This window comes from Podarcis filfolensis (genome assembly GCF_964270895.1).
Source record: "Podarcis filfolensis genome assembly, chromosome: 5".
NCBI classification, from domain to species: domain Eukaryota; kingdom Metazoa; phylum Chordata; class Lepidosauria; order Squamata; family Lacertidae; genus Podarcis; species Podarcis filfolensis.
In genome coordinates, this window is record NC_139608.1 from 76540908 (window position 1) to 76652816 (window position 111909).

The 111909-nt window shown below is 40.8% G+C and overlaps 3 protein-coding genes across 10 annotated transcripts; 2 read left to right on the top strand and 1 right to left on the bottom strand.

The window, feature by feature from the left end:
- The first annotated feature begins 206 nt into the window (after positions 1–206).
- Positions 207–16806, top strand: NCOA4 (nuclear receptor coactivator 4). Of its 8 annotated transcripts, none has more exons than XM_083614744.1 (10): positions 207–458; positions 10633–10784; positions 11187–11327; positions 11505–11593; positions 12022–12130; positions 12356–12433; positions 13283–13429; positions 13595–14581; positions 14789–14878; positions 15642–16806. In XM_083614744.1, the coding sequence occupies exons 2-10, from the start codon at positions 10635–10637 to the stop codon at positions 15645–15647; spliced, it is 1797 nt and encodes a 598-aa protein (XP_083470870.1). In that variant the 5' UTR covers positions 207–458; positions 10633–10634; the 3' UTR covers positions 15648–16806. The 8 variants fall into 8 exon arrangements, with proteins under 8 accessions (XP_083470870.1, XP_083470873.1, XP_083470871.1 ...); XM_083614747.1 differs by having other exon boundaries at positions 308–458; positions 13286–13429; XM_083614745.1 differs by having other exon boundaries at positions 367–470.
- Positions 16807–17527: 721 nt separating this feature from the next.
- On the bottom strand, positions 17528–34974 carry LOC310762969 (mitochondrial import inner membrane translocase subunit Tim23). The gene is made up of 7 exons (XM_083614880.1): positions 34636–34974; positions 33046–33104; positions 31139–31232; positions 29784–29868; positions 24878–24936; positions 23164–23274; positions 17528–17981 (listed from the first exon to the last, which is right to left on the bottom strand). The coding sequence occupies exons 1-7, from the start codon at positions 34742–34744 to the stop codon at positions 17866–17868; spliced, it is 633 nt and encodes a 210-aa protein (XP_083471006.1). The 5' UTR covers positions 34745–34974; the 3' UTR covers positions 17528–17865.
- A 3-nt stretch (positions 34975–34977) lies between these two features.
- PARG (poly(ADP-ribose) glycohydrolase) lies at positions 34978–104168 on the top strand. Its single transcript, XM_083614643.1, has 18 exons — positions 34978–35629; positions 37695–37761; positions 38583–39584; positions 41418–41601; positions 42461–42583; positions 45221–45304; positions 51094–51168; positions 68664–68756; positions 71533–71690; positions 80324–80403; positions 82734–82794; positions 85007–85082; positions 91055–91202; positions 93733–93811; positions 95272–95380; positions 98479–98584; positions 101772–101900; positions 102100–104168. The coding sequence occupies exons 1-18, from the start codon at positions 35407–35409 to the stop codon at positions 102255–102257; spliced, it is 2955 nt and encodes a 984-aa protein (XP_083470769.1). The 5' UTR covers positions 34978–35406; the 3' UTR covers positions 102258–104168.
- Positions 104169–111909: the final 7741 nt, after the last annotated feature.

Consider the following 111909-nt stretch of genomic DNA (forward strand, 5'->3'; position numbering starts at 1 on the left):
AAACACATCATATAATAACAAATAATAATGACCCCTACACGACACATTTAAAAAAAATTTTTTTGTAAGCCCGAGGCCAAAGCCAAGGGGAAAGTCTTGAACCAAACAACCTCCCCGGCTATTTCTTTGAGCTACGAGCTATTTCCCTCCTCCCAGCCTGCTTTACGTAAAGAGGAGGTGGAAGTGACGTCGCCCACAATTGAGTCCGGTCAGCGGCTTCTGGAGGCGCGAGTGCGCATGCCTCTCTTCTCCTGGGCGCCTCCGTTGGTGCCGCTAACCAACGGGAGGGGGCGGCCGAATACCGTCACCCGAAGGCGCCGGGCCTCCGCGGAAATCTCGCGATATCTTGCCCCCGCTCCACCCCGCGAACTCTCTTTTCCGGCCTGAGCTCCTTGAGGGGAAAGTCGCCTCGTCGGGGATTTTCGCCTTTGCGCCGGCCGCTGCCTGCAGGTTGCCCGGTGAGTCAGAAGGTGGGAGCCGCGGGTTGGGAGGAAGGGCCTCGGCCGCTGTCCGGCATGAGGGTGTTGAGGGAGGTGAGGCGGAGAGGCTCGCCTTGACCTATATTGCCCTCCGCTTTCCGTCCCAGGAGCCGGTTACGTAACTGCACGTGGGAAGAGTCCAACGCGTGTCAGTCTTTCCTGGCGTTCACCGTGAAATGTAACGCTTAGGCCCTGCGTTGCTTCCTTATGCTGAAAGTGTCTGGTATTTCTGCAGTTGGGGATTGAACGTAAGCCCCTCCCCCTGCCAAATTAAAAAAAAAATGTTTTGGGTGTCGTTGGGGGCCTAAGAAAACCCGTGGCGCGGGTGGCTCACATTCTCACCTGTTTATTAATGCCATTGATCGATCGCATTCATAGCCGAAGCAGCTCAAAATGCATGGAGCTGTTCCAGCAACTGGAACATTGTGTGGGACAGGATGGGAAATTATATATTTAGAATTAAGGAATGACAAGCCTGTTGCTTTTCAGTAGCAGAACTGTGTTCATGGCAATCTCCACCTGGTTTTCTTCATTTTAGCCATCTAATTGAGGATGAGGTGGGAGCTTTGCTGCCGCTGTTGTTAAATAATCTGAGAGTCAAACTCTTGCAAGTCTACCATAAATTGCCCAGATCTCAATCTACCTTCAACCCACCTCGGTACATGATTTTGAATATACAGCTATCCTTATCCCTCAGTCTAGCCTCATTACATCAGCAAAATTGGAATTATGATGCCCTGTACCACATAGGAAGGGTGGAATCATGATCTCTGCCTTTTATATATAAATCCAAACATTGGACATGATCAAGCCAGAGTTAAGTGTTTCTCTGGTTGGTTATTTATATTAGGAATTAAGAGGTAGTGGTGGCAAGCTGTAGCTGATGTGGATAGGGGAAAGTTGCTACACAGTGCCATCGTTGTCTAGTACGGTTATTACGGAGTGGGTGGGGTTGCCTCTCATAAAGGCCAGAACTTTCCTGGCAGGTGCAGCCACACCTTGCAATTCCTTGCGTGGTATGATTGCAGCACCAGTCTCTCTGGTGCATTACTGAAAGCTTTGAGGTTACACTGGCTGGTGCAAGTCTTGTCTTCTGGTATTCTCAAAATAATTTGGTTGGAGATGTGAGTGCCATGGTAGATACAGCAGGGCTGTATACCCCGCCAGATGGGTGGAGTATAAATAATAACAATAATACAATATGCTTATCACTACAGTTGGAGTTGTGGGGCACAGGGAGAACTTTCAGCCCCTGCTAAGAAGCAAGAATGTAGAACTGCATGACAGCAAGAGCTATTTAAATGTTTGAGATTAAGTGTCTGCATGCTGAAAGTTAGAGGGAAATGGAGTTGTGGGATGTAAGATTATCGTGGGCTTTGAAAAGGGAGAGAAATGTTCTTTAAGTGAAACGACATTTACCGTATTTTTCGCCCTATAGGACGCACCGTCCCATAAGCCGCACCTAGTTTTTTGGGGGGGAAATAAAGGAAAAAAAATTTATTTCCCCCCCAGGCGCGGGGCTGGGGCGGGGGAAGCCCGAGCTTCCCCTGACCCCAGCCCCCAGAACAGGCAACTCTCCGCAAGCCGTGGGAGCCCAGCGCAGGGCTCCCACGCCTTGCGCTCTGCCTTAGTGATGACATAGTGTCCTGTGTGCATCTCAGAAAGCTTCACTTGCACAGCAGTTAGGAGTAATTATTTTCAGCAGTAGCCTTCCCTATTGCCTACTATTCTCCTAAAAGCTAGAATTGGGACTAGTCTTTGTCATAATGTTGGAAGTGATGTGTGTAGAAAATTGGGAAGTGCATGCATTTAAGAGTCTCTGAATCTTGGTCTTGGTATAAAAGCCACTTACCACACCTTCCGGAGTTTGCATCTTAAAAATATATGCTCCAGCAGTTTTAGTTTCTTGTGAAACAACAACAAACCCATACATCTGTAATTCAAGAACCAATTAATCTTCAACGTGTCTTGTTTCCCCCCACCAATATTTCTGTGTTGGGGATAAAGGAAGTATACTTGGTTTCAGAGATATATGTTTATTAAAAGTTGAGTCCTGTTGTTGAGACGTGGGCAAGTGGCTTTTTGTTGAAGCCTCTGGGTTTTTAGGGGAAATTCCTGAGGCTTTACGCTGCAGCTTTTATTTGCATGTGTTTTATGTTTTTCTCTCTTGTATTGGATTAAGAGGAAAGGTAGACAAAATAGAACAAAGTTGTTTTTTTCCTTTGGTCTCTTTTTAATAGAAACACATAATGGAAAACTGGCAAGTCATAAAGTAGGTGACTTGATGATTCTGTAAGAATATAATCTTGTGTTTATGAGCATGCAAAGAATGTGACCACAAAACCTTTCAGGCACCACATGTTTTGAAGGTGGGATTGGATTTGCAGTCCCTTCAAAATGATTTGTTGGAAAACCACACAGAGGATTATGCTTCTATTAAAATAATCCTAGAGGAGCACCAGGTAACATGAAGTGGTTGTGTTTATTTTACTTCACATTGTATCTCAAATGTGCCCCCACTCAGTGCTGCACACACAGTAAGGATATAACCCCATGCATGTACTGGCTGTGATGGGGACACTCCAGTTCCTAGTTACAACCATAGAAAATACTATCAGTGTTAGGACAGACGGTTGTCAAGAATGTCAGTGTTAACTTCCTTTTGCTTTGATAGCCTTTGTCTGGCGTGTGCAAGTTGTATGGAGCAGGGAATGTCTTTAGCATGTAAACAGCCTCTTGACTATAAGGTTCACTGGGCAGTTCCCCCCTTTCCTTGTAGGTCCCAAGTGACTGACATACCGTATTTTTCGCTCGATAACACGCACCTGACCATAACACGCACATCGTTTTTAGAGGAGGAAAACAAGGGAAAAAACATTCTGAATGAAACAGTGGATGTATCATTTTTGTGCTTCATGCTGTGGCCACAGACATGTGATCTGATGGTGAATTTGGGGTGACCCAATGCAAAAATCCTGAGAATCCCTGTGGATCCATGCTTTGTAACCACGTTTTTGCACCATTGCAGCCCCAGGCAACAGTGGGTGTGTGATTTGGGGGGGGGCAGGCTGTAGCCATGGACATGCTATGTGCTCTGATGGTGAATTTGGGGTGACCCAATGCAAAGATCCTGAGGATCCATGTGGATCCATGCTTTTTAACCACATTTTAAGTGGGGAAGGAAGGAAAAATACAGAATGGACAAGGAGCACGAGAGGGGTGTGCAGAGAAGCAGCTGGCTAAGAATGCAGGAGAGGGGTATAACGGGAGGGAGGAAAGGAAGGCAAAAGTTTTCCCTCACCTACCCACCCAAGCCAGCCAGCTCTCTCTCTCTCTCTCTCTCTCCCTCCTGCATGTTTTCAGCAGCACCGGAGCCCCTCTGCTTGCCTGGAGGGGAGGGGCTTTCCCTGCTCTTTGTTCCGTTTGAGCAAACACAGCAAGGAAACAGAGGAGGGTGGGCAGTAAGACCCTGAGGCAGAATGCAGGAAAGCAGCCACTTCCTCTTTTCAGGTTTCCCTTCTCCGAGACGCGCGATTTGATTTTTGCCTGATTTTTTTTGCCATTTGGCTCCAGGGACCACACATTCGCTCAATAACACGCACAGACATTTCCCCTTCCTTTTTAGGAGAAAAAATCTGCGTGTTATAGAGGGAAAAATACGGTAAATATTGTATGTGTGGGTTGGCTTGGTCTTTCCTTTCCCCTCCTTCCTCCAACCCCTCATGAACACCACGAGTCTTTGCATGAGGATCCTCCAGACTGCGTGAGGGGCAGTCCAAGCTCACAAAGTTGGATTCCACCCATAGTTTTTATTTGTCTTGTGCTCTTTGTTTTTAAGAAACTGGGCAGGAAAACGTTATATGGGAAAAAGTGTTTGGTTTTAGTTTCAAGCGATCAGAGAATCAATTAGGTTTAGTAAAATGATGTTGCTACTGGAATATCTGCCACAGAGATACTTAATGGTGCATGTAAAGCAGTTGTATCCATACGGTATTCCTTGTGGTTGCATGCAGCTACTTGGTTAACTATTAGGGCTCATGTAGATGGGAAGGGGAGGACTTAGCTATGCTGGGAATTTAGGTTCTCTAACATAACACAGTGACAGAATATAGGAGGGGGGAGGCCTATGGTATTGTTAATAAGTGCTTCTTTCCACAACCTACTTTAGAAATGATATATTCTATGAAACAGGAACACAATGTTGCAAGAGTTGCAGTTCCTCTTGTAATGAACCTAAAATATCTTCTAGTTCCGTTTTAGAGGGTTGTTTGAACTAACTTGTACCTATACGTCTGCTTTCAGTCTTTGGCACAGTGAGTTGTGTGTTTCAAGGAAAAGCCATGTTGCTTTTCGGAACATCCTGACCTATTTTGTCTGCATATGTAACACAGCTTCTTCTTCTTGTGTTTTGGTCCTACAATCATTAATAATCCTTGAGCTTTTGTGGAAGTCTCGTGACTTATAGGATCTATAGTTTGTTGACTATAGTTGACTATGGAGTTAAGATACATTTCAGAAGGCAAGGTAGCTTAGAGCTCATATGTGGGAGGTGTTTTGGAATAAAAAGGGTTGCCATATTTCAAAGGGTGAAAATTTGGACACAAAAGTTGAGCTATTTTTAAGGAGACTTCTGGCAGATATGACACTCAAGCTATTTCCACCCAGACACCATTTCCAACTGCCGTATTCTGGCTATGTCTGGGAATTCCAGACGAATGGCAACCCTAGAATAGGAGAAACTTGGGAGAGGTGGCTGGGGTAGGATATCTGCTTCCTTGTCCTGATGAGTGGGTAATCTGGAACATTCCTATTATTAAAGTCTGCATGCTGCTTGTGATATGTGTGAACATGCTGCCATTATTATTATTATTATTATTATTATTATTATTATTATTATTATTATTATTATTATTATTATTATTATTATTATTATACCACCCTATACCCACAGGTCTCAGGGCGGTTCACAGGATGAAATCAGAATATAAAACCACAAAATACAGAATCAAAATAAAAACAACTGAAGTCAACCTTAACCCTATCTGAAGTCAAATATCACAAGAACTCTGATATCTCCTCACATACCAGTGAGATCATAGCATGGTAGAGTTGGGACCTTGAGGGTAATCCAACCCCTTGCAGCACACATTTTGTTTTCCAAGTAGTACCAAACAAGCAATAATTCCATTATACACATGTCTGTGCTTGAATTATGTAAGCTTTGTCAGGTAGGGCACAACAGTGGGATATATTGCAACATTTTGTGGTTTAAGCTGGCAGATGGATATTAGTATGATTCTTCAGGCAAAACAAACTAAACCTAGAATGATCTAACTGAACACCTGCATTAAGCAGGCAAGAAGGACTGTCATCTTGTAAGCAATTAAAAAAAACATTCTTGAGTAATGCAGGTTTATTTAAATGCTGATTATGAGTAATAAGGACTACATTTGACAAAACTGCTCGTAGTTTGTCCCACAAATGCTTAGCAGACAAACTTACAAAAGAATTATGTACTATATTATGTACTGCAGCCTTAATTGGCTTAACATTTTATTTTGTTTCGTTTGATCATTCAAGCATCGCTGCAGTAAAATAAAGAAAGAAATAGGAAGGGGTATAAACCACTTATATGCCCAGGGTTGGCTGCAAAAGTACAAATGGTGAAAGTTGAGCTAATAGTTTATATTTGATTTTTGGGTGTATGCTACACTTGTTGATTTGAGAGAAGGCTGGTGTGTTGTGTCTGGAGTGCTCAGCAATAACGTTCACCTGATGGCCTCAGAAAATTTGTGCCCTCACAGCCTAACTTTGTAGGCTGGTTGACATGATAGAATTGGGTGGCTGGGGTAGAACTACGTATATTGCCTTCAGCTCTTGGAGGAAAAGAGGTGTGAATAAGTGTAAAAAGAATTTATTATATACTAAAAATGTGCTAGAGACGCAGGTGGCACTGTGGGTTAAACCACAGAGTCTAGGGCTTGCCGATTAGAAGGTCAGTGGTTCAAATCTGCGACAGGGTGAGCTTCCGTTGCTTGGTCCCACCTCCTGCCCACCTAGCAGTTCGAAAGCACATCAAAGTGCAAGTAGATAAATAGGTACCACTCCGGTGGGAAGGTAAATGGCGTTTCCGTGCGCTGCTCTGGTTTGCCAGAAGCGGCTTAGTCATGCTGGCCACATGACCTGGAAGCTGTACGCCGGCTCCCTCGGCCAATAAAGCGAGATGAGCGCCGCAACCCCAGAGTCAGCCACGACTGGACCTAATGGTCAGCGGTCCCCTTTACCCCTTACTAAAAATGAACTTCTTCCAAACACGGAGTCTTCCATAGTCAAAACAGTACTGCTTACACAGGGAGCAAGTTTTGGGGGGAGCGCCATGCTTTGCAGAAGTAACAGAGAATCTTTTGAGAGTGTGCTTCCTTAGGGTTGACTCTTAATAGCTACGTGAGGGCAATGTATGCTCTGCGCACATGGATTGCTGGCTGGCTGTTGGTGGGGGATGGAGTGCCCTGGAAAATGGTCTGGCAAGCTGGCTGGAAGGCTGAACAGGAGCACGCCACCATGTGCGATTTTGAACAACTGGTCCTTGGATGGTAATTCTAATAGCCACACTTATTAGGCTGGTTTGGACACCTAATCCTATGCATGTTCTCTTGCAACATTTAAAGATGCCTCATACCGAGCTGGACCATAGATCCATCTAGCTCAGTAGAAGGAAACCTGTGCTTGGAAACCTAGACACTTGGACTTCAGCTTCCATCAGCCCCTGCCAAGCTGGCTAATGGTTGGGGGGGGGTGCAAGTTACAGTCCCAACAGCAACTGATGCAGCTCAACACCCCACCTCCACCCCCTTAGCCAATACTGGCTCTTCTGAAAGTGGATCCCTGCAGAAATATTTCTCAATCCTGCTTCCTGAAATCCTTTCAATCAGGGCTTGAACGTGGCACTTTCTACATGCGTGCAAAGCATGTGTTTTGCCCTTGAGGAAGGAAGGAAGCTCTGCATGCCTTTCAAATATGCATATAGGATCAGGCCAATGGTTGCATTTTGGAGGGGCCGTAGTGGAAGCACTTGGCATAGCAATGGCTTGAAGAAACAGGCCTCTTTTAATGCACACCTTTTGGTAGTCTCAAGATTGAAACCTAATTAAGAATGCCACCTTTCTGTGTCTCTCTCTTTAGTGGATAACTTTCCAGTATGTTGAAGGCATGTGTGTGCAGTAAGTAGTCTTTAGCTATTGTTGTAAAAAAAAAAAAAATTCTCTTTTTCCCTTATGGGGTATCCAAGAACCGGTATAATTCTTGTAACACTATGTTAAGACTTTTCTTTCCTGATATGCCGTTTCTAAAGTTCTAACACTGAAACCAGTATCCTTCTAAGCTTCCAAAAGATGGCTTCTGCTATCTTTGAATTTTTTTACCTTTGCATTAAACACCATCATAGATAATCCTGTTTATAGCACATATATGCAAGCACTACTTCACATTTCGGACATTCATAGATGTAAGGCCATATCTTCCTTTGGCCAGCAATATAGTTTGAAGACACACTTTTGTGCATGAATGTTTAATAATTTTAAAAGGGACACTTGAACAAATCTGTGACTCTTTACTGGAGAAACAATGGGGCTATATTTGACACGCTTGTGGGAAATGCTTTTTGCATCATTTTCAAAGAGTGGCCATTGTGGCCCGACTTTCGTGCCAGATCTCCTCCGGCTCAGGAGAGCTGGCCGTCTCTGCACACTTTACTGGATGCCGTATTTCAAACACTGTGCAGAAGCAATGTACAGTACAGTGGTACCTGAGCTTAAGTACTTAATTCGTTCCGGAGGTCTATTCTTAACCTGAAACTGTTCTTAACCTGAAGCACCACTTTAGCCAATGGGGCAACCTGCTGCCGCCGCCGCGCCGCCACTGCACGATTTCTGTTCTCATCCTGAAGCAAAGTTCATACCCCGAGGTATTATTTCTGGGTTAGCGGAGTCTGTAACCTGAAGCCGAGGTACCACTGTATAAATAAAAGGAAACATGCATAATAACCCCTAAACCAATCCTTAGGTTCCACATGGAGCGTTGGAATATGGCAATAGCTCTGGCTGCACCCAAACCATCTTAGAGATGGTCCTGTGAACCACCCTGAGACCTGCGGGTATAGGGCGCTATATAGATTTTATTATTAATAATAATAGGCGTAAATCTATAAAGGCAGGCGTGCGCCTAGTGGCAGATCCTCTTTTAGGAAGCGGATTTCCCCCTCGTTGGAACAAGCCTAGGTGCCTCTCGGTTGCATTTGCATTTGGCCTTTCGCCCCCGATCTGCAGGACGGATCGGGCTCCCTCCTCGCGAGAGTTGCTGGGCAGTTTTCAAGCCTCCCTCCCTCCCTCCGGGAAGACGTGCAAGGCTCCGTCCCAGCTGTGGCGGCTCTGGCCACGTGGGCGAGGAGGGCGGGAGCGGGGGAGGAGCCGGGGGGCGGGCCCGGAATGTGCTCTGGGAAGCAGGCGCCTTTAAAGCAGCCTTGCGCTGGGCGGATAGAGTTATCTCGTGCTGCAGGCGCCGGCCCCTGGCTCGGGAGGAAGCGGCCCTCGTCCTCCCTAGAAACGTGAGAGACCGGTGCATAAGGTATGCAGGATTGCAGGGCGGGAGGGAAGCGAAGGGGCAGCCCAAGGCAGCCAAAATGGTCCCAAGGATGCACAATTGGGATCAAGCCCCCTTCCGGGAGAAATGTGTACAGGGCCGGCCGCCTCCGATGCCAGGAAACAGAGAAGCCTCTGAAAACTGCACACGCGAGCAAGCCTCCTGGATCTTAGCGGGGAAATAAGCGTAACACCGGGCTGCCGAGGTTGCCTGGTTTCATTTCGCGTGCTGGTTAATATTAACAGAAGCTGCTGCTCGTTTCCACATTCCTCAGGCGTGCAGGGGCCAGAAGTCTTGATTTCTTTAGAGGCTACGTCTGCTTCGCTGATCTGCTACTTGGAGCAAGGTTCATGCTCGTTAAGCTCTGAGTCTACTCACTGAGTAAAACTTGGCCGAGTGGCACCTATTATTCTTAAAGCTGGTGTCTGAATTCTTTGCTGGATTTACATTCGAAAGAATGCCAGTAGCATAGACTGGCTGTGAGCATGCCTAGGATTTTTGTTGGGGAGGGGGAGTTGTTGAGCTTTTAAGGGGAGATCGCGGGTAAAAATTCCTCCAAAAAGAAGATATCAGGGGGCAGGCCCCTGCCTCTCCTTGGCTATGCCCATGTCTTTGAGGCATCTTAAACTGAACTAAATTTTAGTTCTGTGTGCTGGGAACCACATCTGTGTCATCTTGGGTTCAATGATGGAAGAAAAGAGGGGTGAAAATGTAATAAAATAAAAAGTAATGGGGCTGAAAACTAAAACAAAAAAGAGTGCAATATACATCTTCCCTCAAAAGCATGGCCTATTGCAGACAATAGAATTTCTGCTAAGTAAGTGTAGGACTGCTGCTTTAATCACCCAAATGGAACAAAAACAACAACAAAAAATTGCTTCAAGGGGCATGGAATATGGCCTTATGGAATTGAACTGGGGGCTAGTATTGAAAAACTGGTCCCTGCTGGGTTCTGGAAAGTGCAGATGATTTGCTTTAATAGGGGAAAACATTTATTGAAACATTCTGTCCAATTACAATCTGAAGTCCTGTAAAACATATTTGAGTTTGTTGGTTGTGTAACTTGACTCTAGGAATGTGCTAGTATCGTGGGTGTCTGAAAGAATATTTTAAGAGTTTTTGGGAAGCCTGTGTACAACTTGAATTTATAATCTGTGGTCATGAGCATTAGTTAAACTTCTTGTGAGCAGGGCAGGAGTGTGCAAAGATGATAGAAGCCATCTCTGAAGCCAGCTGGATATTGCAGCTGCTGCTTCCACCTAACAAATACTGGAAGTGTTGATCTGCTGAAAATGCAGAGGTAGGACCATAGTCAGGGACTGGGAAAGAAAAGACTAACAGCACAATTAAGACAGACTTGGGTTGCAAGAATCCTTGGGCACAAATATGCTGGCTGGGTGGCAAAATTATCTAGAATAGTGAAAACAATATTGTGTAGTCTGTTACCCATTGCATCCTCCTTTGCTTGTTTGAGTGGGGCATATTGGCACATTATTTTTTGTGTTTCTCTTTTTAGAAATGTCAAGGATGAGTCTACCCCAAGAGACAAGTGCAAGCTCCAGCAGCAAGGAACCCCTTGTCAAGTGTCTCCAGGCTAAGAAGGACTTGGAGACGGCAATTGCTGGAGTAGTCAAGGCTGAACAGCAAGTTAAAGACAACTGGAGAGAGGTATTTGCGGGACAGGAAGGGGAAGAAATAAATGAAAAATCCCATAGCTGATTCTGGAGGTTATCATCTTGATGCTACTCCATGTATACTAAAGCATCGCATATGTAGCAGCACTTCCTGCTTTACTATACCTGAATACTTCATCATTCCTCATTGATGCCAGGGAGGAATACTATAAATGCATCTTGTGGCAGTGCTGGGAGCCTTGGAGGAGGGTCAGTTGGGTGCTAGCTATCTCTTGAAACTTTCCACGTTTAATTGGGGGCCCACCACTGCATGAAGTACAAACAACTTGGCATAACAATGATATTAAATGGGCTTTGGTTGATTCTACTTCAGACACTTGTGGCTTAGAACTAGTCTTAAGAACAGTGACTGAATCCAGCATTTTTTATCTTGCAGGTGAAAGCTCAAATTCACAGCTGCATCAGCCGCCACCTGGAATGCTTGCGCAGCCGTGAAGTTTGGTTGCTTGAGCAGGTGGATCTCATTCAGCAGCTGAAAGAGGAAGCCTTGCAACAGCAGGCCCAGCAACTCTGTTGGGTAAGGTCTAACCGTACACTTAGTTCAATTTATGCTTGAAACTCTTGGTTCAGAACTACAGTAATTTAGCCTTAAGTATGTGCTAATTGTGATTGGCATAAGAACACATTGAGCCTTTCTGAAGTTGGCTCTTGATGTTCATAGTGAAGTCATGTATAGTCCTTTTGTCTCTTACAGTTGTTAGGACAATTCAATTGCCTCATCCATCAGCTGGAGCAGCCTCACAGTAACGACCTTGCCAATCAAATTTCGGCGTGTTTGGAGAGGTAAGCAAATCTATTGAATTCATCTTACTGCCAGGCTTCGAATTACTAAAATTACAAGGTGTGTTTCACACCATTATCAGTGGTATGAGATTGCATACAATTTATCTTCCTGCACAATAGAATCTCCAATTTCCTAATGTGTCTTGAAAATATTGAACTACAAATTTATAAATTGTGACCTTGGAAAGTGACTGATTGGTTTTGATTTGTTGATCAAATTGGTAAGAACCTGAGAGGCCTAATATCCTTGGAACAGTTCAAAATAGGTCACGAAGGCCTCATTTTCAGCAGGATCTGCTCAACTTTTTTATCTAATGAACAGTGGCTTCATTTTGGGGCTATGGAAAATAATGTTCATGATCATTTGCTTTTTCAGTTTGAGTGTTTGATGCATATTTTCTCTTCCCCCCACCCCACCCCTTTGACAGACTGGGCAATTTAACTCTCCAACCAGAAGAAAATTCCATTCTGAGCTTTGAGGCGAATATGCCATTCCTTCGTGAGGCCATCACATCTTTTGGCTCAATCACAACAATGGTGAGTAGAGGATTTCCTCAAGGGTGTGGGATCTGTTCTATGTATCTACTACTTGGAAGCCTATAATCAGTAGCTAGAATCCTGAAGGGCTGCATAAGTTCATGGTTTTCAACATGTTATTGGCTTGAAAAATTGCAGAGTTTTAAAATGACAAGCTCAGTAAGAAGTAAGTTACAACCAGCAAGTTTATCATAATTCTGACTTGCTCTGTGTATTTAAAAATAGCAAACCTCTGATGATGAAGAAGACTACACCCCATGGATTTCTGGGAAGAACTGCCCTGTGCCAGCCAAACTTGAGCAGGTAGAGTTAAACGTTGTTTCCTGCATGATAGCAGCAGAACAGAAGTATCTACCAGCATTTCATTGTGGGTTCTGTGACTTGAGAGACTTAGCAGAAGGCTTGATTAGAGGTATAGGACCAAGTGTGCTTGCTGTGACCTTACAATCCAGGAACAGGGAACGTCTTCCAGCACATGCCCAACTGCTCCACATCTGACATCAGATGTGGAGCAGGTAAAGGAAGTGGCTGCAAAGAAAGAGTTCAAATTGCCATTTAGCAAGTGGGACTTGCATTCAGTGCCTTTCCAACTTTGTGCCAAATGGAAGCCTTGCTGGGAATGGCTACAACTCCAGAGTTCCTGATTTCTGCCAAAAACAGGGCTTGTGCAGGCACTGTTTGAATCCAAACTACCTGAAAAGTAGTTCGAACTCATGGTGATAGTGGGTAGCTGTGCCCACGTCAAAATTGCTAGCAGGAGGTGGGGAAGTTCAGGATCTGGACAGCAGGCCCACCCCTATTCTGACTTCTCAGGGCGATTACCTTTTGCATGCACCATAAGCGAGCATGCCTTTCATCTGTAGGGAGTTGCTACAATATTTAGAACACTCTATGTATTTCCTGTGAATAGCTATCATGCCATGACCCACCAATTAGGGCACTTGATAATAGGTCTAAACTGAGCATGCTGTGTAGATTCACAACAAATCTGATTCCAAAAGTGTTTCCTGCTCAAATGTTAAAAGAATCCCTTCATAAATCTGTCAGGCTCCAATGATGGTTTGGTTGTTCCTTGGGGTGGTGGTAGTTTTTTCCTGGTGATCTCTAACCAGAACTGAATGTGTAACAATAAGTTTGCTGTTGTGATGTTAGCAGAAGCCTTCTTCTGGAACTGTGGGGTGCCCACTCTCTGACTGGCTATTTGGAAGTAAACCTGACAGTGCCTGCTGTGGTCCACATGTTCCTAGCAAGAACTACGAAGACTGGCTCTTGAAAACACATTCACCAGTGACCAACCAGGTAACGTATTTTAATTGATTGCAGTACTTGGGAAAAAGTAAGTTTTAGAACTGGTGGGATTTCTCATTTTACATTTTCTGCATTACACCAAGGTGCAAATGGTATCTTGTTAACTGAACTTTTTCCTGGAAGTTTTTAACGTTTGGTATCAATTTTGTTTGTCAGGATTTAAAGTCTCCCAAAATGTGTTACTTGGAGCAAGCCTGGGGAAATCTGAGAAACTTGGAGAATTGGCTCCTGCAGAACCAACAAGAAGGATCTCCTGAGAAAATGGATTCACGCCGGCGCAAAAGTTCCACCTCCACAGTTAGTTCCTCTTTTTCCATTGAAAAGATAGATGAGTTGGAGCTCCTGGAGCAAGAAGAGATGGATCTTTCCGACTGGCTGCTTACGCCTTCTGAATCGGAAAACATGAATGCCTTGGAGAAGTGGGAATGTGTGTTTAAGCCCTTTAGGGAGGAATACAATATCAGCGATTGGCTCCCCAAAGCCGATTCCTGCAACAATTGTTGTGGCATCCAGGCCAAGGGTATAGAAATAGAAAACCTTGGCAATCTCAGGTGCCTCGGTGAGCACCTGGAAGGGAAGAAATTGTCCACCAATGATGCCTGGCTTCTGCAGCCCTCTTTCAAAGTCGAAGAAGTATGCAGAGCCAATGAGCCATGTTCTAGCTTTTCAGAGTGTGTGTGCGATGGAAACTGTGAGAAGGAAGCTCTGTGCAAGTGGCTTCTTCGGAAAGAAGGCAAGGATAAAAATGGGGTGCCAGTAGGACAGACACCTAGCTCCATCACTGAGCCTGGTGAAGCTAAGTCTCCCCTGAACATCTGGCTCTATCCTTCTCAACAGCTGGGGGAGGAACCGGTCCCTTCTGCAACCGAACAGGACAGTCCCGATATTCTAAAACCACTGAAAGAATTGCTTGAAACCCCATTATCAGCCTGGCTAGCCAAGCCAGAGGCCATAGCATTGGGTGCAGAGGAGAAAGCAAGCAGGGAGAAAGCAGAAGTGAGTTGCAAGAGTTCTCTTCTGGAGCTTCTAGAACCATTCCACCTCCCTCTTAATGTAAACAGCTGGGTGTTGTCTTCAGCGAACACAGACTCTTCCAGTCAGCCTCCTGCAGAAGACAAATGGCTGCAACGCAAGAAGGCACACGTATGTATTAACACTCAACTGTCTCTGGCTCCTTTAGCATTACATTTTTTAAATAGCTCCTACAGGTTCCTTGAAAGTCTGTGGTGAGCAGTCTTAAGCTTCTTAAGATTACTTTTTAGCACCACTTGTTGCTTGTTCAAAAATACAGGATTAGCATGGTGATCCACACTAGGCGCAGCTTAATGAGAAATCTGCCTTTTATTCCAGGACTACGGCCTTCCTACAGTGTGTGACCTCTTTGCATGTATGAAGCTGAATGTGGAGAGAGAGAAATGGCTATATCAGAATCCTCTACAGGTAACCATTCAGCTGCCATTTCTCATTTTAGCAAGAGTCTTTAACACCTTTCCTTTGATAAGCTTGTTTATTCACCTCCAAGGTTTCAAGCAGCCCATGTTCCTAAAAACTTGAGGGATCAAACATTACCATCCCTGGTTCCTTGAACTATGAATCATTATTGTAACCCAGTCATTTTGCCCTGTGTTCCTTGGATCTTTAAGCAAGACTTGGACTAGTTTTTAAAGTTCTATATTTGGCCAACCTACAGTTTAGATTTTTGTGATGAAATCTGAGGTGGTCGTATTCTCGAAACCGAATACTCGTGATGGAATGGGTAGTGATGACAGTGCTGGGTGTCACTACTCAGTTGCTCTGTAACAGTTCGCCCACATTGACCTTCAGACGAGGGAATTTCCTTGCTCTGGAGTTTCTGTAGGTTTATCTTCTGTTAGCTACATGGCATGTTTGAAGGGAGAGGGGAAAGTTTAATGTGCATATGATGGCATTGTGTAGGCATAGACTAACTGTTGCACTGGTCTATGAACCCTTATCCAGGTCAATTGCTTCAGGAATGTACACTGCAAAGTACGTAGCCTACAACCAGGATCTGCTGATACAGAGTGCGTTTAACCTTCCAAGGATATCATGGGTGTAGTTGCACAATTCCAGCAATATTACTGTTTCCAGTAATTGAATCTAATAAGACAGGTGCATTTGAAAAAAAGATTTGTTTTTTGTGTAGCTTCTGTTCTAATGTAACAATTCTGGATTGCATTTCTAGATGTGAAAAACCTGGACTGTTTGAAGAGTTACCTTTTTGCTGATCATCGCACATTTGTACTGACTGCAATCTACTGCATTTATGTGGCTGATTCATCTGCCTCTTCCAAACTTCACTTTAAAGCTGTATGTAGCTGAGTTATGGTTGTCAACTTTGGGCTGTGGATTTGACTCACGCCGCAAAGAAGCAACTGTATGCATCCTAGGGGCCTATGAAATGAAGATCTTTCCCTGGGTGGTCACATGGAAGTCAGTGCTTTGAAATATCTTCCTGATTATATTTGGAGTACACATGGCACAAAAGACTCTTGCTTCCTGTTCCATGACTGCTTAGTAGAGGATTTAGAAGTAAACTCTAACTTAGACCCCAGGGAGGGAAAACTCCTTTTATTTAGCAAACCTATCCTTTATTTTAAACAACTCCTGGTTGTAAATATATTAGACATTTTAGATCAATATATTTAAAGTGATCCTGCTCTTATGCAACAATGATTGTTTTAGAGCTTCATACCAAGTGGTTAAAATGTTTTATTTTCTTGGAATGGATCCTATGCCAAACAAGATCAGAAGCTTCCCAGTAACTTGGTGCCAACCTTAAGTTGTGGAAACTGACCAGGATTCAAGTGGTGTCTAGGTATTCTAAAGCACATTGCTATTTAATGCAAATTTAACTTCCATGTTTCTTAACTTTATACTATTATTGATACATTTAGATTAAGTAGATTTAGGTGTTTGGGGTAAAGAAAATGTTGCTTAAGTACAACCTTAATACCACTTGCCTTGTATCACAGGATATTGAGGCATTTCTGAGAAGCTCTGATCCTTGTCAAAAAATCATCTTAAAGTGCTCTTTGACTGGTGTTGAGTAGATTGATCTAAACTACTGAAAACTATATAAACTTAGGCCTTCAGTAGCAAAAGGGTTATTGTCACCTGTCTTTAACCAGTGCACTCCTTTAATTGCAGTAGTAGTTTGAGCCATTTAATGGAAATGTGTGGCTTTTGAATGTTTAACAAACCTCAGATAGTTGACCTGAAATGAATGATGAAAATGGAGGCCAAGCCTACTGTCTTTATCAAGTCCTAAAAATTGCTCTCTCTTCATCAGTTCAATATTTCCTGATGCTGATTAAGTCTTTCCATTAAACCATTGCTGTGAACAAAAACCAAGTTTCGTCTTTGCATACTTCTGTTTCTTCATGGGAGATTTTGTGAAAATGTTATAAACAGGCTACATACACAGAAACAGTGGCAACTTCTTAGTTTGACATGTGCAGACTTTGTATAATTATATGGTTTGCATGTGTATACTAGAAAATACTGACAACTCAATCCGAGTTAAGTTTCTTAGAAAGCTGAATCATTTGGAATTGCAGACCACACCCAACTCTGCTAGTAAGGCAAGGTTGGGCCTGCTGTCTGCTCAGCAGCAGGGTTATGCATTATGTGGCAGCATAGAGCTCATGCGCCAGCACCATAATTGCCATGGGTTAAGGGGTTGGTTCAGTTAGCTGACAATACCTTAAAATATAAACATGAATTTGTTAGTTCGGTTAAACCTGAAATAGAACAAGAACAACACAGACTCAACATGATTTATGTTTTTTCATTCCTTCTTATATTTTTACATGTACATGTTTCTATAGAAGAAAACTAGATTATGGTAGCATCGTCAAATGAACCTCACTCAGCAGATTAATTTAGGTAGAGGCCAGAAGGTGGAATCTTGTTTCCCAATACTGGACACGACACAATTCAGAAGAGAAGTTATAAAGCAAATGAATTGAATTGTGCAAGTTGTAAAATCACTCTAATGTACTGAGGCACAGTTACCTGCTACAAGGAACAAGTTGCCTATTACCAACAGAGGATTAAAGTGGCAAAAGCTGTAGGGGCAAAAACTTTTTATTAGAACCAAATCAAGCAACAGTATAGGTACATAAACCTCATCACGGGACAGACAATTAACTTGGGTTATGTAAAGTAAAATAACTAGCCCAGGCAAAAGTGAACATGCTGCCAAAACAAGATCTTCAGCTGACAACTTCATCACACCCTCACAGATACTAGCACGTAACCATCTGGCAGCTGGAAGGATAGACCGGTTCTGATAACCATGTCACAGTGAGGTTTTCTAGTCTTTGTTTCCATTCTGCTCCATGCTGTACTGAAAGGTTTCAAGTCTGATTGCACTACATGTGTAGATTCTCAGTTCTCAATGCTGCTCAGAGTGATTGCCTCAGCACTGAGCCCTTCATGTGCTCCCAGTTGTTGTAGAGAGCATAGAGACTAGTGAGCATGAGTCCTGCAACGCCACCTCTCGCTATCCCTCGTAGTCCGCCTGTGGAAAACAGTAGCAGTAAAGAGAGATCAGCCAATAAATGTCAGGGGCTTAGTCGCATGGGCTGTGCCTACTAGAACATTTGTACAAGTAAAAACACAGTACCCGAGATCACAAAAACTGCCATTGCTTTGAAAAATATTGACACACCTCAATGGGAACAACATCTTAAAACAGTGGTTCACAAGCTCAGCCACTTATTAGTAGGAAGAAATTTTAAGTGTCCTAACTCACAGACCCAATGACTGCTACATTTAGGTCCATGACATAAGGTGTGAAGAAGAAAAAACAATTCCACTTACATACAGAAAAGGGTCAAATATATTAAATTTCAGCCCAAGCTGGAATATGAATATATGAAAACATAAACAAGAGTTCTGCGGCATTTCAAAGACTTTTTTAATGGACGGTGTAGTCCATGAAAGCTTATGCTGTGATATGTTTGTTAAGCTTTGAGGTGCCACAAGAACCTTGGTTGTTTTTGGTAAAATAAACTACCAACATTACCACTATGGAAATTATACTTAACTAGTGGCTAGTGTAAAGCTAGTTTTATGGTACCAGAATCCCCTTTCTATAGGTTTAGATTTGTTTTACCGAGGAGTGTCATTTCCAGTGCCTTAGGAAAAAAACAGTTTGCAGCAAAGCCATTACGTTTTGCACTGATAGATAAAAAATAGTATGTTGAGCAGGGAGAAAATCCCACCTATATATACAGCCTACAACGGGCTATGTGACAGGATTTTTGTGTCGTTACTTTATATGTGATATAGCTAAAAGCAGTTCATGAAATAACAGGAACTACAACAGAACACTTAATGCAGTCTTGACTCTTTTAAGAGTTGTATTTTCTAGCAGGACAGAGGGGAAAAAGCTAGTCTAGTTTGGGCTTAATTCCGGTGTAACACACCAGAAGAACTTGCTCATGGAGATGAAAACCAATTCTCACTTTTTCTGATAATGTGCAAAGCCCTGCAATGAAACCCTTTGCACTGCAATGTAGTTGTCCAATACCCAGCTATGGAACACCCCAAAGGAGAACAGCAGAACTAAGCACCAACGTACAACCAAGTCACTTGTGTGAAATTCAGTTTGCATTTGCACAGCTGGCAGTGTTTGCCTTTCCTGCCTGAAAATATTCACATCAAGGTGAATATGTTAAAAAAAAAAAAACAAGTTTGACAAAAAGAAGAAAGAGTGCCTTTTGAATAACAGGGCTTGGAACTCTCCTGACCCTTTTCAGTTCTGCTTGCTAAGCGATAGGCGAATGTACTCCTGTCCCTCCTCTGAAGTCAATTCTGCTAGCCTTGGATAGCAAGTCACTTTACTGAATCCCCCAAAACAAGCAGCTGTCATTATCTTTCTTTTACATACACATGTTGAGATAGGAGAATGTCAAAACATGACTTAAAAGAGTTGCAGGCTGCAATATTTGAAAGCAGACACTTACAGAGCCTGCCAATTGGGAAGGCCTATCCAGTACCAACTTCTGCCATAATAGGGGACCTCCACAGAGACAGCTTCCTGATTGCCATTGGAAATCCCCCCCCCTCCAAATCATGGGATTGCTAAAAATAAAATAAATGCAAAGTCACACACCTCTGCATTTCATACCAGGTGTGGGTGGCATGCCATCTGCTCTTATTTCATGGTAGTTTTTGTTACATAAATCAGGCTTCTAATGTAAAATGTTTTGTGTAAAAATGTAAAAAGTGCTGTGTTTTCTGATGGTTCTAGTAAACAGGTCATTCTAGCCTACAGGTGTAGCATGTTTTAAATTTATAATCTATTGGGACAATTGACAATGGTGGGACCCACTCTATGTGAATAGAACCAAATGGTTTTCAATACAAATCATGCCATTTCCACTGATGAAGAAGTGAGAAAGCTAAAAACACCCAGTTTCAAGCCCGATGAAAGCTCCAAGCATGTCAGACACTTTCTAAAATAAAAGAGCAATTGCTGTGCAGGGCTATCAAACTCCAAAAACCTAGAAGTTTCCATATACCGTATTTTTCGCTCGATAACACGCACCTGACCATAACACGCACATAGTTTTTAGAGGAGGAAAACAAGAAAAAAAAAATCTGAATGAAACAGTGGATGTATCATTTTTGTGCTTCATGCTGCGGCCACAGACATGTGATTTGATGGTGAGTTTGGGGTAGCCCAATGCAAAGATCCTGAGGATCCATGTGGATCCATGCTTTGTAACCACGTTTTTGCACCATTGCAGCCCCACGCAACAGTGGGTGCGTGATTTTTTTGGTGCAGGCTGTAGCCATGGACATGCTATGTGATCTGTTGGTGAATTTGGGGTGACCCAATGCAAAGATCCTGAGGATCCATGTGGATCCATGCTTTGTAACCACGTTTTTGTACCATTGCAGCCCCAGGCAACAGTGGGTGCGTGATTTTTTTGGTGCAGGCTGTAGCCATGGACATGCTATGTGATCTGATGGTGGATTTGGGGTGACCCAATGCAAAGATCCTGAGGATCCATGTGGATCCATGCTTTGTAACCACGTTTTTGTACCATTGCAGCCCCAGGCAACAGTGGGTGCGTGATTTTTTTGGTGCAGGCTGTAGCCATGGACATGCTATGTGATCTGATGGTGAATTTGGGGTGACTCAATGCAAAGATCCTGAGGATCCATGTGGATCCGTGATTGGAACCACGTTTTAAGTAGGGAGGGAAGGAAAAACATAGAAGCGACAAGGAGAGGGGTGTGCAGAGAAGCAGCTGGCTAAGAATGCAGGAGAGGGGTTTTACCGGAGGGAGGAAAGGAAGGCAAAAGTCCCCCCCCACAAGCCAACCAGCTCTCTCTCTCCCCCCCCCCCAACCTGCATGTTGCCTTCGAGTCCCAGATGCTTAGAAGGAAGGACGCTCTGCTTGCCTGGAGGGGAGGGGTTTTCTCTGCTCTTTGTTCCGTTTGAGCAAACACAGTAAGGAAACAGAAACGGGTGGGCAGTAAGACCCTGAGGCAGAATGCAGGAAAGCAGCAGCTTCCTCCTTTCCTCCCTTCTCCCGACGATTTGATATTTGCCTGATTTTTGCCTTCACTCGCGCTTGTCAGCTCCAGGGACCACACATTCGCTCAATAACACGCACAGACATTTCCCCTTACTTTTTAGGAGAAAAAATCTGCGTGTAATAGAGGGAAAAATACGGTACCTCCGTTAAATCCAACCTAGCTGGTTCCTGTGCCATTGCTTGTTTCTATTTAGCTTGCATATATCCAGAATAATGCCACCAATACAAACTATTTCATTAGATCTTCAATTATACAGGCATGGTTATAAAGCACCACACATTCTGGTTCCACAAATACATTTTCCAAGTAGTGATGATTTAATTTCCGTTGGGTTTCCCTCATAATTAACTTTCCTTCTCCAAGTTCTCATTCAGAATTCTCAGAAAGAGCTTTGAGGTATACTAAGAAAGCTCAGATACACCAACTGTCCCTGCTGGTGTAGGCTTCTGCAAACCGCCTCAGGTTTAAATCTTGATGCTCCTGAACCTTTCTAAGCATGCTTGAAAGAAGCTATTGCTGCATGGGAAGTAGCTTCCAAGGTTTCCCAGTTCAATCTTTTGGGGGAGAATGGAGACAAAGAGGGCTGCTCAGCTTTAATGCCTCATTTTCCAAACCAGGGGAGTTAGTTTCTGAAATACACCCACACACCCTTCCAAATCCTGCTGCCACTCTAACTTCAAGTTTAATTTATATGGCAGACAGAAGGCAACAGGCAGCAACTATTAACTGGAAAAAGCAAAGACTGTTCATAGAAATACAACCAAAGTGGCCAACTTTTTAATAAGCACAAACCAAGATTTGAATCCATTTTTTCCTTTCTATAGATCCATGTACTTTTGGCACTCAAAAATGATGACAGATCTTTTTCATGGTTTTCGCTAATGTACCACTAATTTCAATTGGTTTTCTGATACTAGTCATATTTAATCTAATGGCACTTTGCTAAGATAAGACTTGCAGTAGCCTGTGTCAATAGCATAAATCTGCCATTTAAAATTGGGAGGAGCCCTGAAAGTTAACTAATGTTGAAACAAATAGAACAAATAGCTTTATTGCTTATGATAATGTTGGACAAGGCTGGACCTGGAGAGTGATCTATTACAGCTGTAGTAGGTAGAAGTTCAGGTAAATATTTCTAGCTAGAAAAGATGGACAGACTTTTTAAAGAGGAGCCTGCTCTACAATTGATAAACTGGTTTCCTATTTACTGCTTCCAGTGTGTTAAAATCTGTGTAAAAAACCATGGCCTAGTTTCTTCAGCTCTTCTGTTGTCTGTAGCTGTTGCACACAGAGCAGATCTATTATGCCAGCACAAATGTCTCTTAACATATTTGTTTCCACTTGAGAATTTGGAATAAATTTTTGCATTTGCATTGGAATTTGGAATAAATCTTTGCATTGCTAAGGATGCACAACCCTTCCTTTGTTCCTAGGGGAAGCATAGAGTTTTTTTGTGTTTCAAATATCATTTATCAGCGATATTTTCCAGCTACAGTCTGAATCATCTTACATATAGTGCTATCCTGTCGGGCTAAAATTGTAGGATGTCTTTTTTTACACTAATCCTTACTGTTTCTGGATGAACTATAGCTAACTGCCAGAGAACTGTTACGGAGTTTCACGACCAAATTCTGGTGTCATTTTCATTGTCAATGCATTTCTCAGGCTATATGCACTGTGCAGCTCAATTACTTGGGTAATCTGCTGTTACCACAACACCGAAAAGTTAAAGTCTATATTTAGAACATTTCTCACATTTAAATTTATTCTGTCTTATCACAGTAAGACAAATTTTAAAGCCCTCAATATTACCACACAAAACAAAGCATTCTCTCAAATATTTACCCCCAATTTCTATTTTACGAACTGTTTGTTTATTTTAGCTCTGGATTAACAGTTTCTATCACCATTAATCAGAATGCAGAACTCATTAAAGGCAGAGCCCTTGTATTAGGATTTCAGACAAAGGTTTAATGCATATGGAAAAGGGAAACTGAGTTTTCACATGGCTCATGCCTTGTTCTTAAGAATATATAATCACAAGTCAGTAAACATGACATTAAGCACACACAGAACAGATAAGCTTACTTTTGACCCAACTCCTGTACGCAGAACCAAAATGAATAAAGGTAATTTTGCCAGCGTACCTGTGCTTTTATACAGCATGCCTGTCATGGTCCCAGCAGCAACTGTGTTCAGATCATCTTCTGCACCTCGAGTTTTTTCAATTATGACTCCAAATGCGCTATACAGCAGTGCTGGAATTGAATTAAAGTCGACAGTGAGAACACGAACACAGAACAACAACAGCACATGTCCAACACAGAACAACCCAGTAAGATTCTGGTCTCAGTATCATTCTCTCTTGGGGAAAGTGCCCAAAACTGAGTTTGCATTTTAAGGAAGTTGACTTAAGATCAATGAAGGAAAGTTTCCCATTACCCTCTCACCCCCAGTAGCGCCATTCCATGTTGTTCAGCAGTGCCCATTGGCCATCCAGAGAGGCTTTTCAGGGTATGGACATGTGCAGAGTGATATCAATGGTGAGAAGAGGGCATGAAACCTTTCTGTAAACTTAGTTAACTTTGGATGATGAAATGAGGAGGTAAGTTAATCAGAGAGGCAAAATGCAGCCCTGTAACGTAAGGAAATGGCAGAATGTGTAGATCCAGGGGACATGAAAGCACTGAAGCTTCTGAAGGGAAAGGTAACTTGCTACTAAAGTGTTTCAACTGGATCAGCTGAATGGTTCTACACAAGTGCCAAATGCAAATATCAATCAATTGGGGCCAAAAGCTTTGAAAAGCACCACCAACATTATTCAGTTGTATTATACAAGTATGGTCAGCAGCAAACCCAAATGAGCAGACCTGCAATGTTTTACAAATACTGAACATAAAAGAGCAACACACTTGAAACAGGGTCCACTATAACTTCTGAAAAACTTATTTCACACTATTTCAAAAGGGTGACATTTAAACATCCTATAAAACCATTCCTAATCTCATACTGGAAACTAAGAATGGCAGTTGAATTTGTCTTTTGGTTAGGAAGTAGAGCCACACTCATCCACCCATCCTAAAGCCCACAACTGAAGATTCTCTTCCCAGAAAGGAACTGAATTCTAAAATATTTGCAGACTTGTCACTAGACAGGTCAGGGTAAAGGACTATGACAAACAAGGAAATGTTACTCAAGAAAACAAACACAGCTGCGAAGTGTCTGTTAATGTATCACTTGCAAGGGTGGAATCTTGAACTTTGGGACCTTTGAGCTCAAATGGCAATTTTCCATGACCTATGATTTCTCTGCTGATGGGGGCGGGCAGAAAGCGGGGAGGGAATCCTTGAAGATGTCAGAGTCTTCTGTGACAAAGGGAGATTTTTCAGGCCTCTAAATCTCATTTAAGGGAAGGCAAGCACCCCTAGTCAGAAGGCTCTAGATTCATTTTATGCTTTGCAATGCAGTGCAATGACTTTCCAAACCCGAAGAAGCCAGGATCCTTTACAAAACTTCCATCCTAATTCTAGTAGACTTCCAGGTTTACTGAAAAATTAAACTGAGTTACTAAGAATGGTATTGACATTCAGACCCAGACAGGGGGGGGGGCATATGGGCCACTTGGCCCAGGCTTCTGATTCCAAAGGGGGCCTCGGTCAGCATATTCAATCGCAGGGGATGCACTGGGGCGAACGCGGAGGCGCAAAGGCAGCGGATTCCCTGGGGCCATGGCTGGCAGCACGAGAGAAAAGCTTCTCCGGCGTCCAGGGCGGGGGGCACATTATCTATCTGGCCCGGGCCTCTGCAAGGCCCTGTTGACATTTCCCACGTAGATTTGGTTTACACAACAAACTTACTTACCTAGAGATCCAAGAGTGTTGGCCCATAATGCCCCTTGCCTTGTCACCATATTTAAAATCCTACAAGGAAGTAATGAGAGAAAGAGATTGATCTGCACTGCTTTATCATAGGCTATATTGTTTTCAAGGCCTAAACAGAACCAAAGACAACTTAAGTTTCTTCTGCTCACGCCTTCTGTCCTAAAATCTGTTCCATGCATTTCATAAGGCAAGAGTGAAAAAGGGAAAGCTTAAAGGAAACTTGTTCTACCTGGAGAAATCAAATGCTGTAAAAAAGTTTGATCTCTAGCACACCAGCAATACAGGTTTTACTACAGGAACCTAACTTGAAAGGACAAGTTAAATTCATTTGCATTTTTGAACAAATCTGCCATGCTTTAAGGCAGGTGGAACTACGTGCCAAGGTTAATTAAAACGTTTATGTAACTCAAATGCAATATTTTTTCCAGGTTTTCTTTTCCCAGAAGCATCCTAGCTAAAAGATTTATTGTTCACTTCTTTTTTAAAGAAGTAGATCCATAGATTTTTCTGTAGGCCAACATACTTAGCATGTTTCAGGTTCTGGAGAAAGCAAGTGCACAAAACATGGACTGTGATCCAAATAATTAGTTAAGGTGTGCATAATGGCTTGATCATATCCACAGTGAATTTTCTTTTTATCTCCCCACCCCTTTAAATACCAGAGCCTTGTACCTAATTCAAAAACAGCCTCTGGAAGTCCCTCAGTTTCAGAAGCGCTTTGCCTTGTGGCATGAAGAGCACTGTATTGGGGCTATGAAGCATAATATAATCATTTCTGCCCCATTAATTAGTCTGAATAACTGAAGCTTCTGAACAGATTCCATGGGACACAAACTAAATGAACTACCCAAAGCACATGTTTATATAGACATTTCTCTTAGTTCTACTATATCAATTAAATGGTCATTAGAACACGATTCCAGAAGCAACCATATTTGCGTGAATCTGAAATCAGGACTGAAAATTCTGAATGGGGTGACTGCTGCCTAGGAATGAAGAAGTATTTCTATGCATAGGTAGCTACTAAAGATGCAGTACAGCGCCTTAATAATCCAATTCCTCCCCCCTCCTTCAGCTATGGCTTGAATTTAGAAAACAGCTTTGGGAGCCTGTTGAAGCTAGATAATTTCCCCCTCCAAGACAGACAACTGATTTGAATATATTCATCAAGCAATTCTTTATATCGAAATGCAAGGCTGATTTTTTTACATTCTAAAGAAAAGTGCTTTCATCAAAGGCAACCATGTTAACTGAGCCAATTCTAGATTAACAATTTTTACCAGTACACTGCTCTACATATTTTAAGAATTAGATCACAGTGCAGTGTGGAGTGCTCTTGTTCATTTTTCCTACCTCTGCAAGCCTTGGGAGTTCCCCTGAATATGCTGATGCTCTTACATTAGCCTGGATTTGGCTACAGTTCTGTCAGCACTCAACAAGGGAGTTTGCTATTAGAAGACATTATACCAAGACTGCCCAAATAGTTTAGATTGCATTAAGGAGCTTGTCCTTTGGAAGACTGTTAAGCATGCAAAAATCCAAGTGCTAAATTATACACATTTTAATTTGGACATCCTTAAATATCACTTCTTATAAACTTTATAAAAACAAAGGGGGAGAAAGGTCAAACATCCTCTACCATAGAAATTAAAATCACATGCTGAACAAGTGTGTATGCTCCCAGACTAGTGCTGAGTAGAATGTTAACTGCTCAGCACACTCTCAGAGAAGCACAGTATTGCCCCACACTGGTGTCAGCTGCCTCCAGAACAGAGACAGTGACAGACAGATAAAACAGGCAGTACTTTTATCTCCCAGCAGTGTAACACCGTCACAGGCATGATACTGACCCAGACAGCTGACTACCGCTGGAACCTAGGGACAAATGATGAACGGGAGACAAAGGTACCTTTCAGAACGTGCAAGGTGTTATCTGCTCACAGCATGCTGTGCAGCTTACAGAGAGCAAGAAAAGTGAAACTAAACCGAAAGATGTTCTTCCCACTGTGCAAGCTCCTGCCCAAGCAGAACTGCCATATAATTTGCTTTTTACAATCCTGCCTAGCTGCTAGTACTTGCATACACATGTGTTGAACGAACACTCATGCCAATTTCCCTTCTGTTTCTTTTTTATGGTTCTACAAACCCAGGAGATTCAGGACTACTTGCTATAAAATTGATGATTCATTGTTAACTCATAGTAGCAAATGCTGTACAGGTGACTTACGTCTTACATATATTTTACTTATGCAATTGCAGCTTTGAGTGGAAGGGGAGGGGGAATAATAAATGAAGCACAGAGGAAACACGCTATTTATTCTCTCCACATTCTTGAGCAAAGCTTCAATTGTGGGCTTACTGGGCTTTGGGAAGGTGGAGCAGTCCTCCGCCTCCTTCCCAAAGTCAGGTAAGCAAGGCGTCAGGCTTTGGGAAGGAGGTGCTATGGCTCTGGAAGGGTCCTAGAGCTCTCCCTCCTCCTTCCCAAAGCTGGGCAAGCGCTTACTGGGCCCTGGGACCTTGTCAGAGCCCTCGTGCCTCTTCCCCATAGCCAGGCAAGCAGATCTCCACCTTGCAGAGGCCCTGGTTCCAGGGGATCCTGGATTTATGCGGTTTTGCTTATACACACAATGGCAAGGAACGTAACCCCCACGTAATATGTGAGCTACATACCTGTATAGTCATTGTAGCTTGAATACTCGCACAGAGCCTTAATTTTTGGACTAGTGAGATCCTATGGGAGAATATGCTTCAACTAATCATTCAGGTAATGTGGGCTGCCAATTGCGTTAATGCAGGCCAATGTGTCCTTTTTTAATCCACTGTACTTTAACAGAATCTGGAGTTAACATGTCTGAGCAATGAATATTGATAGAACTGAGGTAAATGGAAGAAAGATGGGAGGCAACTTTTGTGTCCAATCTCAGTGTCTAATATGGATGCTACAGGAGGCAGACCAATAGTAGCAGCAGTTCCACAGAGCTGAGAATAATGAAGAATCAGAAGGGAATTGCTGATGATTCGAGGGAAAGGGTACGTCATGGATTCTGAGAGGCAGTTGGGTTATTCCAGTTTAGAGAACATATAACTTCCCTATTATGTAGGATACACTTGCCATTTTTCCGAAACCTATCTTCACTAGTTCTGTGACAATGTTGCAGTATATAAATAATAATAATAATTTCTGAAGGTATGTGTTTCATCTGGGATCACGCACCAAAATGTTAACAGTTTCTGTACCCCCATTGTTCTAGAAAATGTTAATAAGAAGTACTAACAGATGGATAATTAAAGGATTGTACATAAATCTTATAGATATTGATATAGTTTTCCTTTAAAACAGTTTTACAAATGAGGGCCACATATGAGCCACATTTTGTGGAGAATATTTATCCTTGCAACTGCTAAGAATGGAGTGACTGGGATAACTGACCTTCAGCATATCTTCCTGAAGGTCCAGTAGAGCATTAATATTAGTTTGCTGCCACCTGCTGGTCTAAAGGATTTAATGATTGCTATCTTTCTACATAACAATCTGTTCAATATACATTTTTTTAAAATGCCATAGGATCATGAATTTGAATCTTCTATGCCCAGCATAATTTGTTTTTGGCCAAGATTTCTCTGAAAGAACAAGAAATCTCATTTGAAAGTAAAGCTTATAGAAACCAAGCGAATATGTGCATGTATTGACATCCTATGCCCTTTTAAACTGTGGCTCTTTTTTTGGTGGGTGTGTGTATGTTATTGGGTTGTTTTTATTTTGATTACAGTATATATATACCGTATTTTTCGCCCTATAGGACGCACTTTTTCCCCTCCAAAAATGAAGGGGAAATGTGTGCGCGTCCTATGGGGCGAATGCAGGCTTTTGCAGAAGCCTGGAGAGCGAGAGGGGTCGGTGCGCACCGACCCCTTTCGCTCTCCAGGCTTCAGGAAGCTCTGCGCAACCCTCAGGAGACCGGCTCCGAGGGTTGCGCAGAGCTGCCTGCGGTCCCGGGCTCAGCGCAGCTCTGCGCGGCCATCGGGAGCCGGTCGCGAAGTCCTGCCCGGCTCCCGATGGCCGCGCAGAGCTGCCTCCAGTCCCGGGCTCAGCGCAGCTCTGCGCGGCCATCGGGAGTGGGGCGCGAAGTCCCGCCCGGCTCCCGATGGCTGCGCAGAGCTGCCTGCAGTCCCGGGCTCAGCGCACTTCTCCCCATCGCCAGCCCCACAAGCTCGGGGGACAGCGGGGAGGCGGAGCGCGCCTTCCCGCTGTTCCCCGATCTGGTTCTTCCAGCCCCGCACCTGGGGAAATAATTTTTTTTCCTTTATTTCCCCCCCCAAAAAACTAGGTGCGTCCTATGGGACGCAAAATACGGTATATTGTGTTCTTTACGTTGATCTTTTCTGTGAACCACCTTGAGACCTCCGGGTATAGGGCGGTATATAAATTAATTAATTAATAAATAATGTAAGCATGCACAAATTGATAGGAGGGGATAGAAAGAGAACAAAAAGGTGTTTCCTCAGAAATAACTCAATTACCTTCTTTTTAAGATTAATGAAGTGATCACCACCACACATTGAGCTCATCCTAATTCAAGACTTCTCACACAACTCAGGGCAGTGACAATCCGCTGTCAGGAATACTAAAACACCCCAGATTTGGTATTTAGTCCTTTAGCTTTATAAGTTAAGACTTACACAGAAGTGTAATTTTATCCTGATTGCACTAAAGGCCAATTTAATGATATCTCACTTACACTTAGAGGAAGTCAAAATTCAAGGCAAGCAAGCAAATAAGTATCTGGAAGGCTGTAAGACCATGAATACTTATGAATTCTTCTGAAAACAAAATGAAAAATGAGCAACCCTTGAAAGCTGAAAAGTATCTGGAATTATGTACTTACTGTACATTTCTAGGTTTAGACCAAGCCATGCTCTGTGTCTCCTTCAAGCCCAGTCGCAGGCCATTTAGTGCACCAAATGCAGCTCCTAAAAGGCAGGACATCAGGATTAACCACAGGAAACGAAAACTGAACACACATTCCAGTAAGGATTAAAACAGCTCACCAATTAAACATGCAGTCTACGGAAAAATAAACTACAATAATGATACCCTTCTATTGAAGCAGATATACAGGCATATGTTGTCTTATTGAAGGCAATTTACATTTTACAGGCAAAATAGTGAATGTGGCCTGGGTGAGTCACTTGCCCAATCCTTTTTTGCTCTTTATTTTTTGTTCTTATGTTCTCTCTTCCTGTAACCATCACACCCCATTAGCAATTACCTACTGTATTCTCTACCTTGGGGTGGGGGAGAATAAACAGCCCCTAGAAGATGTAGGAAAGTGAGATGGAAAAATACCAAATCATGCCACACCAGCAAAAAAATCTATTAGTCTATGCATAGAATCTTCGATAACCTGTTATAAAACTGCAAAGTTTGTATGTTCAGAAAAACCACAAATGTCATTTTTAACCAGCATATGCTATGCTGCAGACATAAATGCCATTATAGACAGCTGATGTGTATGCTCCCATTCTAGTGCTGAGCAGGATATTAACTGCTTAGCACACTCTCAGAGAAGCACAGCACTGCCCCACCCTGCTGCCAAAATGCCTCCAGAACGGTGACAATGACAGACAGACTGGACAATATTTTCATCTCCCAGCAGTGTAACACTGTCAGGCATGGTAATGACACAGACAGCTGACTACTGCTGAAATTTAGGGAATCAACAACAGTCTCAGACACCCCAAACCTTCACTCAAATGTTCCATCGTTCATTTTTGGCAATGAAGGCCTTGCAACTGTTGTTACAATTTGATGATTATGTCCAGAAAAGCCTTCAAAGGGAATGGCATTTAAAAAATAAATTGCCCTGAGCTTACAGAAAAAGTATCAACAGTGTAAATGGGGGAAAGATACAACCTAGATCACAAGGCCTGGAAATTAATGCACCGTGAAAACAGTGTAAATCATTGACACTCTCAATGGTGCTAGAAGACTCTGTTCTGTTGTGCCGCAGGACTATTACTTTTGCTACAAAAGAGTAACACACTACCCCTCTAGAATTTGCTACTATAATGCACTCAAGTTTGTGTTGCTTGTTTTAGACAAGCCACTGGAGACTTGGCTAAATTTGATACATCACAAATATATTTTTATACACTACACTCACCCACCCACCCACACATACAAATTCTATCCATTTTAAAACAGAACAACATCACAATATAAATTAAATGTTACCCATACCTGTCATGCAGCATCCTCCAATTGTAAAGAATGCCAGCTCAAACCTGCCCCTAGTTTTGCTAGCTCCAGTGGGTAAAATGAATTCATCTGTGTCCTGAAACGGAAATATCCTTTTAAATTACATTTGCGGCTAAAAACTCGTTCGCTTTATAAAAACAGGTGCAATACATTCATTCGACTGTGTTGACACTTATGTCGAAGTGTTACTTAAGAGAAAAATAAGGAGCCTTGCTATCTCTGAGCTAATCAGGTGCTCAAATGAAAGGTTAGATAAAAAGGTCCATAAGAGAATAATACATGGTAAATAAATCTACCACAGAAATTCAAGCCATTGCATGTTGCATGCATTGCATGTTGACCATGAGTGTAAGCTTCTAGTCTAGCACTGAGCAGGATATTGACTGCTTAGCACACTCTCAAAGAAGCACAATACTGTCCCCCACTGGTATCAGCTGCCTCCAGAACAGAGGAGCTGACAGACAGCTAACATGGACAGTACTTTTATCTTCCAGCAGTGTAACACTGTCACAGACATGGAGATGACAAAGACAGCTGACCACCACTGGAGTTTAGAAACAAAATCCTCTGTATCACTGGTTCCCAGATTAGAGAGAATTCACACTTAGTTTCTACCCATACTAGCCTACAGACCTAGAAGCTGCAAGAAGCTGGGACTGTGTGGCTGTAGATGGTTAAGAGGCAATTGAACACTAAGTGGACACTGCGTGCTTGAACCCTGTGAAAGGGAGCTCCCAACTTATCTTCTAGCTTATAAGAGTGGGTGGTGCATGCTTAAGAAGGGCTAAACATCTAGATATATTTATCTTTCTGAACTGTTTGGTGCTGTTTGAAAATGGGCCACTTCACACTGCCCACTGACTTGATCTTTTATGAATAGAATTAACAGAGAACCTCAACTCTTCTGTTAAGGTTTATCCATTTATCCTTATTCATTTACTGAAATATGAGAGGACCCGTCCTCAATTAGGAGCGCTTGATGAGGAAACTGGTCAAAATCTTTTTGGAACTATACAATGACCTCATCTGCGCATGGGTTGATTCCAGAGTGACAAGTGTCTCATTTGCTCCTGTGCAAAGTTGAGGTTTGGCTTAGCACATTAGTAGAATCTGTGCTTGTGGTTTAACCTTCCAGGGCTAACCATGGCTAACTGGGCCAACATCTACTTACACACGTACAGTGGTACCTCCGGTTGTGGATGGGATCCATTCCAGAGCTCTGGTTGGATTCCGAGGTCTTCACTACCGGAGGTGACTGTTCTGCGCATGTGTGCGGTGCAATAGAGCACTTCTGTGCATGCGGTGAAACCCGGACAAATACTTCCGGGTTTGCTGCATTCGCATCCTGAAGTTTACGTAACCAGAGGGTTACGCAACGCAAGGTACTACTGTATAGATAAAAAGGTAAAGACCCCTAGATGGTTAAATCCAGTCAAAGGCAACTATGGGGTTGCGGCGATCATCTAGCTTTCAGGCCGAGGGAGCTGGTGTTTTTCTGCAGCTCTCCGGGTCATGTGGCCAGCATGACTAAGCCACTACTGGCACACAGAGGACTGTGACAAGTGCCAGAGCGCACAGAAATGCCATTTACATTCCCGCTGCAGCAGTACCTATTTATCTACTTGCACTGGTGTGCTTTTGAACTGCTAAGTTGGCAGAAGCTGGGACACAGCAACAGGATCTCACCCCGTTGAGCAGATTTGAACTGCCAGCCTTCTGATTGGCAAGCCCAAGAGGCTCAGTGGTTTAGACCACAGCACCACTCGCATCCCTTTACCTTTACCTTACATGCATATACTCATAACCTTTATATAAATTTCTTAAATGAACATTTAGCAATCAATTGTAACTATATAGTAATATAATTTGAACAAGCATTTACATCTCACCTGTATAAGGTATCTGGGATCTACATTTAAATATGGAGACAAAGGATTCATTCCAGTCACTGCAAAAAATAAAATATAAAACAAAAGATAAATTTCAGTATAACTAGATGTAAAAGTTCATATGACAGTAAAGGGCTAAGACAGAAAAAGATGAAAAATTAAAGCAGCGTTAACTTTCAAATGTACATTGTGGCCTGGGTTGCACAAAATGCTAAGCCAAACTGGCTTAGAACTATCATATGAGCTCTTCCAGAAAAAACATGAGCTGATTCAGACAACACACCAAATCCTTGGCAATGCAGCAGCAAATAAAGGACCAGAGAGAAGCAAAGCAGCTGCATTCTGGCTAAGTCAAGGTGAGCCATGCTTAGCTTATGTCTACCAAGCAATCCCTACTCAATGAAATAATATTCATAGTGTGAGCCATGGCTGTCCTATGAAGCTGGTTAGTACAGAAGAGAGCAGTGTGGAGAATGAAAGGAGAGAAAAGCCAGTACTGTACATGAGTTTCAGGCTAAGTAGCCATATTTAAGAAATCTCTGTGTTAATGTAGAACTATCACCTTGAAACTCTACTTACAACAGAGTAGAAAAGCCACATGCAGGAATACATCAGGAAAATCAGGAATACATACTTTTTCTGAAATGCTCAAAAGTTATTCAGACCACTTACTGTGTCAAGGCCTTAAAACTGGTATCCCTCATGTTAAGAAAGGAGGCATTTGATCATGCTGGCAAACCCAAGTTAAAACAGGGACCACTTTCAGCCTCATGCCTGGTGGAAGCACCACAGATGCATATAGGACAGGGATAGCTCAGTCAGTAGAGCATGAGACTCAATCTCAGGGCCGTGGGTTTAAGCTTCACATTGTGCATAAGATCACTGCATTGCAGTGGGTTGGACTAGATGACTCTTGTGGCCCCTTCCAACTCTACCATTCCATGACCTTGAAAATACACCTGGAAGAGTTAAGCTGCTTTCCCTCCTTCACAACTTTTATGAGCTGCAGCCCCACAAACCTGCCTGCCAGCACCTTCATCCCTCCCACACCGACTTCCTTTTGCTTTAAAATGTACAAAACTGCACAGTAGGGAAAATAAAAGAGAGGATCAAATACAAGCTCCAATAAAGAGCACCAGCCTTCTGTTCAGTCCTATGTGATATTCCTCCCACGCTTTCAAGGTAGAATTCTACGCTGCCACATCAGCTGGTTTAAGCCTTTTATTTGATTGTATTCTATGGTCAAAGCTGGTTATTTTCATTTCTACTTTTCAGGTTTATACATTTCACTAACTTTAACATTTCAAAGCCTGACTTCCTTCCCCTTCTTTCTGCGGTTCCTGAAATTTATTTTTATTATCTTCTGCATATCCCAAATTAACTTAATTTGCTTATTTACTCATCTAATTTAAATATATACTATTATAAAGCTGCAGGTTATTACAATAATCCTGCCAATGTATCGTCATCATCATCATCATTTTATTCCCCCCCCCGCATCACTTGTTATAAAAGAGGGATGAATAAAATAGGGCACCCCCAACCCGACGCCCGAAACAAATGAAGAAGCTCCCCTCGCCAGATACTCACGAGGGACTCCGGCCAGGTCCGCGTGGGAATAGCCGGGCCCACCCATCGCCGCGCCGCCGAAGAGGCCGCCGAGCCCGGAGCCCTTCGAGTTCCCGGCTCCCCCTTCCATGGAGGACGAACTTTTGCCGGGGGGGCTTCAGCAGCCCTCTCCCCTCCCCCTCCTCGTGCTCAGCAGCGGCGGTTAATGGACGTTCTTCCCTCGGCGCCCGCTCGCTCGCTCTTTCCTTCCTCCCTCAAGGCCGGCGCGGGAAAGGAGAGCGCGACGACCTCCTCAGCGCCAAGGCCGCGGTTGACGTAAAGCGACTCCGCGACGCCGGCGCGCGAGGCGGCTTCGCGTGCGTCTCTAGTTCCGCTTTACGACGGCGGCGCTCTCTTGCTTTCCGGCTCGGCCGGGAAACGGGAAGCGGCGGGCGGAGAGGGAGGCCGCCGCCGAAGGCTGGTTCCCTCAGCTTGGGGAGCGTGTCCGAGAGAGGCGGGGGGTCGTTGGGGGTTGACGGAGAGAAGCGGTGCGGAGCCTCGAGCGGCATAAGAAGCTCTCACAACGGCTGGGAGGGCCGGCGTGCGTGCGTGTGCCCGCCTCGCTCCCCTCAGCCGGGAGAATGTGGAAGGGAACTTTCCCCGTCGCCTTTCCCCCTCACGGAGCCCCTTCGCCGCCCCCGGGCCCGCTTTCCCCCCGGTGGTGACCCTGCCGTCGTCGTCGTCCCCCACTTCCACCGGGGCGTGTGAGGCGAGCGGAGGAGGGTCGGAGGGCGGGTGCTGCTCCCCCCAAGCATGAGTGCGGGGTCTGACGCCCCCAGGAAAAGGATCAGGTCGGACCCCCCGCTCGCCCCCTCTGTCGTCGGCGTCAGCAGCAGCAGCAGCGGCTCGGAAGAAGAAGCGCAGCCCCCTTCCTGGAAGAGGAAAGTGACCCAGTGGCAGCCGCCTCTTCCCTTCAGCAGGGAGCAAAGGTCCAGCAGCAGCAAAGCCAGCCCCGCAGTCACAGTGGGGAACAAAGGTTTGCATCGCCGTGGGGATCCTTTCTCTACAAAAAGAAGGGGGGAAAGGCCATTCTTACTCACTTGCTTTTCTCATCTGGTTTGCTGGGGGTGGGGTGGGGAAGGGGGTGTGTGCATTTCCATTTCCCGCACATCAGTTGCATGGGGTTCCAATGCCACAGCTGCCCTCATGCTCTCCACCCAAAAGCCAAGAGCTTTTGGGTTTATGGTGCCAGCCTTGATCCCTGTGCTCTGCTTGAGAGAAAGGTTGCGGCCCTTCCAAGCTGTTTATGTCAGGATCACGCTTGGGTTTAAGGCTGTGGTCCACGAGACGCGCTGCAACTTGGAAGAGAACCCAAGGGTCATCTAGCCCACCCCCTGCAATGCCGGAATCTTTTACCTGGCATGGGACTTGAACCCACAGGCCTGGGATTTAAGAGTCTTGTGCTCTACCAATTGATGGAAATGGGCCCACTGAATAAAGTGATACTCGTTTCTTACTCAACGTGCATAGGATTGGGCTGTAAAGTAGACAGATTCGGCATAGTCGCTTGCAGTAATTTAAAACAAGTTCTGATGCTTTTGTCACATTACCTTTAAAAACTGAAAATCATTGTCCTGCTTTTATAATGTCATAGTTTGACAAGACAGTGGCTCCATCTAAGAAGAGTGGTCACTTCCGCTTTACAGAATATGCTGCAATTAAAAGGGAAGCCATATAAGGGCATTCTTGGCTTTGGTGTTCATTTGACAAGAATTAACTGACAACAGTATTTGACTAGTCAATTTATTGGCATCACAGTTCTGTATAATGTTGTTCTGCAACTCTTATGAGTACTTGGAACAAAGGGTATGCTTCTGAATTTGATTGTTTTAGCATCTTAGATTAGTTGTTGAGGCCCTGGTAATGTGTATTTAGAAAGGCCAGAATGTATTAAGATAATTATTATTTGATCAATCAAGATTGATGAAAGATAGGAACTATCTAGTACAGTGGTACCTTGGGTTACATACGCTTCAGGTTACAGACTTTACTAACCCAGAAATAGTACCTTGGGTTAAGAACTTTGCTTCAGGATGAGAACAGAAATCGTGCTCCGGCGGCACAGCAGCAGCGTGAGGCCCCATTAGCTAAAGTGGTGCTTCAGGTTAAGAACAGTTTCAGGTTAAGAACAGACCTCCGGAACGAATTAAGTACTTAACTCGAGGTACCACTGTACAAAGAAAGTTGCTTGGTAAAACTCAAAGTTGTGAATAAAAATTCTCAGCCTGAGAAGGGATACATTGTTGGTATACAGTGGCATAAGTGTCTTGTGGCACTTGAAAAACTGACCCAGTTATAATGGCATGAGCTTTCATAGACAAGAGCATACATATTTCATGGAATCCATACAGTGTAGTGAAGGTGTCAGAATTGGGTGTGTAAGGCGTGAGTCCGAGAGAATTGGAGTGGAGCTTCCTTTTGAAGCAGAAGTGGAGCTTCTGTTACTGAAGAAATCTCTTGGTTTGCAGTGCTCTTTTTAGCTTTTCTTAGCACAACAGTTTCTCAAGGCATTGTTTCAAATGCACTAGTCTTCTCTCTTTCATTGTATCAATTCTGGACAGTTTTATTTTTGAATAATTCAAATAGTACAAACTATTTGATTGTACATATAAATTCATCCAACTTTCTGTTTAGTAATAACCTGAAAATAGCATCTGATTTAATAGTTCTGAATTTGTTTTACCTTCATGGAGTAAAGCATGAACAGAATTGGAGAAGAGATGACCCAAGAAATGCCATTTCTAGTACACATTTTAATTAAATAACTGGTGGTATTAGTAATTTGATTACTCGGATTTGATATTGTTATCATATCATACAGATATGCTTGTCAGGAAGCTATGATTGGCTGCAGCTGCCTTTTGAGCATGCCTCGCTGTCTTACCAGAGTTAGCTAAAGCACCATGAAACAAGTTTGGAGTTTGCAGAAAATTCAGATGCCAAGACAATTATAAAATATAATATTGTATCTCTTTTGGTTTAAAAATAGGAAGCTGGTTGTTGCAATATATTGTACTGTGGTTCTTCTTTCCCCCCTCTAGTTTACAAACAAAGGAGGATTACCTCTTGGATGGAGAATAAAGGACCCAAAACAGTGGAGTCAAAAAGGTAAAAACAGAACACAGGGGTAATTTATTTATCCAGAATGTAACAAAAGGAGAGAAAAGGACTCATAATCAAAATATGCCTGGTGCTTCTGTTCATTCTACACTTACTGCGTCTCCACCCCCATCGTTCAGCTGAGGTCCAGCTCCGAGGGCCTTCTGGCGGTTCCCTCACTGCAAAAAGTGAGGCTACAGGGAACCACGCAGAGGGCTTTCTCGGTAGAGGCTCCCACCCTGTGGAATGCCCTCCCATCAGATGTCAAGGAAATAAACAACTATCTATCTTTTAGAAGACATCTGAAGACAGCCCTGTTTAGGGAAGCTTTTAATGTCTGATGTTTAATTGCTTTTTTATTATTATTATCATTAATTCTGTTGGGAACCACCCAGAGTGGCTGGGGAAACCCAGCCAGGTGGGCAGGGTATAAATAATAAATTATTATTATTAGCCACAGCATTTTCCTCCAGCTGCAGCTTCTGGACCAGGCGCAAGGGCAGCCCCACATTGAATGCACTGCATTATCAAGTCTTGAGGTTACCAGTGCATGAACTTGCTCTTTTGAGACTTGCCTCTGATGGCTGCTGAAATTTAACTGGGTGTGTTGAGCCGGTGGGCCCTGGGCACAGGGAATGCCTGATACCTTAAAGAAGGTGGTGCGGCCACTACTGAAGAAAATGGCCTTGGACTCAAAGAATTGCAACAACTTTATTAAAATAGTGAAGCGTTACTATAGCGTTAATTAGTGGGAAGTTAAACATCAGTTTTACCTTTGGTTATGGGTCAGCATTTTATTTGTATTTGTATTTGTGTTTTTCTTTTTACAGCTCACAAAACAAAACTTGCAGCACAGAAGCAGAGCCCAAAATGACATTTGTAAAACAAGACAATGTTTTTGAACAAGAAGTGAAAAATGCTGAGGATGTTCTTCAGCAGGGCTGTTCCAGATTACCTGTGGAAATGAATACCAAGCATGTGGCCTTGCCTCAGACTGCCGCCCTGCGTAATTGGGAAGCTGAGCAGCTAGGTAGGGATCAGCTTTCAGAAGCAGAGTCTTTGAAAGGAATCCAGACTGGAGACCAGTTGAAAAATGCTAATGCTAATCAAACACATAAAACTGGCAGTCAGGCCCATCGGGGTTGCAATGAAAATCAGGAAAACTGTACTCATAGGAAACTTTCATCAGGCAGCCCTGTGAAGGTAGCAAATATAAAACAGCCATCAAAAGACTATGATCCGGAAAGGCAAGCAACTTTGCAAAATTTGCAGCCGTTTAAGAACTACAACTCTGAGCATGTAACTTGCATAGCTGTTGAGACAGAGGAGCTGGATGTAGTGCCTGAGAGCCCACTTTCAGATGCAGGCTGTGATGCTTGCTCACCTGATTTGTATGCCACTCAGAAAAGAGATCAAGGATGCTGGGGGGAATCGCCTTCTTTTGAGAAAGAGAGTGAACCTGACTCACCAATGGATGTAGATAATTCCAAAAACAGCTGTCAGGGCTCAGAGGCTGATGAAGAAACCAGTCCACTTCTTGAGGACCGAGAAGACATTGATGTGCCAAAAGCACCAAACAAATCCTCACGGTTTCGAAAGGCAGATGCTGACCTGGATTCAAGAAAGTCACAATCCCGGAGAGGTGAAGGTGCTCGATTTAATCTCCACTTGGAAGGGATGGATAATCAAGTCAAACAGGGTGAAACGCCCACTGAATCACCTGGGATATCACTAGCTGTGTCATCAGAATGCAAAGGTGCCAAACATTGTGGGAGGAAGGACTCTAAAATTACTTCCCATTTCATGAGGGTTCCCAGGACAGAGGAGAAAAGGTAATCTGTCTCCCCTTCTTCTTTCCATACTATTGCACTCAAGTAGCACTGCAGTTAGAATTTCATTCTCGTCTATATAGTAAAACTTTACATCTATGAAAACAGACATAAAAACATGTCTAATTCAGTGTTACTTTAACATGAGCTATTGCATAAGCTAAGGCTTGTGCAGCAACCACAACTCCTACTGGACAGATATAACTGCTCTGGTAACTTCCAGATTAGACTACCTTAAGGCCTTCTTTGTGGGATGCCTTTGAAGATTGATCAGAAACTTCAGTTTCTTTAAAATACAGTTGTGAGCCTAAATGGAACCAGCTGTAGCAGAGATGGTAAATTGGATCATCCAGACTTCTACACACCTTGGATCATTTTGACAAGTGCAACGGGCCACCCATCTGACAATCACCAGAAGCAATGTTATCAGCTGGAATGTTTTCCTTTGCTTGTACAGTTTGAAATCAAACCATATAGGCAAAGGTACAGGGTTTTGCATGCACCACCAATCTGCTGATTGGTGGTGTCTACAAATCCCACTTATGGCAGGGAGTCGTATCCTTTCCTGCCTTGCATCTGTCTTATAGGATGTCAGGTGTAGGACAGGTTGGAGTGACTTGAATAAAATGGCTCCGCAGGCCAAACGGGCTCCTGCCATCAGGAGATTTTCCACCACTGAATTACAGGGATCATAGTATCTCAACAGGTCCTAAACAGTTTCATTTTGATGCATGTGAAAGTGTTGGTGCTTATGTTTAAAGCTCTAAAATGCTTGTGACTAGGGTATCTAAAGGATTGTCTATTTCCACATGAATGGAATGTTTTGCCCTTTTGCTGTTTTTTATTGCTCGACTGTTGGTATTCTATTATTGTTAATAATCATAGAGTTGGAAGGGACCTTGAGGATTATCTCGTCAAACTCGCTGCAAAGCAAGAATATGCAGCCTGTCAATATGGGGATTGAACACACAAACTTGGCGTTATCAGCACCATGCTTTAACCAACTGAGCTAATTTGTTTCATTATGGGTTGTGTGTGTGTGAAATTGTTAGCTGCTTTGGGAGCTACCTGCTGAAGAGCTGTATATAAATTATTTTCATAAATGAATAAATTTTGTGTATCCTGCAAACATCTCCCAAGATTAACTGAATATGCTCACTTGAGTTTATCATGTGTCCGTTGTTTTAGGACAGCAGGTGAGCATTTTGAGTGTGCAGCAAATCCCCTTACCCACCACTCAACACTAATTTTCTTTAAAAAAACTTCAAGTGATGACTTGGATGTGTGAAATAGTCATCATAGATTAAACATCATTAAACATCATAGCTGTTTCCTATTACTTGATATCACCTCAAACACAGTACTTTTCAAGAAAGGTGGTTCACTCATGCAATTGTGAGCTGCATGTCATGTTACAAGAAGAAATGTATTACCAAATGATGCATTACTGGATGATATGCATGTTCATATGCTCAGCCTGTGTGTGTGTGTGTGTGTGTGTGTGTGTGTGTGTGGCAGTGCAAATTTTGCTTCCCCTCCCTCCAAAATACAAGGATTTTTATGGGGGGGGGTGAGCATACGTGCCTCTGAGAATATTATATTTTGCCCCCACTGTGTAATAATAGTTCCTCTGTTTATATTTTGGAGAGAATGAAATTATTTCTGTTAGATAAAAAGCATCAGGCTAGTTTACATGATGCAGACATACTGCATTACTGGTTTTGAATGTTAGTAAGACATCTAGAGAAGAAAACCCATATGTTTGACACTGAGAGTCTCTGTCCAGCAAAAAAAGGCATGCTTAAGATGATAACTTAACTTTCATTTTAATGGCAGGAATGAACAATGTGAATTAAAGCCGCCTCGACCAGGAAGGAAGATTGCTAAATATACTCCTCCTCCACTTCCAACTAATAAAAAATGGTTTGGGACACCAATTGAAGAGATGAGAAGAATGCCAATGTGTGGGACTCGTCTGCCACATTTGAGGCCATCGGCCAATCATACAGTGACAATCCGAGTATGAAAATCCAAGTTGCTTTACCAACAAAGCTTCCTTTGTAAATTAAAGCTAGACAGTTATTGTTCTCTTCATAAAGTCTGGATTAAGTATTGATTCAGCAGGTTGTGGAGGTCTTTAGATCGCCATGCCTTGAGAATAGTAGACCCTAGAATTCAGAAGAGCAGCATTTAGGGGCTCACTACCTGTTGCACACAGGTGTAAATGTTCGTGCCCTGTTGCCATATTTTGTTTTAAAAGGACGACCACTTCAGGAAGGGATGAGTGAGATCACAGAAGTGTGGAGGGCAGGCACTTAAACACGTTTCCGCCTGTAACTTAGCTCAAAATTGCCTCTTTGCTCTTCTAGAGGGAGAGCAGTTTGTTAAGTAGCTCTGCATAGCATTGCAGCCTAAGTTAGAACTACCTACAGTGGTACCTTGGTTCTCTAATGGCTTAGTTGTCGAACAAATCGGCTCCCGAATGCCACAAACCCAGAAATAAGTGTAACGGTTTGCGTTTTTCGTTTTTCGGAAGCTGAACATCCGATGCAGCTTCCGCTTGAGTGCAGGAAGCTCCTGCAGCCAATTGGAAGTTGTGCCTTGGTTTTCAAACAGTTTTGGGAGTAGAATGGACTCCCAGAATGGATTAGGTTCAAGAACCAAGGTACCACTGTACTTTTGCATAGATTGAATTGAATTTTGGTGTAATGCAAATTCTTGCATATTGCATAGACTGGACATTATTGCCTGTGTATTTTTGGATATGTATTTATATTTTAAGTTTTAATGTGCATTGTACTTGCAGATAAGATCACAGGTAATTTCTTCCTTTTTGTAAGATTTAATGCAGTGCTCCTTACATATTTTCTCTGTTGCAGGTAGATCTTTTGAAGGAAGGAGAAGTGCCTAAACCTTTCCCAACACATTATAAGGATTTGTGGGACAATAAGCATGTTAAGATGCCTTGTTCAGAACAAAATTTATATCCAGTAGAAGATGAGGTAAGGCATGCTAAAAATTTGGGCTATAAAACTTTTGTCAGGCTAAAAACTCCACCAAGTTTCTTAGTTATGCTCTAAATTCATAATCATAAATTATTGTGGTTTTAGACTATTTGTTCAAGTCTGATAGCTATTCTAATGCATGTGATGTATTGCACTACATTTAGTGTGTGAATCCAGATAATTGTGTGACAGAATGACAGCTCATTTTCCTGCCTGCTACTTTTAAATATGATTGCTTAGCACTGATAAAGTGTTTGTATTATGAGTGAAGATAGTTGCCATAAACGACCCTTACTTCTCGCTACCGTGGCTTGCATTGAGAAAGTTAACACGGTAGGTGCATTCCAATATATTTCCATGGGCTACAAAAATCCATGGTTCCAAGCTATTCTATTTCACAGGGCAACAAATGAACAAACTTTGAGCCAAATAATTATATCTAAATATTAGAAGCTGTTCATTAGCTACTTGGGCTTATGGTAGAGTTCGAGGTGATATTGGTTTTTTGTAATTCCACACTTACTTTTAATTTTTTAAAAGTATAGCTTCCCCATCCCAAAGGTTCACGGCAGTTGATTTTACAGTGTAGAAAGGATTTCCAGAGGTTCATAGAACATTACAGACAGAGCAGTGGAAGATTTCAAAAGCATGAGAGTTGCTTTTATGAGTCATGTAGTCAATCTAGTGTTCTCATTGCGTCAGTGGCCAGTTTGATTCCTCCAAAAAGCAGGACATGAGATTGATTCTCCCCCTTTGTTGCTAGTGTATGATATTCAGCAAACTTGCTTCTGTATATAGTGGACGGTTCCCCATTAATTTGATTAAGCTACTGGAAATCTCCACGTTTTGTTGATAGTGAAGCCCTTGATTAATTATGTGGCATGTGAAGAAGTACTTCCTTTTTGTCCTTCCTGAATCCGCTGTTAAATGACTTCACTAAGCATAAAGACAAAGACACCATATAATCATACTATTTTGCTGTATGGAAGACCTTTGTTGTCATTCTGATGTATATACAGTTTATTTTTCTAGAGTCCACAAAGGCAAAAAAATGCTGAGTACTGAGTTGTTTGATATACCTGATCTTTGGAAGAGTCACCTTACCTTACTTTAGAGCCAACTTGAGTGTACTTGTACAGCTTTCAGAAAAAATGTGTGAAAGCCAAGCATTTCAAGGGTCCGCAAACATTGATACCATGGTGACCAATAATTTAATGCTATAATTAGTGTGTAGTCTCCTTTCCTGATATCCCCCCTTTGTTTTTGTTTGTTTAAACATGCTGGCATTTTCCCTATTAGTAGCTAAACTATGATGTTGGATCAACCTCTGCTGCTGAATCACTTATTCTGCCACATCTCCCCATAGTCATCTGATTCACTGACTGAATGGGAACTAGCTGCGGCATTTTATTTTCCTCAGTCCTTGTTCTTGCTTCTGTGCTTACCTATGTCTGCAGCTCTCCTCTTTGCCCCCACCTTACCAGAGCCGAACGCCAGTCCCTCAGCTCTTCTTCAGGTATCAGAGTCCACTTGTAACTGGCCTCAATTTTTCCTCTGGAGGAGGGATGAAATTAGACATTTTCCATCAATCCTTTCAGCATTGTTCTTACAAGGTTGATTGAAGAAAAAGCTATCTGTAGCTGCTATAGGAAAGGGTCTTCAGCAGAAAAACCTGGAGTGGACTTTATTTTTTGTTTTGTGGGAAAAAGGATGGTATTCACTACTTGTCTTTTTAGCCATGAAAACATATTGTATTGTTTCTCAAAATAAATAAAGCTTTGTGTTAGGGGATGTGTGTAAAGCAGGGGAACACACTGATTCCCAGACCATCCGAGTGCCAGATTGAGAAGGTGTTTGGGCCGCATCCGGCCCCCGGGTCTTAGGGTGCCTACCCTGGTGTAAAGAATGAAGAACAGTAAGAGTTGTTCAGCCATGGAACAGTCTCCCTTTGGAGGTTGTGGACTCTTCCTTGGAGGATTTTAAGTAGAGGTTAGATGGCCATCTGTCATGGATGCTTTAGCAGATATTCCTTCATTGCAGGGGGTTGGACTAGATGACCCTTGGTATCCCTTCCAACTCTACGATTCTATGACTCTTCCTATGGCAGGAAAGTTGGAAAGGTCTGTGTGAGACAATATTAATTATGAATTGCTGCTGAGTTAGAGTTGAGGGGAAAACAAGGGTTGTATTTTGCAAAGTGGGAGTCTTAACTATGTACAGCTCCTAGAGAGATGAGTGCAGTCTTAATTTTTTGGAAAGAGCCTTTGAGAGAGTCAGGCTTTTAGGGAAGGTATTCCATTTGCCCTGTAAGTCTTCATCCTGTATTCTCTGTGAGCAGCAGGCTGTATTTGCTCAGGCCAAAGGGTAAGACACATTGCATGTGCTAAGAAGTGCATCTATAGTATACCCACTAGTTAATGAAAATAATTGTTGGCTACCGTATCAAATTTCAGTTTATGGACTCCTGTGAATTCTAAAGCTGAACCAATAGATCTCTCCTCTTTTCCTCCATAATTGTGACACAATTACCAAGTAGGCAATCATTCTATTCCAATTCACTATTATTTTCCTGTTAGTTGTGAGCCTGAATATAATTTTCTAAGCTGAATCTTAAATATTATTTTCTTTCTTAAGAATGGTGAAAGAACTGCTGGGAGTCGATGGGAATTAATCCAGACTTCACTGCTTAAGAAGTTCACCAGCTCCCGTGATTTGAAGGTAAGGCGGAAAAACACTATGCTTTTTAAAAAAACAATTGGCTGCATTTGGTTGTCATGCTAAACTATAATTTAGCATGATGTGAACCAACATATGCAGGTAGGTCCCCTTTCCTCCTCCGGCACTGTGGCTAAGAGGAATTTGGAAACTTTCTCTTCAGTTTTGCCTAACCATAACTTACCTTATCATCTGAGCTAACAAACTGGTTTGAAAGCCAGTTTGAAATAATGGTTTCATCAAAGAGATTTCTATCTATTGGCATAGTAAGAAAATTGGAAATGTTGGAAGTTTCCACTTAACAATATTAGAGAGTGGATGACCTGATTTAGTATGGTTACATTTTTGCACTCCCCAAAGCGTGAGGATATCCAGTTGACTTCATGATTTGGAGAGGTGACATGTTTGAACTGCTGATTACCCAAACCATCAGATTTGCTACCATTTCCTCCTATCTTGGCAACTGGCAAGGTACATACAGCCTATGATTTGGGTGGCTTAACAAAATCAAAAGTTTGGAACTCTTTGGGGAAATTCTAAAACTGAGCAAATATTCCTCTGCTAGTTTCCTCCAAACAGGTTGTTTAAGAACAGGTGAAAGTACAATGATATTTCTCATGTTTCAACTCAATCACCTTTTAGCCCCTGACCATTAGGTCCAGTTGTGGCCGACTCTGGGGTTGCAGTGCTCATCTCGCTTTATTGGCCGAGGGAGCCGGCGTACAGCTTCCGGGTCATGTGGCCAGCATGACTAAGCCGCTTCTGGTGAACCAGAGCAGCGCACGGGAACACCGTTTACCTTCCCGCCGGAGCGGTACCTATTTATCTACTTGCACTTTGACGTGCTTTTGAACTGCTAGGTTGGCAGGAGCACGGACCGAGCAACAGGAGCTCACCCCGTCACGGGGATTCAAACCGCCGACCTTCTGATTGGCAAGTCCTAGGCTCTGTGGTTTAACCCACAGTGCCACCCGTGTCCCATACCAATCACCTTTTAGGGCTTCTATTTACAGTTGCATCAGATGCATAACAAGTAGAATTGTGTGGTCTGATTATATAGTATTTTTAAAAATAATATCTCTTTACATTAGAATGAATAAAATGCTTGGCACCAGTATCCATGAAAAACACTTTTAAATACTAAATTTTTCAGTGGTTTTAAAATTAAACAGATCCTGTCAATAGCACTTTTAATTCCTGTAGAGCAATTCAACCAGTTGACTATCTGAACCTGCAAAAGCATTGGATCCAGTGCTTTTTTTCTAAGAGAAAAAAAAGAGGTGCCAGAACTCACCGTGAGTTCTTATAATGGCACTGTGAGTTCTCTTATAATGGCAATGGTGCCCATCTGAGAGGTGCTGGAACTGGGTTCTGGTGAGTTCCAGTGGAAAAAAGCCCTGATTAGAACTGTGAGTAAGATTCAGCTTCCCTTTTGTCCTTTTTAGCTAGAATACTGTTCCTGTGTCACAGCAATCTAAGCCAAAACAAGCCCACAACTGTTGTCATGCTTCATTTGTCTTTTAACTGAAGGATCTCATTTTCAATATCTATGTTAATTATCAGTCTCCTTTTCATAACTAGATCTTTTATCTGCAACAGGGGAGACATGTTGAATATTTTATTATACATGTCCATCTTTTTTTCTTCTTTTTTCCAGATGCAAAGGACAAAAACCTTTTACCTCCAGTGTTGTATAGAAGAAGAAATTTTGGCAGGTAGTGAGAAATGCTATAGTTGAAATTCCATCCTCTATACAACTATGAAAAGTAAAGGGATACTGACCTCTCTTTGTCTTAAAAGCATAATAATAAAAGTGGTATGACATCACAATACAACCCACCTTAGGTCAGGATGTGACCCCCCAGTTAACTGGAAACCAGTGACATATAGAGAAAGCAGTGAAATGTTTATGTTGATCTGTGGAGAATAGTCACTTTGTGCAAAGGTTTCTTATCTCCTAAAAATATTAGGCCATTTAGAAACTGGAAAAACTAATACTTGCAAATAACTTGTTGTTTCACATAAACCACTATGTATTAGCAGCAATTGCCCAGCTGCCTTTTGAACCAGGAAATTATTGAGTTAGTACAAAGTAACTGGAAGGTGTTAGCAGTTCTAAAGCACGTCAAGTGCACATAGATACAGTCATACCTCAGATTTTCGGGTTGCGCTCTGCAGCGACCCGGAAGTAACAGAATGCATTACTTCCGGGTTTTGCCGCTCGCACGTGTGCAGACACTCAAAATGACGTTACACGCATGTGCAGACACGGCGAATCACAACCCGCGCACTCGCAGGCGTGGGTTGTGTTTGCTTCAAGATGCGAACGGGGCTCCGGAACGGATCCCATTCGCATCCAGAGGCACCATTTTAAATAGGTACTGCTCCGGTGGGAAGGTAAACGGCATTTCCGTGCGCTGCTCTGGTTCGCCAGAAGCTGCTTACTCATGCTAGCCACATGACCTGGAAGCTGTCTGCAGAAAAACGCTGGCTCCCTCAGCCTCTAGAGCGAGATGAGTGTGCAACCCCAGAGTCATCCACAACTAGACCTAACAGTCAGGGGTACCTTTACCTTTAACTGGAAGGTGTACATAAGCTTCCAGTTAAAAGCTTAACTGGTCAAAATCACTGAAAGTATATTAAATAAATTTCCTGTAGGTGCTGCTGTCTTCCTATGTATGTCAGTATACTTCTTTTGTTGGAAAAAACAGAAACTGGGTGTGTAGAGTATGTGCTTATAATTACAGCATGTTCTCTCTTTGTTTTTTACAGCAATGTGTGGTTCTTGTTAAGTCCTTGCTATAGCCCATTCACCATGCTGGAATGTTTAATCCATTATGGTGGAATTTAAAGCTGATAATCCTCATGGAAAAAATTGTTTTTTTCTTTAAGTATTCTTAATTTGAGCTTCCAAGATTCTCAGAACAGGTTGGTCTGCCATGCAGGCACAGCCAAGACCCATATATGTTTAGCTTCAGCAAGGTGGCAGCATCATTTTCCGTTGCATTCTGCCCTGCAGCCAGAGTTGGTGTAGACAAATTTAAGTTGGTTTGTGTGATATAATAGTAAATATTTATTCATTGAATTTATATACTGCCCTATACCTGAAGGTCTCAGGGCAGCTCACAGAACAAAACCAGAACACAAAACCACAAAATATATAATCAAAATAAAAACAACAACCCAATACCCCCCCAACTCAATAACCCTCCAATAATTGATTTCAAAATGCCTAAATGGTTGTGTCAGCACAATCTTCTGGGAAGGCAAAGAAATGTAATACCTGATCAGTTCTTTTATGAATGAGTAGTTCTGTTAGTGTTGTGACACTAGTGCTTTAGTAATGTGTAAAGAATAAAAAGTAACTCGATAATTTTGCCTATATGACAGAAGCTCATTCTACTCAAAGTTGCCTGGCATCCTTATTCATGTACTACCAATATAGAGAAAATACCTTTTCTAAATGGGACACAATTATTATTGTAGCTCAAGGTCCTTTGTAATGCAAGTGGTGTTGAATTATGGGGTTTTCAGTGTTTCTTAGGTGCCTACCAATGACAATAAAGCAAAATACCTGCTTAAATAATAAATTTATAAATTTATACCTGCTTAAATAATAAATAACAATAAAGGAAAAAACCTGCTATCAAGGTTGATGGTGGCCTGAGTTTGCAGGACAGAAGATAAAAAGAGGCTTGAAAATTGAAATTGATCACACCTGTGCTAACATCTCTGTAAGGCAGTCTGGCATCCTTCCATTTATGATTGTATTCCTATCCTGTCATCTATAGAAATAACTGTTTGACCCCATCTTGATACAGTTGCTAGAAAAGGGGTAGGTGGTTCAAGATGTTGATGAAGTGGAACTCAAATGAATGACTACATGCTTCACAGTTAAATGAACATCCATCAATTTTGCAAGATCCTACAGCATGAAAGATAGCACAGTGAAATATTGCTGTGCTGCACTTTGAGAATGATTAGTACAAATAGACTGTTTTATTGGACAGTCTGTATGCTATTGCATTGCATAGTATACTTTGTCAGCATTTTTTCCCCATCTTGCCTGAGGAAACTCTATGTTGTTGTAAACAAAAATCTGCCCTTTTTCTCTTATGGGGTATCCAAGAGCCCATATAGAGTCCTTACGTAGGTTCCCTATTGGTAGGAGAAAATAACACAGAGGCCAACCAGAGAATATTGAGAAACAAAGCAGCTAGTAAGCCTGATCTTTATTGATCTGTTGCAACAGGGTCCTCCCTCACCACACGGGAGGGAGGAGGAACCCAGAACAATGGCGCGCAAGGCCTTATGTAGACATTTTAAATTCCCTGCCCTGGAGCTCAAGACCACCCCTCCATACATCATACATACATCACAGAAGGGGTGTAACCTAAGACCACCCCCCAGATACATCATACCAACATCACAGAAAAGGCAGTCTAAAACAGAAATTTGAATGTTGCTTTTCTCCTGTCTTATCTCCTGTCTGGCAGGTTACTTGATTGGATACCCTGGGGAGCCTGGCCAGTCTTTTGTAATGATAAATACTCAGGTCACAGGCTCACACCCTATTCATATCTTAAGTCTTAAATCTTAAAAGGATTTGTGAGGAAAGAGACAATGGGGAGGTTTCCCACTTGGACCTTGCAGAGAAAACATTTGCTCAGTTTGGGAATCAAAATGATTTTGCTTGGTTGGTACACTTATGAACATTTAACATATATCTAAGACCTCAACATTCCAATCACAATGTAACAGACGGTCACTTCATGTTCTCATTCAAAAGGGTCAAAAGAGTGACCCTTAGGGACATGTTGCAGAGATAGTGGGAGTTAAGAAAATTGGGGAGCGGTGTAATAGACAGTGACATAGGTCTGAGTCTCTGATATGACATTATTTTTATGTCCGAGCAGAATCTGGGTTGTGATGACCATTGAGGTTTTAATACATACAGTTCCCACCTTGGCTGAAACCCAAGGAGAATTGGTTCCAGGGCACCTGGTTGGAGCTCTTTGCATGAAATAGCAGAGTTATAAACAAAAGAAAACATATAACATAAAAAGCTGGTTGGAGATTTGGCACAAAAGCTTATCAGAGGCTAAATGTGTATTGGGGTGGGGGTGGGGAGGGGAGACTAGCTTATGCAGGCTGGCAGCATTCCCTGTTTAAAAAGCTCTCATGCTAAATCCCCAGACTGCATTTTGAACTTAATGGAATTTTAAAAGTTATTGGGGGTGAGATGGAGGGAATTTCTGGAAAGGAAATACTGCCACGTATTGATTACACTATTCTGCGTGCACTGTGGTAACGAACCTGTTTAAGAGCCTTTCTGTATGATTACGTGTATAATTAGAAAATCTGAATTAAAAAGAGATGAAATCAGCACAAATTGTGAAAATCAGACTGACCAAAGATTTTGAAAATAAGTGCCATTACTAAAATCAATAGCAGTAAAAGGTATGTAACTGAAGAAAATAAATTCTGAACTTACTACAGTATTGGTAAGATTTTACCAGAATAAGGGTTGGATTGGCCTTTGCTGGGAATGAATTAAATTTGGGAAATTCTGTCCCAGGGTGGGAGGTGTTGGACTGAATGGATCAATGGGTCCATTCTTGCAACTCTGTGTCTGCTGAAATTTTGCTTCTCCTTTATCTTCTTGTGACAGGGTATGTTTTCTAAGGATTGCTGAAAAATTGTCCAGAACTACTTGGACCAGCAGAGGGTGCTGATTTCTCAAAATTCAAGTTGTCCTACTGATCACCTTTTTATCACTTTTTGTTTCATAGGAAGCTATTCTCAGATATAATGTTGCATATGCCAAGAAATGGGACTTCACAGCCCTTACTGAGTTCTGTGATAAGGTAACAAGTGTTTTTCATATTGGAAAATGAAATAAATATATATTTTGTCATTATTTGTTTCTTTGTCATTATTGTAATATAATTTATTTGTAATGTTAACCAGTAAATAAGTGAATGCACTTAGTGAAGCATGTGCAGAAGCGATAATTATAGATAGAACAATGGGAACAGACTTTGTGACTCAATTAAGACTTTGTAGCCGATAATGGCTAAACAAGTTTTAAGTATGGTTTGGCATGAGCTCTTAATTGACAGACCATAGTTTGTGATTGGCCCTCAAACCAGAATTGGAAACCATGATTTGAAGTGGGTTTACAAATCATAGTTTTAACTAAATTCAGATTAACGTGATGCCTGAATTGACAAGTCGTAGTTAATACAATTGCTTCCCTCCAGGTGTTCTTTTACCATGGAGAAAAGAATTAAGTTTTGGGATGGTGAAACACAGAAGCAGACTTGTCCTAAACTATGGTTTGCCTGCTTTATATTTGGATGCTAAAACAATAGTTTTTCTTTTTAAACGATGGTTAGCATAAACCATACTTGGTGTGATGTCTCAGTTAAACATACAGCACATTTCTCCAGTAACATCCATCACCTGAGTGAGTACTTAGTGAAATTGGACAAAACTAAGAAACGACGGAGGCTGTACTATTCGAAAATATTTCATTTTGTTTTTGATTCCACTAATTAATACTGAAAAGTAGAAGGATGTGACCACCATCTTTCCCCTTTCTATTATTAAAAATGCAGTTGTGTATTTTAAACTAATGTTAAACACAGGAGACACTTATAAGTGGCAATAAAGCATGCAAGAGACACTTAAAAGTTTAAGAATATGATGGATTGGGTTGAGAATGTCATCCAAAGAGAGTAGTATATGGTTTCAGTGGCCTTTGTAGAAGAGGGAGTAAGGGTTCAGTAAAAAGAGAATGGTGATGTTTTCTGGTTTATTAGAATAGTAAATTATTTTGAATTATTTTGAAATGTCTTAGAAATTTAAGGAGTAAAGCTAGAGTGACACATTCAAATGATTACTGGGTCACATGACATTACTTGAATGATTAAAACTAGAAGAAAAGGTGGTGACCTATTTAACCATCTTTTCGTTTGCATACTTGCACATGCACAAAACCCTCGCACAGTTAACTGACAGCTTTGAATTACTTCTGTCTATCCTTCAAAAACTGAAGAACTATATTGACTTGTTCAGGCATGTATTTTAAAGAGAATTGACCTTATGCATAAGAGTTAAGTACTGCAAAAGCTTTGAGGTATTCTGTTAATTACCAAGGCAGCTGCCGAAAGCTTTGCAGTTCCAGAGCATGCTAGCTATTGAATGGAAATAGAGTTTCCTTGGGGACTAAATGGAGATGATTGCCGATTAACTTGAACATGCCAGCTGGAGTGAAATGCAGAGTTTGATCCCAGTGATACTGCAAGCTGACAGAGCTTCAGCAATAGCTGATGCTTTGACTTGTTCGTCTTCTACTCTTATTAAGGCAATATGTTTCATGTAGACTTAGCTTCCTTTTGCTTGGGAGACTAATAGTTCAAATCAGAGAACTGGCTGGACAGGGGACAAGGGAGAATAGTAAAGTACCGCTGTACAATTCTTAAAATCCGTGTAACTGTGATCACTCTGTAGATAATAAACTGTGACCCCAAAATGCCAGATTCCATGGCATCTTCTATCTTCTATCTACTACCTTTTTTTGGTTTTTAATACAAATGAAGAAGTTTCTAGCCCTTGTGATTAGTGTTTATATGATTGTAGAAAAGAGAAACCACAGTGGTCAGGGGGCTGTTGAAGCTCTCCTATGAGTAGAAGTTAGTGTTTGGGGCTTTTTAATTCAGAAAAAAGTGAGTAAGTGGGGGACATATTAGAGGTGTATACAATTATGTGGGGAACGTAGCTTAGGAGAAGTCCTTTCCCTCTTCAAATATTAGAATATTATGAAGCTGAGTGGTAGAAGATTCAGGAAAGGAATAGAAAGCACTTTGCATAGCAGTTAGTTAAATTGTGAATTTGCTACCACAAGAGATGGTGATGCCCACCAACTTCGATGGCCTTAAAAGAAAATTCTACAAATTAATGGAAGGTAAGGATATTGATGGCTCCTAGTCTCAGTATCATGGTTTGTTACATGCTGTTTCCGACCCTGGAAGTATCTAAATTATCAGTTGCTGGAGAAGATGAAAGGAAGAGGACCAGTGTGCTTAGGTCCTGCTTGTGGCCACCGTTGGAAATAGGGTGATGGACTAGATGTTGGATCTAATCCATCAGGACATTAGGGGGGCAGAATCTCTGTATGTGTGTACATGCACAATTAAAATGTCCACAGTTTATTAGGTTATTAGACTATGAAGGGCTAGAGGGGGGTTGGGTATTTTTTTGTTGGGGGGTTAGCCCTCAAACAAGGAAAGTATATATGAAGGCACAGATGCTCTTATGTAATAGGAGGTATCTTCTGGTCATGCCCAGGAGGTCTTTGTATGAGTAGTAGGGGTGGAATGGAATTTTGTCTATGTTGCAGTTGAGGCCTGTTGGATTGTTTGAGCCTGTTTTGTGAAGGAATATTAAGTGGACTATGGAGGTGCCTATGATAAGAAACGGGAGTCTGATGTGAAGAGTAAAGAACTGAGTTAGAGTTGTGTTGTCTACTACAAATCCACCTCAGACGCATTCAGCTAAGGTATGTCCTATGTACAGTACTGCAGAAAGGAGGTTGGTGATGGCAGTGGCTCCTCAAAATGATATTTGTCCTCAGGGTAGTACGTATACCTAAATTAGAATGTTGAGTGATAAAGTGATACTAAATCCAAATATGTACTTCTGCTTGAGGAAACAGGAGAACTGCTGTGGAACTTACTAATAATAGCATTGTGCAAACCTTTCCACTAGCATTTGAGCAAGATATTTTGTAGCTATGTACTAGCAGCTATTTTCTTTCAGTAAAGTCCTCTAAAGATGAGAATATAATCTATTTTAGTAAAAATGACATCTTATCAATCAATCAATCTAATCTGCTAATGTTGGTTTTCCTTTTACCTGCTGCTGGAAGTAATGAGCTGTATTTTATGGCTCACTTGTGTCACGTTCCACTAAATTAAATCTCAAACATTTACTCTAATAATTTATATTCCTAATGTATCAGTTCACTTAATTTGGCAGTTTCTCCTCCCAAAGGAATTGTAATAGATTTCCAATAAGTTACAGAATAAAGATCATCAGTACTAATGAATGCTTTTAGAAGCCTGTATCTTTAATCAAAGATTTATTTTTCATTCTTCTCTGATGTTTAGCAGTTATATAAATGAAAGGTAAATTAATGAAATAGTGCATTTTTTTGCTATTCACAAGGAGCAGCATTAAGTGAATAGTGCCTGGTTGGGTTTTTTTTAAGGGTGTATCTTATTTTATAGTAGTATTGCTTTTCAAAAGTAATGATCATTGTTGGCCTATGTTGCCCGTTAATTCTTTCTGATGAATGTACACAGTCCAGCCTTGATTATTCTCTAGTCATAAATAAGAGATGGAAGAACCTTTGGCCTCCATGCTATTAGGATCCCTTTCCATTTTAATTTAGCTCCCAGAGCTGGTCCTATTAATGAGACACATAAGGATTTATTGTCGACTTGAAATAAGTCAACAATGATAAGGAGCCATCAGTAGCCTTACACAAGCACTGGGTGAGCTTAAAGTTCCTTGGGAGTCACTAGGAGAAGATTAACGTCATATGCAATTCAAGTTTGTGACATGCCCCCTTAACCAAATGCCAAGTTTATAATGCTGCAGTTTGCTTTCCAAATGAATGTTTGCTAGGAGCATCAATGGGTGAGGCATTCAAGATTCTTGATTTTTTTATAAAAAAAATATCTACCCCTTTCTTGTTTTTCTCAGAAAGCAAAGCAATGGAAATGGGCCATTGATGTTATGAGATTGATCTTGTGCAGCAGCTGTTCTGATAAGAACATATGGGCTTGAAGTAGAGAGAGTTAAATCTCTCTATATGCTCTCTACTATTTAATTGACTTTTGGATGGGAAAGAGAGACTACGGCACTTTTCCTACTTCCTATTTCTGTTTCCTAGTCTGCATGTGAGTTGCTTTTGTGTCCATGTGGAATGGTTGACTTCATTTAACCATGATAATATTAGACGAGGAAGGCTTTTAGAAAAGCGCAGTACTAAATGACTGATCTTACATGACAACACGGGACAAAATTAACCTATTTCTCAGACTTGCACATCTTGTAAGAAACTTAAAAAGGATCTCAGCTGAATGTACTTAAACATAACACCTAAAACTGTAAGCTATTCAGACTAATATCTTTAATTAGAACTGAAATGTAAAACATCTGGCATGCTACAGCTGGGATAATATGACCATCTGGAAAAAAACTGTAGATAGGGATTTTTCCAATATGTCAATACTGTATATCTCAAGAAGAGAGACCAGGATGTTAAATGCTGGTTGTAGCTCAGCCTTTCCTATGATATTGCTGTTGATATTCATTCTGTTATAATTTGTATATATAGCCAAAGTGAGAAGCTCTATTTTCAGAGCAGAAATGCATAAGGTTTGCCTATACGGTTGTCTGTATCTCCTAACTAAAGAGAACTGTACCCTGTTCGGTTTGCTGATGCACACTTGAAAGGGATATGAACGATCCCTCTTGTATGTCACTGTGGGAGCCAGCCTTTATATTCCTACAAGCTCACATCAGTGCATCTGTTTCCCCTTACCATCTGTGTTTGTGTGTGTGTGTGTGTGTGCGTGTGCTGTGTAGATATTTAGATCAGACAATGACTCTGTTGATTTAACAGTTGCTTGGATACTCAGAAAGCACTTACTTAGTATTTTTGTGGGTTTTTTAAAACACAACCAGTTCTACTAAGATACTGAATTTGAGTGTGATAATCTAATGAAGACTTGTTAGCTTTGAGCTTTAGTTGAGGTAAGCAAGCACGATGCGTACAAAATCATTTAAAAAAGTTGTAGTTTAATAAAACCTCAAACAAATCCGGACACCAATTCTGGAGCCCTCTGTCCTTCTTCCAGTATGTATGAAATATTATATTTGTTACAAGCAGTATCTTGCCCTAAATAAGCATTGTAAATGTACCTCTGTGCACTTATGAGCACAAATTACTGCATTTGTCACTGAAGTAATAAGCAGTTTATCTTGCCCCCACTTCATGATTATAATTCAGATATTTTTGTAAATGTCTGAAGAGAGCTTAAGATACCATGATTCAAGCTGGCTTGTTCCTGTTGGTTAAGTTGGCTGAGAGCAATAAGAATTCTCATCTGGAGACCCAAGATGGAAGAACTTGGGCTTACTGTGATGTCCAGACATGGATATCTTGTTTTATAATATGCAGAAATAGCCTTGTGTCTGACATGTAGGCCTCTCTTTTACTCCTCTTGATTCCACAGAGTGTTGAGATCTGCTTGATCTAACATTGAAGTAAAGCTTAGGGTTAATTTCTACTAGTAGTTACAAGGTCAAGTGCCTGTTATGGACTGCTCAATATAAGAGATTTGGTTGGAGTGAGAATGACAAGAGTATATTACATGGTTCAACATTGCGTTGGTTAAATGCTATATCTGCTCCAGCCTACTCTCTCCCCACACATAGTGAAATCAGATGCAAGTTTTCAACTTGCACGCTACTTCACTACTTGTAGATTATGATAACCACACTGTTCCCAAATTTATTTGAATATAAAGTCTCCCAACCTTGTGGCATAGAACTGGGAAGGGAGCATGCAACTCCCCCAGCTACATCTCACATTAACGATTAAGGTTCTAGGTGTATTTAAACAAGTCACTATTTCCTCGGTCCGTGTCTGCATTACTGGGGTTATAAGAATGGTTTCTAGTCAAAATAACACAATTTTGATATCTCTTGTGGAATTGACATAACATTCAGGAGGTGTTTCAGGGTTGTGGTTTGAGTTCTGAGCTCTTGGCCTATACCTATGTAAATTAATTTGCCTTGAAACAAGTTGATTATATTTTGAGGCAAATGTGTTGAAACAGGTTGGGTTAGCTAACTTGCACTCCAGATGCATAGTTCTGTACAATATGCTTGCATGTATTAACTATGTTTTTAAAAGACCAACAGAAGAGGGAGCTCTTCCACTACAGAAAAAAAAAATTCCTCTAGACCTGAATATTGCTAATCTTCTTTAATTTCAGATGCATGTTTAAATTAGGAAAAGTCAAAGCATTGCTTTCACTGTAGATGGACATAGTCCAAAATGTGCATAAGTCATGTTTATTTTAAGATTTCTTACCTTCTCTTCACCACAAGCTTCCAAGGGGGACTACAGCAGGATAGTACACAATTCTAAAAACAAAACAATTATAATTACAAAAGGAAGTGAAAGCATTCCATCCAGAGCAGGTATGCTATTTATTTTATTTATTTACTTGCTTCTCTCTTTCCCTTCCTCCCAAAGGAGCCTAGGGTGGCAAACAACAAGTGATAAAACAATAAATGCAGATTGGAATTCAGTTACAGGCCTATGCAAGTAGTTCATATAATAACGACTGGTCTTGGCCTTTGTTTTGAAAGTTAAGGGGAAACTGAAAGGTTTATGAAAACTGTCTGGGTGGAGTTAGTCTCCTGAAGCAAACCAGATGGAGAATTTGTATTGTTTCATAACATCTACTTGTTAAGTTTGGCAGATTTTCAAAAACTTCTAAATGTTTAGCTTTTAGCTGATTAATAAAAATGTTAATCTAGATACAGTGGTACCTCAGGTTAAGTATTTAATTCGTTCCGGAGGTCCATTCTTAACCTGAAACTGTTCTTAACCTGAAGCACCACTTTAGCTAATGGGGCCTCCCGCTGCTGCTGCGCCGCCGGAGCACGATTTCTGTTCTTAACCTGAAGCAAAGTTCTTAACCCGAGGTAATATTTCTGGGTTAGCAGAGTCTGTAACCTGAAGCGTATGTAACCTGAAGCGTATGTAACCCGAGGTACCACTGTATTCCAAAGATCCTGAAGGAAAGAGGCTGTAATCATATGGTCAGCAGACGATTAAAAGAGGAGTGACAAATTCATGGAGGTCAAGGCTTTCAATGGCTACTAGCCATGTTGGCTATGTTCGGTCTCTATAGCTGGTATCAGTAATACTTCTGAATACCAGCTATGGAAGACCACAGAAGGGGAGAGTGCTCTTGTGCTTGAATCCTGCATGAGGGTTTCCCACGGGCATCTGGTTGGCCGCTGTGAGAACAGGATGCTGTACTAGATGGACCCTTAGCATGATCCAGAAGGCTCTTCTTATATTAAGGCACATCTGGTTTTTAAAAAGATACTCATAATACAAAGTGCTGTGGGGAATTTTCATTGGGACTGTAGTGCACAGGGAAGGGAGGTTGAGGTCTTCCCTTTCTTCGTTCCTGGTTAAAATCCTGCCCCCGCCCCCAGGCGTTGGGCCCCAATGACAGCTTTTCTCCCTAAGGCAGGCTTCCTCAGACTCGGCCCGCCAGATGTTTTTGGCCTACAACTCCCATGATCCCTAGCTAGCAGGACCAGTGGTCAGGGATGATGGGAATTGTAGTCAAAAAACATCTGGAGGGCCGAGTTTGAGGAAGCCTGCCTTAAGGCTTACTGCAACTCAAAGGAGGTACAAATTCATCAGGATAGAGACTGTACAGGAAAGGGTTAAATCTCACCTCCAACCACATGGGGGTCTTATAAACCTCCCATTTTTATTTCAGCAACCATGCAATTGTAGTAATTCAGAGTTTGGTCCTAAGAGAATTTATAATACTTTTGTTTTCATGGACTGGGCAGAGGACCTTCTCGGTAGTGGCGCCCGCCCTGTGGAACGCCCTCCCATCAGATGCCAAAGAAATAAACAGCTATATGACATTTAGAAGACATCTGAAGGCAGCCCTTTTTAGGGAAGTTTTGAATGATTGATGTTTTAATGTATTTTTAATATTTTGTTGGAAGCCACCTAGTGTGGCTGGGGAAACCCAACCAGATGGGCGGGGTAGAAATAATAAATTAATAATTAATAATAACAACAACAACTGTATTTATGAACACATACAGATGATGAGCCATAGCCTTTTTGCAGAAAACTATATAGGTAAAATACATATTTGGATGCCTGCCTCATCTCTGTTCACTCGTTTGGCGTAGGAGATGGTGCCTGATATATGTCGTTAGCTAAAATCCAGATATTTATTGCAGTGTTTTTGCTTTCTTTGCAATTATTTCTAGAGTGCCTTCAAAGACTATGGGTTGTACATAAAATAAGGCAGATCCTGTTCCCTGACTTACAAACTATGTATAGATGGCGTGTCAGGTAGAATGTAAAACCCATATATAATTTTAATCAAATGGTTGCTTCAATTAATAAAACCAGAATAAATGGCAAAGCTAGTATATATAAGCACTTTGTACCGATGACTGGTTTTTTGATAAATCATTTTTATAATTGTCTGGACAGTACTAAAAGAAACAAGCTGTACTGAGAGAGGTCAGTGCTATAAACATAGGCTTTTAAGCTTGGAATGAATGACCTAAGGCACAAGAATATATTATCCTGTTACTCCATGCTCCGTTTCATTTTAGTTTGTACGCTTTAAAAATAGTGGGTCATATTATAGTTGCAGAATCCAGTATTAATAAAACTGAACTTTCAGATGCAGACTGGAGGTCCCCCCCCCCCCGTGCAGAAGGGCAGAAACATTCCTTTTTTATTGAACAAATTGCAAACTTCTTTACACTCCAGAATTGAAAGACGGTTGCTTTGTGGACTATATGCATTTTGAATATATGAGTTAAGCATTTTAAAGATGAAGCAACAATAAGATTTAAGTATGTGTTCAAAGTCAAGATTTCAAGTGTCTCAGGATGGACTTTATTTAAAACTGATATCAAAGGGCTCAGATTAACATTTATATGCAGCAATTGTTGAATTAGCTGTTCTAAGACCTTTCCTGGTACTGATGTCAAGCTCACCAGTCTGTAGTTACCTCGGTCCCCCCCCCCTTTGAAGATGGGGTCAGCATTTATCCAGTGTGCAGGGACCTCAACTGTTCTCTAAGAATCCTCAAAGATTATAGATACAGGATCTGATATTACACCTGCAAGCTCCTATAGTACCCTTAGGTGCAGTTCATCAGGCCCTAGAGATTTTAATTCATTTAAAGCAGCTATGTGTTCCCTTACCACCTCTTTCCCTATCTTGGGCTGCATCTCCCTCCTTGCACCCTTTATTCTCTTATCACCAGGTTGGGCACTACTTTCCTTTTGGGTGAAGATAGAGGCAGAGTAGGTGTTGAGCAATTCTGCTTTTTCTCTGTCACCCAATAGCATTTCTCTGTCTTCTCTATACAAGCCTACTTGCTTGATCTTTCTCTTTCTCCAAACATAGCTGAAGAGGCCTTTTTAAATTATTATTTTTCACCTCTCTTGCAAGCCTGAGTTCATTCTGAGCCTTGGAGAAATATATAAACTGTGAAGGGAGCTGGTGGGAGCACTATCTCATGCTTTATTTAAAAATTAGAAGTTTACATTTTAAAATGAAGAAAATACATTCTTATTATATACTCTCATAAAACATTTGAACTTTATTTAAAATTATGGAAATCATTTAAATGAAGCATTTCTTGTCAAGTAAGATACACCTGAGAGATCATTGCAGTCTGGGATTGGCAGGAGACATATTTTAGCTTTCAGAAACAATTAAAGAGAGTCAAATTAACCTCTGTCGGTGTAAGCTGTCTCCTTCTTTCTTTTCCAAGTGTCAGTCTATGGTTTTGATAAATGTCAAATGTTCCTCCCCTCCCCTCAAATAAGGCTCTTTCCTGCATAATCCAATGAGATTTCCTCCCCCTACTTCCTCTGAAGATTACCTTGTCTTATTCTTTGCTTTTTCTAATCAGAAAACCATTCTAAGATAGTGGCTGCATTTTGACAGCTGTACATGTTTTCCTAGTGGATTCATTTCATACAATAACCGAAGTAGAGAATGGGTACAGCTTGCCATTCTCCTCTTGTGGTGCTGGTAATTCATTTTAACAACTTGTAAGAATAGAAAATTTATGTGTAAAAAAACAACAACACTAAATAACTTGAGCTTACTGACACACTTTCAGTGTTTAGAGCAGGGAATTGGTGCCCTTCAGATATTTGTGGGACTATAACTCCCACCAGCCTCAGCAAGTATTGCCAATGGTGGCGGATTATGGGAGTTGTAGTCTAGCATCATCAGGAGAACATCACACTGGCTGCCCCTGGTTTAGAGGTTGCATTTGTATTTTGCTGGTAGTCTTGAGTATTTCCTTAACCTGAAATGTTAGAAATTGGAATTAGCATTATTTGTGGGCCAATACATCCAATGCCCAATAAGCACATATAAGCAATTGCAACCGATTTTCTCCATTTACCCTTCCTACTGTAGCCCCATATCCCAAAACTTTCCTGAGAGTTCGCTCAGGAGAAGCTTTTCAGGGGACTCAGGAGAGTGTAGTCTGGAGAAGGGAGGAGGAAACTCCTCTTGGGCAAGCCATCTCTACACTCATGCTGTCTTGGATACAACCAAGTGATATTTGATTCAGGTTTCTGGAGTCACCTTCATGGTTCTTGGTTTGCTCAGATGGCTCTGCCTCCAATCTCAAGAAATGACCCCAGGCTGAAGCGTTTTTTACTCAGTGGCCTCTGCTAATACATGGTCATGTAGACTAGGCTTTGTAAGTGGACACTTACTTCATTGACTGTGGATAGTAAGAATTTTCTCCGTGAAACCAAGTAGTGAAGCTTCTGTCAAAATATTTTTAGAATGAGCTGATCCTTTCTTCCTTTTTTGCTGTCCAGTCAAGTGACTGCTTGAAAGCCAGGTTGAGGAATAGCAGGGCATCAAGGGCTGCTGGGGGAGTTTCCAGACCAGCTGGCTGTTGAACATTCATATAAAACTTGCACGGAGGTTATACAATGTCATCTGCTTATTGAGTAGTCTTCCTGACACATTTGTGTTGTGGTTATGAGGCGTTGCCAGCTGGTGACGGTTGCCCCATACTTTCCAGTGCAATTTCCCATCACATTTCTTATTGGACTTCCTTCAGTTAGAAAATTGATGGGATAATTGCGCTAGAAGATGCAGGATAATAACCAGATTTTGTGTGAATAGATAATCCGTCTTAATAAAGACAGTCTGGGGCTATCTGTTGAGATAGGAGAGACAGTGCTAGCTGAGAACACACTTTTGCGTCACATTCTTTTCTAGAATCACATTTATGATGCCTATTAATTTTGTTTGATTCTGTTCTGAAATGTGTTAAAGATAAGGAATGTCTTTCTGATGCAGAAATAATCATATGGCTTAAAATAATTTGAAAGCTATGCTATACTGAGAAGCAGGTGACTGTCGTTTTGGGGAAAACAGTTGTCAGTTTTCAAACAGAAAACAGCAACTCATTTTGAATGCAGCAGACAGCCTTTTTCCTGGAATTGTGTTTTGTATTCATTTACCATAGCAGGAGAAACTTCCTTTTGTTAAAGAATGCTGTGGCAGTAAATGGCCACATGTAAAGACAATTCCTAATCAGTCATGGCACTTAGTTTATAAAAAGTCCAGCAAGCAAAACCCCTTTTATTTTTAAAAGTAGGGAATGTGTGTGTTTGAGCTTGTGCAATTGCAACTGGTCTGAGGGAGACATTCATCTTCTTAAGGGGAATATCAATCAGTTAGTGAGCATCCTTTGATTTAAAATGGGGCAGACAGAGGAGAAAGTGAAGCCATTTTTGTGTAGTGCATCACGTGCTTAGTCTGTCAAGATTACAGTGGTACCTCGGGTTAAGTACTTAATTTGTTCCGGAGGTCCGTACTTAACCTGAAACTGTTTTTAACCTGAAGCACCACTTTAGCTAATGGGGCCTCCTGCTGCTGCCGTGCCGCCGGAACACAATTTCTGTTCTCATCCTGAAGCAAAGTTCTTAACCTGAAGCACTATTTCTGGGTTAGCGGAGTCTGTAACATGAAGCATATGTAATCTGGAGCGTACGTAATCCGAGGTACCACTGTACAGTTTAAAAACTCAAACCAGCATTTCTGTCCCATGCTGTCTTTCCTTGCTTCTCCTTTGTGATGTCAAGTGTGCTCAGGGTTTGCATTTTGGAGGATCAGTTTATAAAATTATGAGATCATTACTTACGGTGCTGCTTACCAAGCCCACTTTTACTGCACGATGAACATTTGTTTTGTGAAGCTGCAGGTCACAGTTGTTCGGCCTAGAGCTGTTAACCTCTTGTTTATAATATGCTGAGCTCCTTGAATCCTCAGCACAGTCCTCAAGTGTAATCTGCCTGAGCAAATTCCCATTAAAATCAGCAGGACTCTTGCTGATACAGGTCTTTGGTGATCAGAGCTAAAACTAGGTTTCATGTAAGCAATCACTCATGTACTAACCTTGATAAGACTCACCCAAGTAATTTCTCTGGTGAGTGGCACACGGTATTGTGTAAACAAGGTACCTTTCCTGAGAAATAAAATTTGCTTTAAAATGAGAGTTTTAAAAAATGGTATCTGTCAGTATTCTGACATCTCTTAGGTGGTAAGATAGATATAGTCTAGGTTTTATACCATCATACAACTTTGTTTCAAAGTGTAGGTTGCTCAGAAGATGAGACAACCAATACAGTGTTATAATAGGATATGGATAAAAAGTGTTTGGAAGTGTGTGTGTGTGTTGGGGGGCGGGTTATGAACAGTACTGTAGTGTTATTGTATGTGAAGAAAAAGTAACAAACAGCCCCTTTTCCTGCAGGTTTCAAAAAATACCAGTGTCATTAAAGAAAAATGCATATTCTTGTTTTCAGTATTCAATACAGTGGTACCTCGGGTTAAAAACTTAATTCGTTCTGGAGGTCTGTTCTTAACCTGAAACTCTTCTTAACCTGAAGCACCACTTTAGCTAATGGGGCCTCCTGCTGCCGCTGTGCCGCCGCTGCACGATTTCTGTTCTCATCCTGAAGCAAAGTTCTTAACCCGAGGTAATATATCTGGGTTAGCAGAGTCTGTAACCTGAAGCGTATGTCACCCGAGGTAGCACTGTAGTTGAATCCTGAAGGTAGAACTTGAGCAGTAATTGGTGACAAAGGGCTGCTTCATACATTATGCTGTGGTACCTCGGGTTACAGACGCTTCAGATTATAGATGCTTCAGGTTACAGACTTCGCTAACCCAGAAATAGTACCTCGGTTTAAGAACTTTGCTTCAGGATGAGAACAGAAATCATGTAATTTCATGTATAATTGAAATTATACGTGTTTATATGTTTGTTTGTTAATGTGTCATGTTGTGAAGTGTCTGTTTTTGTTTGTTAATATATGTTGTAAAACCAATAAAAATTTATTATTAAAAAAAAAAAAAAAGAACAGAAATCGTGCTCTGACGGCACGGCGGCAGTGGGAGGCCCCATTAGCTAAAGTGGTACCTCAGGTTAAGAACAGTTTCAGGTTAGGAACGGACCTCCAGAACTAATTAAGTTCTTAACCCGAGGTACCACTGTACAGCAACAAACCAGATTTGCCAGTGACTTTGTTGGTCATTGCAGGAATGAGCCTTGGGTTCACGTACTGCCTCTCCAACTTCTTATTGAGTGAGGAATTTGAAAGCTTTTGCTTTAATTTGAGAGTTGGAATAAGTATTGTCTGAACCTGGACACACTAGTTAGTCTTAAGTATGATGGGTTGAAGCCGTAGTGTTTGATGCTGACTAGCTTCAACTAACCATAGTTAAGATTAACCACATTTTAGGTTTCAGACAGAATACTCAACTGTGGTCAATTTACAGTTAAAACTTCTGTACCACAAGAGGGGAGGGGAGAGACACAATTCTGACTATCATGCATGTAATGATAAACAACATTAAGTCTGAATAGATCCACTCAGTAGCTGATTAGTATCAGCTTGCCTGATAAAGGTACCCATATCATATATGTGCTATCAGATACCTGCTTGTTGCACCATGTGGCAAGTCTAAACCAAATAAGCCCTTGCTTTCAGAGGTTCAAGATCCAACTTCCTATTTTGGATCTGGCTGAGCTCCATGGCAGTATATAAATTCATTAAATAATAAAAATAAAACAACAATAAACCCTTTTCATTCTTAAGTGACTGGTGGCCATATTTGTCTAGGTAGATGCTGCAAGAGCAGCCGCTGGAGGCTGGTCCTTAACAAAGCTATACATGTCCTTATTCTTAATACCTGATGCATTTATTCTAATGTGAAGTGCTAGTTTGCTAATTGATTAACTTATTTGCTGCAAGTAAATGAAAGACCCTTTTACATTCAGGCAGACCAAAGCAGGATGAAGCAGGTGTCAAGAGACCTTCTTATTTGCCCAGGCATTTTAGATTGTAGTTGATTTTTTGGGGGGAATTGTGTTCTGTTTTTAGTGTTTTGTCTTGTTGCATTTTGTATGCTTATTTGTTGGTTTTAATTTTTTTATACGTGGTGTGAATTAATTTTATTTGCAATTCCGTATACTGCCCTGGAATCCTTTGATGGAGGTGAGTTAAAAAGAAATAAAATACCCATTTTAAACAGAGCAAGTGCAGTTCTTATTTGTTTTCCAAACCTGTTCTCTGAAATTGTTGGTTGTGGTTCTGTTTCAAGGGGGAAGTCTCCTGTGCTCTTACTGCATTTACTTCCAGAGCTGCATAAGGGAAAGGTTGAAGTGTTGACAGCTGTGACAAAGTCCAGTGCCATAATCTGTCACCAGATGAGTGAGACTATAGAGTTTGTGGCAGCCAACAAAGCATGGCAGCTACTATTCATGTGTCAGTTTTAAAAGACAGGAAGTGCTACCCAAAGGAGAAGAACTATCAGAAGCTGACAGTTTATAGATGCTTAAGGTTAAATGTCTTTCTTTGAATTAAATTTATATGTATTTGTTTATATTGCCTCCTGAAATCCAAATTCAACCTTTAACATTCCAATATGTTACTACTTGGGAATATGTTTACTTTGGCAGAACACATTCACAGTTTTGAATTTATCTCTTACAATTAAAGCCTAGGGGGTGTTAAAGTGCTATTTTACAGCCTAAACACCCTTATTTGATGCAATTTGTGTAACAAAGAAATCTGTTTCCAAAAATAGGGATCACTGTGGAAGTATGTAGGTCATACATAAATAAACAGAAGACTTATTAGAATATTGCAAGAACTGTGCCATAAAATTTACAAGTCTTCATCCATGAAGAAAATGCATGTGGATGCCAAGGAATGCATGGATCTTCTTGTAGCCCCCCCCTTCAAGTCAACGTTCATTGGCATGGGTTGGTCACACAGAGAGTAATAGCTTTTTGGCATCTGAAATCTATTGCATTTATTTATTTGGCATGTTTGTATTTCACCTTTCCTCCAAGGAGCTTAAGGTGGCATAAATATTTTTTCTTCTTTCCCCAGCTCCACTTTATCCTCACAAACAGGATTTGAAGGTAGAGATAAATGGCTTCCTCAGGGTCAGCTAGTGAGCTTCATAGCTGAGTGGGGATTTGAACTCCAGTCTCCCTGCTCCTAATCTGACGTTTCTAACCACTTCCCCACACTTGTTCATCTCAACTGACAATTGAAATTACTTTCGTGTCCCATGCCTGTAGTTGAGAGCAATGAGGAATTTTAGTGCGCTCTTACATTTTGTGAAAGCTTTTGGACCAGTTTGATAGCTTCTTAATTTTCCTAACTGTTATGATTTCTCTATGCAGATGCATTCCCTCCCTTAAAATTACTTTGAATTAATAGACTTTCTTAACTATGTGCCTTGTGCAGGATATGTTATTGTTATTATCATCTAAGCATCTTACAAATATTATAAAGTAACACAGCTCCTGGCTTGCAGTCTAGATGATTGTGAAATGGAGAAGAGAAAAACCCTCAAATGAAACCTTAAATCTAATAGTACTGTTCCTTCTCAATATTATGTGGTTACCAGCTGTTGCAAGCCTAAAATTCAAAGCGTAGTTTTCTAGGCTATGCAGCTGCAAAATATGAAGTTGTAATTGTGTGGTGCATGAAATGTTCATAAGATAAAAATTTGATTGTTTTTCAATTTATTTTACTGGTATTTTTAGATGGTATCATCTTCCATTTCTTCCCTTTTTATTTTTGTTCATGTTGTCTGAGTAGATTGTGAATAGAGCCTTGTTCTATTTATTGTTTGTCATGCTTGAATGTTGTTGTTTTTAAGGTACTTGATAGATAGACATTATTCAATGTAAGCATAAGTCAGTCAAGTTGGGTTGTAGAGAAGAGGGGTTTGGAGGGACATTGTCAAGGCTGACAATGAAAATCTAAAGGCTGGGGAGGGGACATCTTAATACCATCACCAATCCTTCCCCATTTCTCTCTCCCCTGCCCCCTTGTCTCGGCTGCAAGGAAGAGCCAAGTACAGCAGGCTGTCTGCTTGAGTGAAGAGAACCCCAGTCCTTAGGGACAAAAACATTTGGTGTCATTTGGTCTTGGCTGCTAGGTACCACACTTTCTTGGTGGATAGTGTACTGTACACCTATTTGGAAAAAGTAGCAGGACTACTTTGCAAAGCCTCCCACAGGCTTTCCCCACCCAAAGCAAACTGCCTCCAGGGTCTGCAAATATAGTTGGGAATACTCTGTAACCTAGGAACTGTGCTTCCCTTCCCCCTAAGCTTTTGGATGGGGGGGGCATAACTGTGGTGGGACACTAGTGTGCCCCTCCCCTTCAAAATGAGTCAGAGTTCTTGTCTTTGATGTTCATTGGGAGTCTAGAAGCATCCTTTCCAGATATGAAATTAGTTAACGACTATAGTATTTTCTTATCTCTGTGCCCTCAACATTCCATATTCATGGAAGCTCTCAGGGGCACTTCTGGGTTTTTTTTGTAATCTTTTTCCTTTTAATTTATGAACTTCTGCATATTCAGAGAGTCAACTTCCTTATTTTGAATAGCCCTGCTTTGCTTCCAAACTGATGCACACACCAAACATCTGAGTGGGTTGTTAGAATAATAGCCTTACTTTTAAACTTCAGGATTGTTAAATATTCAGGATTGAAAATGTCTGGTCTTGATTTCCAGGTTGTATATTTTATCCAGGTTATGGTCTCCAGGAAGATGGAAGAGTTGAGTGCCAAGAATGGTTCTTAAAGAGATTCTTGCGATGTGTGCACCCTTCTAAATTCTGAGAATCTTAATCTTTCATTTTAGTACATTCCCATGCACTTTTGTTGCAGAAATAAAATTTTAAAATATAGTGTCAAACATTTCAGGTTTGACTTGGTGCCAAACACTGATTCTACTGTAGCATTAGAGGCTGAACTGTAAGGGCTTCCGAGTTTTATGTTTGTACATTTGACTTTTAAAAATGCTTGCACTGAGGAATGACTTTGTCTTGAAAAGCCAGTTGCCGTACAGAGAGACTAATTTGGCAGACCATATTCCTAATACTAGGCCTAAATGTACCCTCTTATTTGCATTCTAGGTGCTTGAAGATGCAGAGGCTCAGCATTTGTTTCATTCCATTTTGCCTGATATGGTGAAGCTTGCACTCTGTTTGCCTAGCATCTGCACCCAGGTTAGTAGACGCATCTTAAGTATACTCCCTTCAGCAGATTAATTTGCTGTGCACGACCACGAATGGTTGAGGTCAAAATGCCAAGGTCCTTATACGTGGTACTTGCCTTGTTGAGCTGAGGCCTAGGGAATAGTGAAGACAACACACATCCATAACAATATAAAAGGACATTAAAAATGCCCTATCCCATTTCTGAACCTTGATTTGAGCTATATATCAAAATCTAGCATACACTGGAGAGATGTGCTAGAATAGTCAGAAAGCTGGCATTTCCAGGTGGCTTCTTTTTGTTCAGGTCTTTCTAATGTACAGAAGGATAACTGGTTGTGAAATCATTGTTGTTGCTTAAAGCAACTCCTTGCTTTCTGAAAATTCTTGATTTGTCACTTTTTGTACAAACTCAAGTATAACACAATGATGGTTTTTGCACACAGTATGTCATTTCATGCACAAGTAAGGCTGCAGTCCTAACCATATCTACTCATGGGTAAACCCCATTGAATTTAATGGGGCTTTAAGGTAAGGGGTTAGGATTGCAGTCAGAAATATTTTACAGTGATATTTGATCAGGTGAACATATTAATTTCAATTTAAATAATAATATTTTGTATCCAAGTAATAATTGTGTAATTGTGGGGCCCATTTCCCCCCTTCCCCCAGTAATACACTTTAAAAATAAATAGATATTGGAGTACAACATTTATGCTTAGTTAAATGCTGACAAAGATATTTTCAGGAAAAAAGTAAGTAGAATATTTTTTAGTCCTTTTTTAAAGACGGCTATTTGACAGCTGTATTATTTTTAAAACAGCAGAGCTCTGAGATCCACAAATAATTATATATTTAAAGCTGTTTTGTTGTGAGGATAATACTCCTGCAAGGAGGGCAAATTCAAAACCCCAAGTTTCCTTTGGATCTATATACAGGCACAGACCCTTGTGGCAAAAAAACAATATTTATTCTAGATTCAGTGAGAAGCAGTTTGACTGGAGTGACTCATTTCTAACCTCTAAACCCATGTCACCTCAAAGGACCTCTAAGCAGTAGTTTTAATGGCAGGAAAGAGTTTGTCCAACATTGGTACCTTCTTGGACCCCATCCTGTATAAAAATTGCACAAGGGCTGAGACCTTCATATTTCTCAGGGACCTCATGCTTTTTCTGCAGAGCTCCAAGTCCATTAGACTAGGCTGTCCAGAGCTCCAAGTCCATTAGCCATTATATCCTTCAGTTGGGGGTAGCATGTTATGGCAACAATGCGAACCCCTTTAGATAGGAAATGCTGCAAAAAGCTTGTCCTCGCTAGCACCCAGGGAAGTTCTGCAGGCCTTCAGCTCTGTCTTTCCTTGTTCTTCTCACTATTCTTGCCAGGGACAACTCTGGCCCAGCCCTTTTTGAATATTGCCACCCGTGGACTCTGCCCCCACCCTACTTCCCTCTGCTGGCTTGCTCCCCCTACCCAACCTCTGCCTCCAACAGGATCTCCCTAACAGCCCCTTCTCCTCCTTCTGGAGGCCCATGTCCAGTCCTTAAAGTGCTTCCTTGTTTTAAGGAAAGTGGAGGTAGCTGCTCAAAAAGCATTTCTCCTTTAAGAGTCGTGAATCAGGCAATCTTTCCAAAGGCGGCAGCTTATCCTGATAGTTCCTTCAAAGCCCTGCCCTTACGTTGCCCTCTCACCCCCACCCCTGACGCCACGGAGGACCAAGACTGAGCCACAGACTGGAGGTTCCCCACCTCTGCCTTTAGAAATATACATATTTGAAGATTATTCAAAGATGATACATTAAGCTGAATCCATCCAGGAATCTTGGTTGTAGCTCAGACTACTAACTTGTAACAGCTTATGAATTCTGCTAAAAGTTGTTCACATGTCTGGATCTCTAGAAGTCGTTCCAAAAGCCATCCTAGATACAAACAGTTAAGTTTTAATAGCTACACTTCAGTTAATGGAATAAAGGCGAAACGATTGATTTCTCATGAATCAGAAAAGCTCATATTTAACTAAGGAAGAATAAGGAGATTTGGAAAATCTGTAGAAAAGGTATGAAATCCCTTTACTGATTAATTTTAACTGTGCATTTTGAAGTAGCTGCACAAAATAATTTTAAATTGCCCAGTTCTCACTTAACATTGAACCATGGTCTCCATGAGCCAGAATCAGAGCATCTGGCTCGTGTATTTCCCTTTCTTCTCTATTTTGAGTATTGGGAGCTAATTTATAGAATAAACATATAACAATGATAGTGTTTGAATGAAGGACTATGTGGTTTTTCTTGAAGCTTGAATTTTTTTGCTCTCAGTTATAGCCAGAAAATCAAAGAATACCTTAGTTATGCTGTTCTGTGTATCATCCTGCCGTGTTCTTTTGCTGTGATTGCTGTAATTGCCCATTTTCTTTAATCTATGACAGGGAGACTGTAAAATACAGCTGTTGCAATCTCCTGATGTTTTATTTTTCCTTCACGATTAATCATATTGCAGCCGTTGTTCCTATGGATGCTTCCTTTTTGTTCAGGCTAGTGGTGCTTTGTTTGACATTTTTTGTTGTTATTGATTAGAAATCTCCAGTTCGTCAAACAAGGCTTCCCAATCATCTTGGATAAACAGCTCTTGATTTTAATGGTGCTGCTGATTTAAGAACCCACTAAGGCCCCTAAATTACTTTTGCTCTAAATTAGTAAATGTAATTTTGTTCTCCTGGGTTCTGGGTGATGGTTCTGTTTTTGTTTTTTGAATTGCTAAACTAATTTATGTCCATCTTTCTGCCCTTTTGTTAGCCAGTACCTCTACTGAAACAAAAAATGAACCACTCCATCACCATGTCACAGGAGCAGACTGCTAGTTTGCTAGCAAATGCCTTCTTCTGCACTTTCCCCCGGCGAAATGCCAAGATGAAATCAGAATATTCTAGCTATCCAGATATTAACTTCAACAGGTATGGTGCCAGTTTAAGTAGCTGATACTCAGGAGTGTCTTGCTGTAGGGGAGAAGTTGTCCATATTGTATTGCTAATTCCTGAAAGAATCTCATTAAAATAGGAAATGATTCCTGACAAACCTGTTTTGTGAGATTTGGAAAATATGGGAAAGTAGATCTGAGACTATAGTTATTGATGGAAATGTTATGGAGCTTAAAATGAGCAGAACTGTTCATAATTGGTGAAGATAATTTTTATTGTTAGAGTGCTAATCTCCTTCCATTTAATCATGCTCACCGCTTCAATTCTAATAGTGGTCCTTCCCTTCACTTGTCACTTCCTTCAACACTTCCCCATTTATAAGAACAGCCCTGCTATATCAGACTGAAGGTCCATCTTGCACAGCATCCCATTTCCATTAGTGGCCAGGATGATGCTTCTGAGAAGCCCAGAGTCAAGACATGAAGGCAACAAATTCTCTTGTTGAAAATGTGTGATAGGACCCAGAGGGTTGCTTGGTGGAGGGCAGAATTTGCCCCAAATCAGGTGGACGCAATTTAGGGGTCTAGAAACCCCTATGCCCTTTCCCAGATTACTCAGAAACCCCTCCGCCCCACCTGAACCTACTCAAGATACTTTTGAGAAGGGGTGCAGATGGCTACAGGACAAAGAAGAGACTGGAAACGTTCCTTCAAGTTAACTTAACTTAGGAGCCAAATCATTGATAGAAGCTTAGGAATCTAGTTATAAGAGTTTTTAAAGGTATATTTTAACATGCTTGTGTTAATTTCAGATTTCATTTGAACCCAGTTAAAACCCTTCAATGCATAATGAAACAGGAATTCCAAAACTAAAGCCCAACGCATAGATTTTATCTGTCTTGACATGAGCAATGGCAGTAGAAAGTGTGTTTGTTGGTAGACCAGCTTAGATGATTGGGGGGTTCTTTAACTTCTGTTCCCTTGTCCTCTTCTCTGTTGTTCAGGGTTATGCATGCTTGGTTTTTTGTTTTGTATTTTATCACATTGGACACAGCCCTTTCTGGGAGCATAGTGCATTCACAGCTACTTGTAGTTAAAAGTAGGTGACAACCACCAAAAGTTCTACAAAATGCTTAGTGAGGGTCTCGTATGAAAGCATACACCTAGGTAGAAAAGACATTAGGAGTCCTATCCTCAGATCCCAGGGTTACATCAAATTGTTGCTTGTAAACACTTAAGTAAAATTACATCAACCATTCCGTTTATAGCTACACCCGCTTTCAATAAATAAATAAATAAAAATAAATCAATTGGCTGCTAAGACATGCTTGGCAGATTAGGTTTAGCACCTTCCTTAGATGGATATATTCCTTCTCTTAGGAAATATCATTTTTACATTGTGTAGGGCCTGGCCATTTCAGGTAATAAAATGAAATGACACATTTAATATGTACATATTAAACAGAAAACTCTCAGTTGCGTGTCTTGAGATCTGACAGGACCATCAATCTGTTTTATCAAAACAAGAGACACTTGGTACAAAAGGTTGAGAACACTATGTATTTTATTTCCCTTAAATCTTCTCAAGTATACCATTGCTTGGTACTCTTACATGCTGATGACAGCAAGTGATCCAAAGTGCTTTGGAACATCCAGCTGACAGAATGTTTAGGAATCTTTATGTATTGGAATTGGAACATAAGGACTTTCTCTCTTCTTGTTTTTGACTGCTTTCAGATAATACCAATGAGGGGGTAACAACACAGGAAATGCAACAGGGAGCAGAAATCAGGCATACATACTGTCTCAAAATGAATGACACTTGCAAGCTACTTTGCCTGGAAGGTTTGCCTTTAGGTTACAGTCCTGTGGACACTTACTTGGGAGTAAGCCCCATTGAACTTGATTGGATTTACTTTTGAGTAAACATGTGAAGGACCAGGCTTTTATTGCAAGGGGACATTCCAAATTTCATTGTCCCTCTGGCCTTCGCTGCCAATCTCACTTAGATTTCTGCCAATAGTAAGTATCTAAAAATGTTTCCATATTGCTTTTCTTCTGTGATTTTTGCAGAAGAATGAAAGGCAAATCAAATATTTGCTGGTGTAAAAATAGCCACTTGAGAAGGATGTATTCTGGGGATTTTTAAAAAAATAATCCTGTGATATATCATATGTGTAATATTTTGCCTGGGACGCGGGTTAAACCACAGAGCCTAGGACTTGCCGATCAGAAGGTCGGCGGTTCGAATCCCCGCGACGGGGTGAGTTCCCGTTGCTCGGTCCCTGCTCCTGCCCACCTAGCAGTTCGAAAGCACGTCAAAGTGCAAGTAGATCAATAGGTACTGCTCTGGCAGGAAGGTAAATGGCATTTCCGTGTGCTGCTCTGGTTCGCCAGAAGTGGCTTAGTCATGCTGGCCACATGACCTGGAAGCTGTACGCCGGCTCCCTTGGCCAATAAAGCGAGATGAGCGCCGCAACCCCAGAGTCGGCCACGACTGGACCTAATGGTCAGGGGTACCTTTACCTTTAATATTTTGCCTAAATAACTATTTTAGGAATGTAGGTGATTGTTTGGTTTGTGTACATGTGGAGCTTTATATTTTTTTTTAAGTCTTATAAATTAAAGGGGATCATGCTTATTCACAGAGCAATCTTATGCATGTCTATTCAAAAGCAAGTCTCTTGAGTTTAGTGGGGCTTACACCTGAGTAAGTGGGTGTAGTGTTGCCCCTCCCATGTAGTTTCTTTAAAAACTTCAGTTATAGAAAGCCAGTTCAAAAGACTGGCCTGCTATTTAGAATCTGTGAGAGAACCTCTGGCTGAAAAATCCTTTCAAACCATTTATACCCCACCTTTCCCAATCGCTCAAGGCAGCACTGAACATCCGTTAGCACAGCTCTTCTTATTGTATCAAACTTATTGTATAAAAACATCAAAACGTACATAGCATCAAAACCAGAAATGGGGGAGGGGTTACTTTCCTTTGTTAATCTAGCTCAGTGTTTCCCAAACTTGGGTGTCTAGCTGTTTTTGGACTACAGCTGCCATCATCCTTAGCTAGTCATGGATGATGGGAATTGTAGTCCAAATACAGCTGGAGATCAGAGAGTATATAATCACTGTAACTGCCTCTTTTCCCCCTCCCTGCTTATTTTGATCCAAAAGACTTGCAGAAGAGCCTTTGTGCCCTCACTCCCTAGATTCAGTTATTTTTAAGTTTCATTAACAAAATTGCATTCACATCAAGTAGAAAATTCCTGATTGATCCTTCTTCTTTTTTTCTTGAAGCACAATTCTGAATATGAATTTTTATGCAAATATTAAGCTTAAAACTAGAATATGCTTCTTTTGTTTAAAGGTAGCAGAAGCAATACTCCCTGACATCATTTTAGTGTCAACAAGGAAAGTTTGTTAACTTTTTAAAAAATGGGAGAGTGGGGAAATGTACACTAGTTAAGATATATGCACCTTTATGGAATAGCTTTAAGAAAGGAAACTATTATGTTGCATATTGTGTTTACACAGGGAGATTGGACAATCTAATTTAGCTGTAATGTAATTCTCTCTTACCATAAACATCCATTTGATAACATTAATGAGTATTCTCTGTGGGATTTTTTTTTCATTTGTTCAGAGTAATCTGATTAGGGGATAAAGCTCCATATTATATTTATGAAAATTGATTCTGTTTACCGTCTACATATAAACCGGTTTCAAACACCTGGATGTTTTCAGGAGCCAGAGTGGTCCAGTATGTAGGCCTAAAACTGGTTCTAAAGACCTTTCTCAAGTGTGAATTGTATGAACTAGTTGCAGAACGAAAGAAAAATACAATAGCCTGTTGTTCTTTATTGGCTAGTACAGAGGTTGCCAACGTGGTATTCTTCAGCTGTTGTGAACTCCAATTCCCATCAACCCAGCCATCATGCTCAGTGGTTAGGGGTGATGAATGCGTTGGCATGCAGCAGTGAGCAGCAGTGTGTGGTATGGGTTATCACACCTTGTGGAGCGCGGTGGCGGGGGAATGGCTTCAATGTGGCAAGTGCATGAAATAATTCACTTTTAGATGAAACAAGACAATATTTTTAATTGTGTGGAGATGATATTACACCTGACATTTGCTTGACTGCAATAAACCGAAGAAGATATTGCCTGTGAGGTTAAATGGTTGAGGTGTGTTCCTTAAGCTTGAAGCCAGGGGAATCTAAAGCCTCTAAGCTACTTTCTATGTAAATAGAGAAACTGAAGCTCATTTACTTAATTAACTTGAAAAGACTTGCAGCCATAACTAAAGGTTTGTTTTCTACATCACTTTGTGTGTGACATCATTTCAAGCTGCTTTGAGGCTATCTCATCCGAAAGCATAAAATCTAATTGGGTAGTGAATAATTCTCATGTCTCTCAATTTTGTGAAAAAGAAAAAAAAAAAAGAAATCTGCAAGCACACAAAGTGGAGGAAAAGACAAAGTGCTGCTATGATGTAGCTGGAAAATGATTTCTAAAATAAGTCCTCTGCATTGCATCCAACTAAGTCCTCCTCAGAGCAGACTCATCAAAAGTAATGGACTTACGTTGACCAGGTTCATTGATTTTGGTGAGTCCCCTCTGAGTATGACTTCCTTGAATGCGATCCTCCTTTCATAATACGGACCACACAAATAGGAGTTTTTCTTGCCAGCCCTATGCATCAACTGCAAAATAAGGAATGATAAGCCTACTTAATACTTGGGCAGGGCAGGGGCTAAAAAATTGGTGGAAAATATTTTCAGTATTTATGCATCAGAATATTACAAATTTACCTGGAAATTGATGCCAGTTTTCTCTTGTCTTTTCTTTGCAAAGGAAAGTCAAAGTGACTAACAGGACATAAAATAAAAAACAGTTTTCGAAACGGGAAGCTTGCCATAAACCAGTAACAATAGAAACACAAAACAGCATAAAACCTAGCCTTCCAGTAGCAGATGACTAAGGGGAATAACAGCAGGACCACCATATTCAGAACATGATCAAAACTGAATCAAAACCATGGTAATAGCTGGACAACCTTGGTTGCATTTCTCATACTATACCCTGCATTTTGAAGACCTCTGGCATTCCCTCATATCTGTCTCCATATTATTTCAGAATGCTTAAATCTCTATTTAAAATGTCTTCAATTTGATTAATATTGCTGCTGTATTTATTCAGAGGCTGGAAGGTCAAAGACAAATTGTGGATTGCAGCAATGATCAGCCCTGTTCAAGTTTTACATCTCTCTTCTAAATTGAAGTAGCCATGTGGCAGTTTGACAGAGCATCTTGTTCTGGACAAAAGTGGCGCACTGGAGGGAAATATGCAACTGCAAGTAATTTATCAATTACTGCAATGTAAAGCTGGGCTTGCTGAGCTTTGTCTTTTACTTAGACTGCTCCGTAATGAGATTTATTTCTTAAATGACTTGTTTTTCTGCTGGATTCTTGCATTAGTAAATTGATTATCTGAATTCCAATCAGGGAATTGCTTTGGGATTGGGCTGCAGTGTGGCTTGAGAAACTGTAATAAAACATACTCATATATTCTTGTCATTCAGAGTTGTGGGTGGGGTGGGGATCAATGTGTTAATTGCTTAGAGCATCCCTGGCTACTATGACTGTCCTGATTCATTTATTTTGACATTCATTACAAACACGCAGGCATGATTAAGTTCTTACTAGTGAACCAGTTTCTTGTGTTTGTAAACTTCTCTTGAAACTATAATATCTAAGATGATTTGCCTGTTCAGGCTGGTTCCTGTTTTCCATCTTTAAAACAATGTAAAATGTGCAAAATAGGATTGGTGGAGTTGTACACCACAAAATTGAGCTATGCAGATTGCACAAGTATGACCTATAATGTCTTGTGCACAAACATGGTTTTATTTATTGATACTTATTGATAGACAGCCTTTCAAGGAAAAAAAAGCTCTCAAAGAAATTTCCCTGGTAAAAAAAAATGGTATAACAATTAAAACAACACAAAACATCTCAATTCCAAGGATTTCACTAGAGTTTGTCTTCACTCCTCATTGGCAGGAAATGCATTGTAGCATGTAGATTTCATCAAATGGATGATATTAACAACTCCTGGCATGTGGAATGCTCAATGAGGTGGTCGTTGGAGCTGCTGATGGAAGAGCAGTATAAAGGACCTCTTCCCCAGTCTTCTTGTAGGGCCAACAGTAGCCAAAGAAGGAAGAAGTAGCCCTTCCCCCTGAAAGGGCAGGGAGATAGAGAAATCGGCTAAAGTAGAGAGAAAGTACAATGGAAATTGAATTGATATTTTATTTATTTGTGAAACAATTCAGTGTAAAAAATGTGAGTCTGAACGTTAACTCACACTCAAAACTGGGCAGAATAAAAGCATGAAATAAAGTTATTTTCAAGGTCATCTAAACCACGAGAAATCACTTTTTCTTTTTTAAAATTGCTGTCTTGATTTGCATAATTATTTTAATGTGGGATTTACTTTAAAATTATAGAGTAGAATTCAATATTGCAGTGTGACAAACGTTCTGTCTGTACAAGCATTTCAGCTTGCCAGGCAGAACAAACCCTCTTCTCTTTTCCCTTCGGGTGGCTCACAGGGTTCTCCTAAACCCAAAAGCCACTTTGGGATTAGGGAGCATGTGGTGGGTAGGACAAGTGGGGAGGAAGTGCAGGACATCTGCTGACACGACTTTGTTAGCTGAAACCCACCCTGAATTTTTCCTTATTGTACCTCTCATGTAAGTTAACTTCTGCAAACTAAAAAACCTAAATACATTTCAGTACCAAAAACCTGAAGGGTAATGGTTTCTTTTTGTTTTGTATACTGTAAAAGCTTGTCTGCCTTTCTAACAAATGAAATTAGTTGGATGCTATTACGTCACTTTCCATTCCCAGTTAACATTTCAGTATTTCAAGAATAGTTTTTAAAAACGAGATTGCATCCCCCAAAGGGCTTTTACTATATCTGATATCTTTTAGTGAACATGCAACTAGAGGCATTCTGCTTCTGAAGTCCCCACAATTTTTCTCTCCAGGCAAATTGCATTATGCTACCCATAAAGACGTTTTTCGTCTTTCTAAAATCAGATTAAGCAGTGTAAGGGCAGGTTGCTGGAAGGTAGATGACACATTTTTATTTTTATTTTAAATGATGATTTGAGGTAAAAGTATGTTCTTCCTTAATGACTAAAAATAGAGGATGTCTCTTAGGTTGGTTTTCATAAAAGAATTTATTTAAACACTAGGTGTTTTTTTAGAGTGCAGTTTTCTAAAGCTTTAAAATGCAGTGAAGAAGAATAATTGGGAATGTTTCTTGAGTAGTGAAATTTTTCCTTCCTAACATCGCCATTGAGGTATAAGTCAGTAAAAGTAATCTTTTCACTTGAGGGGATGTAGATAGCTCTTCAGATATTCTAGAATTAGATTCTGAGTTCTTTACCACTAAAGCCAATGCAGATGTCACTGCAGTTGGTTAACTATGTATGAAACTGCTCACACAAATGGTCTACACACAGGAACAGCATAGCAACTGAAAAACTAATTCATGTAGCTCCTTTTCCAGGAATAGGAAAATTACAACATTTTCCTGTTCATTGAAAGGAAAGGAATCAAACATATTAGTTCTAATTCAGTTCAGGAAAATGTCAGGCAAAGAAAAATAATTAATACTCAGTAGTTGTGTGACTGGAACCTCAAGACACATTTTCTATGATACGGCATTCCTTTTTGACATATACTGCCGAACAATCATCATAAGTCTGGCAAACCTGGAACTAAACTTGATGATCTGATAATTTTGATAGTCTTGGACTTTGTTATTTTAACTCATGTGTCGCTACTACTTCTACATGCCTGTTTTAGAGTTCTGTTTTTCATCTTTTAAATTTCGTCTTATAATTGTTCTCTCTGCTTTATATACATTGTAAAATGAAATAATTTTTTTTAAGAAAACCCAACAGTTGTCTGAGTGGTCCAATGAGAAATATACTCACAAATCTAGTATATTCCCATCAGATATATTACAATGAGTTCATGAAGAATGTGTGCTCAGAAAGTCAGTATGCATCCTAGGCCATTTTAAATTTTTGGAACTTGTAAGTAATTTTGTTGTTGTTGGCGTCCATTGATCTTGGCAGACAATGGAATAGTACTCCTTCAGGCATAAAGTCAAACAGTTGTGGGGTTACAGCACCTGCTGTGGCTGTAGAGACCAATACAGGAAAGACATGTTTTGTTGCAGCTGGAGCAGATGAAGGCATCTGGACGTGCTGCTACAGGTGCACTATGGGGTTTCTTCTCTCTGCGCTCCTCCCAGCAGTCATTCTTCCTCTGGTCACTGCTATGGATACATTACCTGACAGTCTCCAGGCTCTGCGATTGTCTGCAAGGGATTCTTATATGGCAAGGTTGCCAGCTTTCATGTCACATTTTCAGGTGTCTTTGTACAACAGAGTGCTTAAGAAATTTGAGGTTTCTTTGATATGTCAGGAACTGATGTGTACAATACTAATACTGGACTGTCTTTAACTCAGGTTGAATCAAATTTTATTCTAGAGCCTCCATATTTGAAGAATTGCTATAATTAATTGTTCATTCAAGTCACCCCTTGCTTCTGTTGGTTAGTAAATTGCTGAATTATAATAATCCCCCCTTGCTTTTTGTAGGTTGTTTGAAGGGCGTTCACCAAGGAAGCCTGAGAAACTGAAAACCCTTTTCTGCTACTTCAGAAGAGTCACAGAGAAAAGTAAAACATTTTAAAACAGTCACATTCTCCCATAATAATTTCAAGATTTCCAGGAATAGTATCTTTCAGCCATCAAATTATTGAGAGAACACACATGTTTTTAAAGTCCTCCAGAATTTTGTTAATGAGGGGGGCAGATGCACCTCTTCAGGGAGGGCATTCCACAAATGGGGAACCACCACCATGAAGGCCTTCTCATGGGGTCATGACCACCAACAGGGCCTCCATTGCTGATTGTAGGGCCCAGGATGGCTAATGCAGTCATATTCAAAAATACTTGTGTATAGCTGTAGTTAAGCAGTAGTTTAAAGATGGATATACTATTTATATATGCACACTTTTACATATGTATACACAAATATATATATGTACATATATATATACGTATGTACCTTAATCTAAATTACCTGAGAATACAAAAAGCAGGCTAGCAATCAAACTGAAATTAGTCATTATGGCATACATGTGGTTGTCTGGCAAAAACAGTGAGTTCTCTCCAATGCTATCCTACTCAGAATAGGCCCATTGAAATTAATGGGCACAACTAATTTAGCTCCATTAATATCAAAAGGTCTACTCTATCTAGTGGATGTAACCCAATAGTTTCACATCTCCTTCTCATGCTGTATTTTTCCAGTGGAAATATCTAATATTGTTATACTGCCCAAGTTTTTATGATACCAATATTTTGCCCTTTTTTCATTTTCATTTGTTTAAAGGTAATGATGGGACTATTAGCCTTTTATTAGTAACATGTAGCCTCTTTTTTTATTGGAGACAAAATGGCATATTTGTTTTTTCCATGTAATTAATAAGAAGACAACAGTAATTCATCTTTCAAATGAAAAGAAATTAAATATTCCATTCCCAAAACTTCTTTTATTACAAACAGTAATTAAATCACTTGTAACATTATCCTGAGTTGCTGAAAACCAAGAGCTTTGTTTTCAGAAGACAAACATTTAATTTGTGAAACATGATCTCATAATATGACAGTCCTCTTGTGAGTAAACACAAGGTTTGTGCAGAAATCACTGCCTTTGGAAAACAAACAAACAAAGCTTCTGTTTAACCTTTTGAATATCTTAGAATTTCTAGCTTGGTAACAAGACTCTTCAAACATTTTCCATAAAGTCATTTGCCAGGATATTTCATGTCTTCTTCCCTTATGAATTAGGTTAGCAAACTAGTAAGCCAAATCATAGCAAACCACAAGAGATGAAACATTTCCAGGGGGTAAGATAGTCTCTATGCAATTCTGTGCATAGCTACTCAGAAGGAAATCCCACTGTGTTCAGTGGTGCTTGCTCCTAGGAAAGTGTGCACAGGATTGCAACCTTAATTGGGCTTACACTATTAATGTTTTTAACTATGTTCACCAAAACTTTTAACAAACAATAAATTATTTCTAAGATGCAGCCATTCCCTTGCACATAACAATCTACATGTTTAGTTTGAGTTCTACCTGTCACACAGATTTATTTTCGGGAATAAGCCAGAGTCATGAGGTTTATCCCCCTTTCTGAGTATCCCTTTGGAGAACACTGGAGTGACTACATTTTTCTGAAGAAGGCAGACACTCATACAGATCAATCCTATTTTCGTCCTGCACCTTCAAATGCATACCTTAGCAGGGTTCACTATTGGAGCCCATCGCTGTCCCACTTCTAATCCATTAGAAGAAATCAAATTGTTGCTTAGGCTTACATACGTTGCAGTACATTCTCCTTCATTGAGAAAAGGTAGCTAGGATCAGGTTAACGTTCCTAAATCAGAAGGATGAAGCTTTCCCTTCCTAGGAAGGTTACATAAATAAAATGGGTCTTTCTATTTTACCAGAGACCACTTCATAGGTTTCTGTCCCTCAAAATCACTCTCAAGATAAAGGCACACGGAGTTTAAAATTAAGCAAAAAAAGTGTGGAGAACACACCTCCTCTAGTAGTTTTACATTCAAAAGAATATGAATTGAGAAGTAAGATGGGTAATATAAATAGATTACAACCACCATTCATTTTCTATTTTCTGTTCATTATTTGTTGTTGATCTATTATTTGATTGCACTACTCTGTTCACTTGGAATTTAAAAATCAAAACATCAGTACTCCCTTTCAAGGAATGAACATCTTAATATAGGCCATCAACTAGTTATATGTTGTTCTTGTATTTACATGAAAGCCAATAAAAATTATTTGGACAAAAAACAAATATTCAACATATTGTTTCTCTGGCAACATTTCTGTGCTAGAGGTACATCCTTTGTAGATTTATCTTCCAAATTAAATGAAGTGCTACATTTTTATATACTTGCTTGGGTTTGTTTTCTTGTAGAACCCACTGGACTGGTGACATTTACAAGACAGTGTCTACAGGAATTTCCAGATTGGGAAAGGTAGGGTAAAATATCTCTCTTGAAATAGTTTCATTTTGATTAGAGCTGGTCTACCTAAATCCCAGTAACATTTCAGTTTTTTTCTTTTGCCTGACCTCCCAGGGGTGCGGTAGGGTGGGGTTTGTCAGGAAACCCAGGTTGGTTGCATAAGCTGATCCCTGTCAGTTTCACAGAGTAGAAAATGGCTTTGGGATATAAAACAAAGTTGTTGTTGTTGTTGTTGTTGTTGTTGTTATATCTCAAGTTATCAAGTTCTCTGTAACTTCTGTTTCAACCATGTTTGCGCCTCACAGTAGGTCATAAACGATTGCTTACAAAACACAAGCAACTTGTACCTACTTTGCTCCTCTTGGCTCATGTTGGAAGGAAACAGTCCTAATACAGTCGTACCTTGGTTGTCGAACGGAGTGAGTGTTCCGGTTTCCGAACAATCTTTTGGAAGCCGAACAACTATTGTTTCCGATATGCCTGCACAATTGGGAGCCAATTGGAAGCTGTCCCTTGGTTTCCGAACGTTTCGCAAGTCAAATGGACTTCCAGAACGCATTCTGCTCGAAAACCAAGGTAAAAGTGATAGACTCGTAATCTGGGGAACCGGGTTCACTTCCCCTCTCCTCCACATGCAGCTGCTGGGTGACCTTGGGCCAGTCACACTTCTCTGAAGTCTCTCAGCCCCACTCACCTCACAGAGTGTTTGTTGTGGGGGAGGAGGGGAAAGGAGAATGCTAGCCGCTTTGAGACTCCTTCGGGTAGTGATAAAGCGGGATATCAAATCCAAACTCTTCATCCAAACTCTTCTACGACTGTAACAGGATGCTATGTGGCCGAGGGGGCTGCAGCAGGAAGAAGGAACTGCCCACCCTGCCATCAGCGGAAGTGCTTTCCACGCGCACAAGAACACTTTAGGGTCTAAGGCCATATTTGTACATTCTATAGATTAGATTGATCTGTCTCAGTGCTATTTTCTAAATGACTTTAACTGTATGCTAATAAATGATCACATGCTTCCCATTAAGCTGAGTGAGGCTAAGCAGTCAAATGCTTTTCACAGTGAGAAAGCTGCTTTTTAAATTTTTGTTTCTTCTGGAAATGACTAATGTAACTTTGCATTAATGCCAAGGCACTCAAGTTTTGTGCAGAAATGGCTTTATGAAGCCTATTAATTTCTTCTGTTAGCATTTGGATCTTGTTCAAGTAGGGGCCAAAATAAAGGTTTTTAGGAGCAGTAAATCAATAGATAGATATGACTAATGCAGCTTAATTTAAACTTGTCTGTTTAATTGCACTACAGGATGATTAAATATGCCAGGAATACCATTTTATGTAGAATAAAAATTTCTGTCTAGATAAAGAATGGGTATTAAATTAAAAAGTTTGAGTATTATAAAAAAAGGAAACAGAAGAGAATTTTTTTGCAGTATAGTACTATGCTTCTTTTTGTTTTTAAATAAGCAAAAAGGGGCCATTTTGAATGAAAACCCAAAAGCTTTAAATTTTCCATTTCAGCAGAAATAAAATCGATTTTCCATTCTCCTCAATATGTGTCAATTTTTCATCTTTCACCTCAGCATTCATTCTGAGGTTTAACAGTGGATATGCTTTCCATAGGTGTTTTTGTGTGCCAGTAAATAGGCATTTATAGTGCTTCAATTGGCTATATAAATGGTAAAGGAACAAGAGCTGCTGTTGATTCTTTGCATGCTAGCAATGCGGATTCCAAAATGGAGTTTGATTGCCCTTCTCTCATGGGACTTGTTGCTTGCTTGTATTTAATGAGAATAAACTTATTAAGGCCATAGGGCCTAATCACAAAACTCCTGTGATGTGTGTTGTGCTAACACTCCTGCCAACCCTTTTTAGTTTTATTGAATTTCTCTCAGTATAGGGATGGTGCTCCATTTAAAGGGAACTGTCATCTCTACCAAAACAGTCCGTACCAAGTGCAAACATTTACAACACTGCGGCAAACAACATGGTTTTAGGGTACTACTAATGTTGGATTTCTGTTCCTCTCACTGCAGATATTGTGTAGGATTGGTTCATCAGAATTAACCATAATTATAATTAACCCATCCTATGTAATTATAGAATTCAGTATAGATTGATTGACCAGAGACATTTTCCTTATAAATTTGCAACATGGTTTTTTAAAAAAATGTATTTTCTCTCTATAAGGTATTGTTCCGTTCCTCATTTCCATATTTAATTACAGAACCCAGAAAAAGCTGTCCAGGTTGCATGTCACATATGAAGGCACTATTGAGAGCAACGGGCATGGGATGCTACAGGTAAAAGCAGCATAATATATTGGCTTGTGCTGTGCTCTAACAAAACTTTTGTTCTATTGGGCATTTTAGCAGAATCATTCGGCTGTGCCCTAGGTTGTATGTGAAAGTACCAAACTAGTGTGCAGTATAACAGACACAGCAGAATTGATTATTCTGACAGCCTTAACGTTGTCTATTGTCTCCAGCTCACCTTGTTTTCCACATGTGTACTCTGTGAATAACCTTTTGATTGACAACCGGAATACCCGGATAGCTCCAGGTTCTTCAGGTCACACAGAGATTGAAGAGCGACAAGAGAGGGGTGGTTCCAGGGTATGAAAGTGACAGGCTGACAGTTTTATTTTTTGTTTCCTTTATTTTGGAAGTGCCCCAGCAGATGACCAGTTCAGTAGTTCAGGAGGCATTGTCTGTTGCTAGTGGAATTGCTTTGGTCTGAGAGCCAGTCAGCTAAAACAGATTGATAACGATTCCGCCTTGTCCATATCTACAAGCATTTTGATGTAGTTTTAGCCGAGAGGGAACTGAATTCTGAAGTGTGGTATGGGTGGCTGGTACCTGTTTCGTTAATAACGGTTGATTTTAGACTTAAAAACCCATTCAACAGCCTTAGGATGCCAGAGTACAGTGGTACCTCGCAAGATGAATGCCTCACAAGACGAAAAACGCGCAAGACGAAAGGGTTTTTCGTTTTTTGCGATGCTTCGCAAGACGATTTTCCCTATGGGCTTGCTTCGCAAGACGAAAACGTCTTGCGAGTTTGTTCCCTTTTTTCTTAAAGCTGCTTGAAGAGGCGCAGTTGCGACGGACCGTGCTTCGCAAGACGAAAAACATCGCAAGACGAAAAGACTCGCGGAACGAATTAATTTCGTCTTGCGAGGCACCACTGTAATAGGATTTACACCAAACTAATTGTGGGTTGTTCTTCTGCACAAGCCTCATTGCAATCACAGGGAGATGCACAAGACCATTAATGTGCTCTCGTGCTGTTTCCCTTCACTGTAATGAGGCTTGCCTGGGAGAAGTTCCTAGAAGATTATTCCCATAGTAGACCATTAATGGAACAAAATATACTTAAATCCAGTTTGCATCCTTGTTTTTCACTTCTTTTTTTAAAAAACCCTCTTTATTTTACAAATGATATTCCAAAATAACATATGCATCATAAACCTATCTGAACACTATAGTTAGATGCGTTATAGCATTAAATCCCAGGAGAAGAAAATCTATATCATATTTTGGCATTTCTCTGACATTTAGGCCATCCTTAAAAGTAACATCTCCTAACTCTGGGCTGCTGTTACAAATTTGAATGAACCTCTTATGTGTCCCATATCTCTGTATGTTTTCTGGGACTTGTGTCTCACTGTCTTCCTGCTTAAAACTTGTTTCTCACTTCTGAATAAAAAAGGAAAATGTTACAGACCATCATCCTTTTTTAGACCTGTTAGAGTAAAATGGGGCAGGAAAACTTGGATCAGTAATTATTATGCAATGCAGAAAGGGTGGGAACTCCATTTTCCAAATGCAGTTGTGGATTTCAGGAATCTGGGGTACATAATGGGGGAATGCCCATATAATGGGGGGGTGTCTCGTGGCCTTCCAGATGTTGTACTACAGCTACCATCACCCATGACAATTCATTGTGTTGGCTAGGGCTGATGAGAGTTCATTGAAATCTGGAGGGCCACAGATTTCCCATCCTCATCACAAAGCATGCTCTAGAAAGCCTCCAGGGGAAAAACATAGCTAGCAGCCACTACTTAGCAAGAGCAGACAAGACAAAATAACTATTTCCTGCCCTTTGGCAAGGCGTTTGAGCATATAAAAACAATGTGCCTGAGACACACATAATCAGGAGCAGGGGAAATGAAGGCCACGTGGGTGGGGGGGGGGGGAGAGAGGAAAGTCTCAACTGTAACATCTAATGAAAAATTGTGTCCATAATACATTTTGCAGTGTTAAGAAAATGCATGGAGTAGCATAAGTTACAATTTGGAATTTTAAAAAACTCCAAAAAAGTAGAATGTGCATAGTGTTGTTTATATATTGTTAGTAGCTGGCAAAATTACATGATCTCATTATTGTGTTCATTATATTGTCTCTTCTACCATTTACTGATCTAGTTCACTGGCTTATTATCATGAATTAGATTAGTATGGTTCTGAGAAGAGAGACTGTTAGCCCTCATACAGCCCCTTATTTTATGGGGTTTGACCCTAATTATAATTTTTGAGCACTGTTACAGTATGCAGAATGAATATAATAAGACAACAGTTCATATAATTATAGTTGATGACATAAATACTAATTTGGCTCAGGTAATAGCTGCTGTACAGTGGAGGAAGCTATAGTATTTTAATTTGGGAATTGTTCGAAGGCTTTGAGTTCTTAACTTCGTGTGTGTGTGTGTGTGTGTGTGTGTGACCTTGGGCAATCCATTTTTCATTCCCATGTCTCTGGAGTGGGTAGTTCTAGCAAAACACAGGCAAGGAGCCTATGATGGTCACTCCACTCTGGCAGATTTTCTTTCATACTTCTCCTTGAAACATGAGGCCATTTTCTAATGTTGTGATTATTTTCTTCTGAAGCATAACTTTATAGCTTTTGTTACAGATAGGTAGCCGTGTTGGTCTGCCATAGTCAAAACAAAAAAAAATTTTTCCTTCCAGTAGCACCTTAAAGACCAACTAAGTTAGTTCTTGGTATGAGCTTTCGTGTGCATGCACACTTCTTCAGATACACTGAAACAGAAGTTGCCAGATCCTTCTATATAGTGAGAAGGTGGGGAGGGGTATTACTCAGAAGGGTGGTGGGAATGGGTGGTTGGCAGATAGCTGGGATGAGCCTGTTGACGACTCTTAACGACTGCAATAGGTCTTACAGGAAAAAGCAAGGGGTGAGAAGGTGAAAATGGCTTTGTCATGTATAATGAGATAAGAATCCAATGTCTTTGTTCAGACCAGGTCTCTCCATGGTTTTAAGTTTGGTAATGAGTTGCAATTCAGCAGCTTCTCTTTCCAATCTATTTCTGAAATTCCTTTGTAGTAATACAGCTACTTTGAGATCTTGTATAGAATGTCCTGGGAGATTGAAGTGTTCTCCTACTGGTTTCTCTGTCTTGTGATTCTTGATGTCCGATTTATGTCCGTTTATTCTTTGGCGTAAGGTTTGGCCTGTTTGTCCAATATAGAGAGCTGAGGGACACTGTTGGCATTTGATGGCATATACAATGTTAGACGATGAGCAATTAAATAGTCCCGAGATGGTATGTGTGATGTTGTTGGGGCCAGTAATGGTGTTGTCCGGGTGTATGTGGCAGCAAAGTTGGCATCTGGGTTTATTGCAGGCTCTGGTGCCAGTGTCCGTGTTACGTCTGGTAGGAGAACACTTCAATCTCCCAGGACATTCTATACAAGATCTCAAAGTAGCTGTATTACTACAAAGGAATTTCAGAAATAGACTGGAAAGAGAAGCTGCTGAATTGCAACTCATTACCAAACTTAAAACCATGGAGAGACCTGGTCTGAACAAAGACATTGGATTCTTATCTCATTATACATGACAAAGCCATTTTTCACCTTCTCACCCCTTGCTTTTTCCTGTAAGACCTATTGCAGTCGTTAAGAGTCGTCAACAGGCTCATCCCAGCTATCTGCCAACCACCCATTCCCACCACCCTTCTGAGTAATACCCCTCCCCACCTTCTCACTATATAGAAGGATCTGGCAACTTCTGTTTCAGTGTATCTGAAGAAGTGTGCATGCACACGAAAGCTCATACCAAGAACTAACTTAGTTGGTCTTTAAGGTGCTACTGGAAGGAAAAAAAAATTTTTGTTTTGTTTATAGCTTTTGTTACACTTGAAGAGCCAGAAAATACATTAAAACCAAGGTGTGTTTTAACATTGCAAAGCAATATTAAATTTTCTCCCAAGCCACTTAAAACTGTAGCCTTAGAGGCAGAAAAATATTTAATAATGCATTTGTTGTTCCGTACAAATATGCATTGAATGCACCCAATTTCACCTCGGCAATGTTATTGTCAGTCCCGTTTCAGCTGTGTAGCTTTCTGATTCTGCATAAACAGAACAAATCCCTCTATTTGGCCAGACTCAGACTAAATATTAGAATGAGGTCTCTTGGGAGGTTTATGCATTATACTTTGAGCAATAGTTCAACCACGAATGCCTTTCAGCATTTTTATTGTAACTCTCATTATTTTTTAAACAATTCAGTTGTTAGTTAATAAATTTATATCCTGCCTTTCAGTATGTTTTGATCAGGGCAATTTATAAAACTCCAGATTAAAATAGTAGCATGAAATGTAAAACAACAATCTAAAACCAGATCAAATTCCAAGCAAACATTTCTTTAAAAACCACAAATCTTAGAGACCCTGGGAAAATACAAAAAGATTTCTGCCTGGTCCTGAAAGGATGGCTACATAAATGCCGAGTCAGTCTCTTGTAGAAGACCATTCCATAGGTGGGACACCACCATCAAGAAAGCTGTCTGCTCAGCCATGTCTACTGTGTGTTATTTGGCAGGGGAACTCAGAGAAGAGCCTCTGGCAATGACCAATTGTATGAACAGGCTGATCTACTTTTCTCTTTAATCAGACTAGTGACAGAGACCCCAGGGACTCATAAAGTAGAGGAACATTACTTGAAAGAGATAACAAGGCACTGATTATATGTGTATCCCACATGGTTTTTTGTACAAAAAAAGCCAAGAGTGTACAGCTTGTTATCATCTGGCAATTTGTTCCTTTCATTGTGAATGTGAGCTCTCATTCCTTTCAGGTGTCTTCTGTCATACATTTACTTAGATCTCCCTAGACTGAAAAGTGCTGATAGAATTTAATTACAGAACTTCAATGTGCCCCAGGGTAGGCTGCAGATGGCCAAGGATGTAGTGTATCAAATAATATTTCATCAGTCCTTTAAAACACAAATAATCGCAGTCACACAAATCTCCTTAGGCCACTTCATGTATTACATGTTTGCTATTGTGTGCCCAAGTGGCAGGAGGTTGCAGCCAGTTCCACTTCTCCTGTATGTATGTATCATCATGAGGAAGAAACATGCAATTATTATGTGCACATGTTAAAATTTACAGGCATAGAAAAATGTTTTTGTGTACCTGTAAATAATATACAGTCGTTCCTTGGTTCTCGAACAGAATGCATTCCGGGAGTCCGTCCGACTCCCGGAACTGTTCGAAAACCAATGCGCGGCTTCTGATTGGCTGCAGGAGCGTCCTGCAGCCAGTTGGAAGCCACAGAAGCCGTGGCAGACATTCGGCTTCTGAAAATCGTTCGAAAACCGGAACATTCACTTCTGGGTTTCGATTGTTTGGGGGCCGATTTGTTTGGGAGCCAAGGCGTTTGAGATCCAAGGTACGACTATAATGTGTGAAGACGCCTTTGGATCCCAAGTTCATTGGCTTCTATTCAATGTAGCACCACAGCTGAAGTTCCATAAGTTCAAGGATTTTTCATCACACAACAGAATATTATTTCCCTCTTCTGTCCTGTGTGTCTCCTAAACCTGCTGGAGTCCCCCAGCCCTCCAGAGCAATTTTGAGGGTGACATGGGGGAGGAGAGAGGAGCAGTTACCTTGTGCTAGTGCTAATAATCCTTGTGCTAGTGAAAGAAGTTCATTGAAATCTGCCAGGTGTAACCTTTTCTGTGTATACTTGTCATCTAAAAAAAAATCAGGGCTTCAATGTTTATAGCCATGTAATTCTGAGTTCTGAATTACGAAACAACAAGCAAGCACTAACTAACAAAAAAGGAGCACAATAAAATGGCTCAGGCTAGATGGTAGCATTGCTTAAATATTTTGTGGTTAAGATCAAGAGAACCCCACCTGAACATGAAAAATGAGCATGTATAACAGATGTTTACATTATTGGGGGGGTTGGAAATGTGTTTGAATGTTCTGTAACCACAAAAATTATACCTCTGTCAGGTTGATTTTGCTAATCGCTTTGTTGGAGGTGGCGTCACTGGGGCAGGACTGGTGCAAGAAGAAATTCGCTTCCTAATCAATCCAGAACTGATTGTATCTCGTCTCATTACTGAAGTCCTGGATCACAATGAATGTCTAATTATCACAGGTTAGTTTTTGTAAGCCTCACACTTGAGAAATATTCACATACCTCATGTGAACCTGGTGCCAAATAACTCCAGAAACTTACTCCCAGTTCATATCATTGGGCAAAAGACAGCAATCTAGGATATGTATTCACTGGAACTGAGCCAATGTGTTTAGACTCATTTTACAATCAGGGAGATTCAGATTCAAATCGCTACTTAGCCTCAGTGTGTGAAATTAGGCTAGTCACTATATCTTGGCTTAACCTTCCTTACAGGCTGAGGATAAAATGGGGGTGCAGGGAGAACAATTTATGCCACTTTGAGCTGCTTGGGGGGACAAAAGTTAAAAATGAGCCATAAGTCAAATGATGCAGCTGGTTAGATGCATGGGAACTCTTGAACGTTACCCAGCCTAGAGGAAAGTACAATACAAAGACAACTGGCAACTTGGATATATGTGATCCTTTACCGTTAACAGCAAAAACATATGATCCAGGTACCAGATACGATGTTAGGGAGTAAAGGCATTGATCAATAACATCAGCTGATGGGCAGGTGTCTGTGGTTTGGGGAAAATGGCTTGGTGGGCCAAGATTGGCCCACAAGTTGGAGGTTCCCAATTGGATCCAAAAATTGTGATTGTATATGTATTTACTATGGCCGTTTGTTTTATTTTCCCAAACCGAAGAGAGAAACTAAGAATGACCTGAGCTATATGGATTGTTTGCTAAAAGTTGAAGCTTAGTTGATTGCTATGTACTGAATTAAATCTTGAAAAATATATAAAAAAGAGGAGTATCATAATCTGTTCGGAGGGCAAATGCAAATAGTTTTTAGGGTTTCTGAATCCAAAATGGATGCTTTTATTTTTGAGGGACGGCCAAACAAACAAAGGAAGCATTATTTCTCAGGGTTTTTTTGTGCACTTTACTTTATTACAGTACTTTCTAATTAATATCTGTGATGCAATGTTCTGCTCCCTTAATGGAAACAGCCATTTCATCATCCTCATTTGATCCTTGGCTTACTTCCATATCTGTGCTTAGGCGAGTCTCTGCTGTGTGCAGCTATCTGTCCAATAAATTACAGTCTTTCGATGATGCATCTTGACTCAGTGGCCTAATGGATGTAACTGTGCCTCTGAAATTTGCAGAAGAGACGGAGAGATTGGAAAGAAATTAGATTTGTTGCAATTGTCCAGCATCTGTTTGAGATCATCACAGTAGCAAATATGAAACACAGAGCAGAGGCTTTTCCCAACTGCTGAGTGTTCAGAGGAAATAGTTGAAGTTGAAGTCTGATGTTTTGCTTTGATACCTGCATTTATTTTTATTTTATTTATATTCTGCCCTTCATGGGCAGAATCTCAGGGTGGTTCATAGAATAAAATACAGGATATGTTGCACAGGCAATTGGAAAATGTATTACGAGTCTGATAGCTGTAGGTAATTACACATTGCTAAAATGAAAATGAACATACTTTGTGTTCGTATGAACATGGTCGATATCACCAAACTGCAATTTGATAGGCATGTTGCATTTATTACAGTTTTCTTAAAAAAGATTTTCTCACAAATGGTGAGGGAGACACCAAAGTTGTCATTTTTTCATGCCTCCCTCTTATACCCTTCCCCAGTTCTCACTTATGTAGCTGTGGTGAACATAAAAAGTAGTCCCAAGGAGAAGGCACAGAAACAGTAATGGAGGAAAAGAACAATTAAAATTATTTTAAAGCCTTCTAAAATAAAGATGAATTGATTCATCTTAACAAAGGAGAAGGTTTTCCTTTCCATATGCTTTAGCATTGCTATTCATCATCTGTCTGGTTTCATATTCCAGTATTAAATCCAAGTGTATTGTGAATAATAATATGTATGGTACCACAGCTATTTGGTTTTGATGAACTTTCTAATCCATGGCTTAGAAATTGTGAGAAGGTTCTTAAAATCAGACTGAAACTCACTTCCCTGACTATGTTATATGAAAGGATAGATGATTATTCTAAGCTCATCAGACAGTTTCAGGCCCCAAGACAGTGCAACCTTTCCTGGCCTTCTATACCGATCAAGCATGACAACCTCCTTCAGTTTCAACAAGGCAGTCAGCGAATTACAATACTGCTAACCAAACAATTTTCTCCTTCTCTCTCTCCCCCCCCCCCCCCCGCTACACTAGAATTTTGCAAACTTGTTTTATTCACTTTGGATTTTGACAAGCTGATTTCCCATGTGCAAGGCATTCAGACTTCCTTTTCAGCATATAGCCATAATACCAGTAAAATGATTTGTTTAGCAGAGACAGAGAAAGATGGTTGGTAACAAAGTTCGGCAACTTGTTCAACAGTTGGGATACACATTCTGGGACAGCTCTCTTGCATAGATTTATTTGTGCATTTGGCTTTTCTGGATCCAAACTACATTGCTTTTGCTTATTCAAATGACATTTCCTAACATCCTTAATGAACAGGTATTCAGAATGGGAATGACTCTACAGAGGAGAGGAAAATCTCAGCTGATGATGGCTTTTAAAATGTGACCTTTTCCCTCCCAGGTACAGAGCAATATAGTGAATATACTGGCTATGCAGAAACGTACCAGTGGGCCAGGAGCCATGAAGATCAAACACCCAGGTAATGTTCTTGCAAAAGAGTGGCTTTGACATTGTGAAAGTTGACAATAGATCCTCAGGGCGGTACATTGCTGTGATCTCATTTCCCGTGACTGCAGTTGACAGTTGCACAATACAGAGGACCTGCAACAAAAAGTTACAGTGCATTTTCTCTTATAAAAGGAGTGCTTCTGTTTAGGATGGCAGCTTGCTATTCCCTCCCCTCGTGTTCCATTTTTCTTTTCCAGTAGTCATCCCATAGATACTTAGCATGTTTAGTCCTCACTGTGCTGTTTTTTCAGGAGGGTAGCCCTCTTAAGTTTTTTGCAGGGCCGGGGGGCGACTCAAGGACACAAGCATCTTCCTCTTCTTTCTCAGTTGCCCCATTTTGACTACGATCCTATCAAGACAAGTCCAGTTTGTTCTTAGGAAGAATTATGCTCGGGATTCTACTATGTCTTCACCCCTTGCGTTTTTGTTCTCTGATTCACAGTGTGTAAAACCGCTCAGGCCACTTAGAACCATGTTTCCTCTTTACTTTGGAAAGACTTGGGGCACTTCTGAGGCATATCGGAAGTGCAAAGTACCATGGAAACATGCATGCAGTCGGAGACAGTGCATGTGTAAAGAGAAAATCTGGAGCATTTCAGAGTTAATCAACCTTTTCCTCACAAGTAGAGGGATGTATACCAGTGTCATGTTTTCCAGAATGTGTCCTCCCATCTCTCTTCAGAGCATGATAAGAAGTAACCTTTACATGGTGTATTTAGTTTTGATATACTACAGTAACACTGTTTCTGGCTTCAGTCTTAACAAAGAATATTTGATCTTGCTACTCGCAAAGAGGTCTTAACTCCCACTGGAACTGGTTCTGTGATGTCTCATAGTTAATTCTCCAAAAATTCTGCCTTTTGGGGTAGGGCACTTTCTGGCACTGCTCCTAAGATTAGATTAACCCAAGAGGGTTCTTAGGCAGGAGCATGTGTTTGATACAGAGGCCCAAGTGTCTGGACAAAGGCTTTGCTAATTTCTGTCACCTAGTTGTGACTTAAAGTGCCTGTTTATGCTGAGGAAAGGCAAGAAGTAAAGGATTGTGTTTGAAACATGCACCAGTACAGCAAACGAAACGAATGTTGTCTATTTTTCTTGGCCATCCAGGGAATCTTAGTGGTTAAATCACATAATGCCCATTACTTAACATTTGGGATATGACATTCACATTGTAGAATTAATGTATTTCTAAATCTGTGGGGAAACTTCAGGTGTCCTCCCACATCCACTCCCTCTCTCTTTGATTGGAGTTCACCTATGATCTATTACAGCATTTATTTCCTTGACATTATTTCTGTGCTTTTTCACCACTGGTAAAGCCCTGGAGAGATGAACTCATTTTCAGTCTTGTTTATATGAGCAGCATTATCACACAGTTAATTTTACTGCCCCTGTTTCTCTCTCCCTTCTCCTCCCCCCCACCCAATGCAGGGATGAATGGCAGAGGCGCTGCACAGAAATTGTAGCCATAGATGCATTTCATTTCAGACGTTTCCTTGATCAGTTTGCTCCTGAGAAAATTAGAAGAGAGCTCAACAAGGCCAGTAACTCCTTAATCCATCCTGCAGCCTTAAGCCCATCATTTATTTGCAGCCATTTCATTAGTGTTTGAGTTGTGCTGTCCAATAATTTTTGCAGTGTCAACAACTCCTTGAAGGGAGACTTCCTGCTTAATTGCAGTGTCAGTTCACACAAGGCGTTATTCATATTTTCAACAGTAAGATTAAAATCGAACCTTGCCAGGTTAAATCAAGTTGGTAAGTGGTTCTCTCTTGAAATACCTCCTTTCATTTTGAAAAAATGAACTCAATAGTTATGTTCTTGGAGCTTTATCCAAATATCCACATAAATGGTTGGAAAGCAGTCATGCTTACTGATTCCTTATGCAATGTGTTGTTGTGATGGGTCAACTCCTAGATAACTTCCTAATTTTAAAAATAAATTCTACTTAAAAAGTAGCAGTATGGTGCTCACTAATTTTAGCCACATGTGCCTCTCCCCTTCATTTTTTCACCTATTGTGCTCACTTTTCGTTTGTGAAATACTTTTTAAAAACCAACGTAAAGGCTTGGGGTGTTTGGAAATTACGGGAAGTGCTACTTCTGTGACCTACAGTTAGGATGTGCTTCTCTTGTGGGACTTGACCCATCAGTTGAAGGCATTTTAACCCAACTCCAGAAGTGTAACTTGCCAAATTTGAGGTGGCAGTGAAATTTAGACAAAGTGATCCCACCAGAATCCAACACTAAATGACTGCAGAAGTGCTTTCTTGTCTGGTTAAAACAGTTTGCCTGAATCCACTGTGGCAGCATCACATTAAAATGTCTTTTAAATAAATAATAAATCTTTAAAGCCGTTTCTAGATATATATTTTTTCTTAAATCACTTTACACAATTTTTAATAGCATGCAACAAAATATTAAATCCCTGCAAAATATTAAACTATGGCATTGGTTCCACTTGTTAGCCACAGTAGTTTGACTAAAGCAGCAAAAATACAAATACATAAGCTATTTCTACCCTTTGTAATATATCTTCATTGCTAGCATATGAATTTGTCTAATAATCTTGAGGGGTTTCAATATGACACAGCCATATATGCTTAAGCATGTTCAATTTAACGTGACAGGCATTTCTTAATAATTAATATTTTCCATCTAAGAAAGATCCATACCCTTTAAGATTATGGTTTCAAAAATGCCTAGCATAATTAAGACTTATTTTACTTTTTAAATAAGAGAGTAAAGCTAGTATTTCATATTAAAAGTAGCATTAGGCAGTATCACGGATAGGAATAAAATAGGCTACTGCAGTAGATAGTAGCCTATAAAATTAGTAAACTTCTACTGACATCTTAATTGGAAAACTAAATCACCTGCTCTAAGCATCTGACATCAGACTTGATGCATTCCATCATGTTAATAGGAAAGATACAAGTTATATATTAGGATAAATTTTATACATTTTCATGCTGTACACAATTCTTCCTCTTTGAATAGGGGTGATTTTAAAGTGGTGGATCATACTTGAAGCAACTGCTGAGCGACATATTTTGCATTTCATTAACTAAATCAAACACAGATTTATGAGGCATATGTAAACTGTGTTACACTGTAGACTAAGACTCTCAAGGCATGTTTCTTTTAGGATGCTGGTTGCTTATAGGTGCTTGCAATTCCACCTGTCATGTGTTAATTTCCGGTTGTTTGTGAGGTGTATTTGAACAATTTTTTGCTTAACCATTGTCAGGAATCTTGGACAGTGCCAATGGCTGCCTTGTCCCTGACTCCCGCCATTGTATCCCCACACACAAACCTGGCTTGACCAATTCACTTGATTTTCCATGTTAAGCCACAATCTCAGTATAGCAGTTTGGTCTACAGCTTCTTCGCTTCAGAGACCAGGAAAGGGGTGTGGGCAGGGGGGGCACCACTCTCAGTGCCTTTCCAGGTTATTTTTTCTTCCTTTCGACCATATTTTTCAAAAAAAAAAAAAAAAAGCATCATATGCATTGATCTCCACCTGCCAGCTTGTGAGACCAAGAAAACCCACCCACCTAGGAGAGGCTGGCAAGCTGTGACACTGGTTCTTTGCAACAACTTTGCACCAGCATAAACATGCCTTAAGCTGTGAGTGAGCTGGTTGGCTGGGCAACTAGGAAAGTGACAGGCTGAGCTTCTCCCCTTCCAAGACTAAAAGGGTGTCAGCTCTCTTCCCACTTTAATTTTTAATTATTGTCTGTTAGTTGCGTTGATATCTCACCTTTTTCTCATACAGTGGTACCCCGGGTTAAGAACTTAATTCGTTCCAGAGGCCTGTTCTTAATCTGAAACTGTTCTTAACCTGAGGTACAACTTTAGCTAATGGGGCCTCCAGCTGCTCCGCCACCACCGCGCAATTTCTGTTCTCATCCTGAAGCCAAGTTCTTAACCCAAGGTACTATTTCTGGGTTAGCGGAGTCTGTAACCTGAAGCGTCTGTAACCTGAAGCGTCTGTAACTCGAGGTACCACTGTACATGGTTCTCTCTGGCCTCATTTAATCACCACAGCAACCCTGTGAGGTAGGTTAGGCTGAAAGGCAATGACTGGCCCAAGGTCATCCTTCATGGCCGAGTGAGGATTTGAACCCTAGCCTCCTGGGTCCTAGCTCAGTACTCTAACCACTACACTTACCCTTCTAGGGGAAGGGGCAGAGAAGATTCATTCAAAGAAGCCAAGAAAAGCAGACACCTTCCATGAAAAAGAAAGTGCTGTCCTTGGGATTTTCAGACCCAGACCATACGAGGTTGTTCATATTCATCACCAAAGGAACTGAAATTGCCAAGGAAATTGAATCGCTTCAGTCAAAACAATATATTCCGAATGGGTTGAATTCACCGAAGGCTGGTTTTAAGTATTTTCCCCCCTAAGATTCAGGAAAGTTTGGGGCTAGTGGGAATGGATGGAGGAAGAGCCATAGGAGCTAGGTAGGTTTAGATAGCATGAAAGAAACGTAAACGAAACACACACGAAGACTTTTGATGTGATACACAATCTTTATTGCAGTGATTCACTAAATACAGTTCTTTGTGGTGTTAATAGAATAACAGCTGAGAAATCCCAATGGCAAAGTGCTATGAGCTATTTTTCTTTCTTCAGGCTTACTGTGGTTTCTCTCGACCTGGTATCCCACCACATCACCTTTCTGCAGTGGCTACTGGAAACTGGGGCTGTGGTGCTTTTGGAGGCGATTCAAGATTGAAAGGTAAAGGTTAGAAATATTGTAATGAATTACGTGTAACTAGAATAACATGTAACAGAGTAGCTGAGAGCAGGGGGGGCAAGAAGGGAAAACTGCTGAAATCAGCTTCCTTGTTTTGTGCAAGAAAATGTGAGGTGTTTTTATTTACCCAATTTGTAACTGCTTAATCTAAAATTTACAAAACCCAAACCTCTGAGAAGTTTGCAAAGTAACAAACAGTCGCAAAGCTAAAATGCAAATGTAACATTTATTCCCTGGATGACTGGCAGTGGTGCACTTTGGGGGCAAAGGGAAGTTTGGAAGGGGGATGTTAAAGCCATAAGTGCATGCAGTAGCTGTTAGAACCCTTAGCTTTTACAGGCACTTGAAGGCTTAGGGACAAACAGAGAATCATTCTATTCTGTGACTGAGATGACGTGTTATACAGAAAAAAGCTTCACAAATCCTGGAGCTATAGCTAACCTAAACTTGTTGAACTGGTTTTGTTTACCGTATTTGTCTGTGTTTAAGATACCCCCATGTATAAGACGACCCCTAATTTTTAAAACCCAAAATTAAGAAATTAAGTTGTTTAGCTTTTTTGGGGGGGGGAGGTCACCTCCGCCACTCGCTCACCTGCCTGCCCGCCACTGCCGATCGCTTGCCACAGCCACTGCCAATCACACACCTTGCCGCCCACTTGCCATAGCTGCCAGTTGCCTGCCCACCTCGCCACAGCCGCCAATCGCCTGCCCAATTGTTGCAGCCACAGCCAATTGCCAGCAGGCCTTGCCACAGCCACCAATCACCTGCCCAATCGCCGCTGCCAATCTTCTGCTTGCTGCTGTCATTAATCGCATGTCCCCCCTTTGCATTCACTATCCGTGTATAAGACTACACCCAATTTTTGCCTTTTTTAAAAAAAGCAAAAAGCATTGTCTTATACACGGGAAAATATGGTATGCAGAATTGATGGAAGACTGAAATGTTAGCATTTGCTAACATGATTGCCTGGATTAACAGTAATAATGGCAATAAAAAAAACACTCCCCAAATAAAGTCTCCCACTTTTTCTTAGTAATTAGAAAGCAGATAAAATTCACCTATAAATACAGCCATTGTACCACAGGAAAATGTGCAGAAATTGAACACACTATAGCAATTCCTTGCCCACCAGTTATTTCATGTCTTCCAGTTGAAGCATTGCCAACATTAGCTGAAATTCTGAGTAATTAAAGCATGCAAAGTGACCTTTTCTTTCATAAATTATTCCATGAAGCTAGGGAAATAAAGGCCAATGTAACGTATTTTTTTTGTTCAAGGTCAGGGTATATATCAGGGATAGTATGATGGTGCAGTACTGAGTAAAGCTAGAAATACAGAAAGCCTGCAACTATTGCACTGTTTATCCCATGGCATTAGGGGCAAAACCAGTCCTCTTATCTTCATGCCACTTTACTTTAATATGGTTAAACCCTAAATTAATGAGCTACGTTAAGGAGTTACATTGCTGCAGGGAGATGGGAGGTTTAATTTTGTTTTTGCTTTAATTTTGAATTTGCTCATTCTTCCCTACTCAGAGGAGGCAGTATATTGTACTAGAAAAAAGCATGGCGACAACTTAGCTCCCGCTCTTCATTCCCATACTGCAGGGATTGCAAGTGTGGTACCCAAGTGGGGAAGCCCAGCCAGATGGTCGGGGTATAAATAATAATAATTATTATTATTATATACCCACATGTGCCTTCTGCAGCGCTTGCAAAAGATCTCAGTAAATATTCCCTCAGAAATCCACAATTCACAAGAGACTGTTTGCTCTTCCTGCTGCGTTCCAGTTTGCACTTGCTCAGCTTTTCCTACATTGAACACATGCGCCCTTAAGCTTTTCCCCATTTCACCAGATACCAAGACTGGACACTCATCCCCTTGTCCATTCTGAACAGAGGAGCTAAGCAAAGAGCTTCTCAAGTGTGGCAGTGGCTGATGTAGGTGCCTTTTTCTCACTGGCGAGGTAGCTGATTGGGGGATATGCCCACACCATTTTGTGGTTCTGCCTCTACTTCCGCTCCTTGGATATGGCAGCCATTTTGCCATGCCTCTGAGGCAGCCATTTTAGGATGGGCAACCATTCCAAACATGTCCTCTGGCTCAAAAAAGTTGGCAACCCCTGGCCTCTTCAAACAGGCTGCTTGGTTTTATAATGCCTGGACAATCTCTCTTACTCTTTTAAATTGTGTCCTGCTGCACTAGTAGTAAACTTCCCAGTAGAAAACTTGCCTTTTGCATGATGTGTGACGAGTGTGGGATGAGTCTGTTTTGCAGTGCAAGTACACAAATTCGACAGCCTTTGCATTCATTGGCTGATTGGTAGATGTCTTTGCGGTGCAAAAATGCTAATGCCACGTTGACTCTGTTATAGCAAACAAGTGTTTGTATCATTTAGGAAAATTGCACTGTTAAAGTAGGATTGTTTGGTGTTCCATAGGTGTCCTAGCTCTCCTTTTCTGATGACAAACTGGAACTCATAACTCCAGTCCTTAATTTTTAGATTAGAGCAGTACATAAATGAGGTCACAGAATTCTAGGAACAGTGGTTGCATGAGAGAGCAAAGGCATGACTAACCTTGAGCTAAGTTGTTGAACCAATAAGTGCAATGCCCTCCAACTTACTTTTAAAGGATGGAACGGGCACAGTACTTAACACAACAAGTGGCTGTGGGGCTCAGGACTGTGCAAGCAAGTGGGGAGTCCTAGTGGGCTGGCTAGGTGAGGTCTGCGTGTCCTGGCATCTCTATGCCCTAAGTGACAGAGGCAGGTGGGTGCAAGCTCAGCATCAGATGTACTCTCCATCATCTATCCTGAAGTCGGGAGGCTCCTGTGCAGCTGGGGAAGATGCCAGAGCCAGCTCCTTAGCTGCAGAAGCTGGAGTGGGCTTTTCTGGTAGGAAAGTAACTGGCGACAGTTCCGTCAAGTTGTGTGACCCATCTACAGAGCGTGGATCTCTGTCCCCTCTCCCACTGGGACCCTCCTTAGGATCAGGCACCAAATGGGGCTCAGAATCCACTACTACTTATAACTCCCCAGGGTCATCCTGATCCAGTCCCCTGAGTTCCTTCCATTCCTCCTGATGGTTCAAGACTTTTCCACTATTGACACCAGTGAACTCCTTCATTCTGTATTCACCCGTTTCTCTTGTATCAATTTATTTCAGCCTTAATACAAATCTTGGCAGCCGCAGAGGCTGGGCGAGACGTTGTTTATTTTACCTTTGGAGATGCTGAGTTGATGAGAGACATTTACAGCATGCACACTTTCCTAATCGAGAGAGGACAAACTGTTGGTAAGCATCAACTGACTCTTTGGAAGAACGTGTGATGATAAACAAGGCAGGGTCATGGTCGCTATTATACTACTGACCTAAATCAAGGAAAAGATTTTTGGTGTTTACAATTCAAACGTTTATGAGCAGGCTGTTAAAAATTGGCTGTTTCAAAATGAATAACTTTTGATTTCGATTTGTTTTGTTTTTCATTTTCCAGGGGATGTCTACAGGCTGTTGCTCAGATATTACAATGAGGAATGCAGGTGTTGCTCTACTCCAAGACCAGAAATCAAACTCTACCCTTTCATATACAGTGCAGTAGAGTCCTATGCGGATTCCACTGATGACGAAAGAGGATTATGTTTTGATGACTAAAAATTAAATTTTCAAGATGAATATCCCTTCTTGTCTTCTCCATGTAGAATATTAATTGAATTGCTGGATGTAACATACAGAGTAGCTTAATATATCCATGTATATAATTATTGTTTTATGCATTATATCTGAAGACCAATCTTGTAAAGAAACCAATTTTCTTTCCAGTGTAGAATGTAAATCCTAATCATTGCATAATAGAACGAAATGTTTGGTAAACATATTTATCTCCCCACTCCCCCTTGGTTCAAGGTTGAGTTTTTGATCTCTTTTCTTTATGGGCTTATTTGAAAGCAGCAGATTTGTACTTGCCTACCCTTTCTTTCCATTTTTTATAGAGATGCTCATATATAATAGAAAGAGGTTTCCTATATAAACCAGTTTCTTAGCACTCCCTTCGGTAGTATAATTTATGAGAGGCGGTGGGGAAGCCTTGTAATGATCTGTTCTATTGGACATATAGTTTCATAAACAAACCACCCTTAACACCCCACTAATAATTTTAAAGACATTGGGTTGGATCCAGTGCTAGGTCTACTCTCAGAGTAGATCCATTTAAGCCAATGGACATGATTAACTTGGGTCCATTAATTTCAGTGGGTCTACTCTGAGTAGGACTTGCTGCAAGGAAAGCTGCCCTAGAAACAATAATGGCAAGTGTATCCCGAGATTGCGTCCCTTTTGATGGAGGCAGGATGAGGCAAAGCATGAGCACATGAGCAGCAGACTGAAAGTAGCATGATGGATCCAGTTTACAAAAAAGCAAGGATCAAAAGTAAGAGATGGTAAAGGGATTTATATTATTTAGAAGAAGAAGGGGGGAACTATAGCAAGGGCCATATATTTATGAAAGGATGAAACAGCTTTTTAAAATGGTTTTAAATTGCACCAGTTTCTTTGTTGCAGTTTTCTGATATTCCTGCAATTCTGATGGATAAATATATATGTTATTTAATGTACAGTGAAACCTAGATTATTATACTAGGATTTCAGTTATATAATATACAACCCTGTAAGGCATGCCTTCCTAAGTATGGACAATATCGTTGAAACTTTGCTTTGGTAAATGCACAAGCCAAAGGAAACATCTCCAAGACAGCCCCAAATGGGAGTTGTGTGTGGCCACAGTTCACAACTCATCATTTCAGTGGGACTCTGGAAAAAACAAAAATATTGCTTGATTTTGCCCTTCAGGGGAACGTGCTGTAAAAAAAGGAAGGAAATAAAAATTCACAGGAGGGACATTGGCGGAAACGTTGCTATAACCAGTTCTCTGTTGGCTAATGGAAAAGCAGCATTAAGGAAACCTTGCTGCTTAATGCTGATTGCAGCATAATGCTGCATTGACTTTTCTCTTCAGCTTTGAAACAAACTAGCACAGGGTGAATAGGTTAATAAGAGCCGTATGGTCCCAACAGCTTCCTAATTAAAGAGAAAACTAAACTGTCCAGGATGCTGCATCAAAGCCAAAAGGCATAATTCCGGGTCGATTCAATATTTTCCCTTTGTCTTAATTTCTTTCACAGCTATTCAGTATCTTCCTTCTCAACTATGTGGTATACTCTCTATTTTTAGCAAGAGAGAACTTCCTGGTGCTGCAATCTTGAATACTGAGAGAGCTGATGGGCCAATGATCCATTAGATGGGAATGTGCCATCACAAACAGCTGTGTAATAGAGTGATTTTCTCTCTTGACCAATCTCTCTCTAAATTCTGCCATGACAAAACATGCAATTATAGTCACCCATGGCTGTATATAATAATTTATAAAAAGCTGAAGTATATCGTTCTTTAAACTTGCAGGTTGTGCGTTTGTTATTTTTGGATTGGGGCGGTGAAAAATCAGTATGCTACATTTACATGATTTCTTTTGTAAAGGAAAATAATAAACCCGATGAACATTTTTCTCCACATTTGGCTTTTGGTGTGTTCATTTTTTAAAAAAATTGACATATGTTTTTTATGAGCAATGCCACAGACCTATCTCCTGCCTACTATTCCATGAAAAATAATTAAAGTTCTGCAGCCAAACTATTCAAACTATGCAGCTCAAGAAACTGAACAGTACAACTGAAATAAGTGCAAATTAAACAAAAGTACATATATATATTTTTCCTATAACTTATTGTGGAATTTTTGCTATTTTAATTTATTCTGGTTTTGCTAGTTGGGGTTGGGGAGAGGGATTTCAGAATAAGAAACCTTTATTGTGTCTGGGTCCCTTTGGACTGCAGTTGATAGCTTTCAAAAGTGTTCTGTACAGCAGGAGGAGCTGGCCTGTCAGCGCACCTCCAGAATTGAAGCCAAACCACTGGAGAATCATGGTGCCCTCTGTGGCTGCAGAGACTGTTAACTCCTAACTGCTGCCTCCCGCATTGTTTTTGCTACTTTAGCAGCACCAACGTGACCTCTCCGGGGCTGGGCTTCCCAGGTGACAAGACCCTGCCCCCTCAGCCTCGTGGTCCAAAAGAAAGCAGAGCTAATATGTTTGATACGTTTGGCACCAGCTTGGCTGCAGGAGTTGCCAGAAGCAGGCATACAAGGTGCCATCCAACCATCTTAGGAGACCACCATTATCATTATATATATATATATATATATATATATATATATATATATATATGTGCGCATGCCCTGACTTTCCCCCTGACAGGTGGTTTACAAATAAAATAGGAACAGCTGAAAAACATGGGTTGAGGCAATAATTTAAAAACACTTAACAGTAATAGAATATATTCTATCTAAACCACTGAGCCCCTTGGGCTTGCCAATCAGGTGGTCGGCGGTTCAACTCCCTGCAATGGGGTGAGCTCCCATTGCTCTGTGCCAGCTCCTGCCAACCTAGCAGTTTGAAAGCACGTCAGTGCAAGTAGATACAAGTAGGTACTGCGGCGGGGGGAAGATAAACAGCATTTCTGTCTGCTCTAGCTTCTGTCACGGTGTCCTGTTGCACCGGAAGTGGTTTAGTCATGCTGGCCACATGACCCAGAAAGCTGTCTGTGGACAAACACTGGCTCCCTCAGCCTGAAAGTGAGATGAGCGCCGCAACCCCATAGTTGCCTTTGACTGGACTTAACCATCCAGGGGTCCTTTACCTTTTCCTTTTCTTACCTTTTATATTCTATCTATTAAAAACATGGATAATTACCATAAAACAGCATGGCACCAGCCCTTTCATTAAAAGCAGTCAGTTCCCAACAGCCTGTTGGAATAAGATGGTGGAAGGACAACAAGGAACGACTACAACTCCTTATCCCTGAGCATTGACCATGCTGGTTGGGACTGATGGGGGAGGTAGTTCCATAACATCTGGAGGGACATAGTTAAGCCACCCTTCTCTATAGTTAACTTTTAAAAATACCAAGCCGGGGTGGGTGGGATGACCCTTAATTTGAGGCAAACAGAGAAAGCATTTTCCTGTCTTTAAAATGACGCGAGCAGATTACACATTATCAATTATAATGAAAAGCAACCTTTTTGTGTGTGTCCTGTCTTCAGCTTGTTGCTCATGAATTTACCTTTTGTTTTGTGTACATAAATATTCATGCACAATGGTTCTTTTCAAACCCTGGATAACATCAGAGGCAGGTTGAAGTGGGTGCCCCCTGGTGTAGCTCCACTAACAGCAGGATGTTGTCAGTGGTTGCTCCTCAGTCGAGCTGCCCCCCACAATCTTCCTTGTTTGTGACCTTTTTAAATATTTCTCCCACCCAACATGGGTGAATGTCATTACCTGAAACTAAATGCGTCAAGTAGAACTTGGGAAATGCATTCTTTGGGGTTTTTTAAATTATTAAAAGAAGCATCTGCTCTTTAGAAATGTAAACTCTTTGTGGCAGCAACGTTTGCTGACAGGAAAGCTCGGTGGCAGTCAAAGGCTTTGTTTTCTCTTCGTGTACTGCTGTTTTCAAAAGGCGAGACCTACGTGTACAGTTTGGACAGTCCACCTACCCTCACAATGTGCACATTAGTTGGGTTATATGAATTACATCGTACAACCTTGGAAATACGGGATAATCAACAGAGAAGTGGAATGCATGCATGCATTCATGTCACATTGAGTTATTAATTTTTTGCAGCTAAGAGCAACATTTAATACTTTCTCATTTCTGCCAAAAGTTGCCGAGTGGAGAAATGGCAGAACATTGGTGCCAAATTTATCATAACCACTGAAGATATTGTGGGACTTAGCACTTATAGGAAAAGATACTATAAAAGATGCTATAAACTATATCAGATTGAGAAAGAAGAAGAAAGGTCAGGTTCACCAGCATGGTTTTCTTGATGCCCAAATAGATGATTACAAGGTTTATAAAAAGTTTATGGAAGTTTAAAGATTGTTGTAGATCTCCCAAGTGACTGGCAATAGATCAGCAAGCATTTCAAACTCCCGATTATTTAACAACAGAAGGAACAAAACTGGTTTTGCTGCCTGTATTAAGCTGCTGAAATGAAGAAAGCTACCTAGGAATGGAATTGTGTGGGAAGACAGAGTTCAATGTAGATTGGTTACCGAATGTGCTCAGAGGTACCCTGTTCATTCATTATAACTCCTACCTGTCTCTGGTTTATATATGTTACGTTTATAGTAAGAAATGAGGTTGATCCAACAAGTGTGAAGTCTGTCCAATCATGCAACATACAGTCAAATGGCTCAGCATTCACTACACTGTTAGTTCCCAGCTTCCTAGTCTGGGTAAATGCCAATACTGGAAGGACCTTCTGTCTTGAAAGAGGCAAAATATATACCTGTAAAAGAATATCCCTTCAAATGTTATTTAGCATTTTTAACATGATTGAAAAGATAGATAAAATTTTGTGAAGTATCAGTTGCTTGTAGCTTTCCAATATTCCATAAACCTTTTTTTTAAAAAAAATGAAATGCCTGTATATTTATGGCCTTGTTATGTACACAGCCTATTCCTTATTAATTTATCTTTGCTTAAGTGAATTCAACCTATATGTGAGGCATCTCTTACTCTTAGCTCCATTACAGCAGTGCCATCAATTTCTGGCTAACCAAGCTGTCTCCTTGTGTTACAACGTTATTTGCAATTCTGAGTGGAGTGACTCTTGGAATATGGTTAAGAGAATATGGTTAACATTTCAATTACTCTTTATGTGTATTAATTATATCACAAATAGCTGACTGATCTTGTGCATTTTTTCATCAAAGGACCCAACAAATGCTGTTATTAAACCTTGTGCTAACTCTGTCTTCAGATTGCTCACACTGTAAGGTAATTACGCTGCTGGAATTTAAAGTCATTATTTCTGCTGTTGCCTGAGGAATTTGCAGAAGAAATAGTATTCATAAGTTGCCAGGAGCATGGGTTTCTTAACTTAATCTTTGTCATACAGCATCATTCAAATAAACAAAATGACATTTTAATTTGTGATTACTTGACCCTCTACAAATTCAGGTTATGAAGGAGTGTTTTTGTTTTTTATATTTCATAAAAATTTGAGAAGAAGTGGGGAAACTGATAGGATATTCTTAAATTTATTTAAATGAAACCCTCAACAACATGGAGATACCCATGAATCTTTGAGGATTACACTGTAAGACAGTCACATGCACAGAACAAAAGAAGCAGAAGAAAGAATTCAAAAAGTGTGACCTTCCAGTGCTGAGTTGAAAGCTGATACTGAACATGACTTGATGGACATCCCCGCATCTCTGTGGTGAAATGCCAATAGATCTGATGTTGGCCAGAGAGTGGCAACAGCTCTAATACCAGATGTACCAATAACAATGATCTTGGGAATTGGACTCATAGTTCACCTGGAAATTACTTAAGATGTTTTCTCTCTGCTTTTTGACACTCAAGTCACCAATATCAGATTTTAAAACACAGACAAATAAAATAGTAATAAAGGATCAAAATAAAATTTATAAATAAGTTAAAACTACATCATCTTAACACGTGAAGTAACAGCAGAATTAGATAATAAATTGAGATAATGGGGAAAACTGTCCCAAGCTTACCTTCAGTTGAAAGCTAATATAAACTAAACTATTCCACAATCTGAGGACCAGGCAGCTGTAATCCCTGAAGGCAGGGGCCCCGAGATCAAGGCTTCTGGTGACAACTTTAGCAAATGGGTAGGTTCACAGAGAAGGTGATCCTTCTGATGCCATGATTCTAGGCTGTTTAAGGCTTTCTTTGTAGGTCAACAGCAGTACTTTATCAGTAGAGTACTTCAATAAAAATGCAGTCCATAAGGACAGAACTTAACAAGATTGTAACTACTGTGTGTTAGGCTCTTTAATGAGCTCAAGCTACACAACTCTTCCTCAAGCTAGATTTTTTTAAAAAAATGTAACTTAGATTCCAACTCTACCCCATTTTATTCAATTTAGTGTTAAACATTACATTTACTCTCTTCCAATCCTCTGGGGAGCCCTGTGTGCACATTACATTGAGAGCATGAGCTGTCCTAGTTGCACTTTGCTAATGCTATAAAATGTTTATTAATAGTAGAAAGCCAAGAGTTTTACTCAAGCCATTTTTCTTGGTGTTTAACAAGATTTATAAGTGCCCTCTTAGAAAAGGTGTTTCTAGTTACTTTTGACCTATAGATAATGTGCCATCGCACATTTTTGAAGAAAGGTGCCCAAAGGACAGTGTCAAAACTTCCGATTCAAAATACTTGCTCTGACATTTTTCTTTGCAATATGGGACCTGTGAAGCAAATGTAGCATGAAAGAGTGTGCTGGTAATCTAGCCATTTCACTATTTGTTTGAGCAGCACCCTGCTATGACTTCGAAAATGACGATTTTGTTCTGAAAGCATCAATCAGGATTTGAGATATCCCCCCTCGCACCTTCATTGTCACTGCAGAAATGGCTTGCTGCTTGGAATCTCACAAGGAGCCAATACCTTCTCCACAGTACCTTTTAGGAGATTCTCTTTCAATATGATAAATGTGTGAATATCAAAAAAAATCTTGTTTGTTTTCCATGCACTGGTGGGAGCCACAAAAATCATGTTGATGGTCCATGTCCATCACAGTGGGTGGCAAAGATTCCCCTGAACCATTTACTTGTAATTTCTTTAACAACAACAAAAAAGAGACTGAAATAGCTTGGCCACTGGTCCTTAAAAACATTAATCAGGCATTCTCTTGTCTAAACCCTGGACACAGCCATAGTGATCAGAACATAGAATTGCTGAGTTGGAAGGGACCCTGAGGGTCATTTATTCCAACCCTCTGTACTGCAGGAACCTCAACTAGATAATACATGGCAGATAACCATCCAACTTCTGCTTAAAAACTTCAAAGGAAGGAGAGTCCACCACCTCCCGAGCAAGTCCGTTTCACTGTCAAACAGCTCTTACTGTCAGAATTTTCTTCCTGGTGTTTAGTCCAAATCTCCTTTCTTGTAACTTGAATCTATTTGTTCAGGTCCTAGCTTCCAGAGCAGGATAAAACAAGCTTGCTCCATGTGACAGCCCTTGAGATATTTGAAGGTGGCAATCATATCTCCTCTCAGACTCCTCTTTACCAGGCTTGTTGTTGTTTAGTCGTGTCCGACTCTTTGTGACCCCATGGACCAGAGCACACCAGGCACTCCTGTCTTCCACTGCCTCCCGCAGTTTGGTCAAACTCATGCCGGTAGCTTCGAGAACACTGTCCAACCATCTCGTCCTCTGTCATCCCCTTTTCCTTGTGCCCTCCATCTTTCGCAATATCAGGGTCTTTTCCAGGGAGTCTTCTCTTCTCATGAGGTGGCCAAAGTATTGGAGCCTCAGCTCAGGATCTGTCCTTCCAGTGAGCACTCAGGGCTGATTTCCTTAAGAATGGATAGGTTTGATCTCCTTGCAGTCCATGGTACTCTCAAGAGTCTCCTCCAGCACCATAATTCAAAAGCATCAATTCTTTGGCGATCAGCCTTCTTTATGGTCCAGCTCTCATTTCCATACATCACTACTGGGAAAACCATAGCTTTTAACTATACGGACCTTTGTTGGCAAGGTGATGTCTCTGTTTTCCCCCCCTCAACCATTTTTCCCCTCAACCGTTCTTCATAAGGCTTGGTTTCCAGACCCTTGATCATCGTGGTTGCCTTCCTCTTCGCACATTCCAGCTTGTCAATATCTGTCTTAAACTGTGGTGCCCAGAACTGGATATACTACTCCAGGTGTGCTCTGACCAAGGCAGAATAGAGCAACTCACAGCTATAGAAAGCACTGCATTGAAAATATTGTTACATTCTTAAAAGCTCATGTTAGAGCAGTGTCCAGTAGAGGGCAATGGCACAATACTTAATTAATGCTATCAAAGCTCTTTATTCGGAGTGAATGTCCCAGTCTGGCTCTGTACAAGTATGAGTTTGCTTTGCCACTTTCCCAACTGCCTGTGTCCTTACTGCTGCATAGTTATATCCACAATGCTTAGTGAATCTAGGGTATTATTAATAGCTTCAGCTCTAACATTTGAAATTGATATCCATGATAGCCCAGCAAAAGCCATTCCAAACTCAGTATGAAATTGTACCAACCAGTCACTTACAAGTGGAATGGGAAACCTGTGGCTCTCCAGATGTTTCTGGACTACAATGCCCATCATCCCTGACCATTGGCTAGGGCTGATGGGTATTGGGAGTCCAAATAACTGCTGAAGGGCCACAGGCCCTCTATCCCTGAAGGCAAAGTGTTTGCAAGGCAATCTTTCTTTCTTTTTTCTTTTGCTCTGATGCCCACCTCTTTCCAAAACCACAGAGATGACTTTAAAGCACTTAGAATCATTTACAATTTATGAGGGATCTGTACAGCTGTCAAAGTTGTAGCCGCCATATTGTAGACAGATGAAAATAATCCTTCTGTGTATGTTTACATGTGAATTATTCAATGGGGACTGCTCAGATAGCATTGTAGTCTTGCTGTTGGTTTTCCTTTGGGTGGGTCATTATTTCCTTTAAAGCTGCCTTCTTATGGTCTCTTTTCCCTTGTTTTTTTCTCCCTCAGGTGTTCATATACCTAAACTGCTGTAGCATCTTTCAGCTACTGTTGTGATTTAGTGATGGGAGAGCCTTGTGGACTCCTATGGCCCCAAGAACAAAGCTGTTTCCAGGAAAGCCAACCATTTATGTTTCCTGTGCTTGAGAGGGTCAAATAGTTAGGAGGCAGACTAAGGATTACTAGGCTTGATGGAACTTACTTCAGCACCAGCATGCATAGGACTGGTCCCCCGGAGCTGATCATGCACAGAGTTAACAGCTCTAACCAGTTTCTTTAATATACAAAATGCTATTGAAAATAAATGAACAAAATGTCACTAGAGTCCAACTGAAATCCTAATCTTCCATATTGTGGATTAGGCACCATTGAATTTATTAGGACTTACTTCTTGTTAGATATTGTTAGGATCACACTTAATAAACAAAAAACCCCATCTGAATATTCTCCACATGACATCACATGTAGCCAAAACTGCAACAGCCATGCAGAAGGAGGCAGATACCATACCTGCAGAGTTGGGGAAACCTCAAGGTTTCCAGAAGGAAGAAAGGAAGGAAGAAAACCTCTCAGAACATCTCATTAAGGACTGTGTGTGCTTATTTCCTATGAAACGCTGATTATGAGAAAGTGGTACCCAGAAAACTAGATGGGAGGGGAGGATAGAAATGGCTACTGCCAAAAAGAG

Bases quoted from the DNA above. Each gene is read 5' to 3' on its own strand.
- NCOA4 (XM_083614744.1), top strand. From the start codon at position 10,635: ATGTCAAGGATGAGTCTACCCCAAGAGACAAGTGCAAGCTCCAGCAGC. The intron at 10,785-11,186 runs GTATTTGCGGGA...TTTATCTTGCAG, and splicing joins TTAAAGACAACTGGAGAGAG to GTGAAAGCTCAAATTCACAG. The intron at 11,594-12,021 runs GTAAGCAAATCT...CCCCTTTGACAG, and splicing joins ATTTCGGCGTGTTTGGAGAG to ACTGGGCAATTTAACTCTCC.
- LOC310762969 (XM_083614880.1), bottom strand. From the start codon at position 34,744: ATGGAAGGGGGAGCCGGGAACTCGAAGGGCTCCGGGCTCGGCGGCCTC. The intron at 29,869-31,138 runs GTATGGGTAACA...CCTGCCTTTTAG, and splicing joins TGGAGGATGCTGCATGACAG to GAGCTGCATTTGGTGCACTA. The intron at 23,275-24,877 runs GTAAGTAAGTTT...ATTCAATTCCAG, and splicing joins CAACACTCTTGGATCTCTAG to CACTGCTGTATAGCGCATTT.
- PARG (XM_083614643.1), top strand. From the start codon at position 35,407: ATGAGTGCGGGGTCTGACGCCCCCAGGAAAAGGATCAGGTCGGACCCC. The intron at 91,203-93,732 runs GTTAGTTTTTGT...TTTCCCTCCCAG, and splicing joins TGAATGTCTAATTATCACAG to GTACAGAGCAATATAGTGAA. The intron at 93,812-95,271 runs GTAATGTTCTTG...CACCCAATGCAG, and splicing joins CATGAAGATCAAACACCCAG to GGATGAATGGCAGAGGCGCT.